Source organism: Ornithorhynchus anatinus, chromosome 19, assembly GCF_004115215.2.
Source record: "Ornithorhynchus anatinus isolate Pmale09 chromosome 19, mOrnAna1.pri.v4, whole genome shotgun sequence".
Lineage (NCBI taxonomy): Eukaryota > Metazoa > Chordata > Mammalia > Monotremata > Ornithorhynchidae > Ornithorhynchus > Ornithorhynchus anatinus.
The window spans coordinates 33,989,814-34,101,414 of NC_041746.1; the positions used below are offsets into that span (position 1 = coordinate 33,989,814).

Consider the following 111,601-nt stretch of genomic DNA (forward strand, 5'->3'; position numbering starts at 1 on the left):
GCAAGACACTTAACTTCTCCGTGCCTGTTACCTCATCTGCAAAATGGGGATTAAGACCTTGAGCCTTACGTGGGACAGCCTGATTACCCTGTATCTACCCCAGTGCTTAGAACAGTGCTCGGCACATAGTAAGCGCTTAACAAATACCAACGTTATTATTATATAAATATGTTGTAATAAACATCCACCAGGGGGCAGCGGGGCACAGAGGAAAGAGCGAGGTGCTGGGAACCCGGTAACCCAGGTTCGAGTCCGAGCTCTACCAATAGCCTGACGAGTGACCCCGGACAAGTTACTTAACCTCTCTGGGCCTTAGTTTCCTTATCTGCAAAATGGGGATAAGATGCCTGTTCTCCCTACCCTCTTAGACTGTGAGCCCCATAGGGTAACAGAGATGGTGTCCGATCTGATTATAATTCAATCAGTTGTATTTATTGAGTGGTTACCCTGTGCTGAACGTTGTACTAAGCACTTGGGAGAATACAACAGAATTAGCTGACATATTTCCTGTCCATAATGAGCTTACATTCTAATTACACATAGTAATTCTTATTTTTATTATGAAATTGGACACTTTCCCCAGTCTTGCACAGGATCCCTCTCCTTGGCCCTTGCCCAGAAGACCTGGCCTTTTTGCCCATTGATGAGAGGGCTATGCTTTGCATCATGCTGTGCATCAGAACTCTAGCAGCTCCCCTATGTGGGTTCGCCCCCAGGACCCACTCTGCTAGCAGTGAGGCCTAATGGAAAGTGCACCAGTCTGGAGTCAGAGGACTTGAGTTCTAATCTCAAATCTGCCACTTGCCTGCTCTGTGACCCTGGGCAAAACATTTAATTTACCTTTGCCTCAGTTTCCTCTCCTTCTCCTTCTCTCTTAGTCTGTGAGCCCTGTGTGAGAAAGGGACAGGCCCCGATCTATTTGCATTGTATCACTGCCAGTGCTTAGCACATAGTAAGCATTTAGCAAGTATTATTGTTATTATTGTTGTTGTGAGCTCATTGTAGGCAGAGAATGTTGGTATTTGTTAAGCGCTTACTATGTGCCGAGCACTGTTCTAAGCGCTGGGGTAGACATAGGGGAATCAGGTTGTCCCACGTGGGGCTCACAGTCTTAATCCCCATTTTACAGATGAGGGAACTGAGGCACAGAGAAGTTAAGTGACTCACCCACAGTCACACAGCCGACAAGGGGCAGAGCTGGGATTTGAACTCATGAGCCCTGACTCCAAAGCTCGTGCTCTTTCCACTGAGCCACGCTGCTGCCAACTCTGTTGTGTTGTACTCTCCCAAACACTTAGACAGTGCTCTGCACATGGTAAGCACTCAATAAATACCTAGAGCAAATCACTTCACTTCTATGGGCCTCAGTGACCTCATCTGCAAAATGGGGATTAAGTCTATGAGTCCCATATAGAAAAGGGACTATGTCAAACCTAATTAGCTTGTATCTACCCCCGTGCTTATAACAGTGCTTGACACATAGTAAATGCTTAACAAATACCAGCACCATCATCATCAAATACGATTAATTGTTATCATCATCATTAGCTAGCTCTAGGGGAAATGGGTCCATCTGCTATGCTTGCACTGGGCAGACACTAGAGGGAAGTGTTGTGCCAACCAATAGGGCCAAAGTGGTCCCGGTTTAATTCGTTTTACTTAGAGACATTAGATTACCTCGGAAATGGGATGAAAGGACAGTTCCTGCCTAGGCCAGCAGTGGACAAGGTGCCTTAGCTTAGGTAGCAGAACACAGCTCTGGAAGTCTGGAGGTCTGGGTTCTACTGCCAGCTCTGTCATTGGCCTGCTATGTGACCTCGAACTGTAATTATGATATTTGTTAAATACTTACTATGTGTCAAGCATTATTCTAAGTGCTGGGTTGGAAACAAGATAATCAGGTTGGACACAGTCACTGGCCTACATGGAGCTCACAATCTAAGTAGGCGAGCATAAGATTTAATCCCCAATTTACACATGAGGAAACTGAAGCACAGAGAAGGTAAGTGACTTGCCCAAGGTCACACAGCAGACCAGTGGCAGACCTGGGCTTAGAACCCAGGTCCTCTGACTCCCAGGTCCCTGCTCTTTCCACTAGGCAATGCTAACCTTAACAACCCTGAGCCCCACTGTGTCACCGCCACACCCTGCTCCTGAGAGACTGAGTGCTCAGGGACCGTTTCTCTTTCCCTTCTATCTTTTCTTCCCTTCTCTCACTGTCCTTTTCCTTAATGAGCTCCCATTTCTTCTGCCAGCCCAGTTCCTGCAGTCTGGGAAGCCCAGTCTCCGCCATCAGTGAGCCAAGGTGATGGAGCATCAGGGCGGTCATTCTCAGAACTCACCACAAGGCACTTCTTTGACTGTGTGGTCCGGCCAGTGCAGACCTTGCAGGCTGGCTTGTCTGTCTGGTTGGGTCACCAAGGTCTGAGATTTGGTTCTTGGATGCTGGGCTGGGGAGGTCTGGCCCAAAGAGTCACCTTCCCCCCAAGGATGGAGGGAGAGCGGGAAGGAAGAAGGGATGGAGGAAGAGTGCTGTACCTTCCAGCATAAGGCAGGGGGAGGCAGTCAGAGGAGATGCAGCCCACTCACCCATCCTGTCCACTGTGTTTGATTTGGGCACCAGGGGAGCTCAGACACTTGCTCACTAGTGTATGTTGATTTGTGTGCTTTCAGCCTAAGCCTGAAAATACCCACTCCCCTCTCTCCCTTAATTAATTATGGCATTTGTTAAGCACTTACTATATTCCAATTTCCCTTCCAAACTTCTCTTTCCTCCCTAGCTGGACTCCATGGGGAAGATGGAGTTCCATGCTTCCCTTTCTCAGGCACGGAGCCATGGTCCTCAATGGGCTTCAGGCATCGTATTCTGTTCATCCATCCCTCCATTCACCAGGATGCTTACTGGATGCCTCCTGAGCACAGAGCCCTCTGCTAAGCGCTTGGAGGACCACCACAGTAGCAAAGGTTGCTGAAAAGCAGGAAGGCTTTAGTTCTAAGCCAATTACAGTGAGATCAAAGAATGGGATCCAAACAAAGAGCTCCCTGTTCTTGCATGGGTTGTTTCTGTTTAGGATATCTCTTTCTGCCTCTGGCCAAACATCTGCCTCTTGCTGTTTGAGAGGATGTAAAATTCTGCATCTGTCACCCACCACTTCCAGGAGATCAAACCACCAAAGATACAGGAGGCAGAAAGAAGTGAACATTTCTTGCTACATACTCCTCATACTACATATGTGCTTGGCCTCAGGAATTGCCAAGTGCTTCCTATTCCCTTAATTATGGTGCAGGGCACTGGGCTGGGTGCCTGATGGGTGCCAGACCTGTGCTAGATGTGTGAGAAAGTACTGCAGAAGCATTAGTCAGACCCCCTGCCCACCAGGGGCTTCTACTTTAACAGGACCCAATTCGGGGCACTGCAAGAAGCAGCCAGGGAAGATTAGTAATTGATTGCATTCATCCTAAATTTGACCCTCTCGGGCATTCCCTGAAGCAAAAGTGTCAGGTCTGAGGTGTCCCCGCTAATGAGTGCCTGTTCTCTGTCTCCCACAGAGCCGTCCCAGAGGAGTGTGATGGCGACTGCAATGCTCATGGCTCCAGGGAATTTTCGCTGGGTGCTGAGGAGTCCCAGCCCGGTAGTACCTCCATGGCGGGGCCCACTGCCTCACCAACAGAGATGGCCACACAGATGAAGGTACCATCTCCCCAGGGGCCTGAGGGCCAGGGGAAAGGAGGTGTCACGGGGGAAGGCCTACTGGAGCCAGTGCTATGGGGAGAAAGATGTGTTGATGGGGGCCTGTGGGGATGTCGCTGGGGATGCACAGGCTGGAGAAGAGGCGGTTTCAGGGCAAGGGCACTGCTTTAGACTGTGAGTCTGTCATTGGGCAGGGATTGTCTCTATCTGTTGCCGAATTGTACATTCCAAACGCTTAGTACAGTGTTCTGCACATAGTAATTGCTCAATAAATACTATTGAATGAATGAATGGTGCTGGTGCTGAGGGGGGAAGGGACGAGCCACACAGGACCTATGGGGTGTCACCGGGCACCAGCGGGTCAGGGGAGAGTGGTGTCACCACAGGCCTATGGGGTATCACGGGTGCCAGTGCCAGAGGAAGGGCTGTGCCACAAGGAGCCCACGATGCAGGGACAGATGGCAGGGGATTGGGGCAGGGCCTGGGACAATATGTGCTTCTCAGAATGATAGCTGCAGTGCCTTGGGCCTCCCGGCCAGACCCTCGGGTTAGGGCACAGAGGTCTAGAAGGGGCTGGGTCATTGATGTACTCTGGGAAGTGGGAGGGTGATGGGTGATGTGTCCTTTTGGCCACTTCCAAATGCCCTGCTCATTCCTTGTGGAATCGCATCCTCTGTTGCCCAGCTTTCTCCTTTGCGTTAGAATTCCCCAACTACTCATTGTCAAAGGAGCAGGCACACCTTAGACAGGGCTCCTCACACACCATGGCCAGTGCCTGCTGTAGGCACACTGTTGGGGACGCTACGGGCAGGAGGGCATACGGTTTCCTGACGGGAAGATTTTATGTGAGAAGAAGTGTGGCTTAGAGGAAAGAGTCAACAGATCTGGATTCTAAACTCAGCTCCACCACCTGCCTGCTGTGTGACCTTGGGTATGTCACCTAATTTTCCAGTGCCTCCATTTACTCTTCTATAAACTGTTCTCCTGCCTACTTAGACTGTTAGTCCCATGTGGGACAGGGACTGTGTCCAACCTGATTATCTTGTAACTACCCCAGTGCTTTTAGTACAGTGCTTGGCACACACTGAGCACTTAAATACCACAATTATCATTACTATTATTATTATCGCTCCAATCATTGTTGCATTTAGGCCTTTGCACAGATGAATTGCATTAGAAATGACATTGCAATCTATTGGATGTATTCACTGAGTCCCTGTAGTAAGCATTAAGGAAAGTACAGTAGAGTTAGTAGAATGTCCTTCTAAATGTAAGGCTTGAGGAGTGAGGAGAGGAATGGGAGGGAGCTGAGGAACTGGCTCGGGGCTGGAGGAGGGAGTGGCTGTGACTCCCTTTTCCCACTGACAGGAAATGTTACTCATGTTGTGAGATTACTCACTGGGGCAGACAACTGCCTTGCTTGTTACTTGCTGGACCTTCTCTGCCAGGCTTTCTCTCTCTCTCTCTCTCTCTCTTTCTCTCTCTCTCCCTTCTGGGCCCTCTCTCTCTCTCTGCTGGGGCTTCTCTTTCTGCTGGGGCCGCTCTCTCTCTCCTCCCCCCTTTTCCTAGGCCTCTCTCTCTCTCTCTCTCTTTCTCTCTCTCTCTCTCTGGCCTTCTCTTGCTGCCACTGCCAGCTTCTAGCAGGGTGAGTCACACCTTTCTTGTTACAACTCATTTTAAGATTTTCCAGTACAACAAAGAAAGACACTTTCCCCTGCTGTGGAGGAGAGAATTGAATATTGAAAATAGTGTTTGTACTTCCACCTCCTGGGATATTAATTCAGAAGTAGTAAGCGAGCACCTACTGTTTGTGGAGCACTGTACTGAGCATTGGAGAAGAGTGTAGTGAAAGGTAAACAAGATTTGGTCCCTGGCCCTCAGGGGGCCACAGTCTAGGAGCGCGGCTGGGAAGTTGGCCACAGGCACATAAGGAAAGACTGAATTCATAAAGACAGAATACCACAAGACCGGGATGGCGAACACAGTGAGAGCTCCAGATACTGTGGTTGAAGGAAGCATTTTTAGGCTCTGCAGCACTCAAATGGAGTCGCCCAGACCGCAACGGTCCTAGGCCCTGGCCTTCCCGGCAAAACCATGCCGGGGTTCAGTAAGCAAATAGGCGAGTGGGGGTGGGGGTGGGGGGGCGGCACATGGTGCAGTGGTCTTGCTAGCAGGACCCACTGACAGCCAAAGTGACCCCCAGGCCAATCCGCCACTGGGCTCTTCACATCTCCTACAAGATGCCTTCCCTGATTAAGCCCTCTTTCCCCCAGCTCGCTCTCCCTCCTGCGTCGGCTACGTACTTGGATCTGTGACCTTTGGACATTTGACAGCCATCCACCCCCAACCCCACAGCATTTATGTACATATTTTAAAATTATTACTTATTTATTCATATTAATGTTGGTCTCTCCCTCTAGGCTGTAAGATTGTTATGGGGAGGGAGTGTGTCAGCTAATTCTGTTCCTTTTATTGTACTCTCCCAAGCACTTAGTACAATGGTCTGCACATAGTAAGTGCTCAATAAATACCACTGATTGATTGGTTGGGCCATGGCACCATGCCTGGGAGGCTGGCTGCCAAGGAGCTGCGGGGGTTTCTGCTGTGCAAGTTGGCCAGCTGTTCCTCAGGATGCATGTTGAGCTCATCCACCTGACAGACTGTCTGTTTATTGTTATATTGTACTCTCCCAAGCACTTAGTACAGTGCTCTGTGCATAATAAGTACCCAATAAATACAACTGACTGACTGACTGACTTCGGTCAGAAATCTTCTCCCCTGATGACCCAGCCCCGGCAGTCAGAACTGGACTTAGAACCCAGGTCTCCTGGTTCCCAGAGCAGTGCTCTTTCCCGGGCCCCACAGCAGAGTTTTGCTCATTTTAATTTGTATGTGAAAGGTACTGTGGGACATTCCTTAGCCTGTTACTATCTGTTGAGCCCTTCAATTAACAGCACCTCCAGTGTCTATTTATACCAATTGAAACGTGAGTTTATTATTAGAAAGATTTTGTTGCCTATTTAAGTCAACCAGCAAAAATACACCCATAACCACAAATCAGGACAGAAAATTACTGGACTCATCAACTCTGGGAGCCACAAGCAAACCGGATTTGGCATTCTGTAGCGATCAATGTGTGATTCTCCAGTGAAACACCTGGTTAGAATTGGGACTTCCTGCGGGTGGCCAAAGGAAATAATTATTTGAGGCATTTGGAATTTCCAGTGTGGGGGAAAACCAAGGTAGGAGGTATGGTGTATGGCATAGGAAACAAGCAGGATTTGGAGAAATGTGTTTGCCTTTTCAAGAGGGAACTAGAATGAATGATTGCAGTGGAATTGATTGTATAGGGCTCCTCCATGCCCACTGCACACCTCCTCCCCTCCTCAGTGAATAGACCTGGGTCACTTTGGATTGTCCACCTCCCTCCTCCCACCCCAAAAACAATTTTTTTAGAATGTGACCCCCAACACGTAGTACAGAGCTCTGCACATAGTAAGGGCTTTATAATAACTGTGATATTTGTTATGTGCTTACAATGTGCCAGGCATTATACTAAGTGCTGGGGTGGATCCAACCAATTTGGGTTGGACACAGACCCTGCTCACATGGAGCTCACAATTTCAGTCCCCATTGAAATTGAGGTAAATGAGTCCCAGTGATGTGAAGTGACTTGCCTAAGGTCACACAGCCGACAAGTGGCAGAGCAGGATTATAACCCCTGGAAAATAGTAAGCACTTAACAAATATCATTATTATTAGTAGTATTATTATCATTATTCAGACTCCCAGACCTATACTCTATCCACTATGCCATGCTACATCGCTACTACTGCTACAACCCCACATAGTGGGCAGAGCTCAGACATGCAGGCAAAGTGGGTCAGCAGCCATCCTCTAGCCCTCCCTCCACCACCTACCCAGCCCCCTTCCCCACCTATTGGATCCAGCCTGGAACAATCACCATGTGGATAGAGCAGAGAGGAAAATCCAGGCCTTCCCAAAGTTTGTGGTTTGGACCACTATGTTATAGAGCAACTGTCCACCAATGGAGGGGACAGGAGCCCCATCCTGCCACCTCAACAAATCTCACTTTTCACTGAGGTGCCAGAAAATGAAGGCCAAGACAGTTAGGTGGTGAAGGCAGCAGCAAACTAGCTGGTAAGCAAGGATGAAAATATTCTCTGTTCCTCCTTCTCCTCCTCCTGCATCCCTCTGTGTCCTCTTCTTCCTTCTCTTTTTTTCCCTCTTCTCTCCTCTGCCTTTCCTGCTCTTCTTCGTCCCTCCTCCCTTACTGTTTCCAGAGGTTTCCAGTCTGGCCAGTTCTGTGTCAGGGTGTGTCGTACCAGAAAACCACAAGCAAACAGCTTGTGCTGTCGGAAGAGGAAGAGGAGGGGAGTCAGTAGTCATGTAGGAGAAGAGGTGGACCTGGTAGAGGAAGCAGCTTTGTGTGTGTGTGTGAGAGAGAGAGAGAGAGAGAGAGAGAGAGAGAGAGAGAGAGAGAGAGAGAGAGAGTGTGGGTGTCTGCAGCTGTATGTGCGAGTGCACTTATGTACACGTGATCGTGTGTGAGTGTATGTGTTTTACTCCTGCCTCTCCTCTCTATATTCCACTTCCTCTCTTCTTTTGTCTTCCTCTCTATTTGTCTCTCTGTGTCTATCTCAATGGTGTTTGTTAGGCACTTACTTTGTGCCAAATCCTGTGTTAAGTGCAGGAGAGAACAGGTATTGAATCTTCTTTTTTTTTTTTTAATACACATGAGGCTGTCTCTCTCTGGCTTTGTCTCCACATCAGTCTCTCTCTGTTCTGTCTCTCTTCCATAAAGGCTTTGCCCTCTCTGACTTTGAACTCCCCAAACTGTGATGCCACCAGAATCGTGAGTTTCTGATGGCATTTTTGCCAAAGAGCCAAGTCCCCATGAGAAAACAGTGACTTTTTCCTTAAATAAGACCCTTCTGGTGGTTTTCACATCCCTCCTTAAGGGTAAACATTCCTTTATATCAGCCAAATGAAATTTTGCATGGGCTTCCTTGGGTACCCAAGACCCTCAAGCTTCAAGGAAGGTTCAAAGAGTCAGAGGTAGAAGACAACCCAGTGTAATCAATTCTGGGAGGGACAGGAAAGAGAGAGAGAGAGAGAGATCTCAGCACAGTACAGAGAGCTGGCATTTCAGGTTTCTGCTCTCTGCATAAATTCTGCTTTCAGCTCAACAGCATCAGATGGAATAATAGCCAGTGAGTGGCTGGCTCTCTCCTAAACTATCCGTAATGGATAGGTGTCTACTTTAGTCTTGATTATCTCCCAGGAAGGCTATTATGCAACTTCCCCTGCCGGCTTTTTTTACTGCCTTTTCATTGCCTGATTTTCTTAGTCTTTATCAAGGGATTTTTGCTTAATTCCTAACCTATTTAGAGTAATCAGTCCCTGCTTCAGATTAGTACTTCCTTAGAAACAGGTCAGCACTGTTGATTCTGCTGCTCTCAGTCTTCTCTATCAGAAAGATTAGTTCTCATTCCCTGTCATTTATCTTAAGGTCTGTCTAGATTACAGACTCCTTGAGGGCAGGGATGGTGTCTACTACTAATAATCATATGCACTCTGTGCCTACTATGTGGTAAACACTGTTCTAAACCCTGGGTTAGATTCAAAATAATCAGGTCAGACAGAGTCCCTCACAGTCTCGCCCCTTCTGAGAGGCAGGGTAAGCTTCCATCCGATCCCCATTTTACTTTTCAATCCCTTGTTCCCCCTGCTGGTCCTGAGTTGTGAGGGCTGACGAGACACCACCAGCCCTTCTGGACATGCCAAGGGTTAAGAGTTCTCATTCTTATTCTGAAGCCTTAATTCATGCCCACTTGGGGAAAGAGATCTCCCTAGTGTCCGAGGGACACTTTTTGATATGTCCTATTTTGGATAATGGGCCCTGCCCTGGATATTGTCCTAGGCAAACTTCTTGATGACTTCCTCCCCTTCCAAGTGGTCTGGAGGCCCCCAGTCTTCTGCTTCCTTACTCACTTGGCTGAGAAGATAGGACAGCACCCTCTCTTGCTTTTGGGGACACTTAATAAATGAATGGTATTTCTTGAGCACTTACTGTGTACAGAGCACTGTACTAAGTGCTTGGGAGAGAACAATTCAACAGAGTTGGTAAACCCATTCCCTACCTACAACGAGCTCACAGCTGAAAACCCCTTGAGGGCAGGCACTAGATCTACTAACTCTATTACATTCTTCCAGGTACTCAGTACAGTGCTCTGCATAAAGCAGTCACTCCGTACAATCCCCTGATGGATTGATCTCTGCCGTTTGTGGTGTCCTGCTTTCTGGTGGGGCAGAGAGTGGGAGGCCCTCCAATGCTGAGAGCCCCCACCCCCTCCTAGATGGGGTCCAGCACCTCTACAGCCCCCCATCTCCTCTGGGTTCTGCCTGACTGGCTGACAGCAAGTTTGCAAGGTGTAGTGGATTCCTTCACTCCACGTGAGGAAGCCTGGATGAAACCCCAAGTCCGCCTAAACTTTGGCCACTCCCTCCCAGCGCAGCTGATGCCAGACCATGCTGCGGCTGACCGGGACTGCAGCCCAAGGAAGTACAAAGTCAGTGCCAGAGGGCAGACTTCTTCCTTCAGGAAATGCTCCCTGGGTTTCCTTAAGTTCAGGCTCTAGGCCCTGCTCAGGCTGAGACTCTGGCTCTGGCTTCAGCCCTGCCTCTGGGCCCAGCTCCGGTCCAGGCTAAGGCCTGGAACATTGGAGGTGCTGGACCCAGACCATGGTAGTTTGTGAGTATGCAGGGGAGGAGGTTCAGAGCCGGCAGGGGAGAGCGTAGCCTCTGTCTGGAATTAGAGTTCCACTTCCATCCCATCTCCTGGTTGCCCAAGTGGACAGACATGCCTGCCTCGTGGCCTTGACCACCATTTCCCAGCCCATAAACCTGGGAAATTCAGGGATTCAGTGCACCACTGCAACCATGGTGCAGGGCCATGGTACAGTGCTGCAGCTACAGAGCAGGGTTGTCATGCAGGGCCACAGTGCAGAATCCTCGGCAGGCAGTGGCAAATCATTGGGGAGACGCGGGGCCCAGAACAAGTGCTGATTATCATTTCCAATATTATCATCGGGTGCCAAGCAAAGCCCAGACGGTTGAGTTGGTCCTGGGGGAGGAGCCTGGGGCTCCGGTGACCTCACCCCCACAATAAAGAGAACCCGCTGGGCTGAGGGCGCGGTAGCTATTTCTCCCCTGCGGCCGGCCAGGGAGCAGGGTTCTCAGGACCGGGTGGGTGGGGAAGGCCAGCGTTCACGCTTCTCTCTTGGATCGGTGAGAACCAAACCTGGCCCTCAGTGGGCTGGTTTGGGCAGGGTGGTTCACAGGCGCACGGCCTCCTCTTTCTTCTGCCGTAAGACATTGACTGGAGGGCCCAGGGAGGGGGGCTGGCCGGAGCCCACAGCCAAGGCCTGCAACTCTGGGTCCAAGTAAAAGCTGAGCACCTTTCTGTGCCAGGCCCCACCCCACACCGCCTTGCCTCGTGGCCACCCCAGAAAAACCAGGCCAGGGCTCAATGGGGGGCCGCACCTGCTGCTGTGGCTGTGGCAGGAGCCACGGCTGTGCCAACCACCGAAGCAGCAGCGGCACAGACATTCCAGGTGGGCGTGCCAACCCCAGGGACCGGCGCAGGGTCCCCGACAGCTACGACCATGAGGTAAGGCCTCCCTGTGAGGAACGCCCCACCCGTCTCATCACATTGCCCAGGGCCCTGAGAGCCACAGAGCTGGGCCTGCCCCCATTACTGGGCACTGGAGTCCTGCTGGATTATGCCCTGCAGCCTGGTAAGAGGGATGTCCAGCTATCAGTCTCAAGTCTTCCTTAGGCTTTCAGCATGGGGCGGTGGCCCCATATCCTGCACTTGGCCATTGGTCAGGAACCAAATCACTTCCACAGAGTGGAGTAGTTTTCCCTGGAAGTTGAGATCCTAAACTTGAGGAATCCTTCCCCAAGTCTCAGGATTCTCTTGAGGCAGTACCTCTCCATGGTACTCTGAGTTACCTCTCCTTGACTGCCTGTAAAGACATGAGGAAGAAAGAGAATTTTGTTCAAAAGGATCCTGAGGTCGTTGGCCACACTGTCAGAGAATGAATTAATCAGTGTACTTTGTTAAGTGCTTACTGTGTGCAGAGTGTGCAGAGTACTGTATCAAGTACTTGGGAGAGTACAATACAACAGAGTTGGTAGATACTATCCCTGCCACCGAGGAGCTTACAGTCTTAAGTAGCACTTAAGACTGTAAGCTTCTGGTTACTTCATTAAAAAATGTGTTGAGTTTGCAAACAGAGGGAGGAAAGGAAAGGTGTACTTACAAGACCCTAACCCTGAAAAATCAAGCAAGCAAGGAATCAGTCAGTGACATACATTGAGCATTTACTGTGTAAAGGGTACTGTACTAGGCAGTTGGGAGAGAACAATACTGTAGAGTCTGTAGACATACTGTCTACCCACCAGCCACTTACAGTCTAGAAGGGGAGATAGACATTTGAATAAACTACAGAGGGGAAAGAGTAGCGCATAAGGATAGTTATGTAAGTGATATGAGGCTGAGGTGTGTGGGGGGTGGTGAATATCAAGTTGTTAAGAAGTCCAGATCTGAGTGCATAGGCATCATAGAAGGGAGGGTGACTGGGAGAAATGGGGTCCTGATAAGCTCCCAACAGGGAACACACATTTGCCTTCCTCTATCCCACGCACAACTGGGTAAGAATATCTGGACCCACCATGAACCATTTCTGATTCTCCACCTTGAGAGGCTTCCTGTGCTCTGGGGGTGAGGCCTGCAAAGGCTGTCCTCTTTCTATGTGGGCAAAGTGGGGCAGGAACAGAGCCTGAGCCCCACCAGAATCAGTCAGTGGGCACCGAGGTGGCTACCAATGGCCCATTAGTGGGCACTGTAGCGAGCGCCTCCCTCGGGGGCGCCTGGACCAGAGCCTGCCTTAAACCAGGTGCCCCTCACTTTGCTTGCTGCACTCGTGCCCCAGCGGGAACATGAAGAATAGGGACAGGAGAGTGCAAGTAGTGCCACACAAGCAACAGTAACTAGAATCAACTCTTCCACACAGACTCTCGGGCCTGAAGTCTTTATGATGGGGCCAAGGCTCAGAGACTGTAGTAGCCCAGGTGTTTTTGATGTTAGTGGATTGGCAACTAAACCGTGCAGCTGCCAGTCAAATGCCTCTTGTGTGCAGAGCGCTGTACTTTGTGCTTGGGTGAGAACGAAATGACACCGCCCTGCCCTGGAGGCACTGGCAACCTAAACTGACTCTCAGGGGGCTCAGTAAAGAAAATTCTCACCTGTCTTCCTGGGGCAAGTCAGAAGGAGTTGGGATCCACCCCTTGGTTTACTACTGGAAAATCTCAGGCATGGGGAAGAGGTTAAATGGTTAATTAATAGCAAGCATGGATGATGCTTCAGCCCAGGGCGCCTGACTCTCAGCTCTCTGCCCTCTCATTGAGGCCCCATCTGCTCACCATGGTGGGAAAGGAGGAATTCTGGAGGAGGCCACCCCCACCAGGAAGTCTTCCCTGATTAATCCACAACTCCCCAACAGCCACCTTTAGCACTGTTGTATTTAATCCCTCTTGTCAGTACTTGTATACCTGTGGATAGTCTTTTGTGCAGAAGCAGCATGGCCTAGTGAGTGGAGCATGCACCTGGGAGTCTGGTGCAGGACCTGGGTTCTAATCCCTGCTCTGCCACTTGTATGCTCTGTGGCCTTGGGCAAGTCACTTCACTTCTCTATGCCTCAGTTATCTCATCTGTAAAATGGAGATTAAAACTGTGAGTCCCATGTGGGACAGGGACTGTGTCCAACCTAATTAACCTGTACCTACCCCAGAGCTTAGAACAGTGCTTGACACATAGTAAGCACTTAACAACTACCATTATTATTATTATTATAACTCAATTATTTACTCAGCAGTTTCCCCCTGGTACATTTGTACCATTGTCTGCTCCAGTCCCCGACTAGCTCCTGCTCTCACTGGAAGTGAATCATATCCATCTGTCTGCTGTGGGTCTGCCATCTCCCCCAGGAGATCAGGAACTCCTTGCGGGCAGAGACCATATGCTTGCATCTGCTGGGCCTTCCCAACTGTGCTCAGCACAGTGCACTACACTTAGCAGGCACTCAGTCAATTCCATTGATGGATTGACTAGAGAGTAGAGGGTTGAGCTGCAGCTGCTACTTCCACCAGCCCAGATTCCCTGTTGGCCACCTTCAGGCCCCACCCACTCTTTCCCAGAGTGCTCTGCAGGGGGCTTATGTTTGGAACAGAATGCTGGTGGGAACAAACATGCTAATAATTACTGGAATGGAATGTGACGCGATATGGAGTCTGGCACCAGACATCATTATTATTATTATTGCTATATTTGTTAAATGCTTACTATGTGTCAGGCACTGTTCTAAACACTGGGGTGGGCTGTGGGGCACACAGTCTAACTCAGAGGGTGAACAAGCATTGAATCCCCGATAAACTTCCGGGTAAGCATGAGGTCATGGTCACTGGCTTCCTCAGGGCCCTTAATTCCAAGTGGTGAGTAACTAACAGAGCACTGGACCTTTAACAACTACATTCACAGCCCCCAGTGATTGTGGGGGAGGCCATTGGTGGGGCAGGAGGGGAAGGGAATTTCACTGAGTCGCAAGGGCTTCCTCTCTGAATGGGAGCAGGGTAAGCCCTCTCCAGGGCATCGGTCTCCTTGGGGGTTGCAGGGTCACACCTTGCATGTGGAGGGAACCAAAACTGCAGGTTTGGACCCCAGGGCTTGTCATGACCATCAGATCAGAGACTCAAGATGGCCTGGCATTTGATTTTCCTCATCTGCTGTGGTCTGGGGTGTTTGTGTCCTTTCCTGAGGGTCATGGCGAGAGAAGTAGAGGAAGAATATAGAGAGAAATTGAATATAAATTTGTATCATATTTTAGTTATACATACATAGTTGTCCCTTGTTCGTAAATAAGACACTACTGAGGATGAAATTCACCTAGGGTTGTGTGGGTGACTGACAAGGCCAATGCGGACTGATATTCCTGATAGCACTGGGCACATGCACACACTCACACATGCATGCTCACCACACACTTTCTCTAGTTTTGTTGTCATATTTGCTGCTTGCCGTGCCTGAAGCTGTTTTTGCTTTTGCCTCTCAGTTTTACCATACTTAAAAAGCCTCTGCTCAAAAAGAGCCACCCCTTCTGTGATGAAAGTCCATCTTGCTGGTCTTTCCCAGTTTCATCTTTCCAACCAGCAGCTTTTTGGGTGTCCTGCTATCACTCTTTCTCCTCACATGTCCCACCCAGCGCAGCTGTGTTGGTGGAAGTGTAGCCTCAGGACTTGGAGACTGACTCTGTTTTAGAACTTTGTTGTTCATGATCTTTTTTTGCCAGTTGATATTGAGTCTAGCCCATAAATGTCGCCGGTGGACTTACTCAAAAAGCCGGATGTGGCTCTTTGGTGGGGTCCAGTTTTTACATCCATAGCGAAGATTGGACAACACCACCACAGCTCTGTAGACCTCAAATTTGGTCATGCTCTGTTAGATGGTCTCCCAGGGGACATGTGGGCTTTCTTGATTCGGTTTTCAATTTCATTCATTCAGTTCATTTAGTCATATTTATGAGTGGTTATTATGTGCAGAGCACTGGACTAAGCTCTTGGAAGAGTACAGTACAAAAATAGACATATTTGCTGCCCAAAGTGACCTTGTAATTTAGAGGCAGGGAGACAGACATTAATATAAATAAAAAATTACAGATATGTACATAAGTACTGTGGGGATTGGGGGGGGATGAATAATGTCTATCGTTGCATCAGTGGGCAGTGTGCTGCTTAGGTAAGAGAATTCCATGATGGCATTTAGTTCTGTATTGCCAAGATGAATGCTTGTTTGGGATAAATCACCCAAGTTTTCTTCAGAATTATCCCAAGCCCATCACACCTGACTGATTGGGTGAAGCAATGTAGAACATTTGCATGTCTTTTTACGTTTGGGCCTCAAGAGCGTAGTACCCTGAAAATAGCAGTTTTTGAATGACTTTCTCTAGGACTTTGGATGATGTTTCAAGTCTGAGTTGGAAGAATCTCCTGGAGGTCCCAAGGCATATTCTAACACCTGCACTCAAGTCTTTTGTTGCATCCCCCAGCATTGTCTTCCTCCACTGGCGATGGGGAATGATCAGACAGGATGCCCCCAGCCCTGATCTGGACAACCATGCTATCATGAAAGAGATTCCAAACCTTAATGAACTTACTTTTCAGGGCAGGCAAATTTACTAAGCCGTTTTCCCTGAGCACAAATGTACTGCTGGGATCAGATGATCTTGGTAGGACCCTATAGAGGTCTCGATGCTGCTTCCTGCTCTTTTCCTGTATGTGATGGCCACCAGAGATCAGGTCTGCTGAGCCATGCTGGGATCTGAAGCCACACTGCCATTCTGGGAGCACTAGGTTGTTTCATGGCTGTCTGCCTAGCCTGGGATTTCTTGCACTTTGTCATCCCACCACCTGTCATGAATAATAGTAATAATAATAATAGTAATAATTTTTTAAATTGTGGGTGTTTGTTAAGCACTGTGATAAGCACTCAGGTGGATGTAAGATAATAAAAATTATGGTATAACAAATTTAACAAAAATACTTATTTTGTAACAGGCACCAGACTAAGTGCTGAGGTGGACACAAGCAATTTGGGTTGGATACAGCTGGACACAGTTGCAAGATAATCAGATGAGGCCTAGTCTGTGACTTACACTGGCTCACAGTCTAAGAGGTGGGGAGAGCAGTGTTCTTTTCCCCATTTTACAGATGTCCAGAGACGTTAAGGGACTTGCCGTAGGTCACAGAGCCAGCCAGGGACAGAACTGAGACTAGAACCCAGATCTCCTGACTCCCAGCCCCAGAATCTGACCTCCCTGCAGCAATACCTCTTGTCTCTAGGAGTTTGTCCCCATCTGGCTGACGTGGCCTCAACAGAGGGAGCAGAAAAGGTCCTTTCCCATTCCCTGTCTCCTTGTACTAATAAGGCCTCTCCAGTCCATTCTCTGGTCAGGTGAGCTCTGAGAGTTAGAATCTGGCCAAGGTAACCGTGAGCCCTTGGTCTCTTCCCAGGCCATCTGTTTGTCAGTGGCAGCTAGACTCAGTATTGGGGGACCCCCCCAACCCCTCTGGCTCCCTGGCCAGACTGCTGCATGCTGGGCTCCTCCTGCAGCGGGCAGCTTGCTGTGCTGGAAAGGAGAACATGTTGGATGCCATGCGAGGTGTGGCATGATGTGCAATGGCGGACACAGTGGCTGGAGGGGAGAATGTGCCAGATGCAGTGCAAGGTGTGGCACAGGGTGTGATGAAGGCAGAGTGGCCAGAGGGGAGAGCGTGTGGGGTGCAATGAGGGCAGAACAGCATTCATATACATCAGGGGAGACCTCAGAGGCACAAAGGAAGTTGCTCTTCACTGTTACAGGAAGCAACAGAAATAACTGTGGGCATTTCCATAGAGAAGGGTTCCCGTCCCCAACCCCTTCCCCAAGCAATAGCCCAGGCCATCCCCAAGCCTCCTGAAGGAACGTAATTGTAGTGAATCAGCCCAGGCCAGAGTTTCATGGCGTGCAGCGCAGGGACGCGGGCGTCTGTGAGGAGCGGGTGTTTGGGGAACGCCCGGCGGTCATAATTAGCTTTTGCATGCGGCAACTCGGCTGGGCGGTGGGGCCCGCGGGGCTGGCGGGGCCAGCGGGCGGGCGTTGTCTCCCCGTGGCCCAGGGGAGGAGAAGGAGGAGGAAGAGGAGGAGGAGGAGAAGGAGGAGGCAGAGAAGAAGAAGGAGGAGGAAATGGCCAGAATCTCTTGGCACTGTCCGGCGTGGTCTTCCTAAATCCTTGCGCCCTGGGCCAAGCCAGAGACACTCATGAGATTGGGCAGGAGGACGGGCCGTAGGTTGGTCTGCTCCTGGCCTGGCCCATAGGGACAGGCTGACTTGGGGGGATGGATGGACTGCCAGCTGGATGGGCCCAAGGCCCAGGCTTTTGGCTCCTCATGGCAGCCCAGGCAGCTAGGCTTACGCTGGCACTACCCCCATGGCTGGCTGTGTGCCCAGTCAGGACTTCTATCATCAACACATGTGTGTACGTGTGTGTGTGGTACTAATTGCAGCAGAGGAGGTGTGGCTGTATGGGGAGAGAGTGTACCAAGTATGTTGGGGGGAAATGTTTACTGGAATGCAGGGTGATCAAGCTAGAGTGGCTGGGGATGAATGAGTATAAGCGTGGGACTGACTACTCTGTGTGCGTGTGTGTCCATGCATGCGGGGAGGAGGGACTTCCCTTCCTTAATCCCAAATGAGGCCAAACAGTTCCATAGGTCACAAAGAAAACTGAGTCAATGACATGGATATGTTGTTTAAACTGCCAAAAATAAAATTTCTACTATCAACAGGATCAGCAGCTGAACAATTGCAGCCAGCATAGGGTTTGGTTAAATTCAGTCAATCAACCAGTCTATGGTATTTATTGAGTGCTTACTATGTGCAGAGCACTGGATTTAGTGCTTGGTAGAGTACAGTGTAACAGAGTTGGTAGATGTGATCCCTGCCCAAAGAAAGCACAGTCCGTAGTCCTTGGTTGGATTAGGGTGCTAATTAGTTCATCCTTGGAGGCTGCATATGTATTGTTTTAAAGTCTTTGTTGTCTGATTATTGATGGTTTGTACAAGCAATATCTCAGCTGACCTTTCAGATCTCAGGTTCTCTCATTTTGCTGCCTGGAACTTGGAGCATCATGGAGTGAAGCACTCTAAGGCCTGACAGTGACCAGAAGTCCCTTTTGGAAAAATTCTAGATGGAGCTGAAAACTTCACATTGCTTTCCTGAGGGGGTTAATGTATCTTTGGCTAGCACCGTGTGTCTCATTTAGCAATTCCAATTATTCACTTCATTTTTGCCTGTCGATATTATTTGCAGTTCTTCTCAATAAGTTTCTAAAACAAGAGTAGTCTGTGGGTGGAATTTTGATGATGGACAATATCCTCAATCCTCTGGGCCTTTACCTTGAAATGGAGCAGAGTGAGGAGGAGGAATGGTGTGTTTACTGAGCACCCACTGGGTGCAAAGCACTGTACTGAACACTTGGGAAAGGGCAGCAGCAGCTTGAGATATATTCCAGCCTGAGGTCAATGGGGACAAACTGTCTCTGAGGGAGTGCTTCCAGCAGGAAAGCAAGTATTCATGAGCGACTACGAGCGGTGATGTCGGGCATTTGTTTCAGGAGGCTCAGGGCTGTGGCATGCAGAGAAACATTTGCATAAATCTGTTGACTTAATGAATGTTTTCAGATTAGTGCAGCAATGCACTCCCTGAGGTAAGCCATAGCTCTGAAAGTCAATCTTATCGTAATAACAGCGGTGTCCCTGCTTTATGCCGGGAGCATGTCCCACCACAAAGCATGAGGTAAGACTAGAGACCGGGGTGCTAATTTGTTTTTCGGAGGAACTGCTAGAGCCATATCAGCAGTTGGAGCAGAGGTGCTTTCCCCCGTCATTGCTCTCTGGCCCACTCTGCTTTGAGAAGGTGAGAGAGGAATGGGAGAGGTTTTGGCTGAAGTGATAAGTGCAGTGTGGCCCAGTGGATAGAGCATGCTCCTGTCAGTCAGAGGATCTGTTTTCTAATTCTGGTTTGGCCACTAGTCTGTATGACCTTGGGCAAGTCACTTCACTTCTCTGTAACTCAGTTACCTCAGCTGTAAAATGGAGATTAAGTCTGTCAACCCTATGTGGGACATGGACTGTATCCAACCTGATTAACATATCTACCCCAGCACTGAGGACAATACCTCTCTGACCTCCCTTCCTCCTCTCTCGCCCCGCTCCGGTCTATTCTTCACTCCGCTGCCCGGCTCATCTTCCTGCAGAAACGATCTGGGCATGTCACTCCCCTTCTTAAACAACTCCGGTGGTTGCCTATCGACCTCCGCTCCAAACAAAAACTCCTCACTCTAGGCTTCAAGGCTCTCCATCACCTTGCCCCTTCCTACCTCTCCTCCCTTCTCTCTTTCTACCGCCCACCCCGCACGCTCCGCTCCTCTGCCGCCCACCTCCTCGCCGTCCCTCGGTCTCGCCTATCCCGCCGTCGACCCCTGGGTCACGTCCTCCCGCGGTCCCGGAACGCCCTCCCTCCTCACCTCCGCCAAACTGATTCTCTTTCCCTCTTCAAAACCTTACTTAAAAATCACCTCCTCCAAGAGGCGTTCCCAGACTGAGCTCCTCTTCCCCCTCTACTCCCTCTGCCATCCCCCCTTTACCTCTCCGCAGCTAAAGCCTCATTTTCCCCTTTTCCCTCTGCTCCTCCACCTCTCCCTTCCCATCCCCACAGCACTGTACTCGTCCGCTCAACTGTATATATTTTCGTTACCCTATTTATTTTGTTAATGAATTGTACATCGCCTTGATTCTATTTAGTTGCCATTGTTTTTACGAGATGTTCTTCCCCTTGACGCTGTTTAGTGCCATTGTTCTTGTCTGTCCGTCTCCCCCGATTAGACTGTAAGCCCATCAAACGGCAGGGACTGTCTCTATCTGTTGCCGACTTGTTCATCCCAAGCGCTTAGTACAGTGCTCTGCACATAGTAAGCGCTCAATAAATACTATTGAATGAATGAATGAATGGTACATGATAAGTGCTGAACGAGTATCATTTAAAAAAAATAAAAGGGAAAGGATGGAGTGGAGGACTCTTGCACTCGGTTTGCCCGTGCTCACCATTTTACACATTTGCCCAGTTGCCCAGGAACAAATGGGAAGCAGCATGGCCTACGGGAAAGAGCACAGGCCTGGGAACCAAAGGACCTGGGTTCTAATAGAGAAGCAGTGTGGCTCAGTGGAAAGAGCACGGGCTTTGGAGTCAGAGGTCATGGGTTCAAATCCCGGCTCGGCCACTTGTCAGCTGTGTGACCTAGGGCAAGTCACTTAACTTCTTTGGGCCTCAGTTTCTTCACCTGAAAAATGGGGATTCAATACCTCTTCTCCTTCCTACCCTGACTGGGAGCCCCATAGGGGTCAGGGACTGTATCCGACCTGGTTAATTTGTATCTACCCCAGTGCTCAGAAGAGTGCTTGACACACAGTAAGCGCTTAACAAATACCATAAAAAAAAGGGAAGGGTTGCGGTACTGTGGCTCCTGGGACAGAGGGTGCTGTAGAGCTCCTCAGAGCTCAGACTACCGCCCCCATTCCCTTTTACTGTCTTTTGTAATAATAACAATAATAATAATAGCAACAACAATAATAATAATAACAATAATGGTATTTCAGTGCTTATTATGTGCCAAGCACTGTACAGAATGCTGGGGTAGGTACAAGATAATCAGGTTGGAGACACAGGCCCTGTCTCACATGGGAATAACTGCCTAAGACTCTAAGCTTGTTATGGGCAAGGCATGTCTCTGCTAATTCTATTGTATTATACTCTCCCAAGTTCTTAATACAGTGCTCTTCACATAGTAAGCATTCAATAAATATGATTGATTAAGGGGGATGGAGAATAAGTATTGAATCCCTATTTTACAGATGAAGAAACTGAGGCCCAGAGAAGTTGTCACTTGCCCAAAGTCACTCGGTGCTTAGAACAGTGCTTGGCACATAGTAAGCACTTAACAAATGCCATCATTATTACACAGTAGGCAGGTGGCAGAGTTGGAATTAGGACTCAGGTCCTCCGACACCCAGCCTTGATCCTATTCCAGTAGGCTGTGCTACTTCTCACGCTGCTTTTACCTCTTTCAGGAGTAGTCGCAGGCATGTTATTTATTGAGCACTGGTATTGAATACGTAGGTGTGCACAAGTGCCAAGGGTGGCTTCAAATAAATAAATTCATAAGAGACAGCATGGACTAATGGAAAGAGCACAAGTCTGGGAGTCAGGAGAACACTTTCAATCCCAGCTCCTCCACTGGCCTGCTGTGTGACCATGGGTAAGTTAGTTAATTTCTTCTGGCTCTTCACCTATAAAATTGAGATGAAATATCTGTTCTCTCAAACTCTTAGACTGTGACCCCACATGGGACAGGGACTGAATCTGATCCTATTATCTTGTATTTACCAGTGTTTGTCACATAGAAAACTCTAAATATCACAGTTATTTTTGATTATTAATTGGTTAATAAGAAGTCATCTGGGGAAAATATATACATAAAATATGTCCAGAGTCACTGTGAATCAGAAATGACTCAACAGCATTTGATAATAATAATGATGATAAGAAGTCTTCCAATCTCATGGATTGTCTCCCCGTGCTACGGAGAGGGCGTTGATGGCAATCTGGGGAAAGTTCATCGAAGAACATGCATCAGGGGACAGGACAGATGTCAGGGGACAGGACAGATGTGCCCAAGTGTACAGCAGTGCTCAGGATACCCATTCCACAGCACGTGCTTCCTTAGTGAGGGGTCTGCCAGGAGCACTGCCCCCACAGGATCAGAGGGCAGAGGGTATTTCTGACTGCAACGACCAGTCCCCCGCAGTCAAAATACCAAGTAAATCAGAGATTTACTCCCTGTTTTAGCATAAGCAGAGGCTGCATTCTTGGAGAAGCAGCATGGCTTCAGGGAGAGAAGATGGGACTGGGAGTCAGAAAGTCCGGATTCTTATCCTAGCTCTGCCACTTAATTAGAAAAGTCACTTAACTTCTCTGTGCTTCCAATTCCTCCACTATAAAACATGGATTAAATATCTCCTTTCTTCCCTCCCCTCAGACTATGAGTCACATAGGGGATAGGCCTTGTTTCCAATCTTATAATATTACATCAATCCATCAATCAGTGGCATCCATTGAGCACTTACTGGTGCACAGAACCACACTAAGAGTTTAGAAGAGTACAATACAGGAGATTCAGTAGACAACATGACCACAAGGAGTTTACACTGTAGAGGAGTGTACAGTCTAGAGTTTACCGTCATCTCTTTCCTGCGCTCAGCACAGTGCCTGGCACATATTAAGTGCTTAACGAATACCACTATTATTAATTGTAGTGGGATTATTATTACTATTCATAATCCTGCAGTGCAGGATTTTATCAACTCTTCATTAGTAAGACTCCCAAACCCAGTGGTCGGGAGCAAGGAGCTTGGTCAAGAGGAACCGCCCCCGATACCTAAGCAGACAAGAGCCGTTTGTATGTAGACGTGCACAAGTGAACCTTAATCTGGTAGCAAAGCAAATCCATGTGCAGTCCTGCACTTGGATTGGCATTTCTCAGGAGAGTTGTAAAACTGGTTTGGGTTTTCCTCTTTCTTGGTGGACTGGAGAGGTTGCTCTGACAACAGGAATTCCATCAGGGATCATAGCCTGGGAGAAAAGGCCCAACCACCCCCCCCCCCCCCCCCCCCCACCGACACACAAATATCCCTGAGAAACAAGGATTGAGCGGAGCTGCCGCTTCTAGAAGAAACATCCCCCCAAACTCAGCAAGCCATTTGGCCAAATGTCACCTTCAGTTTCGGACATCTATTTGTTGGGATCGTCCCCCAAATAGACACAGCTCTTGTTTCTGATTCGTGACCAGCTTAGATGGGCCCCTGACTGGTTGAGAGGTGTGAGGAACGTTTACTTGGAGGAAGCCGCTTGCTCAACTCTGGTGAAAAGTAGCGAAGAGATCCAAAGGAGGGTGGAGTTCTTGGACTGAAGATTGGGAAATCTCTAGCTAGCCTTTGGAATGACCTGGTCTGCCCTTCGCTCGTTTCTAATACTTGCGAGAGCAATGGGATTCCATGCCTATGGAAGTGAGACTCTGTGGAATTCAGGGAGAAAACATAATGCTAAACTCTTCCCACTTCTCAGCTTACTTAGTGTTGCAACATTTCAGGGGCGTAAATTCTCCAGGTTGGGGTAGACAGTGAGAGAACTGGGTTCTTTTCTCCGGTGCCAACTCTCTCCAGATTCACTTGGTTTGGTCCATGTGTTTTTTTCCACTTTTTCCCCTCCGCTGATTTTGAGGGAGCTTGGGCATGGCTCTCCCCACCCCCACCCCATCTCCAGTCTATCACAGTTCTCCAGAGTTTTCCACCTGATGATTTAATGCATTCATGGTGCCTCTTGCCAAACCCCCTCCTCCTTCCTTTGTTGTCTTTTCAGCAATTTCTCTTCTGGTGTCACACCTAAAAGAGGACGCACCTCTTTAACCCTTTCAACTCCTGAATCACACACCCATAGTAAATGAGATTTACACATGAACATGATTGCGTCTGTCAGTTGCCCCCGGTCCTGGGAGCAGACGCCAGCAGGAAAGTGAACTAATGCCGCATTTCACTGGATAGGCTGAAAGGACGAAGGCTCGTACGGGTCGGTTGAGAAAAGAGCCCATTGGGCTTTGGTAATGCCAAGGTGGCTCCCTTTCCCCTCTCCTAATCGGATGATTCTCCTACAGAAAACTGCAGATCAGCACCATCATGGTAAGGAAATAACTAACATTTCGTTCTGCTTTCTTTGCCTCAGTTCACGTACCCAGCTGGTGGGTAACTTTTGAATTCTGCTTCATAATTACATTAATTAGCTTGGCAGAGCATCTTCTCTCTGGGTTTGGTGATTGATTGATCGATCGATTGACAGCTCTGGGCTCCAACACTGAGAGGCATTGGAGGTGAGGGACCTCGGGGGGATGTGACCCTTAGGCAGTTCTTGGGTTCGGGAGGCAAAAGTGAACATCTGTCTGCCAGATGCGTCTGCTCTGCTCCAACTGGGACTTCCCCAAGCTCTGAAATCATCCAACTGGTCTGCCCAGCGACTCCTTGCCCATTGTCCTGCCTTGTTGCGAGGATTGTACTCTCTTTCCCCAGTGATGCTGCTTTACAGGGGGTGGGGAGGAGAGGTGGCGGAGGTCCAGAGTAGTGGACCCTCTTCTGCCTCATCCAATCTCCCCATCTGGAGGAGACCTTTTCTCTCTGCCCCACATTGTTTGCATTTTAAATGGACCCTGCATCCTGGCACCCAGGACCTGGAGCCTATATAGCCCACTGAGGAGTGAAAAGGTGCTCTGGCTGAGTGGGACTCAATTTTTGAGTGATTTTGCAGTGGGCAGAGGAGGCGGCATGGGGGACGCAATGAGGAGATCCACTGGGGCTTGGGCGGCGACTGTATTGCTCTGGCTCTCAAGGGCAGGTCTTTGGCAGGCGCAATTGGGTGTCACCCACGCTTTGCCCCAAGGGGATGCTGTTCCCAGGAAACAAACCGGCCCAGAGGTCTCCCAGAAACTCCAGGGACCAATATTGTCTGAAAAACCAACAACCCTGAAAATTTGGAGCAAAGTTGGTTCCTGCTTTACAGCAACACACTGTTCTGCCAGTTAGAATTTGGAATAGAAAATCAATCGACCAATCAATAGTATTTATAGAGCCCCTACTGTGTGTGCAGAGCACCAAACCAAGCACTTGGGTGAGCAGAGTGAAGTAGATGTGATCCCTGCCCTCGAGGAGCTCAGTCTAGTGGACACGGGATGGCTGCCGTCATCTTTTTAGTTCAGTCCTTTCACCTCCTTATTTGATGTTCTGAGCAGATCTGCTTAGTCACCATGAGAACAGATGGTCTCTGGACAGCAGTGTGTCCTCTGAAGTCTTCCCCGACGGGCTTCCACATGCTCTCGCTTGCTCTAGAAAGAGCTCTTGTAGCATTAGACTGTCACCATCAAAGCTAAATGGTTCTGGTTGTGAAGGCTCACATCTCTGGGAGCCGTGGCTTCTCCGCGCATTTTCTACGTTAAAAAATGTAGACTGTAAGCTTGTCCCTCCAGACTAAAAGCTCGTTAAAGGCAGGAAATGTGTCTGCTAATTCTCTTGTATTGTAATAATAGTAACTATTATTATGGTACTTGTAAATCGCTTACTCTATGCCAAGCACTAATCTAAGTGCTGGGGTAGATACAAGCAAATCAGGTTGGACACAGTCTCTGTCCCACATGGGGCTCACAGTCTCAATCCCCATTTTACAGATGAAGTAAGTGAGGTCCAGAGAAGTTAAGTGACTTACCCAAGGTCACACAGCAGACATGTGGTGGAGTCAGAATTAGAACCCAGGTCCTTCTGACTCCTAGGCCCCTGCTCTATCCACTAAGCCATGCTGCTTCTTCCAAGCATTTGTACTCTCCAAACACTTGGTACAGTGCTCTCCACATAGTAAGCACTCAATAAATACCACTGATTGATTGGTTAGGGAGGTGGTCTCCACAGTGTTTTAGGGTGGGGGGAATCACAGAAGAGAGCAGACCAAATTCAAATGAGGGTTTAAGGGAAGGATTGCCAGGACCATGAGGCTCTGGCAAGCTGGTCTTTCGGCTCCAATCCTTGATGGGAAACACAGACCGAAAGTGCCACCCCGGTTGGCGGGCAGTTCTGAGCATGAGTTCCGCAGGCTGGGCCAAGGGCGGAGGCCTGCTCCCAGCAAGCCTGTACGGGAGGAGGAGGTGGCATAAAGTGGAGCACAGTGGTGGAGGAGCAGGGGAGGAGAGGGGCAGGACCAGCTTTCGGGAGGCCGGCACCAACTCCTCCGCCGAGAAAGTGGTAGATGTGATGGGCCAGGGGCAGAAACAAGCCCTGTGGAGTTGTTGAGCATGCCACAGTTTCCCAAACTTCCCAGCCATGTGGATTCTGAGGCAGAAGCGAGGCCATTCACTAGGAGATTGGCTCTGGCCTGCTGCTTCCTTGGGTTTATCTCTATCTGTGAAAAACCGTTTACAAAGGTGGGCCATCCTCAAGCTCTTGGCACAATCAGTTTCTGAAAGCAGCAGTCTAAGTGAGATGTTATAAATTGAGATGTAAAAAATTAGAACCAGTTTTGTCACAGGAACAATGTTATATAACAATGTTCTGAAATCACTCAAAATTGTGGACCCACAGTCAGTTCTAGAGGAGTGGCAGAACTACATAAATTTGTAAATTGACATAAAAATCACATGGAAGATTAGGAACATAACTCATAATGAAATAGAGTATAGTACTACCCTGTACCACAGGAGGAAGATGAGACCCAGAGAGGTTAAGTGACTTGCTCAAGGTCACACAGCAGGCCAGGGGCAAAACTGGGACTAGAACCCAGGTCCCCTGACCTCGAGTCTCACGCTCTTTCCACTAAGCCACAAATATCTGTATAGTTCCTGTAATGCACCCATATGCTTTTCCCACCTCACAGAGAGGCTGAGAGCAAAAATGAGATCAGTAATGTGAAATTGCTTTGGAAAATGAGTGCTCTGCAAATCCATCCTGTCCCAGAACATGCCAAGCAAACACAGGGGGAGGGGGAGATAATAATAAGAATAGTTGTGGTATATGTTAAGTGCTTACTCTGTGCCAGGCACTGTACTAAGTTCTGGGATAGATACAAGATGATTGGGTTGAACACAGACCCTGTCCCATATGGCTCACAATCTTAATCCCCATTTTACAAATGATGGAACTGAGGCCCAGAGAAGTGAAGTGGCTTGCCCAAAGTCACACAGCAGACAAGTAGCAGAGTCAGGATTAGAACCCATGACCTTCTGACTCCCAGGTCCATGCTCAATCCACTAGGCCATGCTGTTGGAGCTTGAGTGCTCACACACGCAAACGTATTATCCTGAAGATTCTGGATCTGCTTGTTTTCGGTACTGGTCTGTGGTCAGTTGGCCCCGGCCACGGCCCCCGCAACTCCTGGCTCAGCCTGCCCAGCTCCCGCCGGAGGGAGGGAGCGAGCTCAGTTTGGCGGGGGCGGGGTAGGGCAAGACTGGACAGGTCCAGAGCTCCTGAGCACAAAGGGAGGAGCAGGGCAGTGCTGGAAACATTTATATTAATGTCTGTCTTCCCCTCTAGACTTAGCTCACTGTGGGCAGGGAACATGCCTCCCTACTCTGCTGTACTGAACTCTCCAAGCGTTGAGCACAGGGCTCTTCCTAGAGTAAACACTCAATAAATTGGCATTCATTTATTGATTGCACCCAGCCTAGCTGTAGGTCTGTGGGGAGGGCAGATGTGACCCCTGGGGGAAGTCCCTGTCAGGCCCTCTGGAGGGGAGGGAGAGCGGGCATCAATCAATCAATGACGCCTGGGGTATCTCCTGCCAGGCCCAGAGGGGAGAGCAGATGTGGCCTTTGGGGGGATGCCCTGCCAGGCCCTACAGAGGGTACTCTCCCAAGCGCTTAGTACAATGCTCTGCACATAGTAAGTGCCAATAAATACCATTGATGACAATGAGAGCTGACAAGGTCCCTGGGAGGATGCCCTGCCAGGCTTTGTAGAGTTCACAGAACTTCCCAGTTTGCTGTAGGAAGGCAGACATAAAATAATTTACAAGTAGGAGGAAGGAAGAGTAATGCTCTTCATTTATGCTTCGGAAACTGGCTCATAATTACAGTGTTTAGTAAGCACTTTCTATATAGTGAGGAGTGGGGTAGATAGAAGATTATCAGATTGGACCCAAGCCTATCATCTCCATTTGCAGATGAGGAAACTGAGGCCCGGAGAAATGAAGTGGCTTACCTAAGGTCACCCAGCAGGCTATGTTTAAAGCTAAGATTAGAATTTGGGTCTCTTGATTCTGCTTCCCGATATGTCATGCTGCCTCGTTGTAATCCAGTAGCATTTATTGAGCATCAGTGGTATTTATTGAGTGTCTATTTTGGGCAGATATACTTTCCTAAGTGCTTAGTACAGGACTGAATTCTACACAGAGTAGTAGTAGTAATAATAATATTTGCCAAGCTGTGTTCTAAGCACTGGGGCAGATACAAAATAATCAGGTCAAAGAGTCTCCGCCCCACCCGGGGCACTCAGTCTAAGAAGGAGCAAGAAGAGGGATTGAATACCCACTTTATGGATGAGGATTCAATAGACGAGGCACAGAGAAGTTAAGTGACTTTCCCAAAGTACGGAGCAGGCAAGTTCATTCATTCATTCGATTGTATTTATTGAGCGCTTATTGTGTGCAGAACACCTGGGTGCTTGGGAAGTACAATTCGGCAACAGATAGAGACAATCCCTACCCAACGACCGGCTCCCCGTCTAGAAGGGGGAGACAGACAACAAAACCAAGTGTCTGAGCTGGGACTAGAACCCAGGTCCTCCGACTCCCAGACCAGTGTTCTTTCTACTAGATGACATCGCACCCGTACCCAGAAGGTGGCAGGAGCTCGGCTGATGGGAGCAAATCTGAAAGGGCTCCATGAAAGTGGCGGGATTTCAAAAAAGGTCCCTCTTTCCTTTTGCTCCTAATCTATTCAATAATAATAATAATAATAATAATGTTATTACTTACTATATAATGTTATTGCTTACTATGTGCAAAGCACTGTTCTAAGCGCTGGGGGGGATACAAGGTGATCAGGTTGTCCCTCATGGGGCTCAGAGTCTTCATCCCCATTTTACAGATGAGGTAACTGAGGTCCAGAGAAGTCAAGTGACTTGCCCAAAGTCACACAGCTGACAAGTGGCGTATTATTTACGTGATCGTAAAAGCCTCAGAGTGTCGACCTTAAATGTGATTTACCGTGTTTGGGGGATGGGGGGTTGGTGGCAGCGGCGCGCACAGGACCCCCTCCCCTCGCCCCCGATCCAGGCCCTCTGAGCCCCCACGGGGGCGACTGGCAGACCCTGGGCACGGCTGCCCGTTCCTCCCGCACCCTCCTCTGAGATGTCAGTGGATTCCCGCTCCCCGGTGCCCGCCCCTGCCCGGGGCTGCCACCGGAGGCTCGGGTTTCTCCCTGGGCCGGGCCACCGGCGCCTGCGGGGCCGTCCCGGGGCGGGCATGGGCGGGTGCCCGGGTGGCACCCAGGCGCGCCCCGCCTCCGGGCCTCGTGCGGAACAGGGAGGACCCCGCCGCCCCTCCGCCCCGGGGGACCGCACTTTGCCAGCCTAACGCGACCCTCCACGTGGGGCGAAGGGTGCCCCTGCCCGCCCCGCCCTTCCTGGAACCCAACCCCATCCTCACCCCCTGGAACTAAGTATAACCGGCCTTCCCCCCCCCCCCCCCCCCCATTTCCGTCCCGGGCAACCCCGCACCGTGGAGGGGAGGGGGCCCGAGGAGAGGGCGAGCCCCGCAGCCGGACCCGTGCAACTGCGTGTTTAAGCCTCCCGTGCAACCGCGTGTGCAGGCCTCCTGTGCAACCGCGTGTGCAAGCCTCCCGTGCAACCGCGTGTGCAGGCCTCCTGTGCAACCGCGTGTGCAAGCCCCGGGCACCTTCCCTCCGGTGAGGAGGAGGAGTCGGAATCGCGCCCAGCCAGGCGCCCAGCCAGGCGCCCAGCCAGGCGGGCCGGGGGTGGGGACGGGACAAAGTTACTTTTTTTTTCCCCGGGGTTCCCGCAGCTCCACCGCTGCACGCTGGCCCCCGGCGGGGGAGGGGTGGGGGGCGCTTGAAACCGCTTTCCGCGGCCCGCCTGGTCGTGGAGGGCTGAGATTGCGGGAGAGCGGGAGGGCATCGATTGGCCCCCGGGTGCCGCGCTAACCCCGCGCCCTTTTCTTGCCCCCCGCAGTCCAGAGCGCAGCCCCCGGAGGAGGGCAGGAAGAAGCCGGTGTTGGGCAAGTTGGGGACCCTGTTCGCGGCGGGCCGCCGGCGGAGCTCCAGGAGCGGATCGGAGGGGTCGGCCAGCCCCGGGAGCCCGGGAATCCAGCCGGCGGGCGGAGGCCGAGCCCAGGGCGGAGGTCGGGGGCCGGAGGCGCCCGGAGACCCCGAAGCTGAGCCCGCGGGGTCCGAGAGCCTCCCCGGGCACCCGAGGGTCGCGGAGGCCGAGGCAGGATGCCCTGAGCCCGGGGGCCCCTCGCCTCCCTCCCCATCCCCAGCAGCAGCAGCAGCTTCAGCAGCAGCAGCAGCAGCAGCATCTCCTCCTCCGGCCGCTGCGCCCGAGGCGGAGCCGCCCCGTCCCCGCGCCGGGAGCCCCGACGCCGAAAGCCTCCGGCCCGCAGAGCCGGCGGCCGGCGACCCGCTGCCCGCAGCGGCCCGGGCCACCGAGCGAGCCCCGCCGGCCAAGGTGCTGACCTTGGACATCTACCTGAGGAAGACCGAGGGGCCGCCGCCCGACGGGGAGGCCCAAGGACCGGCCGAGCCCGACGGGGAGGCCCAAGGACCGGCCGAGCCCGACGGGGAGGCCCAAGGACCGGCCGAGCCCGACGGGGAGGCCGGAGGAGACGCGGGCGACATGGACAGAAAGGCCGGGGGCCGCAGGTCCGGCCGGAGGCGGAGATCGCACCGATCCACCGACACGCCCCCGGCCGACAGCCCGGCCCCGGAGCGGCCCGTCTTCTTCGCCGACGACGACGAGGAGGGCGACGGAGCGGCCGGACCCAAGGCGACCGGACCCAAGGAGGGCCGAGCCGGACCCGAGCCGGACAAGGGCAAGGCGCAGCCGGTGCCGTCCCCGACCAAGAGGAAAGGACGGCGGGGCCCGTTGGAGGCCGCGGCCACCTCGCCCCCCGCCCCGAGGAAGCCGGACGGTCCGGAGGCCGCCAGGCCCGCCGCCCCCCGGGAGCTGACCGTCAAGAGCAGCTCCCTGCTGCCCGACATCCGACCCGATCACCCGCGGGGGTCTTTCCCCGGTCCCTGGGGCGGCCGGACCGACGGCGGCCGCAGCAGAGGGGACCCAGGTCGGGCCGCGCCGCAGCCCGACACCGACGGCCCCCGGGCGAGGCCCCACTTCGGGGCCACCAGGACCACGGTGACCACCAAAGTCAGCCTGTGAGTAGCCACCGGCCGGACGGGGGAGGGAACGGGGCGCGCCCGGGGCTAAAACCCTGCCCCCGAGGCGGGGGACCGACCGGGATTACTGTCGAGGCAGACCCCCCTCCGCACCCTTAAGAATTAGGGAAAAAAAGCATTCATTCATATTGAGTGCTTACTATGTGCAGAGCACTGGACTAAGCGCTTGGAATGGACAGTTCGGCAACAGGTAGAGACAGTCCCTGCCCATTGACCGACGCACAGTCTAATCGAGGGAGACAGACAAAAACAAGACAACTTAATAGCAATAAATAGAATCAAGGGGATGTATCCCGTCATTGCACACTCGACCGTCCAGCCCACCCCTGGGGGGCTTTCAGGACTTGCCCGTTTAAGAGACGGCATCCCACGGACCACCCCCGCCCCGCCAAGTTCAGCGTGGCTCAGTGGAAACAGCCCGGGTTTAGGAGTTAGGGGTCATGGGTTCTAATCTCTCCCCCCACCCCCGTTTAGACTGTGAGCCCATCATTGGCGAGGGATGGTCTCTATCTGTTGTCAAATTGTAATAATAATAATATTGGTCTTTGTTAAGCGCTTACTATGTGCCAAGCACAGTTCTAAGCGCTGGGGGAGATACAGGGTAATCAGGTTGTCCCACATAGGGCTCACAGTCTTCATCCCCATTTTACAGATGAGGTCACTGAGGCTCAAGAGAAGTTAAGTGACTTGCCCAAGGTCACATTGCAGACAAGCTGAGATTAGAACTCACAACCTCGGACTCCCAAACCCTGGCTCTTTCCACTGAGCCACGCTCCATGTACATTCCAAGCGCTTAGTACAGTGCTCTGCACATAGGAAGCGCTCAATAAATACTTTTGAATGAATGAATGAATGAATAATCCCACCTCTGCCACTTGTCAGCTGTGTGATTTTGGGCAAGTCACTTCACTTCTCGGTGCCTCAGTGACCTCATCTGTAAAATGGGGATTAAGAGTAAGCCTCACATGGGACAACCAGATTACCCTGTATCTACCCCAGCGCTTAGAACAGTGCTCGGCACATAGTAAGCGCTTAACAAATACCAACATTATTTATTTATTAACTTCCCCAAACTGGCCCCACGGGCCGAAAAGCGTGCGTTAAAGAGGAAGCCAGAAGCGTTAAAGTGGAATTGCAACTCCGTTTGGTCACGCCTGGATCCGCCTTACTTGTGGGATCCGGGACTCAACCGGTGGTATTTCCTGAGCACCGATTGGGTGCAGAGCACTGTACTGAGCGCATGGGAGGTTTGAACGGGAATCGTCTCCGCGGGGAGACCAGGAGTGGACCCTTCGGCCAGTCCCCGATGTCCCCTCGGTCCTTGCCACCTTCATCTACACTGCCCGAGAGAGGTAGGAGAAGAAATCTTAGAGAGAAGGGGAGGCCTACTACTCCTCCATTTAGACCGTGAGCCCGTTGTTGAGCAGGGATTGTCACTATCTGGTGCCGAATTGTACATTCCAAGTGCTTAGTACAGTGCTCTGCACATAGTTAGCACTCAATAAATACCATTGAATGAATGAATGAGGCCTGGGGCAGGGAGCTGGACCTGGCACCGGCCCCGAGCTGGTACCACCAGGATCAATTTGAGCAAGTCTTCTCTCTACTATAGATTTTAAACTTGTAGGCTAAAGAGAGTTTGTTTGGTTTTTTTTGAAGGGAAAAACTGAATAGTAGTCATTTAGCCAAATCTCAAAGTGTGGTTGCAACCCTTTCATTTTGTCTGCTAAAGGCTAAAGACCCCTGGTCTTTTCCGAAAAGTTCCTTCCTTAGGTGCCGCTGCTCCGTTTCATGCAATGGCCGGCGGGAGCCCTACCGTAAATAAACTTACAGTCAGAGCTGGACTAATATGAACGATGCTTTACTAATGAATAACGCAATTTAATTTACGTGCTCCAGATTACCTTTGACTCTTCACCTACCTATTCATTTAGTAACGGCCTCAGAAAAAACAAATGAGAATGAATCACTCCATTGTTTGGAGAAGAAATGGGGCCCTGAACAGTCAGAAGTTGGGTATGGGAGAGCTTTCTTGGTTCTCTCATTCGTTAAGCCTTATTTCCTTTCTCCCTGCCAGCAACAGGACAGTGTCGAAACCAGAAATGTTTCACTGGTGGTGACACTGGTGTTGAGGGAAACAGTGGACTCTTATAATAATAACTGTGGTATTTTGTTAAGCACTTTTGGTGTGCTTAGCACTGTGCTAAGCATTAGGGTAGAGTCAAGATGATTAGATCAGATTCTTGAGAAGCAGTGGGGAACAGAAAAGATAAAGGATCCTATTGCAGCATATTTAGTTCCCATGTAGTATTTCTGCTTCCAAATAAAAAAACCAAACCATTGTCTTTCAGAGCAAAGACACTTTTTTTGCACCTCAACTTTTATTGGAAAGGACAACTTCAGCAATTCACTTCCTGTAGTGATTTGGCTTTTTGGTCTGTAGCAGAAGGTGGGGCAGATGTTTGCAGCAATTCTTATCTTTCTTCCTGATTTCCATGAAGGCGATATTGCCGTGACTATCGTAGCAAATGAGCAATATTTTGGCCTCGAGAGGAATCCTTGACTTTCTCAGCTTTAGAAGATGATAATAATGATGGCATTGGTTAAGCACTTACTCTGTGCCAAGCACTGTTCTAAGCGTTGTTCTAAGATGAAAAAGTTGTTTCTGTTTGCTTCCTTGAAAATCATGAGGCAGACTTTCACCCCTGCTAGGGGGCAACCTTTTGAGATTGCTGGGTGGGGAGGAGAGATAAGAGATACAGGCCTGCCATCTGTGGTAACAATCAATCAATTGAATTTATTGAGCACATAGTATGCAGAGTGCTGTACTAAGCTCTTGGGACCCATCCTTTCTGAAACTGGTGCAAAGGAGGGCAGGATGGGGGGCCGGGCCAGGGTCTATGGGAGCCTGCAGGTTCCCATTGGGCTGATTGGGGAGGGGCTTGCCGACACACTATGTGTGTGCATTGGGCCTTCTGCCTCTAGTCACCCTCTCCGACCTCAACGGAGTGGAGAGAAGCACGCAGGCCCCTGTGCCTCCAGAACTCTCCCAGTCCAGGGCAGAATCAAGACATGGACTCCTCCTCCTCTCCCTTCTCTTCCTCCTCCTCCTCTTCCTGTTCCTCGCCTTCCCATCCTGAGGCCTTCCTCCTGTGGTGCTCATGGCAGAACAGAGCCCAGAACTTGGAGATGAGCCCCAGGACTGTGTATGGTTTGATTATATTGTAGCTCCCCCAGTGCTTAGTAAAGAGCTTGGCACTTCGTAACCACATAGCAAATGCCTTCAATGACTATGGTAATTATGTGCTGTTTCTCTAATATTTGCATGAATGAGCAATACATGACCAGTTCCCTGCAAAAATGCGATCTTTATCTGTAGATAATTTTTTGGTCGTGCCATAGCCCTGATGTTTCAGTCTGCATCTCCTCCCCCTCTACCCGCATCACACACACATACACACTATGGTAGAACACTAAAGAGAAGACTTGCATTTTCTTCTTTGTCAGCTGAACTAGGTTAATTGTGGTGACTCTTGGGAGTGAAGCCTAATAGCCCAGAAAGGTGGATTGTAAAGTTTATTTTGATCTTCATGTTAGTCTTTAATGTTCAGGCTGTGTGGTCTTCGTTTAAGGTGCTTAACTCAGCCTGTTAGCTAACAATAGCCTGCAAGTGTCCCTTGTCAGCTTGGCTCTGATGTTTTAGCACGACTAGCCACATTTGCCCATTGGGCAAGACAGAGCTGCTGCTTCCCCTCTCTTCTGAATTCCAGGCCCACACTTTGTTGAAGATCAATTTGCATTGATTTTAAGTGGCATCTAATTTTTAAATTGTGCCCACGTTCACCCTCTGCTGTTTAAGCCCTTATTCGTTCACTTAGCTATAGTTCCACTTTCTTCTTCCTCCGATCAGCGATTTATGCGCTGTCTTACCTGTTAGTTTGCAGGCTCCTGGAGGGCAAGGACCATGTCCTTTACCTGTTTTGATTTTTTTAAAAAATGGTATTTGTTAAGCCCTTATGTTCCAGGCAGTGTACTATGTGCTGGGAAAGATAGAAGCTAATCAGCCTGGAAACAGTCCATATCCCACATGGGGCTCACAGTCTTACTCCCCATTTGACAGATGAGTTAACTAAGGCACAGAGAAGTGAAGTGATTTGACCAAGGTCACACAGAGGACGAGTGACAGCCAGGATTAAAACTCAGTTCCTTCTGACTCCCAGGCCCGTGCTCTGACCACTAGACCATGGGGCTTCTCATAATAAATAAATAATTTATCTTATATGATAATAATTGTGGTAGTTGTTAAGCACTTATTTTGTGCAAAGCACTCTTTTAAGCGCTGGGGTGGATGTAAGTTAATCAGGTTGAACACCATCCCTGTCCCACATGAGTCTCACAGTCTAAGTAGGAAGAAGTAGGATTGGATCCCCATTTTATAGATAAGGTAACTGAGGCACAGAGAGTCACAGTGACTTGTCTAAGGTCATACAGCAGGCATGTGGCGGAGCTGGGATTAGAACCCAGGTCTTTCTGACCTCCAGGCTCGTGTCCTTTCCAGTAGGCCATGCTGTTTATTATGTGTCTAGCACTGTTCTAAGCACTTTGGTAAATACAAGTTTATTATACTGCCACTTGTCAGCTGTGTGACTGTGGGCAAGTCACTTAACTTCTCTGGGCCTCAGTTACCTGTAAAATGGGGATTCAGACTGTGAGCCTCACATGGGACAACCTGATTACTCTGTATCTACCCCAGTGCTTAGAACAGTGCTCTGCACATAGTAAGCACTTAACAAATACCAACATTATTATTATACAGTTCTTGTCCCACTTGGGGCTTGCTGTCTAAGCAGGAAGGAGAACAGGTATTGAATCCCTGTTTTGTAGTTGAGGAAACTGAGACACAGAGAAGTGAAGTGACTTGACCAAGGTCACTGTTATATGCATTTGTCGTTGTAGTAGTAGTAGTACTGGTGGTGGTATTTACTAAGTGCCTACTGTGTGCAAGTGCTCGGAAAGTGCAAAGCTAAGATGAAGACATGGTCCCTGACCCGCAGAACTCAACAATCTATTAGTAAGAGGGAGGGTGGGTTGGGCGACAGATAAATAGGAAATAGGAGAACATAAAAACATAGGAACAAAAGACATCACTCAATCAGTGGTGTTTGTTGAGGGCTTTCTGGGTGCCGAGCACTGTACTAAGCACTTGGGAGAGTATATTCGAGTTGGTAGACCTGATCTCTGTCCTGAAGGAACTTTCGATCTAGTGGGAGATTAAGGGACCATAAATATGACAGGATCAGTGGAGTGTTGTTCATGGAGAGGCTGAATTTTGGGCTCCTCGGGCCTCAGTCCAAAAGTGACAGCTGCTGCTGCTGCTGCTGTTTGAATCCATCCTGGCTGGAGCAGGGCCTGATGGGAGCCCCAGGGTCATGGATTGGCAAGGTGGGAGCAGGGGATTCCCGACACTCCAGTGTTGGGCGATTGGTTGTGGACTCCTGCTGCTGCTGCTGCTGCTGCTGCTGCTGCTGCTGTTTAAGACTCAGTGCATAGCTCGGTGCAGTGCTCGGTACGCAGCAGGTGCTCGATGCATGCCATTGATTGGTTGGTTGATGGCAAGAGCCTGGCATCCGAGACGACAGAGCATTTGGGGTAAGAGTCAGGTGGTGTGAGCAGAGCAGTGTCTGACTGGACACTGGGCTCTGGGGGGTGAGTAGGTAGCTAGGGAGTAACCATTGCCACAGGGACTTTCTTTCACCTTGTCAGAGCCTCTCCTCTGGCCTCAGTGTAGCTGCTGGCCTCCCAGTTCCCTCCACAGACCTCACCCTTGTGGTCAGTGGAGGGGTGTGGAGACCCCAGAGGCAGGGGTCACTGCTTCTGTGGGAGGAAGCGGTGATCCCAACCTGTTCATGCACAGGGGGCTGGCGTACCTAATGGGTAGGCAGGGCAGGTTAGGGGGTCTTGGTACTTGCAGGGGTCAGAGTAGGGGCTTTTGGAGAATCAAGCAATCAGTGATATTTAAGTGCTTACTGTGTGCAGAGCACTGTGCTAAGCGCTTGGGAGAGTTCAGTACAACAGAGTTAGTAGGCGTCATCCCTGCCCACAAGGAATTTACAGTCTACCAGAGGAGACAGAGATTAAAATAAATTACAGGTAGGTCAAATAGTAGAGTATAAGGATGTTTACCTGAGTGTTGTGAGGTGGGGGTGATTGTTAACATGCTTAAGGGGTACACAGCCAAGTGCGTAGTCAACACAGAGGGGAAGTGGGTAGGGGAAATGAGGGTTTACTCAGGGAAGGCCTCTTGGAGGAAATGTGATTTTAGGAGGGTTGTAGAGGTAGGGAGAATGATAGGCTTTTGGATATGAAGGAGTAGGGAGGAGGTGGCAAGGGGTCTGTAGTGGAATAGATGATTGAGGAGTAGAGAGTAGATTGGCGTTAGAGGAGCAGAGTGTTCTGGTGGGGTGTAGTAGGAAATCAGCAAAGTTGGAAGGGGCAGCTGATTAAGGGCTTGAAAGCCCTGGGTAAGGCATTTCAGTTTGAAGCGGTGGATGAATAACCATTGGAGATTTTGGAGGAGTGGGTACATGTAGACCAAACACGTTTTAGAAGAATGTTGCACGTGGCTGAGTGAAGTATGTACTGAAGAGGGGAGAGACAGGAAGCAGAGAGGTCACCGAGGAGGTTATTTCAGTAGTCAAGGAGGAATAGGACAAGTGCTTGGATCGGCGTGGTAGTGGGTTCTAGAGACATTCAGAGTTTAATGCCTTTCTGTATGGGAATTTGTGGTGGGGAAGCAGCAGAAGCAAGGAGTGGGAGAGTAGTCCTCCGGGAGAATCGACTAGTCTATGGGTTCTGCCTGCAGTAGCTCACCGGCCCCCCTCCTCCCCCGCCCAACCAAAGAGTCAACCTGAGGAGTCAGAGAGGATCCCAGAGAAGGGGATAAGAAGGAAAAGAGGGTGGATAATGAGAGAGGAACTTTATCATTGGAATAGTTTTTGAAAAATGTGGAAAATAATGATGGAAGTGTTCGTTCTCTGGTATTTGGGAAACTCCTCCTAGGGAGAGCCGTAAGGGAGGGCAGAGTGGGATCATCCTCCAAGAGAACAAGTGGTTTCCTCTAACCCCCCAGAATCCAAGCAATCCTGCCCCTGTCCTCCCATCCCCTGTGCCTCAGCCCTCCCTGGCACATGCCTGTGTTTATACTGAGGAGTGAGCAGGCACCAGGTTTGGGAGAGGAGGAGAAGTGAAGTATCCCTAGAGTTTTTGCTTCCAGCCTCAGAGCACTTTCAGGAAGCAACAGATGTGTGTTCTGCATGCATATTTTGCTGTTTTGTACAGCCTTCTAAGTAGGAGCTGCCCTGGTGGTCGCTTACATGGCTTTTTTATCTCCTTTTCCCCAGCCCAGCCAAACCCAAGCATGTGGAGTTGAATCTGAAAGCTCCCAAGGGCCTGGACCCTGCAGGGAACGAGTCAGCTCCGGGAGGTACCCAGACGGTGCACAAAGGGAACACGGCCAATAAAATCTCCCTGTTTGAAAACAAGCGGGCCAACAGCAGCCCCCGCCACGCTGACACCCGGGGGCCCAAGGGGGCCGCCCCCTCTGGTTCCGCAGCCTCCAAAACTTTCGTGGGCCGGGCCAAGCTGAACTTGGCCAAGAAGTCAAGGGAGAGTGAGCAGGCGGACCGGAAGATGACCACGCACAGCGGCACCCCCGGTGGCTCTGCGGGAGCTGCACGGGAGAGGGATCGGCCGCCTGGGCTTGTGAACGGCGAGGAGCCGTGCGAGGCGCTCGCCCCGGTCAACCCTGGTCTGGCCTCAGCCAGTCGGCCTGATGCCACCCTCTCCACTCCGGCGGCCGCAGCTGAAGCTCCCGCCCTGGGGGATGGCACGTCACCTATCCCCACGGCTCCAGAAGAGAAGAGTGAGGGATCGGCCAATGGTGAGGGACTGGTTCGGGGTGGCAGGTCTGGCTCGGACCAGGCCCCAGCGCCCACTGGAGACCCTGAAGGGTTATCCCGCGAGCCCCCAACTGGGACGCCTAATGGGCGGCTGAGCCCTTCCCCGCCACGGGCGGTGGCCACCCCTTCGGAGGAAGGGAGAAGGGAGGGTCCCCTACTCTGTACCCCTGGGGAGGAAGAGCCGGCTCACTGTGACCAGGGCCCAGAAGAGAAAGGTAGTTGCCTGGGGAGAGTAACGCTGGACTCTGCTGCTGCTGATCTGCCCGTCCCCCTACAGAACGGTGGGGACACATCCCTGGTTGGCCCTGCGAGGGGAGAAGAGCAGTTGGCCTTGTCTTTGGGACAGGATTTGGCAGGTGAGGAGGGCTCTAAGGACCAGCCCCCGTCCAAGGTCCTGGTCCAGGTGAGATCCTACATGCTGCCTGTGCAGAGCGCCCAGGGCCTCCCCACACCCCTTCCGAATGACGGCTTGACCGTCAGCTGTCCCGAGGGCAATGGGGGCCGAGTCCAGAGCCCCATCCTCGTGGTGCTGGGAGGCGCTGCAGATGAGGGGCAGAACCCGAAGGAGCCTAGTCTCCCGGCCGCATCCCCTGGAGCTGAGAACCACCCTCCCACCCAAGCTCAGAGTGATGCCTGCAGGGCAGCAGAAACTGCCAAGCCCGTCCCCGGCGAACCTGTCCCCAGCAACCTTGTACCTGGTGAGCTTGCCCCCACCGAGTGGCCTGAGGAACAGGACCCTGCAGGGGCACCCCTGGGGCCAGAGGCAGGGCCTCCCAGCCCCCACAGGAGTCCAGGCACTCACCTGAACGTCTCCACGGGCAGTGATGACAGCATCCTGGATTCCTCCTCGGACATGGAGAAGTTCACAGAGATCATCAAGAAGATCGACAGCACTGGGTGTGTGCCCCAGAGGAAAAAGAAGGCACGGGCTCCTAACTCCCCAGCCCCCCACTTCGCTATGCCACCCATCCATGAAGACCACTTGGAGAAGGTGTTCGACCCCAACGCCTTCTCCTTCGGCCTGGGCCGAAAGAAGGAGGGCCGGCAGGACATGTCGCCGGCATTGCAGCTCATGCAGAACCTGGACACCAAAGCCAGGCTGAGGCCGAAGCGGGCGTCTACTGAACAGAGCCTCATCCTCAAGGCCCTGAGCTCCTCCAGCCGGCCGGAACCCTTGGCCGCTCCGGACTCCGGTGGGAAGGACGTCACCGACAGCGTGAAGCGGTCGAGACTGGAGAAGAGCGCCCTCTTCTCTAGTATGCTGGCCTCCACTGCCGCCGCCACCTCTTCTCTGCCCCCAGAAAAAGTCTTCTCTCCCTCAGTGACATCAGTCAGTACCATCACTACGTCCTTTGGCAGCTCTCTCCTCTCCCGGCCTAGGGCCCCCGAGGGAGAAACCTCGCAACCCCGGGTTTCCAATGGGGAACCCCAGCAAGCACCCTCCACTGCCCCAGCAGACCTCTTCAACTTTGACTCTTCCAACAAGTCTCAGTCCGGACTGACAGGGCTGGGCCACATGGAAAAACACTCTCCAACGGCTGAGGAGAAAGGGGATTTGGGTTTGCAGAGCAGCCTGCGTTTTCCAGAAACGAGGCTCTCCGAGCGCTCGGCACTAAAGAACGGTGACGACATGGAGAGGTCCGGTACCTTCGAGGGCACATTCAAGCCTTTCCTGCCAAGCTATGGGGGCAGCGATCCCGACTTCTCAGGGTTATTCAGGACGGGTCGATATGAACCAAGCCTCTCCCTCACCAGCGTGCCACTCTTGGAGACACGGGTAAGTGCTGGGAGGATGGGGATAATAATTGCGGTATTTGGTAAGCACTTACTGTGTGCTAAGCACTGGAGCAAAATACAAGATAAGCAGTTTAGACATAGTCCCTGTCTCACATGGGACTTTCAGTCTAAAGGGGAGGGAAAGCAGGTATTTAATCCCCATTTTACAAATGAGGAATTGAGGCCCAGAGAAGTAAAGTGATTTGCCCAAGGCCACACAACAGGCAGGTGGCAGAGCCGAGATTAGAACTCAGGAGTCCTGTGCCCTCTGGCTGCTGGATTATTTTTTTTTATGGTATTTGTTAAGCACTTACTGTATGCCAGGAACTGAACTAAGCACTGGGGTAGATACAAACTAATCAGTATGGACACAGTCCATGACCCATGTGGGACAGTCTTAATCCCCATTTTACAGATGAGATAACTGAGGTACAGAGAAATTAAGTGATTTGCCCAAAGTCACAGCACATAAGTGGTGGAGCCAGGTTTGGAACCCAGATCCTCTGGCTTCCAGGCCCGTGCTCTATCTTATAGGCCACACCCCTGCTATAGGGCTTCACCCAGGATCTGGAAGAGCAGATTCCTTTCTCAAACAAGGCATCTATAACAGAGGGGGGAAGAAGAGAGAGAAATGTTAGAACCTAGGTCCTCTGACTCCCAGATGCGTGCTCTTTCCACTAAGCCATGCCGCTTCCCATTCTCTAACCCTGTGTGATTTAAGGGTGTTGGGCAGCCAGTCAATAGAATTTACTGGGTGCCGGCCCCACTCGCCATTCCTCGGCTCCGCTTTTCCTACTTCCCCCAGGAAAGTAGGTCTTCTGTGGCCCTGCTTTCCACTTCTCTTTGTCTTTCCACTTATCACATTATTATTATGGTACTTATTAAGCACTTTCTATGTGACAATTACTGATCTAAGCCTTGGGGTGGATATAAGCAAATCAGGTTGGACACAGTCTTTGTCCCACACGGGGCTCACAGTCTCAATCCCCATTTTACAGATGAGGTAACTGAGACCCAGAGAAATTAAGTGACTCGCCCTAGGTCACATAGCAGCCATGTGGTTGAGTCGGGATTAGAACCCAGGTCCTTTGTGCAAATCACGGTCCTGAGCACTGGGGAAAATACATGGATAAGTATTAGACGTGGTCCTTAGACCCCAATCATAGGCCAAGGAGATAGCCTGGTGACAGACCACAGGGAAAGATGAAACAGTATGAATGCTAGTCAATTGGTGGCATTTACTGAGTGATTACGGTGGGCAGAACATTACACTAAGCACATGGGAGAGAACAATAGAGTAGGTAAACCCAATCTCTGCACTCGAAGAGCTTATAGTGGGAACAACGTGGAAAGCCTTACTGTTCTTGGTGTATATGGATCCCCAGCATCTTTTGATTACATGCTGTGCTGGCATTGCTCTCAGCCCTGCTGGGGAGCCCTTCCCCTGGGGCTGTTCCCGAACAGGGACACCCCCTTCACCGAGGGCGAGGCTGGGGACCAGAATCCAGACCAGTTGTCTCCATGCTCCTTGTGATGAGCAGAGTCTGACCTGCATAACCAGCATATTGCCTCAGCTACCTGAACCCGTTTTACCAGTTCCACCAGGTAGTCTTGGAGGTCAAATGTCATTCCTGGAGTCACTGCTGGATTTTTAAAAAATGGTTCCTTTGGCCTCGGCTGGAAGGAAACTGTCATGGACGGCTATAAATTGTGAGAAATAGGAAGTGTTGGCCTCCCTCATACTGCAGTAAAGATTTGGGTTGCATAACGGTTGGGAGCTCTGGGCAGAAACACACCACTTCCGGCACCGTCTCTGCACAGTGCCCGCTGGGGTGGTTTCCGGCCAAACTGGAGGAGTCCAGGTTTCTGCCATTTGGTCCAGATCCTGGGAATGAAGTGCTGTGCTCTGGGAACCTGGCCCTCCAGTCGCTTGTCCAGGTTCCTGCTTCATGGAATCACCTCAGGAGGGAGTCCGTGGCCTTGTGGTCTTCCTTGGGTCAGGCCAGGTGGCCGCAGAGTTAGGACTGGACCTTGGCATTGAGTGGGAGGTCAAAGGCTAGTAGAGTGTGATAGCAGCTTCTGAGACAATGACTCCTCCCACCCTGGCAATCTACTGGAGTGGGGCACAGAGCACAGACACCCAGACCCAGGCGTATGACTTTTTTTCCAGATGGGGATGGGAGAGGGAATGAGGGAAGGTGTCCATTCTGACCTCTGTCTCTTGTGTTTGTTTCTCCCTCACCAGGCGTTTAAGGGAAATCTGCAAAATAAAATCAACCCACGGCCCGGGAAGGTGAGTGTCCCGTCTGCTTCCGCCCCTCCTGCCTGTTTGGCAGTGACCCGGCAAGGTGTGACGCTGGTGCTGTTTGCCCACAGATGGTGATATACAGTGAGCCAAGCCTCGGAGGGGAGGGGATCGAAGTTTTCGGTGACATTCCGGATGGCAGTGCCTGGGATCTGTCTCCCGTCATTGTCATCAAGGTGGTCCGAGGATGGTAAGGGATCATTTCAGACTGTGCAGGTCTCCAGTCTTTTCTCTCTGCCTCTTCTTCCTGGCTTGTCATCCTCAACCTACTCTCAAAATGTCCTTCCGGCTCAGTGGCATGAAGAAGATGATCCCGTCCAATCCCAGGGTGACAGAGACTCCAGAGTTGGCAGATGCTCCCAAGAGGAGTGAGCATTTTAACCCAGTCCGGGCTGAGCCCCCAAATGAGCAGCCCCCTTCATGGAGGGTGAGGCTGTGCTTCAGGTCTGATAGGGAAATCTTCTGTGTCACCCGCAAAGACCGGCTGATGTGTGGCCTGCCCAGTTGGGTCAGCACAGGCCGGCCGGGCACATGGTTGGGCGGGCAGGGATTGTGAATGGAGGAACTCAGGGCCAGGGTTCACGGCATAGGCTGACTTTACCAGAAGGGGGGCTTGAAGGACTTGAATCCCCAGTTTCTCGGGATTTATCATCTTCCTTCCCCAAGAGGAAACAGGAGTTTCTTATCAGTAGTAATAACTGTGATATTGGTTCATGTTTTACCTTGTTCACGTTTTACACTGTATTAATGTTGGGGTCGATTCAGAACATGCAGATTGGATGCATTCACTGTCCCACACAGGGATCATCGCCATTTTACAGTTGAGGAAACTGAGGCCCAAAGAAGTGAAATGACTTATTCAAGGTCTCATAGCAGGCAAGTGGCAGAGTCAGGATTAGAACCCAGGTTCTTTGACTCCCAGGCCTGTGCCCTTTCCTAGTAGGCCACGCTGCTTCTGGCAATGGAGCTGAGCAGCAGCCTCACCAATAGGTAAGGAGAGTTGCCTGTTTATGAGGATGTTGATTAGCCATCCCTCCCCAGCATCATCTTAGCTGTGGGGTTGCACTCTTTACTGGACCCTGTTGCTAGCTGTCAGCAAGGCTGTAAAGGGCTGAAATTGCTGGAGTCACCAAACGTTTTCCAAGTGATTTTTTTTTTCTGTTGCCATAAGGTTTTGTTTTGTGTCCCTTCCATGTGTGCAGTCTCTCTTTCTTACTGCGTTTCTTGGGTGTTTCCATTTTATGGCCTACCTTCCTTTAACTCCAGATGGTTAGAAGCTAATCTGTCTTTTGTCCTACAAATGTCAGGATGTAGTGAGGGGAGGCATTCTCCCTCTCTGGTCAGGAACAGCGAAAACTTTCTGTTACCAAGGACATGCCTGCCTGCTGATGCTTTAGCAACTAAATCAAAGCTGTCTCCTTTTCTCTGGGCTGTGTTGGGACTGGGAGGTGGTGTCAGTCCACTGCTCGGCGGTTACTGGCTGCAGCCAATCCTAAATGTGTGGAATCATAGTCCACATTCAGGTTTCTTGGACTAACTGGATGCCAATGGGTGTATCCTTAAGAGTGAAGGCAGCTGAGGCAAACGTTAAATATATGACAAGGCGAAAACCTGGTGTTTCTTGTTCAGCTGGATTATGTATGAGAAACCGAATTTTGAAGGGAACTCATTTCCCCTGGAAGAAGGCGAAGTGGAGCTGTCTGATCTCTGGTCAATGGGAGAAGTTTTAGAAGAAAATGATGAGAGCCCCGTGCCCACCAAGCCCATGGTGATAGGCTCTCTGCGTCACGTGATCAAGGTAGGCCTTCCCTCGGGTCCCCTCTCCCGGATTTGTCCCTATGGGGTAGCCTTGGAGGAGAGCTCGGGCTGGAAAAAAACAAAGGCAGGAAGGACGTGGGGAGTTCCGAAGACAGGCATCCATTCAGCTGGGTGGCCGAAGAGGATTCCGATAGTGGGGAGCTGTTTTTCCAGTGTTCCAACACCTTTAGGGCTAATGACAGAGGACTCATTCTGTGGCTCCACCCTTTTAGGGCCATGCAGCAGCATCTGGGCCAGATCTCTGGTCTGGCTTCCTGGTTCCAGCCTCCTGGGTGGTGAGAGAGAGAGGGAGGGAGTAGAGGACAGGAGGAAGGGGCAGGCCAGGGCCCTGATGAGGTCTGACCGCTCGGCAGCTCTGGGAACTGGGCTGGGGGTGAGTCCAGAACTGAGACTTGGAGCTGATGGGGTTGCATCCCCTTCCTCTTGCCCCCATATCTGCATGGGCCTCAGGCCCAGCAGGGGGTGAGTGTGGAGGTGGAGCAGGGGAAAGGCAGGGGCAGGCTCACAAGGTGAAACATGATCATGATGATGTGATGATGCCATGTCTATGATGTCGTGTGTCATTCCCAGGATTACAGAATAAGTCAAATCGACCTGTTCACGGAGCCAGAGGGGCTGGGACTCATGAATTCCTATTTCGATGACACGGAGGAGATGCAAGCATATGGAGCCATGCAGAAGACCTGCTCCATCAAAGTGCACTGGGGCGTGTGAGTTTCCTGTGTTCGTCCAGTGGGACCCAGCCCCGGGTAGGGGGTGGGGGGAACGGGCTGGAGGGGACTGTTTTTGGAGCAGGGTGCGAGGACTGTGGGGACGAGGCCAGGGCTGACCAGAAAACCCAGGTGGTGGCCGCAGTTGTGACAAAATCATCCTGCCGTTTCATCTTCCATTGCCAATGGGGTTTGCTCTTTCTGGTCGGGGTCGGGCCTCAGCCTGAGGGCATGAGACAGAGAGAGGGAGTAGCTCAGACCGGTCATATTTGACTACCTCTTTCTGTACTCGGTGCTCGTTCAGGTGGCTGATTTATGAGGAACCGGGATTCCAGGGCATCCCTTTCATCCTGGAGCCTGGGGAATATCCGGACTTGTCTTTCTGGAACACCGAGGAAGCATACATCGGATCCATGCGGCCTCTGAAGATGGTAGGATGGTAACACCCCCGGCCGTTGGAGCCAGTCAGTGAATCTGTCCCGTCCTGTCCTGCCTTCCCATCTTCCCCGGGAGCCAGGTGGTGAGCTCCCTCAACCTTGCCCTGAGTGAGCAGCTTCACAAATTCTCACACTGTCAGTGAAGCCTTGGCAACTCCGGGCAGATGCCTAGAATCCATCAATTTTTGATTGTCCTGGATTCCCTGGGAGGCATTGAGCAGGGGTTTTGGGAGGCCAGCACTTCACAGAATGGATTTCAACAGTAAGTCTCTTCTGGTTGTCCTCACTCTGCTGGGGACTTGGGGAATTTGGGAGAATTTTTTAATGGGTAACATTGGGACAGGTCTGCCATCTTCTAAAGCCCCATCCAGCTGCTGGTTGACATGTGTCGTGGTGGGTTGGTCTTGTTCTTATCTCCCTCTCTCTCTTGCTCTGATCAGTGGGATCACTGAGTTCCTACTGAGTAGAAAGCACAGTGCTGAGTACTCAGGAGGGCAGTAGTCCAAGCAACCAACCCAGTCCCTGCTCTCTAGGAGCTTGCATTCTACTAGGAGAGTCAGGCAGGCAGTGAGAACAGGGGGTAAAATTAGTCACTAAAAGGGCTTGAATCACTTTTCTTTGTGGTCTTTTTTTTCAGGGAGGCCGCAAGGTTGAATTTCTAGTTGATCCAAAGGTAAAAAACACTTTGAAATGTCATGCTCTACCTCTTTTATTTTCCAACATGTTGTTTGCTTACTCATGACTTCTGACAAAAAGTCCAGTAATACCCACAGTAAAGATCTTCTGACACCCTGCAAAGCTGATAAGGAGAACTCGTCTCAATCTCTGACCAAAGAATATTCTTTATTAATCTCTGATATTGAGAGGGTTGTTTTTAAGTAAGATTTACGCCTCCACCCCACCCACTCTCCTCTCCCAAAATAATAATAATACTCAGAAAGTTGACTCCACATCCTGAAATGTAATGCAGGTAGTCCTCCTCTGGCAGTGGGCTGGTGGAAAGAGCACAGATCAGAGAGCCCTGGATTGTAGTTCCTACTCTGATGTTGGTGCTGTGTGATTTTGCACAAACTCTACAACCTGTCTGGGTTTGGTGACACCAGCTGCACACCTCTCCTTCCCTTCCTCCTTCCCTCCCTCCCAGAGATGCTGTGAAGTCAAAAACAGGATAAATGAAGCAAAAATGCTTTGGAAAAATAGAAGTGCACAAATTTAAAGTGTTATTATAGCAGCTAATTAATAGCATAATAAATAGAGAAATGACACTGAACAGATAGAATTTTCTTACCCTGTCATTTAACAGAAGCCAGGAAGTTGTTTTAAAGGATGGAAGGGGAAGAGATTTTCCATCTAGGCAGATATCAAGCCTGGATGAGTATTTTTTTGATTCCAGTGTTGGCTTCTGAAAAGTAACATTGAAATACCAGAGGAGAAAATGATTAATATAGGTCTTTGTGCCAAGCACAATTAATATACTATAAAGTGATAGTAAGCATTAATAACCAATAATAAAAACACCGGTGATTATTAGTAATTGTTATTAATATGGCAGTAATAATGGGGATGATGCTTTTTATTTGGAACATGCTTTGTACTAAGTTGGGGGGGGGAGGTCGGACACAGTCCCCATCCCATGAGGGCTTCATGGTCTAAGAGAAGGAGAGAGCGGTGATCTTATCCCCTTTTTACAGGTGAGGAAACTGATGTCCAGAGCAGTTAAGTGACTTATCCGAGGTCACACACACCCCTTGCCCGAGATGTGGCAGGAGAGAGCTTTCTCTACCACAACAGCTGCACCTGGGTCTGGCTCATTGTAGGGGCAGGTTCTCTCCCGGGCTAAGGAGAAGGGCACCATTTTCCCCCATTATCTGCCAATGGGGAGGGCTCAGAATGGCAGGTGACTTGTAGCCCGTCATCCATCCCCACAGACTGCCTGGTATTCTCATGACCACGGTGAAATCAACTGTCCCCTTGACTGGCCCCAGCACTAACCACTTAATAATAATAATTGTATTTGTTAAGGGCTTACTTTGTGCCAGGCACTACACTAAGCACTAGGGCAGATACCAGCAAATCGGGTCGGACACACTCCCACAGCGCCCTCCCTTCTGTTGCAGGTGGTGATATACGAGAAGCCTTTCTTTGAGGGGAAGTGCCTGGAGCTGGACACCGAAATGTACAATTTGGGAGACGACCACTCTCCCTTGACCACGGTGGGGTCCATAAAGGTGCTGGGAGGCATGTAAGTGGAGAGGAGCACTCCTCTGCCATGTAGCGGTGTGTCAGTGCCAAAGTCTTCATTCCTGCCCAATTCATCCCCGGGGCCATTATCCTGTCCTCCCTGGGGGGCCCAGAGAATCCATTCCAAGTGGACCTTGACTGCACAGTACTACCCTAGATCCTTCTCTCAGCCCCCTTGTAGTTCCAAACTTACTTCCCACCTTGGATTGCTAAACTCCAAAGGAATTCCCACTTTGCCTTAATAATCTGCCATTTTTCAGTGGAGTTTGTTCTTCTGTTGGCCCTCGGGGGGTTGGCTGCAGTTGCAGCCAAAGGTCTAGCCCCAGTTTTGCAACGAATGCCCTACCTGTTCCTTAAAAGAGAAAACCAGGAGAACCAGGAGCAAATCCCCTCACATCTGACTTCCCCCACCCCTACCTCTCCTTTGGCAGCTGGGGGGCTTATGAGAAACCGGGATTCACTGGCCACCAGTACTTGCTGGAGGAGGGCGAGTACCGGGAATGGAAGGACTGGGCTGGCTACAACGGGGAGCTGCAGTCCTTCCGACCTCTGTTAGGGGTAAGTGCCCCTGCCACACCCTCCCCTCCTTTCCTCTTCTCCCACTCCCTTCTTCATTGCCCTAACTTGCTCCCTTCATTCATCCAGCCCATAGCACTTACATACTAATCTGCAATTTTTTAATTGATATTAATGTCTGTCTCCCCGTCTAGACTGCAAGCTCGTTATGGGTAGGGAATGTGTCTGTTTATTATCATATTGTACTCTCCCAAGCACTTAGTACAGTGTTCTGCATACAGTAGCACTCAATAAATACAACTGACTGACTGACGGACTCCCCACGTTGGTTCCCCAGCTGCCCGTATGTACCCCTCCCCCTCAGCCTCTGGCCCCATCTTTCCATAGGACTTTTCAGAAGCTCACATGATCATGTACAGCGAAAAGAACTTTGGCCCCAAAGGTGTCAACATCGATGTAATGGGCATCATTGCCGACCTCAAGGAGACTGGCTATGGGCTGAAGACCCAGTCCATCAACGTGCTCAGCGGAGTGTGAGTGTCCACTGCTCCCTCTGGGTTCTGGGCTCTCCCTGCACTGTACTCTCACTGCATGCTGCAGTCTGCCCAGACCTGCCCTGCTAATAGCTTTTCCTCGATGTGAGCCAGAGGGTGGCATGGAGGAGGCTTGGGAGTGGGAGCCTTAGCAGGGGGCGGAGAGGAGGTGGGAAGGACAGACACAGCTCAGGACTCCTGCCCCATTGAGCGGGGTTCCGGAGAGCCACCCTAGATGCTTTCAAGTCATTTCCCAGCTTGTTCCCGGCACCTAGCTTACCCAGGAAAGGGGGAACTTTGTGCATATATCCTGAACCATTGTCACACCTTCCCTCCTTGCCCTGCCCTGCTCAACTCCACCCTGCCCTGATTGGCCCAATCAGCTGGGATTTGTGCAAGGGCAAATGAAGCCTCAAAGTGATATGCACGAGGTGAACTGTCCTGCATGCTTGCTTGCAGCCTCCATTTACTAAGAGGAAGCAGCATGGCCTAGTGAATAGAATACAGGCTGAGAGTCAGAAGGACCTGAGATCTAATCCTGGCTCCACCACTTGTCTGTTGTGTGACCTTGGGCAAGTCACGCTGCCTCAGTTACTTCATCTGTAAAATAGGGATTTAGAATGTGAGCTCCATATGGGACTAGTAATATGTCTAAACTCATTATCTTGAATAATAATAATAATGTTGGTATTTGTTAAGCGCTTACTATGTGCCGAGCACTGTTCTAAGCGCTGGGGTAGACATAGGGGAATTAGGTTGTCCCACGTGGGGCTCACAGTCTTAATCCCCATTTTACAGATGAGGGAACTGAGGCACAGAGAAGTGAAGTGACTTGCCCACAGTCACACAGCCAACAAGTGGCAGAGCTGGGATTCGAACTCATGAGCCCTGACTCCAAAGCCCATGCTCTTTCCACTGAGCCACGCTGCTTGAATCTACCCCAGTGCTTAGTACAGTGCCTTGGCACATAGTAAACACTTAACAAATACCATAAAAAAAGAACAGTCTTGCACCTTTCCATTTACTGTCTTTAGGTGGGTGGCGTATGAAAACCCTGACTTCACGGGAGAGCAGTATATCCTTGATAAAGGTCTGTACGCCAGTTTCGAGGACTGGGGCGGCAAGAACTGCAAGATCTCCTCCGTCCAGCCAATAGGCTTGGTAAGGCCCTGGGTGGGTGGCCTCTGGGCAGCTTCTCCCTGTGTGGTGTTGAATCAGTGGGTGGTATTTATGGAGTACTTACTCTTTGCAGATCAATCAGTCAGCAGTATTTCCTGAGCACTTACGGTGTCCAGAATGTCCCTCTTCCACAATATTCACCACACTCTCTTTTCCCTCTTCATTGTTTAGGACGTTCTCGGGAACCCAAAAGACAGAAATAAGGTAAGTGCTCCTTTTTAAAACACAAAACATTTTGGCAGGTGTTTCCTATGTTTTGTTTGTTTTTTCTGGAAAGCATCAAAACTGTGTTTAAAGTTTCACCCCGAAATTTCAATTTTTTATGTATCTGTTAAGCACTTACTATGTGTTAAATACTGTTGTAAGTGCTGGGGAGGGTGCAAGTTAATTAGGTCGGACACAACCCCATCCTGCATGGTGTTCACAGTTTAAGTAGGAGGGAGAAGAGGCATTTAGCCCCAGTTTTACAGTTGAGGAAACTGAGGCAGAGAGAAGTTAAAGTGGCTTGTCCAAGGTCATATAGTAAGTGGCAGAGCCGGGATTAGAACCCAGGTCCTCTGATTCCTAGGCCTGTGCTCTTTCCACTGGGCCACACTGCTTGTCCATCGCTTCTTCAATTTTTAATAATTATGGTATTTGTTAAGCGCTTACTATATGCCAAGCAGTGTTCTAAGCACTGGATCAGTGATCAGGCCTGATTGCTATTGACTGTATTGCTGGTTCTCCTGGAAGTCAGCATTAGTCATGACTGACCTTAAAAAAAAAAGTGACCCACCGAATGTGGTCTCTTGTTCTCCTTCATTAACAACATAATAATACTCATTGTTTTGTTAAGCACTTACTCTGTGCCAAGCACCGTGTTCAGCGCTGGGGTAGATGATCATCCTGCCCACCCTCTCCTCCAAGAGGCCTTCATTTCCTCACCTCCCATTCTCTTCTGTGCTGCCCTTGCTCTTGAGTTAGCACCCTTTATTCACCACCCCTTCTCCCCCCACCCCGAGCCCCACAACACTTATGTATCTATCTGTAATTTATTTGCTTATATTAATGTCTGTTTCGCCCTTTAGACTGTAAGGTTGTGCTCTGCACACAGTAATCGCTCAATAAATATGTTTGACTAATAAATATACAGATCAGGTCAGACACAGCACCTGCCACAGTCAATCCATCAGTGGTATTTATTGCATGCTTACTATGTGCAGAGCACTGTACTAAGCACTTGGGAGAGTGCACTACAATTGAGTTGGTAGACACAGGTCCGGCCCTCAAGGAGCTTATAGTTCCACGTGGGGCTCAGAGTAGGGGAGGAGAAGGGGAAACAGAGAAGTTAAGTGACTTGTCCATGGTCATGCCAAAAGTAACGGCAGATCTCCTACCTCCCAGGCCCGAGCTTTTTCCACTAAGTCATGTTGATTCTCATATTGCTCTCGCAGACCACTGAATCGTATTCAATCAATTCTATTTATTGAGTGCTTACTGTGTGCAGAGCGCTGTACTAAGCGCTTGGGAGGGTAAAATATAAGTGAGTTGGCAGACACATTCCCTGCCCACAGGAAGCTTACAGTGTAGCAAGGGGTATAGACATTAATATAAAGAAATTACTGACATATACATAAATGCTGTAGGGCTGAGGGAAGAGTGATTAAAGGGTGAAAATTCAAGTGCAAGGGCGATGCAGTAGGGATTGGGAGAAGAGGAAATGAGGTTTTAGGGAAGGCCTCTTGGAGATGTATCTTCAGTAAGGTTTTGAAGGTGGTGAGTATCTGATTGTCTGTCAGATGTGAAGAGGGAGGGAGTTCCAGAGGCAGGATGTTGGCAAGAGGTTGGCAGTAAGGCAGACGAGCTGGAGGTAGAGTGAGTAGACTTCATTCAATAGTATTTATTGAGCATTTACTATGTGCAAAGCACTGTATTAAGCGCTTGGAATGTACAAATCGGAACAGATAGAGACAGTCCCTGCCCTTTGACGGGCAGATTTGGCATTAGGGGAGCGAAGTGTATTGTAACTGGTTCTGTAATCCCAGTTTTATATTTGCTGTGGGCGAAGACAAGCGAATGGGTCAGTATTCAGGCGTCAGGAAGGACTGGTGCCTGTTGAGTGGCTTCAGTCGGAGCCACGACTAGGAAGGTGCCTGGGGAAAGTGGGTCAGACGTCAGGGGGAGCGGCTGCCTGAGGAAAAGGCCGCACACAGGGCACAGCTGGCACAAGATGGGAGAAGCTTCTGTTTGAGCGAGAGGCAGCCAAAGGCTGGACCAGAGCCCGGGTGGGGGCTCTGAAAGGGGCTAATGTTCCTTTAATCTCCTTCAGCCTCTGCTGACTGTCAGCATCTGCTGAAGGTTTATGGCCCAGATGCAGGTTTTAATGGAGAAGATGGTTTCAGGGCCATAATTAGCCAAGTGCCAAGCTTGCATTCTGCCCCGACAGTTGTTTGGAACAAGCCAGAAGATATCCCCCTTGAAGGAAGAGAAGGAGACAAAATGGGGACAGTGAGGAGCAGGCACAGTGGGGGCTTCTCTAAGCTGAATTTGGTTCTTTAGGCCTAGAATATGTGTGTGGAGTGGGAAGTGCTTTTGTTGGACCTTTGGCCCTCCCCAAGGCTTTAAAAATACTTCATTACTTATTACAACTGGTGTTTTAAGAGAGCTGGTCACTTTGATGTTGCTGAATTATATCAGTAGCAAATGCACTAGCAGAGGTGGTTTTAAATGGTAATTGCAGCTTCTCTTTTGGTATAGAGGCAGAAAAAGGGGTTGGAGGGTATTTACCATAGACTCTGGTGGACCCAGAGGAGACGGTTCACTGGATCGTTCACACCTCATTTTCAGAAGTCAAAGGTCAATTGCTTTGTGAAAAATATTTCAACTTGGGCTACTGTTGACTTTTCCAAAGGTTCAGCTGTTTTCTGAAGCAGATTTCCAAGGGCAAAGTCTAACGTTTGACGAAACGACTGATCAGATTGACGATTCATTCTCTATGAAGTCCTGCAGAGTTTTGGGGGGCAGGTCAGTAAGGGGCTGCAAGCCCCCATGATATCTCCCATCCCCACCCCACGATGGCCAGCCTGGTTAATGCTGAGCCCGGTGCCCATTACAGAACTTTGCACCTCCTCGTTGGCCTTCTACCTTGGGAGAGGAGAAAAAGTTTGTGTCCTCCTTGCTCACCCGGAGGCCCTTGGTGATTTCTCCACTCTGAATCGGGCTCGCTCCCAAGGAGCACTCATCCTCTTGGGGCTCTCACTCCTGGGTTCTTTTCGGCACCACAGCTGGGTCGCTTACGATGGGGAAAACTTCTCCGGGAATCAGTTCGTGTTAGAAGAAGGCCACTACCCAAGTCTGTCTGCGATGGGGTGTCCTCCGGGGACTGGCTTCAGGTCTCTGCGCTCCATCGATGTGGTGAGTGGAACCGGCCGCTCACGGGCAGATCCTGTGCCGGGGCTTCTCCAGGCATTGCCTTGGTCTCCTGGTCTTTAACCTTATTTTAGAGTTTCTTTTGGGGGGAACTGATCCACAGGGAACCAATGGACACCTGAGTGAAGGCAGCGGACTCCAGTGGCCATATCTCACTGGAAAAGCTCGGCAATACAGAAGCCACCCCGCCTCGGTGCCTTACTTTCGGTTTCTCCCTTGGGGCGCCCCAAGGAGCCCACAATGCTCCTCAGATGGGCCCCAGCTCCTATCTAACACCAGTCTCCTTGCCCCTGTTCTATTCTTATATTAATAGCCCCTCGGAGGCCAGAGACCCAGGTACTCTTTCCTAGTGCTCAGCACAGTGCTTTGTGTACAGTAAATGTTTAGTAAATACCATCACTGCTGCTGTCATGGACCAAGAGTAGCAGGCCCCAGGCCCCATGACCTTGGGTGTCCGAGTTGCAGGCTGGAAATTTCTGGAGAGCTGGGGAGAGGTGTTCGTCCTTTCATCTTGGCGTCTGCTCAGACCCCAAATAGCCAGCAGTTGTTGCCTAGGGAGCTGGGGAAGGGCCAGCAGCAACCACGGTCCCTTTCCAAGCTCCCATGTCACACCCCCCACGGCCGACAAGTCACCTTTCCTCGCTGGCTGTGGGCCCGGAAATGGACTGACTGCCCAGCGTTGGGGTCTAATTCCTCCTCTCCCATTGGCCCTCCTTGCTGCCAGTCCCGCTCCTGGCATTACCTGCTTTCTGACTGACTCTCGGTTCTCCAAGAGAAGGGGCAGGTCCCTGGCTCCCTTGGTTCCAGAGGGGTAGGTCCTGGGTTGCCAGAGGCGCTTCTGGCAGTGATGACAGAGGAGATAGGTCCTGGGGCCCATCAGAGGAGTTGCCTCAGCTCCTTGGGGCTCCCAGCAGGAGATTTCGAGAGACCAAGAGCAGGGCACAGCAGTGGGGTGGCATCCGTGGTTCTGAGCATCTCCACCGAGATTTGGCCCCAACAGTACCGCTGCCTCCACTCAGGCATCCAACAGTCCTTTGTCCTCACCTCTCTCCAGTGCCTTGGCCTCTGATGCTCTCAGCTGCCACCATGGCAGCAGACTTGGCCTGTGATCATAAAAGGGGTTGTGGGGAGGTGTACATCCATCCCTGTGTGTTTTGAGTGGATGACCATCAGGCCTTAGCTTCCTCCTGGACTTCATGGACCTCCTGGAGTCGCTAACAGGATCAAGTCCCGATAGCCAGCCCCACGTGGGCACTAGCAGGGACCTGCCAGCCCCATTTCTGATTTGCCCATTCACCAGCCATCACAATCCCTCAGTAAAAACTTTAGGTCCCCTCTCCTCCTTACTGTGTCTGGCCCTCCCCATTCCTGGCCTCACAGCCACAGCCAAGTCTGTTGGGGGTGCTCACCTAGGCTCGGGGGAGGGGCTACACCTGAAACCCCCTCATCTCCTCTCTGAACTAGGAGTTTTCTGAGCCAACCATCATCCTGTTTGAGAAGGAAGACTTCCGAGGGAAAAAGGTGGAGCTGGCCACTGAGACCATCAGCCTCCGTGCCCTGGGCCTCAACCCGTTCGTGCGCTCCGTCCAGGTGCTGGGTGGCATGTGAGTAACCCATGGATTGGCAGACACATGCCCACGGCAGGTGGGAAGGAAAGCGCCAGCTACCTGGGGAGCCCTCCGACCATTTGTCACCATGCCCACTCTGTGCCAAAACCCAATGCCCAGTGCAGGCACCTGGAAGCAGGAGATTCCCCAAGGCGTGGGGGCTTTGCAGTTGGTGGCCCAGTGTTCCAACTGAGGGCATGGGAGCAGGGAAGTTTAGGGCCTTGTTTCATTCAACTTTCTTCCTTTCTCCGTGGACACAGACCACTTCTATGCCCCCTTGCAGAGAGCGTTCATTGGCAAATACCCAGCAGAAAGTTAGGTCTGGCTTGGTACAATGTAGCATTTCCCTTGTGGTCGATAAGTTTGTCTTCAGCCACTGCCAAACTCTCACACCAGTACCTAGCACAGCGCTCTGAACAATAGGTGCTCAGTCAGTTCCATCAGCTGGCTGGCTAGCTGACAGAGGAGAATCGACATTTTGACCTGCAGTCCCAGGCACCGGCCCTGTAGGTGCTCCTGGCTCAGCCAGAAAGCGCCTGGATTTGTATTGTCCTGCAAAGGCAGGGCGGGGGGGGTGGCGGGGGGGTGGTTCCCAGTGTAAACTGGGCAGTGACTCCCATCAAAGGCCTCGTCAGTGGGGTCGAGCTGCCCACTCTCGGCACTCCCAGGTGACCGGCTGGACATGTCGAGCTCCCAACTGGACGCCATCCACCGGCAGGGAGATGTGGGCACCGCTGCTCACGCCCACTCTGGTCTCTTGCAGATGGGTCACTTATGAATTCGGCACCTACCGGGGTCGCCAGATCCTGCTGTCGCCAGCTGACATTCCCAACTGGTACGAGTTCAGCGGCTGCCGCCAGATTGGCTCTTTGCGCCCGTTCGCCCAGGTAAGAGGGGAACTCCCTCCTCCCCAACTGTCATTCTGTCCCCTTGGGACCATGAGCCCCGCCCCTTGCCTGCCCATTGATTGGGGCAAGTCACTTACCCTCTCTGGGCCTGTTTCCTTATCTGTAAAATGCCGATGAGATCCCTTATCTCTCCACCTCTTCAATGAGCTGATTTTCCTTGATCTACCCCAGTTCTTAGTGCACAGCAGGCATTTAATACATAAGAAAAGAAAGGAACAGGTCCTGTCCTGGCTGTGATAGGGGTGTCCACAGTTTGGCACCCCCAAGCCTGAGAGCTTTCCCTGGGCCCTTCCAGCCCTCCCTGGCAGCAGAAAGGTCAATAGTACTTTGGCACTCGGGTTGCGTTTCCGTTCTCTGATTGGGCCGGGCCGGGCCAACCTGCCTTCCCCACAGAGGCGGATATACTTCCGGCTCCGCAACAAAGCCACAGGAATGTTTCTGTCGACCAACGGGAACCTGGAGGACCTGAAGCTTCTCCGCGTTCAGGTCATGGAGGACGTGGGTGCGGACGACCAGATCTGGGTCTATCAGGAAGGCTATGTCAAGTGCCGGGTATGTGGGGGACCGCGGGGCGTATGTGTAGTACTGGGCTGCAGACCTATGCCCTCTCTGAAAATGGGGGACTCATTCCTTAGCAATCTCAGTAGGTTGCAAAGGGATCATGTTGCCTCTCCCTGTTGCTCCATGGGGCTTTTTTAGGGGAAGCAGCAAGGCCCACTGGAAAGAGCCAGAACTGTCTCTGTCATGGGACCTGGGGCAAGTCTCTCACCCTCTGTGGGCCTCGGTCCCATCATCTGGAGGTGAAGGAGGTGGGGCAGGACAAATTCCTCCTTCTGGGAGGAACAGGTTAAGGGACTGACTGTCTTGGATTTCACTCAACGCTTGCCACATAGAATACACCTCCAATACCATACCATAATTGTTTTAGATCGTAGTAGAAAAGAGCTTCTGGTTTGGAAGCGGGTCACATATAAGCCAGAGGCGCTAATGGGCCCCAAAACGGAATGTAAAAGGCATCGTCCCTCCGGGGAGGAGTTGGTGAGGATGGGGGAGTGGTCAGTGCAGTAAGGCTCCCTGAATTCCTCTGTCTCTCATCGCAGGAAAGCAGCATGGCCTAATAGATAGATCAGGCCTGGGAATCGGAAGGACCTGGAGTCTAATCCTGGCTCGGCCACTTGTCTTCTGTGTAACCTTGGGCATGTCACTTCACTTCTCTGGGCCTCAGTTACTTCATCTTTAAAATGGGGATTAAGACTCTGAGCCCATGTCAGTCAATTAATTGTATTTATTGAGTTCTTAATGGGTGCAGAGCACTGTACTGAGTGCTTGGGAGAGTACAATGTAACAATAATCAGACACATTCCCTTCTTGTGGTGCATGGACCGTGTCCAACCTGATTAGCTGTTACCTACCTCCACATTTAGGACAGTGCTTGGCCCATAGTAAGTACTTAGCAAATACCAAAAAAAACCCTCCAAAAAAAGGAATGGTATTTTATTGAGCACTTACTGTGTGTAGAGTACTGTACTACGTGTTTGGGAGAGAACAATACAACATAGCTGTAGACATGTCTCTGTCTCTTCCAGTGTCTCCCTCTCCGCCTCTCTGTATTTGACCCTCTCTCTCACTACACTGCATGCAAAATGCAGAGTGCTTGTCACAGGAAAGGTCAGGTGGTTTAAGCAGGCCCTCCCACGGATCAGGCCGAGAGGCAACTCCCCAGGAGTCGTCTTCTCTTTTCCACTGGGCTCATCACTGTCTCCAGCTCTCGGCTTTATGAGCTTGGCTCTGGGCTCGACCATGAGGGAGGAATCTTGTCCACACCCACCCCAGGCCACGGAGATGGGCAGGAGATGCCGGGAGGGACCAGAGTTTGCTCGGTACCTGGGTCTCTTGTTCTGGAGGGAAAATCCCCATCTATGTAAACAGTGAGGCCTGTGTGGATGTGCCCAGGAATCAGTAGCGGACTCAAGGTGGGTGGAGCAGATAAAGAGGAGAATCACTACCCCAGAACACCCATGCCTGCCACTTCCTGTGCCCCGGGGATTCCCCGTGTGTTCTGGGATGACACATCACAGCCTCATGTACAGACGGAAACCTGACGGCTGTTGCCAGGATGAGAGGTGGCTGTGAGGAGGAGGAGCCGGGCACTGAGCCTGAACAGAGCTGACAGCGCAAGCCCTCCTACTCCTGCAGGGAGGACCAAGAGGCCAATGACTTCAAGTTGAAAAGTGTGTACAGCAGCAGTCCCTGTGGGAGAGACCCCCCACCTTGGAGCAAAGAGTCCTCCCCATAACGTTCACAGGGCCAGGCTGAAGGAAGCTGGCAATGGGTGCTTGTGGGATCTCCCCTGCACCGTGCCCCAGGTTCTGAGTCAGCAAGAGCCTGGGAAGCTGGAGGGGGAGGTGGAGGAAGGAGACCTTCTCTGGATTCCTGGTGTCCTGGCCTGGGGGTGGGAAGCAAAGAGGAAGGGATGAAGAGGTGGTCCCGCCAACTGGTGCCACCACCCTGAGTTGTCCCACACCCCATGCAGATCGCCGAGGACTGTTGTCTGACCATTGTGGGGAGCCTGGTGACATCTGGCTCCAAGCTGGGGCTGGCCCTGGACCGCAGCCAAGACAGCCAGGGCTGGAGCATGAAGGCTGATGGCAGGATCTACAGCAAGTTGAAGCCAAACTTAGTTTTAGACATCAAAGGTAAGATACATATGGGGCAACTGGGGTGATGTGCTGGGGGGCACCCGGGCAATGCCCGAGGGCATCTGGCCCCCAATGCCCGAGTGTCCAGCTCTCTGACCCAGAGATAGATGCACAGGCGGCCTGGTGCAGAGGGTGGAAATGTGCTCGGCCCCAAATGGACCAGTCACCCTGAGCCTGCCTGGGGCGGGGGACATTTTCACAGCCTGTCAACTCCAGTACATTACCTGCCCTCCTGGGCGGCCAGTGGGTAGCTGGTAACCAAGTGGAGATCATTGTATTGTCACCAGGTGAAAAAGAAAACTGCTACAGTTGTTGATTGGAAAAGCAAATGCTGACCCTGAGTTATCCCTGCCCCCTGTATATACCTGCCTCTCCTCTGTGTCTCTCCCCATCTGCCCATCACCCTGTGGCTCTACAGTGTCTCTCTCCACATCTGCCTCTGTCTTTCTCTCTGCATGTCTCTCTTCTCTGTGTCCTTCCATCTCCATCTCTGAAGGTCTCTCTATCTGCATGTCTGTTTGTGTTCATGTCTCTGCAGATGTGTCTCTATGCATGTCTGCACCTGTTATTTCTCCATCTCTTTGTGTCTGCATGTCTCCCCATCTGCATGTCATTATGTCTCTCCATCTGCATGCTTCTCTGTCTCTATCTCCATCTGTCTCCACATCTCGCTCTCCATCTTTCATCTCTCCAGCTGTGTGCATGTCGGTGACACTCCATCTCTGCATCTCTCTCCCGTTCTCTTTGCATGTCTCTCCCTCTCATTCTCTTAATGTCCACATCTCCCTCTCCATCTCTGCTTCTCTCTCCATCTGTTTCCCTGCATATCTGTCTCTACATGTCTCCCTCCTTCTCTACATGTCTTTTCTGTCTTTCTGCAAGATTCCACATTTGTATGTCTCTAACACTATGTCATTACATACCTCCCATCTTTGTCTCTGCATCTTTCCATCTGTCTGTCCATTTCTACAAGTCGGTATCTTTCCATCTGTTTCCATTTCTGTCTCGGCATCTCTTATCTCTCTTATATCTCTTATCTCTCTGCATTCTGTCTCTCTCTGCATCCTGTCTCTCTCTGCATCTCTTTACTTGTATTTCCATTTCTGTGCCTGCATGTCTTTCCATCTTTCTCTCCATCCATCTCTCCCTCTTGGTATCTGTCCATGTCTCTCTCACTCTTTGCTTCTCTGCCTGTTGCAGGTCTTCATCTGTTTCCGTCTGTCACTCAATGTCTGTGTGTCTTTCCATCTTTCATTTCTGCATCTCAGTCTCTTTCTGTCAGGGTCTCCATCTGTGTCTCTGTCTCCATCCCTGCATATTTCTCTACACCTGTCTCTCTACAACTCTGCGTGGGTCTGCATGTCAGACCATCTATTTCCTCCAACCACTTCCCCCCAGATGTCCACTCACATTCAGGGGGTGGGGCTGTGCTGCCAAGGTGACGTTGCCCGCAGCAGCAGGAACGGGGAGGAAGGGCGCTCCGTTCAGGAGGAAGTCATTGCCACGAAAACCTCAGCGAGGCGGCAGGAGGCCAAGAGCAACCAGAACACAGTGAGGGGAGTCAGCGGGGGAGAGAAGAAAAAGCTATGAGCCCCATATCCTCATCCTCCTCCCTTTCTTGATCTCCCCTGCCTGTCTTGTTTGCACAGGGATGAGGTCGGGGCACTGAATGTGCCCCATGCTAGCCCGCTGCCAGGGGCTGCCAGCACATCTCCCTCCTTCCCCCTGTGAGGGCCAGGAAGGTGTTCTGGACCACCCCTGCCCCCTCCCCAAAGACCTGCAGCGTGGCTGGAGAAGCAGCGTGGCTCAGTGGAAAGAGCATGGGCTTTGGAGTCAGAGGCCATGAGTTCGAATCCCAGCTCTGCCATTTGTCAGCTGTGTGACTGTGGGCAAGTCACTTAACTTCTCTGTGCCTCAGTTACCTCATCTGTAAAATGGGGATTAAGACTGTGAGCCCCACGTGGGACATCCTGATTCCCCTGTGTCTACCCCAGCGCTTAGAACAGTGCTCGGCACATAGTAAGCGCTTAACAAATACCAACATTATTATTATTATTACCTGCCTGACAAGCGTTCCAGTGTTCGCTAGTTGACTTGGTTTAAGGAGCTCACTTGGTGTTTTTGTAGCTGTTTTCTCACTCAGGTGAGACTTTTTGAAGGTTTGGCATTATTAGAGTGTACCTGCTGAAGCTGCAGATCAGGGACTGTGTCTTTGTGCTATAGGCTCCTGTTCTGCTCACAGCAGGCATTAGGTCAGTGCTGCTGCCGCCGCTGCTGCTGCTGCCAGTGACAATAAACCATTTTAACTTGAGGAAAAAACGAAAGGGATGTATTGCTTATTGGAAAAAAGAGAAATGGAATTAATTACTGGCTGTCCCTCTGCAGTGAAGATAGAGCAAGATGTATCCATCAGAAATCAAAGAAAGGGGAGGAGCATGGGCTTGGGAGTAAGGACCCGGCTTCTAATGCCACCTCCAAGTCACTTAATGCCCATGGTAACTGAGGCACAGAAGATTGAGCCCTACGTGGGACGTGGACTGTGTCCAGCGAGATTAGTGCATATCTACCCTAGTGCGTAGTACAGTGCCTGGCACAGGGCACTTAACACCCTAAGAAATGGGGGGGGGGAGGGGAACGCTGAGAGTTTTTCCAAGGATTGCGCCTTTGAATTTCAAGTGTACGGCCGCTAGAGGGCACCGTCGGACTAGAAGTGAACCTATCCGTTTAATAAAGGCCTGGGCGTGGCGCCACCCTCTGGACAACAGAAAACATTGCCTGGTTCCCAACTCGCCGGCACTGTGGCCAAGGGCATGGTTTACTTGTTTGGGAGGGCAGCAGTACTTGTTTATTAACGATTTCATATAACCAGGGCTTTAGTCACACAAGTCAGCATGGATAATAATAATAATATTGGTATTTGTTGAGCGCTTACTATGTGCAGAGCACTGTTCTAAGCGCTGGGGTAGACACAGGGTAATCAGGTTGTCCCATGTGAGGCTCACAGTCTTAATCCCCATTTTACAGATGAGGTAACTGAGGCACAGAGAAGTTAAGTGACTTGCCCACAGTCACACAGATGACAAGTGGCAAAGCCGGGATTCAAACACATGACCTCTGACTTCCAAACCCGGGCTCTTTCCACTGAGCCACGCTGCTTCTCTATCAGAGTGGGACGACCTCTTTCACAACTGGCCAGTGACTTCAAGTGGAATGGGAGCCAGGTAGACCCAGAAGGAGGGCTCCTTCCTTCCTTTCCAGAGGAAGCCCCCCTTGTGACACCTGTAGGGGTAGGAGAGCTTTCTCTATCCATGCCTCAGCGGGTAAGGCTTACCTTGATTACTTGCAGGTGTGTCCAGATGGGCTCGGGTAGGGAAAGTTAAACCCTGCCTTTTCACTGCCTCAGGGAGAGGACGTTCCGTGGTGGCAGCAGACTGTACTCATTTTAGGGGTGCGTGCTGCGGGGACCAGGGGATTGGGACCTGAAAGTGCAGATGGTTCCATGCAAGCCAGCCCCACTGCTGTTGACACAGCTCCAGCACAGGCTCTGCTGGCAGTAGGACACCCCCTGCCTGGCATAGTGTATAGAGCAAGGGGCTGGGAGTCAGAAGGTCATGGGCTGTGATCCCAGCTCTGCCTCTTGTCTGCTGTATGACCTTGAGCAAGTCACTTAACTTCTCTGTGCCTCAATTACCTCATCTGTAAAATGGGGATTGAGATTGTGAGCCCCACATGGGACAAGCGGCTGTATCCAACCTGATTTGCTTGAATCCACCCCAGCGCTTAGTCCAGTGCCTGGCACATAGAAAGAGCTTAACAAATACCATAATAATTATTAGTCTCACCTTTGGTACCTGAGTAACGTTCAGCCAAACAGCTAGGACCAGGAAAGGAACACCTCAAACCTTCTGTTCAGGAGCCTCCACTGCAGGTCAGGATTGGTCGCAGCCCCACCCACCTGCCCACCAGTGCTGGCTTCAATCTCATGGTGTACCGTATCTGTCTTTTGCAGGGGGCACACAGTATGACCAAAACCACATCATCCTCAATACAATCAGCAAAGACAAATCAACACAGGTGTGGGAAGCCCTGGTGCTCTAGCCCGCCACCAACACCAGAGCCATCGTAACCCTACCCAGCAGAGACCGGGCCAACGGACAGTTCTCTCCCAGCCTGGCCAGGACACCTAGACATTGGGACCATTGCTAGGCTTCTGCCACCAGCGAGCCTCATATGACCCGAGTGTCGTGTCGCCCCTCACACGGCCAAAGCCGACCACCAGGGCCTGCCAAGCCTGTCACCGACCTGCACTGATTAGAGAAGGGACTGGGGACTCACCTGACTCTAGGTGGAGAGTCACAGTCTAAGGACTAAAAAGAAACTGTAAATATTTCACAGTGACTGTCTCATTGTGATGTGTCACTCTGTTTCAGCCAATGCACTGGGGAGTGGGGAGCTTTAAGGTGTGTGTTCATACTTGAAATTTTAAGAAGTTGCCTAAGCACAATCCCCAGAAATGCTGCATTTTCCCTCGGGAACCATTAAAGAGGTGGAGGACTTGTCATTCTGCTCCTCTTTGCCATCACCATGAGCCCGGCACAATAAGTGGCTGCTGATAGCCCCACTGTCTGGTGTGTCAGAAGCGGGGTGTGGGCCCAGAGTAACCCACAAACTGTGTCTGTCTCCACCTTTCTTTCCGAGTTACCTTCCTGCCGAGGTCAGCGTGGGCCCAGATTGGTTGGACTGCACCTTCAGCTGCTGTAGTTAAGAGTAGAGGGAGAAGGTGGGGAGTGAGAGCTTGTTTTCATCCTTGTCCTATCTGACCTCTGCGATATTATTACCTTATTAAAAAGCACCATGCTGAGCACTGGCATAGACCCAGGACAATAAGATCAGACACTGTCCCTCTCCCCAATGGGGCAAACCAATTCTCTGCTTTTTACAGATGAGGAGATGGGTCCTGAGAGGGCAGGAGGAGGCTTGTCCAAGGTCCCACAGCAGGTCTGGGACTAAAACCTATGTCTCCTACCCCTCAGTTAAAGGCTCATTCCACTAGGTGCCCTCCACCCCAACACCCAACCTCCACCTTAGTCTCCAAAGCAACCTACTTAATATCCAAGTCTACACCTGTGGCAAGCTTGGATTCGGGCTGGACTGCAGGGGCTTCTCCCTTCAGATGTGAAAGCAGCAAACAGGCCCAAAGATCTACTGAGGCTGTGGCCAATGTGAGTCTAACCTGGCTTAAGCTGGAGGTAGGTCAGGATCCCTGCTGTCAGGTGCCTCCCATCTCACCAGTTTAGGAGGCTTGCAAAGGCCTGGACCTGCTTGGGGCTCCCCATAGTTTTGCTTACAGAAGTGGTGGTGTAGCAATCATGCACCTTCTCCCCCTGCTCTCCAGGGCTGGTGAAGACCAGGACTGCCATGGCCATACCACTGCCCCCACACTTCTGTCCCTACACCTCAGCCCCTGGCCTGCCCACATCTGCCCCTTCTAAGTGGGAAGTATGTTGCTGAACCCACTGGGTGGAAGGGGGTCTCCACAGGCCCATGACCTATGCCCTCTGAACAAGTCACCGGTCAGCCCAGTGAGGCAGAAGCCCAAGAAGTTCCCGAGGCCATGCAGGAAGGGAGAAGACCCACGGCAGGCAAACTTTCAAGCCTTCCTTGTTCAGAGGTGGACTGAAAACAAGGCAGACACACAAATGAAGGCAGGTAACAGTGGAAAGCAAGGGGCTATAGTTGGACTACTCCTTGGGGTGGGGAGGTGAGGCCCCCATCCACACAGCATCGATCTAAGAAAGTCACAGTGCTGGAGGGTTGTGGCCCACTGCAAGGGTGGGAGCAGTGTCCTTGTCCTTGGCCCAGAACTGAATCTGTGTGCCCCTGGACCCCCACTTCAGTGGGAAGAGCTTACTGACTTGTGTGGCACATGACTTAACAGAAATTTTAAATTAATTTGTCATCCTAGACTCCACCTCCTCTTTCAAACCAAAGATAGTCTTGTAAAAGACTTTCAAAACATAATTTTACCAATCAATTCAAATAAGGCTATATACACAGGAGAAACATGAATACCAAAGTTTATTGTTTCACACTACGGTGACCACAGTCTTTCCACGTGCGTGACCACCCTCTACCTTCCCAAAGGCTCTGGGGACGTCAGAAAAACAGAAGACTTGTTCGATCACCGGCTGGACCTGCACAGACATAAAAAAACAACGGAAGTTGGAAGAAGGAACAGATACTTCTCAATGTCAAATAGGAAAATACCTAAGTTACGGAGGAGCCAGAAGTGACTGCTTAAGGCTTCAGAACCAAGCTGTGTCTCTGTCCTCACCCTCCTCCCAGCCCAGTGCAGCGCCCGCTCCCTGCGGGACCCAGCTCAGAGAGGATGAGGAGCATGTGTGTGTACATTTATTCATTCATTCAACTGTATTTAGCACTTTCTGTGTGCAAAGCACTGTACTAAGCGTTTGGGAGAGTATAATAGAACAATGAACAGACACGTGCACATACCCCACCCCCACCCTCCCATCCATTCCTCCCCATCCAAATGGATTGTTCTTCATTCATTCCCCAGGAACCCATACCATCTTTCAAAGTCAAAACCTTCAGAAGAAAAAACACATTAAACCAGGAAAGCTAGATTTGCTATGAGCCCTCAAATAAATTATGGTTTAGAGATCAATGAGCAAAAAGTGAGATTCTTTGAAGACACTAGGATACCGATTAGACACCTCCGGGTGCCAAACCCTGTGCTAAGCGAATTCAAGAGAATCAGCTGGGCTACCGTCCCTGTCCTCCACAGGGCTCTCAGTCTTCAAAGGCAGGAGAGCAAGGATTCTATCCCTATTTTACAGAGAAGGAAGCCAAGACCCAAAGAGAGTCAGGGGCTCCCCTGACCCACCGTTCTCAGCTCTCCCTACTACAGAGGTTGCTTGTGACTTGGCCATTTAGATGATCAACAACATCTTCTAGGTCTTCTTAGAGGTCAACTCCTCACTCGGGAGACTCTTTATGAAGGCTCCACTTAGAAACCAGCCCACAAACCACTGTGTGTCCCTAGGGGAGGACCTGTTCTCACCATGCACCCCCTGCCCCCAATTCTCCAGGCAGATTTCTGAGCCGCCAAATAACCACACATCTGTTCCAACTGGACACATGCCCTTTACTGGTGGACGATGAGTCTCATGCTGCAGCTGTTTGAACGAGCCTACCCATCCTAAAAAACAGGCCCTGAGCAGATGCCCAAGCCCATCTCCAGCCCTGGACTGGTAGTGGGGCAGGCTGGCAGACCCACAGATGGAGGAAAGTCAGTCAAGGGAGAGTCAGACTTTTTAGGGGCCTGTAGGCCTAGAAAGCTGGGCGCTAATGGAGCGGGGAGGGGTGAGGGAGCAGAAGAGTCCCAAAACCAATGCCCTATACAGGCTCAAATCCCACAAGCCAGGCCTGCTGCCTCAATCCTCAGCCCCCTTTCTGGCCCAGGCCCAGCCAGGGGTAGACTGTTGATGCTGCACTCTCCACGATCGGATGTGTGATCTGGCCAGTCGCCCATCTGCTTGCTGGGTTCTTTGTGTGGGGGGCCAGCAAAAGGGCTGAGGGGGCACAATGTGGCATTCAACTCTAACTAGAGTACTGAGTTGGGAAAAGTTTCTGCTAGCGAGCAGGCCGAGGCTGCCATGGGGTGACCGCGTTGTGGCCGCTGGAGAGTCGGCCTGCCCATCTACAGCCTCACCCGAGACCGGGGGTGGCATGCACCTTTTGGGGGAAAGGGATTAGAGGGAAAATCCTGGGCCTCAGAGGGATTATACAAGCTGAGGACAAGTGGTCAGCCAAAGCGCAGACAGAGCAGGGGCTGGGGGACTGCCCAGGCTGGGAAAGCTGCGGTATGCCCTCACCCAACTTGGCCCGTTCCAAGCCAAAGAGAAAGGTTCCAGGAAGTCATTTGCTTTGTTTTCCACAAAGAGGCAAGAGTAATAAGTCCTTTGCTCTCATGATCAGGCAAGAACTAAACTAAGCTGCAAGTGAAATAATCATCCACAAGGCCCTTGAAAAGCCTGAGAAGCAGCGTGGTGCAGTGGAAAAGAGCACGGGCTTTGGAGTCAGGGCTCATGAGTTCGAATCCCAGCTCTGCCACTTGTCAGCTGTGTGACTGTGGGCAAGTCACTTAACTTCTCTGTGCCTCAGTTCCCTCATCTGTAAAATGGGGATTAAGACTGTGAGCCCCATGTGGGACAGCCTGATTCCCCTGTGTTTACCCCAGCGCTTAGAACAGTGCTCTGCACATAGTAAGCGCTTAACAAATACCAACATTAAATGAAAATCTAAATCAAGTTTCACAGTGCCTGCTCAGGCTGGAGTCCCAAGCACCAGGTCAGATAGAAGAATGAGTTTCTCCACCTGTACCCCTAGTGAAAAAGAACAGGTCATTCAGCTGGAGGCCTCGGGGGCAGCTCCTCGCACAGTAAGAATGAGGAAGGATGCATGTGTGTCACACTCTCTACCCAAAATACCATGAGGAGGGAGGGATAGCTCTGGTAAAGGCACTTTCTCTCTCCCCAGAATACCACATAACAGAAATCTTCTGGGGAAAGATGATCCTTTCTTTCTCATATCACAAGGCAAGAATGCTCCGGGAAAGGCACTATGTTGTTCTCTTTCTAGTCAGAATACCATGGGGTGGGGGTGCTCTGGGAAATGGTCTCTGTCTCTTTCTCTCCTCTCAGAATACCACAAGGCAGGAGTGTTTTTGGAAAGGCACTCACACCGGAGCTAGAAAAACCAATGCTGAGCCACTTTCTACCCTATTGCCCCACCCTCTGGGCAGGACTCAAGAAAGCAAATGCCCAGACATCGAGAAGGCTGTGGCTTTCTCAAGGTTTCCTGTCCTTCAAAAGTGGTCAAAAGACGAGTCAGGAGCTTCTAGACTGACCGCAGCACTCGGTCACCCCAACATTTTCAGAACCAGGAGCAGGAGCATGGGAGGCAGATACAGACTAAGGGTCGGGGGGCTGGCAGTCCCTTTACACCCCCCGACCAACCCACCAATAAGCCTCAGCCCTGTGCATCTGCAGGGAAACAGAGAAGATAGATTCCGAGCTGCCAAACCTCAACCCCAACTGGTCCCCACTCCCCACTGCTGCGATCAAGGTAAACTCCTCTCCCAGGTCAGTAGAAACACCCTCACTTGAGGGCTCATGCTCAGGCATGCAAGCGCTTAGTACAGTGCTCTGCACATAGTAAGCGCTCAATAAATACTATTGAATGAATGAATTACACAGCAGAGAGCAACTGGTAGTGCACAATACTTCTCCCCTTAAACCGTGGGCATGGCTTGTGGCCAGGACCAGGTCGTGAGGACCATGGCTGCTTTCCCCAGTGAGGCCAGGCAGCTGGACAGGTGACCATGGTAGAAGGTGCTGCCAAAGAACTCACTGGGGTTTCCAGGGGACAGGCTGAGGGAGATGGTTTTGTTGGTTTTCTCCTTCCCTTGGGGCTGCCAGGGCTTAACAGGGATCAACACTCTCACATCAAGGACAGGCCAGTGACACAACCCGCCCACAATCAAACGCCGACCAGACCAGCTCAGACAGGTGCCCCTCTGGCCAAGAGGGCCGTGACAGCCTTGGACTCCAGCTGTCCGGCCCCTCAGCTGGCGCTGGGGAGACCCAGAGAAGTCCCGGTGGACACAACACTGCTACAAACCCATAACTGGCAGCAGGAAGTCCCAGAACGGGACCTGAAACTCCCAGACAGGAGGGGAGGAGGCAGAGCCTATCCACTGGGCCGGATGGCTGAGCAAACAGAGGAGCGATTCTGGCCATGACCCTTACCCGATAGCTTCCGTTCAGCCACCATCAAGTCATGGAGGCGATGGCACTTAACCACTTGAATTTTCATTTCTGATCATTTGTGATGGGACAGCAGAGATGTGGCCTTCCCCTACCTTGCCTTTGTCCACCAACTCAGCAATATCATCCAGATAGGGGCCACTCGGCATGAAGAACGCCCAGCGGTAATGGACTCCTTGGCAGAAATGCTATATTGAACAAGAGAAAATGCTAGCTTTCAGAAGTTGGAATACGGCCCAAACCAGGATACAAACTATTCAACATTACCGACAACAATCATGATACAACACAAGCACAGCCTCATTTACCCTGGAGGTGGGACAGGAGAGTGAGCTCTTCTCCCTAGTCTCCCCACAATCTAGAACTAAGATCTCGCTCTGCTGACCCTGGTGGGGGGCCGGAGAGGAAAGGAGGACAGGCGCTGTGATGCAAGGCAGGTAGCCTCTCCCTGCTTAACAGCCGCCTTCCGTCATTGTAGACAGGAAAAAAGCAGTCCCTAATCAAAAGCTGCTTGATGCCGCCAGGGCCCCACTCCCGAGCCGAGCAGAGGGGATGGGGAAAGTGCAGGTCCCAAGCCACCCGGCGCCTCCCACACATCTCCCATCTAACAGGCTCCATCATAGCTCATCACTCCAGGATCTTTCCTCCAAGAACGGATACTGAAGGACCCTGGCCTACCTTAAAGGCCTTCCCTGGAGCCAGGCTAAACCTTCTTCTTCCCAACCAGCAGGCCAGCAATGGAAACATTAGTGGCCACCCAAATCTCCAGTAGCAGCCTCATCCTGAACCACAAGTGGCCTGCCAAGCCGGGGCCAAAGGAAGGAGGATGGAAAAGGGGATAGGGGAGCATGAACTCCCCTCAGCCACATGAAGTCCACTCAGCCTCCAGGACAGTGGCCAGCAGCCCGGGGGGTGGGTCCATCCCATCCCCTACCTTTAGGGTCTTGGAGCCGATGGTCACCCCTGTCCTCAGCATGCCATCTGCCACCCCGAGCCTGTCCATATTCAGTAGGAAAGGGGTGACCAGGGTCACATAGGTGGCCCCTGACCACTTGTTGAGAAGGCTCAGGGCCCATTCCTCAGTAGCTCCCCCGACATTGTCCAGGATGAAGTCGAACCTGGAGGACAATAATTACAGTGTTAAATGCTTAAGGCTGGGCTTCTGCCAGAATGTATTTCCCCTCGACACTGTGGCTAGAATGAGGTTAGGGAAGTGGGGACCTTCCTCCAGCAGGGTAAGCCCACCTGGTATGGCACTGAGAGAGCTGGTCGTGCCCCTGAGTGTGGCGCCCGACATGGTGAGTGCTACAATGTGTTTTTCCAAACATGGGTTCTGCGATTACATGGCCCCTCATAGGTATGGAGCACAGGAGGTTTCCAAGTCCAGTTGGATTCAGTGTAGCCCCGCACAAGCTTTGCTGGTGCAGAAGACCTTTGGAAAGCATGTGGCGGTGGCAGCCAGAGTCCTGCAGGGTAGACCATGAGGCCATGGGACCACAGCCCAGTCAACTGGGGCTGCTGCTGAATTCATCGAAGCAGGGACCAGGCTGCTCACAGGGCAACACTCACCTCCAACATGGGCCTGGGAATGACAGAACGCTCAGCTCAGACATCACTACTGAGGTTATCAGAGCAGCTCTAATGCCAGGGCTGAGGACAAGCAGCTCAGAGCCACCCAGGGAGGGCAATCTGCTCCTCCTGAAATGGCAAGCTGGAAGCTTCAACAGCCTGGTACCCAGCTAGAGTGGGCTGACCAAGAGAGACAGCCACAATCCTGGTCAAGATGGAAGTCTACCAGGGCCCCAGCCCAGCCTCCCAGAACCTCCGCAGGAGACGCCCCAGTACATACGGTTTGAAAGACCGCAGCTGCTCTTGCTGGTTTCCAGACCTGTAGTCAACAACGCAGTCTGCACCGAGCTTTCTGACGAGCTGCCCTGCGTCCCGCGAGCAGACGGCAGTGACATGCGCTCCCCAGGCCTTTGCCACCTATGGAAAGATAGGAGTTGCTCAGCCAGCCCTGATATCGGGGCACCGTGGGGTGAACGCAGCCTCTGCTGTCCAAGGCTTCTCCCGACACCTGTCGCTGGGCCACCAGTCCAATGGCCTGGGCTTGTGTCAAGGGGGGAAAAGGGGGAGGGCAAGCAAGGAAAATCCCTCTCTCTCTCTCTCTCTCCCCAGAGGGGGTAGTGGGGGGGGTGTCTTCCTGATGAAATTAGAAACAAGGCTCTACAGCCTCACAACCCTCAAAAGCAAACACTCATCCATTCTTTCAAATGGAGGGAAGAGGATGGAAAACGGATCCGAAACAAAGAATCAAAAAACAAAAAGAAAGAGATGCTTGTTCCAGGGTGATAACAGGTACCCTGGGTTCCTGGGCCCCCAAAACTTCCACCACACCCAGCATGGCAGCTGACACCTGAGGGAACTATGTCTGTCAGAAAAATCAAGCCTCCTTCTCATTTCCAAGGTCAGAGGTGGAATCCTGAGCTTCTGTCCACATGAGGGACAACGAGAGCTTCACACTTCAAGGCAAACTGCCACCTACCCACCTAGTCAGCCAACTCCCAAGGTCCCAGAATCAATATACGAGGGCAAAGGGAAGGAGACTGTAATAAGCCAGACTAGAAAGAGCCCCATAAGTCATGTACGACCACCACTTCCTTCCTCTAGAAAAGACATGGGTGGTGATTCCCTCCAAATGGGCCAGAGGGGAGCCCCCACCAGATGCGCCTGCCCACCCCTTCGACCTCTGGGATTAGACCTGGGATCTGCTGCTCATCTCCTAGTTTAGTTACAGGATTTGTTCAGTGCTCACTATGCCCCGAGCATAGCACTGTGCTGAGAGCTGGGGTTGATATATGACAATCAGATGGGGGTATGGGACTTGCAGACCAAGAGGCTCTGCTCTTTCTGTGCCAACTGTGGGTGCTGCTGCTCCTGGCCCCACAACCCTGCCTGCAGCCTGCCCCCAACCCTACTTTCGAAGCTTCAAAGATGGCCAGGAGAACAGAGCTCCCTCCTCTCCCTACAACTTCCCCTCCCAATAACAGGATGACCAGTCTCTCCCAAATGCTTTGTGTCTACCCCAGCTTAATACAGTGCTTGCCACATAGGAAGTGCTCAGCCAAGAACAGGTACAAGGCCCCAGCTGGCAGGGAACCCCTATTCTATTTTCCCCAGAATCCTCAACTTCCTGGAAATGAAAAGCAATCCCTCTCAGCCTCCCTACCCTGCTGCACGGACAGACTCTGTAGCTTTATCCCAGCAGAAAGCCACCCCCACGAACTGTCTGGCCCTTGGCGATCAAGAGAACTGGTGATCCAAGAACCAGCATGGCATGATGGATAGAGCATGGGGCTGAGAGTCTGAAGGTTGTAGGTTCTAATCCCGGCTCTGCTTCTTGTCTGCTGTGTGACTTTGGGCAGGTCACTTGACTTCTCTGTACCTCATTTACCTCGTCTGTAAATTGGGGATTAAGACTATGAGCCCCAGATGGGACAGGGACTGTCTTTAACCCGATTTGCTTGTATCCACCCCAGTGCTTAGTATAGTGCCTCGCAAACAGTAAGTGCTTAAATACCACAATTATTATTATCATTATAACCCACCTTCTCAGAGCTCGGGGTAGAGGCAGATGGGCTGCCAGCTCACCCTTGCCTATACCACTTCCACCCAGCAGCCTGAGCCACTTCTGACAGAGAACTCTGCTCGGCCCTCCCTCCCACCCCATGCCTCACATCCTTCCGGGTTCAGAGGTCCCAGGATTCAACCCTGGAAATTCAAAAAATATTTACTAGAGAATTCATCTAAGATGCATTATTTTTTCCAGGCAGGAGACAAGAGACCCGAGTGCAACGGTTCACTGCTTTCGATTCCTGAGCCCCAGATTAAATGCAAATATGTTCAGAATACTTTCGGAAGATGACTAGCTCATTAACAGCTGCCCATTCACCGATAATACGAAAAATCAAAGCCAACAGGAGAAAGGGAAATTGCATTCTGAGCAGCTCCCCTGCAGCAAACATACATGAGAAATGCCATTAAATCGTCAAGGACAGTTATATCACACTCTCATGTTGTTCAATGAGGTTCTTTCCAAATGGCTGCAGTTTATTTCCCCTTAAACGAAAAGCTCACCTAAAATGTTCAAACTGTTCATTTCAACACAGGAAGTCTCCACCCAAATGGCAGTCTTTTCTGTTTCCTAACATATCATTCCTTGATGGCTCAAATCTCCCCAAGATTTCAGAGAGAATTGGGAAATTTAAAGCATCATTTTCTACATTTAAAATGTGCTCCAAGTGGAGGTAAATACTGAGATCAATTGAGGAAAGTAGTCTACAAAAAGTGCATTTATGCCAAACAGATTCAGATAGAGAAGCAGCATGGCCTAGTGGAAATGGCACAAGCCTGAGAGTCAGAGGACCTGAGTTCTAATCTCGCTCTGCCACTTCCTTGCTGTGTGACCTTGAGAAAGTCACTTAACTTCTCTGTGCCTCAGTTACCTCATCTGTAAAATGGTGATTAAATACAACACAGACTATGAGCTCCATGTGCGACAGGGACTGTGTCCAACCTGATTTAAAAAAAAAAAAAAAACCCAAAACTTACCTTACCCACCACCCAGTCAATTCATCAATTACAGTAAAGAAAACGCTTAGAGTAGAACATAGTATATAGCCGAAGAAGAATACAGCTGAAGCAAGATAGAGAGCTACCTCTAAACTGAGTTCCTTGTGGTCAGGGAATGATCTACCAACTCTGTTGTACTGTATTCTCCAAAGCACTTAGTACAGTGCTCTACACTCAGTAACTGCTCAATTAATACCACTGATTGACTGAGAGGAAAGATAGCTTAGTGGAAAGATCACAGACCTGGGAGATGAGACCCAGGTTCAAGTCACACTTCTGCCCCAGCCTTCTGTGTGACCTCTGGCAAGTATTTTAACCTTTCTGGACCTCAGTTTCCTCATCTTTAAAAAGGGGATGAGATGCTTGTTCTCCATCGCTCTTGGACCATGAGCCCCTTGTGAGAAACGGCCTGACTGGTTTGATTATCTGGCACACACCCCAGGGTTTAATACCATCATTATTATTATAATTTTTAAAAAGACACATGTTCCCTACCCTCAAGGAATTTACAAACTAGTGGAAAGACAGGCAGACAAAAATAGTACACTAATAATAGAAGAAGAACATGGATATGTATGATAGGTAGCACAAAACCATCAGGATGAAACAGCCATGTCGATGATCAGATAGACATATAAGCCAAAAGTACACATAGGGTTAGTGTTGGGGGTTGGCTTGGGAGGACTCAGGAATCAGGAAAGGCTGCTCAGAAGAGAAGTACAAGTTTTACCTGAACAGCAAACGTACCAACTCCACCGGAAGCTCCCAAGATCAGGATGCTGCAAGACACAATGGACCACAGCCGTTAAGAGCAAATTACAGAACAATTCCACCAAATGCGACTAAACCAGGCCCTTCTCCCAGCCAGGGTTTTGGGAGATTGCTTAACCTTTCAGGTCATAAGCACTTCGAACAGTAGAATGGCAGTGTACACATGGTGGCCTACTAGTTTCAGGATTATTAATGAGAACTTCAAAAAACTTCAAATTACACACAGAACCCATGTTATCAGCAGGGCCCAATGCTATAGTGCATTTTATTAACATCAATAATGATAATAATAATAATAATGGTATATATTAGGTGCTCGCCATGTACCAATCACTCTACTGAGCTCAGGAAATGATATAAGGTAATCATACTGGAGCCAGTTCCTGTCCCATTGGGGACTCACAGTCTAAGTAGAAGGGAGAAGAGGTATTTGATTCCTACTGTACAGAGAAAACTGAGGCATAAAGAAGTGACTTGCCCAAAGTGATACAAATCGAAAAGTATTTTAAGGGCAGAGACTAATAGTAGTAATAGTCACAGTGGTAGCATTTACCTACAGGACTGTTGGATGCAATGTACTGAATTGGGTATTTTAGGAAATACAGAATTTCAAAGTGACAGGTCCCTTAGCCATAAGGAACTTACAATATAATGGGGGAGACAAATATAAGAATAGTTAAGTGGTCATACACACACACACACACGCACACGCATGCTAGGGAGAGTGTAAATAAGTAATACTGAAAAGTCCAAGTTATAAAGCATAATGGATGGTTTGTAGTCTGATGCAGGAAACAACTTCACAAGGTTTCAGGTGATGGCAATATGAGAACTAAACAGACCCTTTATATCAACAGAATCCTGTGATGACATTTTGCCTTGACCTACTAATGCTGCTTTTCCCCCAATCATCTTTTGGCAGGAGAAAAATTAAGGACCACTGAAAATTTAGAAAGGTTGCAGTAAATTAAGAGAAAAGCTATTCTCTTTGGAGGGAGACCTACAATCTCCTGGTGTCCTGATAATTTGGTTTAGTTCTCCAAGGAGGAGACCAGGAGGATGAAGAGGGAGGAGAAAGAGGAAGGAGGAAAAGGATGAGGAAGGCATAGTTTTTCTTGAACACAATGATACCATTAACCCTGTCCTCAGCAATTTAGAATTCTGTCCAGCTCAACCTCAGTGGGCCAGTCAAGGCTCTGGTTTCTCTACAATTTGTGACCTGTACGATTCCTGTAGAGTTGTCTCATAAAATTTTATGTCTTCCCGAGGTGGAGGAAACCCAAGAAATATATGTTAATTTAAGATGCTACAGGGAAAAGAATTGCAATTTCACAGGCTCCAAACTTCTGCCTATATCAACCCTCACTCCAAAAAACAACAGCAACATCAACAACAAAAAAACACAGACTAGCAAAAAACCACATTCATGCCATCAGGGATGCCAGGGTCATGGACAAAATAGGATCAGAATTGGTCCAGAAAACAGTTGCCCCAAAACTTAATATTTTAGTTTCAACATCCTCCCCCACCTACCAGCTGACAGTCGGCCACTGGCCAACCGGGAGTAATGCAGACCCAGAGCCAGCCCTCACCTTCCCACTCTCACCCAGGCCTGGGATGCCCCACCGCTAGGGCCTAAGACTGGATGTAGCCCAGGTCTGTCGAGCTAAGTCAGCCCCAGGCAGGAGTGGATGCGCTGCCACCTACCCATGTGCTTTTTGAAGTTGGGGGGGCGGGGGGGAGGCGGGGGGGGTAGTAGCTAGTGGGACAGCTGGGACACTGCTGTGTACACAGCCCCCTAATGCAAGGCTGCTACAGGCACTGCAGATCCTGGCCACTTGCTGGGACCACCACACATGCACAGGCACAGCACGCTCTTCCTCTCCAGGAAGCAACCTCTCCTGGCCTGGCACCATATGCTCCCACAAAGGGCCTGAACAGCTCTGACCCTGACAAAGGTTACTGACATTGATTTGGGTGAACTATTAAACTGCAATTTGGACATTTTCGATGAAAAGATCATTTGATCATTGGTTGCTCGACTTGACAACTGGTCCTAAATCTTTGTGAGGCCAAGGTGGGGAGTCACAAAAAATGTGTCACTATCAGTCAAGATGAAAACCTGATCGAGAGCAGATGTAATACCCTTGGCTCTGACTTCTTCCTGGTCCATTTTTCCATGGACTTCCTGGGAAGCCGTATTTTGTGGAAACTAGGCAAACATCTGCTTTAGGACCTCACTGGTACTTCTTTAACCTAAAGGTAATCAAACAATTGGAATTAAGCAAGGCCTCAGTTGGAGGCAATAATGGCTAAGAGAGGGAGAGGGTGACACTGCTCTTAGCATCAGAGGAAAGCATGGCCCCTCACCCCTAGCCATAGCCTTGTGGAGCACCAGATTTTGGAACTACACTGTTGAAATTTTGGTAGAGCTTGATCCTGACTGACGTTCAGGAAGACTTCCCAAGGCAATACTGGGGAAGAGGCAGGATGTAGTGGAGGTGACCCCCAGTCCCCTCAGCCTTACCGTTTGCCCCTGCAGTTCTTTTCAGTCAGGCCGCCAACCTTGTTCATGGCAGACCAGGCGGTGAGCGCCACGTAGGGCAAGGAGGCAGCTTGTGTGTGCGTAAGTGACTTGGGCTTGTGAGAGACCTGCACAGGATGACAAGACATTCAAGACATAGTTGAGGCCCTTTAGCATAAATGACCCCGGCACAGATCATCCCATATAAATGGGGCTCGGGCTGCTTTTCCAGACTCTCCCTCTAAATCCTAATGGCTTTGTGGCCCGGGGCGGGGAGGTCTTAAAAACAACCCAACTATGTGTGCAGACATTCCCTCTTGCCTTTATGACAAAATGCTGTGTCTCATTACCTCATTCCCACTGACCACCACGAACTCAGACAGGGTGCCTTGTTTCCAAGGAGGGACTGCGGCCCACACCTGAAACAGAAAGAGCGCATGGAAACATGAATGACCTCTCAATTGCCAGGCCTTTGCTGTCTGGAGCAGGGGTATCATTCCAGGCTGGCCCCCCACCCACTCCCGATTACTGACCTGATCAGGAACACAAACTGCTGTGAATGAGGCAGCCAACTACCATGGGCCAAAGCCCACAAGGTACAGGGCTCCCAAGAATAAATGGAAAAGGAGTGCCCCACCCAACCGGCATAGGATGTGGGCTGGTGAGAAGAACAGAAGGCAAGTGAAACCCAGGTGGGCCAAAAGGCTCAATACCTAAAGAAAACCTGGCTCTCTGCAGAATTCTGTGGGACTGAGGTCAAGCTGCAACAACATTTCTTATTGAAATGATGTGCATAGATGGGGTGGCAAGCCAACTCCGCTGAACTCTGTCAGATTATTTTAGATCACATTAACCTTCAGAAGAGAAAGGAATAGTTTTCCCTGGCAAGAAAAAAAATGTAGCCTTAAGACCCTCTTTAAAATACTTCAAATTTCAACTTACAAAAAGCCTAAAACACTGCCCCAAAGGCTGGACACTCAATCTGAAAGTGCTGGTCTATGGAATGAGGATCAGACCCCTGGCACCCCACCCCCAGGAAATCACTAGATAGAGGACATGCCAGCAACCAATTAGTTAAGGACAGTAATCCACCAAGAAGGGGGCCAGAGCTCTGAATGCGATGACATCACCTCGTCTCCGGGCTTGAAATAGGTCACGTCTAGGCCACACTCCATCACCACCCCGGAGACATCGCGGCCCAGAGTCAGCGGGAACTCTTCTCCCATGACTTTGATATGCAGGGGATCCCGCTTCATATTCAATGCTGTGGCTCCATAGCCTCCTAAAAAGGACAACAAAGTAGAGGTTCCTATCTCGCCTCTCACTCAGATATAACAAGGTGACTGCAACCCCATCTCAAATGCCCTCTAGACTGTAAGTTCTTTATGGGCAGGGAATGTCTCTCTTATACTGTATTCCCCCAAGCACTTAGTACAGTGCTCTGCACACAGTAAATGCTCAAAAAATATGACTGACCTACAGAAATGGCCCAAGTGGACACCCATTTATTTCTGAGCCTGAAGAACAAAGAAGAATGAACAGGTTAGTACAACTGTTTCTGTCACATCTTCTATTCTATCAATCCAGTGGTATTCATTGCATGCCCACTGAGAAAGCAACACCACAAAAAAAGTGACTCTAATGGGGAAGAACTACCAACCAGGCAACCAAATGCCAAATGAGTTTAAAAAACATGGAGAAAAAGTGATCCCTTTTTTCCAGGAGTCTGCACAACAGGGAGGTGAAAAGCCACACACACACGGACACGGACACATCTACCTCAGAACACCCATCACCTCACAGTGCAAGATCACACATATTCTGGGCAGATAAATATAGGGTCTATGGGGAGGAGTGCTGGCTTGTTTGAGCCAATTATTCCCTAAGGGTCATTCACAATGAGTTTCAGAGTAGGGTGGCTTCTTACCAGAGGCCCTCCTCTACTGAAAAGCAATCAGCCTTTTGCTTCATGACCAAATAATGAACAACAAAGCTAACAATAGCAGCATTCAAACAGCATCAAAATACTAATGGGTTGTTAAAGAAAGTTCTACATTTTTCTGATCCTATGTCAAAGCATCCTTGGAGGCTACAGAATGGGGTTCATTGTGAAAAGAAGCCCAAGCCTCAGAAAGGTTTTCCCTCCTCTGTATGGGTACCGGGATGGGTCTTATTAGAAAGGAGTGGGTGCCTCCTCATAAGCAGCGGAATACCACCCACCAGCATGGGATTCTATTATTAGTAGTGATGCTTCAATGACATACAGAAACAAAACCAGCAGGTTTACGCAACAGGCCAGTCCACCCAACCTGGACTATATAAATAATGCATTGTGCAAAACAGAAGAGGTAAGAGAAAAAGGGACTGCTAGTTGATTATCAGAGCAGCTGTCCGAAAATTCAGCATGAGAGATCCCACGGCCAAAGGAATTATCACTGATAAAAATTTCCTTAAAACACTAAGACTAAAAGTCCAGTAATGCCAAGGATATTTTCCTTTCTCTAGCTCACAATACTGCTGCATCAATTTTCCAATTTGAAAGCAATTCAAAAGGAGTGCTCACAACGTCCCAATAAAATCTTGAAAACCACTTCAGATTACAGAAGCTTCCAAAGCTCTTTCCAGAGTTCCCTAAGGGGATGAACTCCTGATCGTGTTTATTTGCTCTTCCTGAATCCATCTGGGAAATGGACTGCCAGAGGTAGAGAGAACAAGCTAACAGTTTTCTAGCCCCATCCTAATTATTTTGTCCCCCAACCCCGCAGGAACATAAAATACATTTGTGGGTGCTAAAGGTCTGGAAAAAGGAGGTTTTTCAAGTTACACTCTTGGCAATCTGCAATCTACTCTGAGGGTAGAATCATCCTTACATTGAAAGACACTGCTATTGCTGTCAGTAAGATGACACGCAGTGTGCAGATCACCAAGAGAGACTCCTTTGCACATTATCCATGAGGATACAACCATTTCTGGCCCCTTTCCATTCAAGGGTGGGTACTGTTGGGACTAAGGGTTAAGAGATGAAATGTATGCCCTACTGCCCGAAGAGCACTATTTGAGTGGTGTAAGCTCGTCCCTCTAGACTGTAAGTTTGTTGTGGGCAGGGAATACGCCTATTGTTGCGTACTCTTCCAAGCAGCTAGTACAGTGCTCTGCACACAATGTATACATTCGAGTGAATGAGTGTTTGTGGTATCGATCACGTGATGGTGACAGTTCATACCGAGCCATCCTCACTCCTCTACTCTGAACCAAGCATGGCTGTTGACTGATATTCCTTAGCTCTTGTGCACATGGGGAAGCAGTATAGCCTCGTGGGTAAAGCACAGGCCCTGGAGTCAGAAGGATCTGGGTTCTAATGCCCGCTCCACCACTTGTCTAATGTGACCTCCAGCAAGTTATTTCACTTCTCTGTGCCTCAGTTACCTCATCTGTAAAAAGGGAATTAAGACTATGAGTCCCATGTAGGATAGGGACTATGTGCATCCTGATTAGCTTGTATCTACCCGTGTTTAGAATAGTGCTTGAAACATAGTAGGTGCTTAACAAATACCATCATCATCATGTCATTTTGAGTTTCTGACAAACCAGCAAATAACCATGTTACTTAAGGACCAGGGGGAGAGAGAGCCCAGAAGAGGTGGCAGAAGACCAGGTAGGAGGCTTGGGAGAAACAGAGCCAAGGGGCCAAAGAGACTCAACAAGGCCAGTTTCAGAGAAGGATGCTCAAATCAGGCCCAAGTCTCTTCCCTGCTCTCCAGCCCTTCCCTCCCTTAAACCCCCTCCTATCCAACCCTCTTCGGGGCTCCCTCAGACAGCTGCCCCCTTCCACCTCTTCACTCATCACCACCTTCTCCCCACCCCTCTGCTTGGCTAGCTCCAAATTTTCTAGGACCTTGGCAACGGTCTCAGTTAACCTTCAAAATGTGGTCTGACTCACTGTTCTAGAAGTTTCAAAACTGGTCTATTTCAGTACTGGTAGGTTCACAAGTCCAAGGAAAACAAGGCAGAATCTGGTTGGAGACAAAATAAAAATGGGTTTGCAAACTCCGGGCTGCAATATATGCTGAGAGATTTAACGGAGATTCAAGAGTCTCAAAACAGAGACATAAAGAAATCCCTACTTGAAGAGTAACCATTTTCAGGGTCCTTTATCCAAGCTCCTGGAATTTAATATAAGTTCTAATAAGCTGGCTTTGGGCATATCTGCAACTCTGGAAGGTTGGGTCTTTATCTTCTGCCCTCTCAATCAATGTTATTTATTGAACACTTACTATGTGCAGAGCACTGTGCTAAGTTTTTGGGAGAGTACAGCAGGATCAGCAGATATGTTTCCAGTACACAACAAGCTCAGAGTCTGGAGGACGAGTTTATAATCTAGAGAACATAGTTAAGGGAATGAATTACCCCACGTTAACCTTTCACCCCAAGGGTGGATCCTTGGGGAAGCTCCCCGAAGAACACACCGATTTGATCAATACTTACTTCGCATGTTAATGTCTATGGGGTTTACGCTCGCGGCATGAACTTTAATAATGACTTCATTCGGATACCGAATAGCAGGAAGCACCATGTTCCTCGTAAACCGCAGCACTTCACTCCCCCCGTATTTATCTATCACCCAGGCTGGCATAACAGTGCTCCTTGCAGGGGTGGTGCTGATCTGTTTGACTAGAGGCGTCCACAAGGTTCTGCATCTCCCGAGGCCACAAGCGTTTCTCTTTAGCACGAGCATCTTCATGAACTTCATCACCGCTGACCCGGTGTCCGGTTCCCGCCCCGATTCCCCCGGCTCTAATACAACTCGCACCTTAATCCTAATTAATTAATCCTAATTAATCCCTATCCACGCACCGGATTCTGGACATGGCCCGGGTTGGGGCTAAAGCGTGCAAACCCTGGCCAAGGTCACGACAGCAACTCCCGAGCCGCAGGGCGGAGCGGTGAAGCTACCCGTCTGGTGAAAATCATTACGAAAAGGCTTCTCCCCGGGACCGTAAAAGCAAAACGGGGCTTCCCCGGGACCCCTGGCCCGCTAGCCCAGCCTCCGTCCACCTGCAGGACCGGTCTTGCCCCTCCTTGCCACCCTGCTCGATGCCCCTCACTCCACTAGGCCCAGGCGGCTGCGGGGGGGAAAATACGAAATGGTGGAGCCTCATCGGCCGGCGCCGGCCCAAGTCTCCTTCACTCTCCGCGCGCTCCCGACGCCTCTCTGGGAGTCCCTTCCTCGAAGCAGCCAATGGAGAGCGAGGATGATTCCCTCCCCGGGGAGCCCCAGCCAATCGAAGCGTCCGGCATAGAGAGGTGCCGCAGAGCGCCCCAAGATGGCGGCTCCCGTGTAACCCCCGCTGGCGGCGGCCATTGACCTTTTCCCTCCTCCTGAAGCTTCTTCTGCTCGCCGGCCGGGTGGTCACGGAGCACCATGCTGGGCCTGACCCTCCGAGAAGTGAGTGGCGGCGGGGGGAGGGATCCCTGCGGAGGAAGGGGGAGCTCAGATCCCAATGGCCTCGGCCCCTATGGGCAGGTGGACGGCCAACCCTTGCCCCGCAGACCCCCCCTGACCCTAGACGACCCCCGCCGCCCGGCCACGGGGCCTCGATCTCCCCTTCCTCGCCGCCGACACTGTCACACAGCAGACATGTAGCCGATCCGGGATTAGAACCCACAACCTAACCCCCGATTGATCGTGGTAATATATCGTGGGGTAATATATCGTGGCAATAGAACCCACGGTTGTCTCCCCCCATTTAATAATAATAATGTTGGTATTTGTTAAGCGCTTACTATGTGCAGAGCACTGTTCTAAGCGCTGGGGGAGATACAGGGTCATCAGGTCGTCCCACGAGAGGCTCACAGTCAATCCCCATTTTAATAATAATAATGTTGGTATTTGTTAAGCGCTTACTATGTGCCGAGCACTGTTCTAAGCGCTGGGGTAGACATAGGGGAATCAGGTTGTCCCACGTGGGGCTCACAGTCTTAATCCCCATTTTACAGATGAGGGAACTGAGGCACAGAGAAGTTAAGTGACTTGCCCACAGTCACACAGCCGACAAGTGGCAGAGCTGGGATTCGAACTCATGAGCCCTGACTCCAAAGCCCATGCTCTTTCCACTGAGCCACGCTGCTTCTCCTGATGAGGTAACTGAGGCACAGAGAAGTTAAGTGACTTGCCCACAGTCACATAGCTGACAAGTGACAGAGCTGGGAATCGAACTCATGACCTCAGACTCCGAAGCCCAGGCTCTTTCCACTGAGCCACGCTGCTTCCCTGACTGTCAGCCCGTCATTGGGCAGGGACTGTCTCTGTCTGTTGCCGAATCGTACATGCCACGCGCTTAGTACAGTGCTCTGCACATAGTAAGCGCTAAATAAATACTATTGAATGAATGAATGACCGCTGACCCCTGGAGGAAGGTGTGGTCAGACCTTGTAAACTACCCCATACAACAGGTTAAATGAGTCCTAACTTTCACAAAAGGCAGCACAACTCCTCAAAGAAGGGCTGAACAAATAATGTTCTCCTGCAATAAGTCAGTTAATCGATCAGTCGTATTTATTGATCCATTACTGTGTGCAGAGCACTGTGTTAAACAGTTGGGAAGGTACAACAGAGATGGTTCTTCAGTTAGAAATGCTGCTGACAGGAGATTATGCCCGTCGTTTAGTGCCACACTGGGACTCTTGCACCGGTGTTCGTAAAGATACAGTTGTGCACTTCATCTGGCCCCCAGCCACTGTTCACCACTGGTGGTTAAGAGGGGAAAGGTATGCCCAACTGCCTGCAGGAGTTGTGCTTGCTGTAGTGGTGATGGCTTACACTGAGCCATCCACACTCTCTCTTCTGGTCCCCTGTGCCCAGTTGCAGACACTGTGAAACGACCAGCCGAGAGAATGGATATAGCTTGTGGTCACTGAACAGAAAAATTCCGACACCTCACCCTTTGGCATGTCATCGTGTGATAGACACTCACCCTCATGGACACAGTCTCATCTTTGGCGGTGGCATCTTCTAACAGAAGAACACCTCTTCTTCTACTGAAGGAGCAATACTCAACAAGAGCCAGGAGAGTCTTTTCCATTGCTTGCAAAAGCTAAAACCAAGTAAAAAAACTTTAAAGACACAGTGAAGCCCAGTCCTAAGCAATGTGCTCTAGCAGTGCATATTTCCAGTAGCAGGCCAACAAGCCTGGCTGGCAGCTAGCAGGACAGGGGTTGCTCTCCTGGAGTGGTGGCTTGGAGAAGAATCAGGAAACTGAGAGGCTATTTGAAAACCACGACAGACCCTGAAAGGGGCAAACACGTTCACCCTGCTCACAAATTGGAATCCCTTCATCAGTCAGGAGCTCATCTTGGATCACAAAGAGTAGCTCTATTCTCCCCCTCTAGGCAACTCTTTAGGCTGGGTGTCCATCCTCTGCATCCTTCCTCCAGTGAGAAAGTTGAAGTCATTTGGTGGATACTCCTCCTGATGCTTCGCCCCCTCTTTCACTTACTTTATTGCTTTGCTTCTCTCCCCACCCTCTTTATGTATATTGGTGCCCAAGTTGCCTCCACCTGTCAGAAGCCTTTGAAGGGCCCTGTTGTCTTACCCACCGTGTCTCAGACTTCCAAATTTCTGGAGCACACAATCTTTCACTGGCTCCCAGGGAGAGCCCCTCCAGACTTTGTTCCATGCAAACTGCTTAGCAGTCACTGCAGTCCCAAAAGTCACTGACCACCTTCAGCAGTGATGGGAGCAGCTTTATAAAGAACCCACTGAGTTGCCTCTATTAGCCTGCCTTTTGCAGGCTGGATCCAAAATTGCTAGGAGTCAAGAACCTTGCCTGTTCTCTGCCCCAAACTGGGGATCCCTTTGGACTACCAAATATTATTAATAGAATTAAATTTAATTGTAGATTTCTGCTGCTCTGAAACAAGGCCAAGTAAGCCCAATAGAGCTGTGTCAAAGATGTCTCTCCCGCATCAAAGAAACCAAGTTTCTTAATGCTTATATTACTGTGACAGAAGAAAGGGCTTTAAAACAAGCTGCGGAATCTGAGAAAAGGTATGAAAAAGGTAAATGTCTTCAATTATATTATTTTTTTCCTCTAGGCAAGTCTTTGGCAAACTGGGTGTAACATTTTTAGTGAACAGAGGTAGTAAACCATCTTTCAACCAACCATCCAAATGCTAAAATTTCCTTCTCAGGCAATTACTTAGAAGGGTGATTCTCTTTGGGAAGGAAAATTTTGAGCTTTGTTGATTCTTTTTGTGTCTCAAGTCGGTGATAAGCTTGTAACATGTGTTATGGGGCTGTTCATTTAGAGCAGTGTCTTCCTCCCCCTTGTCCTTGAAAGGGACACATCCTCCCTAATATCTTTTCAGCACTTCTGCTCTCACAAACTCCCACTGTTCCCTTAATTCTGTACATATGGAATAACACACTCCACTATTTGACCACTTCTTCCTTCTCCTATTTGTATATTATTCTATGACTCTCTCCCTGACCCAGTGGTAACTCTTTGTAGGTGGGGATCATATCTGCTAATTGTATTGTGTCTCCCAAGCACTGAGGACAATGCTCGGCATAAAGTCGGTGATCAGTAAACACAACTGATGGATTGATTGGTTTCTCTTGCAGGGCAGGAACTGGGAGTTTTAGATGGAATTCCCTTTTCAGTAAAAGACAACTTCAGCACCGCGGGTATTGAGACAACATGTGCATCAAATATGCTGAAAGGTACAGTGAGCCTTGGAGGCCTGACTGGCTTTAAGAATAGTGCTGGGTCCCATGCTGCTGGGAGTTCAGAAGCTAGGAGAAAGCTAGTCATTTGAGACTTTATTAGTCTCAATTGCCAGGGAAGTGAAGCGCCAGAACAGTAAATGCCCCAGGAGCAGTGACCTGTACCAGGGACTCCAGCTGCTTCCCTTTAGAATCCAGCCCACTTCCATTTTACGCATTGGCTTCTTGCCATCCTGAGGATATTGTAAGGACAGAGCACTGAATAAGGAATTTGAGGGTGGGTTTCCTCTCGTAATTCTAGGCAGGGAGTCAATCAGTCTATACTTCATCTATCAAGAGAGGAAAGAAATGTTTGTCCTTTGGCGCTTTAAAGGTAGGTTGCCTGTTTGTGCAGTAACTTATTCACATCTTGTAAGTCGAAAGAGCTAGAAAGGTGATGGAAAAAGTAGCCCAAGTGCGAAAAATTTCCACAGATGCATTACTTGCAAAAGGCTGCAGCATGTAGCAAGTTGCATGTGTGGTCTTGGCCACATCAGTAAGCTACAGCTAGAACCAGCACTAGCACCCAGAGAAGCAGTGTGGCTCAGTGGAAAGAGCACGGGCTTTGGAGTCAGAGGTCATGAGTTCGAATCCCAGCTCTGCCACTTGTCAGCTGTGTGACTGTGGGCAAGTCACTTAACTTCTCTGTGCCTCAGTTACCTCATCTGTAAAATGGGGATTAAGACTGTGAGCCTCACGTGGGACATCCTGATTCCCCTGTGTGTCTACCCCAGCGCTTAGAACAGTGCTCGGCACATAGTAAGCGCTTAACAAATACCAACATTATTATTATTATTATTATTATTATCTCCTGATGTCCCAGAGCAGTTCTCTTTCCCTGGGACCCACAGTAGGGTTACAGCTTGTGGTAAGCCACACTGACCTCATTCCTAAGTCTCCCTATTGAAGGGCAGAAATAATTTTTAACTAAACTCTGTTGTTTTTTCAGGTTATGTACCCCCTTATAATGCTACGGTTGTTCAGAAGTTGTTGGATCAGGGGGCTGTGCTTATGGGAAAAACAAACCTAGATGAGTTTGCTATGGGGTGAGTTGCAATCACTTTCTCCTGAGGCGTCTTTCTTCTGAATCTTTAATTCATTTAGTTGGCTGAGTGCTGCCATGGATTTTGCTTCCTGGTTATACATCGCCCAACAACATACTATTGAAACATGTAAAAAAAGGGATCCAAGCATGTTCTTTGGGAAACTGACAGGACAGAGGAGCAGCATGGCCTGGAGGAAGGAGCACGGATCTGGGTTTTAATACTGGTTCTAACATTTGCATACAATGTGACCTTGGGCAATCCACTTCAGTTCTTTGGGTCTCAGTTTCCTCATCTGTAAAATGGTGATTCAATACTCTGTTCCTCCTTCTCCTTAGACTTTGAGCCCTCCATGTGGGACAGGGACTGTGTCCAACCTGATTAGCTTGTATCTACTCCAGCACTTAGAACAGTGCTTGACACATAGTAATAATAATAATAATTATGGTACTTGTTAAGTGCTTACTATGAGCCAAGCACTGTTCTAAGCACTAGAGCAGATACAAGTTAATCAGGTTGGACAGAGTCCCTGTCCCACATGGGGTTCACACTCTTATTCCCATTTTACAAATGGGGTAACTGAAGTACAGGGAAGCTTAAGTGACCTGCCCAAGGTCATACAACAGACATGTGGCAGAGTCTGAATTAGATCCTGTGTCCTTCTGAGTCCCAGGCCCATGCTCTATCCACTAAGCCACTCTGTGTCTCATAGTAAGCACTTAACAAATACCTTAGTAATAATAATAACCATCAAAATGACCAATTGATTGCCTGTGTTGGTCAGACTGCTAGTCTAGACCCTTGGGGATATGTGGGGAAAATTTGAAATCTTAATGCATGCTAGGTGGGGAAAGATCTTTCGGTCATGCCTCTGCCTTCACCCAAATGTGCATGCCTGGAAAAACTTCCCTATTGGTATTTAGTACTATTCTGCTTGAAGACAGGGAACTGGGCTACGTGGTTGCAAGGTTCTCTCCAGTCCCAAGAACCCTTAAATCTAATTTATAAGTCTGTGTTCCATCAATGGGACATATTTTTAACCTCCTTTTGTTGGGACCAGGCCTCTATGAAATGGCATATTTCATTTCCCCTATTGCTCATGTAATAGAGACTCTGCAAATTACTCTGGGAGTCTAAGAGGAAATATTTCTTTTCCAGACACCTGTATTAGGCATGCCCTACAACACCCAATACCCTGTTGCATAGATTTAGTGCCTAGGTTGTACTTCAGTGACTTGAGAATGATAAAAGTCTTAGGAAAACGCTCCTTTTCCCCATCATCCCTGTCTGCCGCACTCCCACTGATGAAGCTCCATCCTTTCCCAGGAAAGCATTGACTCAAAAATTATTTGGTTTTCTTAAGACTGGACTTTCAGATCCCTGATGCCGACATCTTGTTTGGGGGAATCAGTTCACATACCTTTAGAATGAATCTTTTAGCTTGGAGGAGACCCCTGGAAGACTGGCAGGGTGAAGGCTCACAAATGACTGGCTCGAGGTCTGCCTCATTTTTGGCAAGAGACTCCATCAAATGTTCCACTTGTTCCAAGGATGACCTGCAGATTCAATCAGTTAGTAGTACTCATTGAGCACCGACTGCATGCAGAGCACTGTACTGGGTGCTTAGGATGGTCCAACAGAACAGTAGATATGATCTCTGCTCTCAAGGCACTTACAGTCTGATAGGGGAAATAGAAACCAAAATGAATTTCAGACAGGAGGAAGAAGAAAAGCATCGTGTTCCCCCTACCCTGCCCCAGTTTATGCTTTGGTGAATCATCAGTAGCTAGAACCAGGCTGGAGTAGGTAGTAGGCTAGAGTGATTGAGAAGCAGCATGGTTTGGTGGATAGAGTATGGGCCTGTGAGTCAGAGGACTTGTGTTCTAATTCTGACTCTGCCACAAGTCTGCTGTGTGACCTGGGGCAAGCCACTTAACTTCTCTGGGCCTCAGTTATCTCATCTGTAAAATGGAGATTAAGACTGTGAGCCTTACATGGGACATGGACTATGTCCAACCTGATTAGCTTGTATTGTACCCCAGTGCTTAGTACAGTGGCTGGCACAAAGTAAGCACTTAACAAGTATCATTAAGGAAAAAAGTCTGCATTCAGATATTCTCCATGTTCTCTCCTCAGATCTGGAAGCACGGATGGGGTCTTCGGCCCAGTCAGAAACCCCTGGAGCTACTCCAAGCAGTACCGGGGGAAGGGTAGCCCGGATTCCAGCCAAGAGGACCAGGAGCCACAGTGGCTGGTGGCTGGAGGGAGCTCCGGGGGAAGCGCTGCTGCAGTGGCTGCCTTCACTTGTTTCGTGTAAGAGCCTTTTCCAACTGCACTGGATCCCCACAGACTGGCCCTGCCACAGCTTCCCCTAAGAAATGTCTTCAGGGGCCACCTGCCCCATCTACTATTTCACTCTCCTTCTTTTCAGTCTTCTCCAGGAACAGTTGGATATTCCTTATGTTAAGTGGCAGTGTGGCAATTAGCATGGCCTGACTCCAAAGTTTGAGGGCTCCCAGCCATCTTGAGCCTGATGGTTTCTCATTAAATCCTTATAAAAAATGTACAGAGTGTTTTTTTAAAATGACCTCTAAATAACATTCATTAAAGTCAAAGATTGCAACCTTTAGACTAGTATCTAAAGTTTAACATTAGATAATTCTGAAATTATCTGTCAGAAAATATTGACAGTAATCTCAAATTTTAGTAGTTTTTCAAACTCATTAAGAAGTGATTCTGAGCATTTTAGAAAAAAACCCCAACAACTAGGTGCTTTCGGTACTACAGATTCTCTTCTCCCCCACACTATTTTCATCTTTTTTGTTTCAGTCCTGTTTCCATTTTAGGTTTTCAGGTTTGAGTTACAAAGTACTCCTGTCCTCTTCCTCTCTCCCAGCACATCCACAAGATTCAAAAATGACTTTAGCTATTTAAAAGTTATTATCCCTTTCTGGCTCATACCCTGTATTTGTTGAATTCAAAGTGTTTCTTCACTGAGGTAGCATCCGTGCTGGCTCCCTTCAAGGCCCACCGGTGTCAGAGACTGACTGGTCCAGAGTTTCCTTGGACCCTACTCTTCTTTCGGCCAAGAAAGGTAGAAGTCCCTATGGGCTCCGACCTGTTTCATTCATTTCTCTGAAACGCTATCAGAGTTCAGGGCCTGTGCTGGCATCTGTGGGGATTTTCTTCCATTTTAATAATGAGGGTTGAGCCAACCAAGGGCCACAGCGGAAGCTACCATCTTGCTGCTACATGCCTGTCTACTTGTTTTGTTTTGTTGTCTGTCTTACCCCTTCTAGACTGTGAGCTCATTGTTGGGTAGGGATTGTCTATTTGTTGACGAATTATACTTTCCAAGCGTTTAGTACAGTGCTCTGCACATAGTAAGCACTCAATAAATATGATTGAATGAATGAATGAATTCTGCCCTCTACATTGTACCTTTTGCCGGGTAGCCTGGAACAGCACTGGCACCCAGACATGTAATTCCTGGGAGAAGTGAGAAGCAATGTGGCTTAGTGGATAGAGCACAGGTTTGGGAACCAGAAGAACCTGGGTCCTAATCTCAGCTCCACCACTTCTCTGCTGAGTGACCTTGGACAAGTCATTTCACTTCTCTGAGCCTCAGTTACCTCATTTGTAAAATGGGAATTAAGGCTATGAGTTCCATACAGGGATTGTGTCCAACCTGATTTGCCTGTATCTACCCCAGTGCTTAGTACAGTGCCTAGCACAAAGTATGTGCTTAGCAAATATCACAGTTAGGAGACACGAAAAATAAATATGTCAGGATCTTGGTCTCAATGGTATGGGCGGAGGGTTCTGCCCCCATATCTCACACTGGCTTGCTTAACGTGGAAAATAGCCCCTTGCATTGTCTGCGGTGTACCAGGCCGTGTCCTTTCTGGCATCCATGGACAGGTCAACTTGTGCGTCCCAAGCTGTCTGCTTTGAGCCGATCAATACAAGAGAGACTGGGAGTAGCTGTGGCTTGCGACCACCATCCTCAGTGAAGCTTTCCTGGGGAGCTCTGTTCCTTCATGATGCATTTTTAGAGCCTCTTTGAATAATTTACTGTGCAGAACCTGAATACAACTGGATGTGCTGCATTGTACTAATGAAAATCCTGTTTAAATTCCAGGGCTTTGGGATCTGATACGGGCGGGTCGACCAGAAACCCAGCCGCCCACTGCGGCGTTGTTGGGTTAAAGCCCACATATGGGCTGGTTTCCCGTCACGGCCTAATCCCACTGGTGAATTCAATGGACGTGCCAGGCATCTTGACCAGATGTGTGGAGGATGCAGCCATCATCTTGGGTACTTTGTGCCTTACTGGCTTCTTGTATAGTTTCCTAACAGTAGAAATCCACCATGCGTTACTCATTGGAATCATTTCTCCTTTCAGAGGTCCTGGCTGGGCACGACCCCAAAGATTCTACCACGGTGCAAGACCTTGTCAGTCCACTTGCCCTCCCCAGTTCAGTGGACATCAGCAAGTTGTGCATAGGGATACCAAAGGTACCTTTGCTAATTTCTTACCATGAAATGCCGAGCTGGGCCTCCTAGGTTCACTCCAGGCACATGGGGCAGAATCCAGCTGGAAGTCATTTTAAAGGGACATGTTGTATATACAGCTTTCCAAAGTCATGGCCAGGAGGGCTCTGTAATGAGCAGTGAGAGGGAGAAAGGGTAGGTGGGTGGACACAGGGGTCCCTGACTGAAGACATTTCCATCCTTCTTAGAGAAGTGAATGGGTTCAGTTTTGAAGTTCTTGTCAAGGAAAACAGAGTGGCAACAGTGAGCCCACAAGTGTAATTCTTCTCTATGAGGCCTCTCGTGAAGCGGGAGCTGAGGCTTTTCTGAAATCTGAATCAGCACTGCCTAGCACCCAGGAGATCTGGGTTAGCACCTCTACCCCGAGAGCCCTCTGATAGCATTTAGGGAATTAGATCAAAAGTAGTTTAAGTGAAAGACACCTGCAAAATTTTGGCATCTTGAATGTTAAAAACACAGAAGCTACCCTGCTACCCTCAGTTCCAGTAGCCATCCCCAGGCCTTACCTGCACAGCGAAGATCTTGCCCACACCAATAAATCGCCCCAGGCTGTTGGGAGACATTACCAACTGTGCATCCAGGAACAACAGGATACATGTCCTCTGAAGTAGTAGGGTTGGATTGGGCAGAGTCCTCTGTGAAAGGTTAAGATAGGAAGAGTGATTACTGGCAACCCACTCCATCACTGTACAAACCCAGAAGCATAGGAATCAACAGGGAAGTTGTGTGGGCTAGTGGAAAAAGCACAGGCCTGGAAGTCAGAACATGGGTTCTAATCCTGTCTCTGCCAGTCACCTGCTGTGTGATCTTGACAAGTCAGTTAACTTCTCTGTGCCTCAATTTCCTCAACTGAAAAATGGGGGTTGAATTCCTGTTTTCCTTCCTACTTGGACCGTGAGTCCTGTATTGGACAGGGACTCTTTCTGTCCTGATAAACTTGTATCTACCCCAGCGCTTAGAACAATGCTTGATACATCGTAAGCACTAAACAAATACCATTTTAAAAAACAGTAAAAGGCAAGGACAAAAAAATTCCTGCTAACCTCCCTAAGGGATCTTTTACCTGCAGTGTAGGATCCTCTCTTAGTTCCTTGCTCTCTGTTCTACTGTGCCTATCTCTCTCAGATCTCTTTATTAATAATAATAGTAATAATTGTATTCATTAAGCACTTACTATGTGTCAAGCAATTTTGTAAGTGCTGAGGTAGATAAAAACTAATCAAATTGGACACAGTCCCTGTCCCACATGGGGCTCACAGTCTTAATCCCCTCTTTCTCCAAGGCACCGGCCCACCTCCCACTCTTCTACTCCTGTCTTATCACCCTGGAGCCATCTTGTTTCCCCTTTCCCAAAAAATTTAGGTTTCAGAATACAGGAATGTTGTATCTGAGGGTAGTACTCAACTAATGTTTTTGTCCCACTCTGTAGCTAGATACCTTGTGCCTTCTTTAGCTTGAGCCGATGTCACAGAAAATCAGCAAATTGGGTCAGACGTTCCAGTCTAAAGTAGTCTCTCACTGACTTGATTTCCTATTAGGAATACCGAGCTGAAGGGCTGTCCTGTGAAACTCAAGCCTTTTGGACCAGAGCTGCTGACCTCTTCCAAAGTGCTGGGGCCAGAGTGATTGAAGTGTCACTGCCCCACACCAGTTACTCAATAGACTGCTATCATGTGCTGTGCACAGCAGAAGTGGCATCAAACATGGCGAGATTTGATGGGCTGGAATATGGTAAAGCCTTCCTTCTTACATTTTTGCCTGCTGCTCCAGATTCCAAAACAACATTCCCCTGTTTGGAATTCCCGGATCTCCACGGAAAGGGGGACTCTGGATTCCTGAAAGATAAAATATCCCCCAAGCCTCAGTGTCATGTCAGCAACCCAGATTGTTTATAGATTGATCCTCAATGTCCAAGCTCATGGGTTTTCCATGTTGGCCCTGCAGGTCACCGGTGTAACAGAGACGTGTCCACAGAGGCCATGTATGCTGCAACCAGACGAGAAGGGTTCAATGATGTCGTAAGAGGAAGAATTCTCTCAGGAAACTTTTTCCTTCTAAAAGAGTAAGGTGGCAAATTTGGGAAATATCCATAGACCCCACTGACTTCCAAGCCTATGACTCCTTCAAGCCTCTTCCCCTCTTCAATCTCTCTCCATCCAGCTTCTTAAAGCACCAGTCAGGGTGTGCCAGGCCCTTGCTCCCAAATCTCCAGTGCTACCCAGTTCTGTCCATATTAATCAAACATTCCTAACCATTGGTTTTATGGCTGTTGACCAGCTGTCATCTCCTGATCTAATCATTCTCTTATCCCACTTCACCCCACCTGGCACTCTTTGCTGTTTCTAAATCAACCTTCTAGCTGTATTGCACGCGTGACCTCAAGTCTCCAACCCTCTGCTCTCATCTTTCCCCTGACACAAAACTTCCCTCAAATTCAACAAGCCACATCCCTCTCCACCTTCTGAACCCTTCTAAAATCTACCACCTCCAGAAACACTTCCCCAAGTAATTCCCCACACCCTAACCAGTTCAATGGAATAGGAACCTTTATATCTTTAATTCCTCTCCTCAACACTTTTGCGTATGTGTATTAATGTATATATTGAATAATTTATTCAGCCATTTCATCCTGACATGTTTGTACTTGGTCACATCCTCCTGCTCCTTTAACTTGTCAATTGTCTTAGTACAGTACAGTCTATTCTCTATCTACACCCATTCCCTTGGAGAACTCATTCGTTCCCACAGCCTCAACTGCCATCTCTAAACAGATGATTCTCATATCTGCTTCTCCAGCCCTGACCTCTCTGCAGTCCCACATTTCCTCCAGCCTTCAGAATATCACTTCTTGGATGTCCCACCAGCCCCTCAAACTTAAATATGTCCCAAACAGTACAGAACTCCTCATCTTCTCCACCCAACCTTCCCCACTCCAGTCCCACATCACCCTTAAGCACTTTGATTCTCTCCCCCCCCAACTCCACAGCACTTGTGTACATATCCTTATACACTGCCCTTCCCCCTATCAGTAATTTATTTTAATGTCTGTCTCTACCACTAAGGGGCAGGAATTTTGTCTACCAAATCTATTGTATTGTCCTCTCCCAAGTACTTAGTACAGTGCTCTGCACACAGTAAGAACTCAATAAATACCACTGGTAGATTGATTATTAGATATTCAATCAACACCATTGATTGATTGAGATGGCTCCTTATTCCTCAAGTCATGAGTGGCATGCTTAGGGGGAGAGTTGTTTTTGCTTGACAAAATGACGAGTGGCAGTCACTGCACCACCCACTCCCAGCTTCCTCCCGCTTGTGTTGGGAAGTTCCTTCTGCCTTCCTGGGTGGGACACTTTTCTCTGGTTTTTTCTCTTTCTCCCAGCATCCAGAGGGATTCCCCTTTGCAGCAGTCCTCCCTCCATGGAGCAAGCCACCCAGGAACAGGACTTAGCTAATTCCTGAGTATGCGTGGGGAAAGCTTGGAGTTGGTCAGCTGGTGCAGCCTCAGGGGACAATCTGCATATCCCCCAACAGCCATATAGGCTGACATCTGTCTACTACCCCTTTCTTCCAGGAACTACAATGACTACTTCATCAAAGCACAGAAAGTGAGGCGACTCATTGCCAACGACTTCATCCATGTCTTCAGTTCTGGCGTGGATGTGCTGCTCACGCCCACGACCCTGAGCGATGCCGTTCCCTACCTGGAGTTCATCAAGGAAGACAACAGCACCAGGAGTGCCCAGGATGATGTGTTTACCCAGGCCGTGAATATGGCCGGTAAGAAAGCAGTGGAGGGTCGCTGCCTGCCTTTAGCCTTCAGTGTCTTTGTCACTGGAAGATTTGGTCTGATGTGATGATCTTCTCTCTACCCCAGCACATATTATTCTTTAACACTGCACTAGTTAGCACTTTGTGCTGAGCGCCGTTGAGCCCTGGGGAAAACCCAAGGATCGTAATTCCGAGACTATAAACACTTGGGGGATGCTCAGCCTCCCAAAGAAGAACAGTTGAGAGATGCACGAGGAATGAAAACACATTAAAATCAAAAAGAATAAATTAACAACCACCCCCCAGGAACAAGAGCTGTGGAACATTAGTGTCCAAGGAACTCTCCCAAGCTCCACATTGCTCCCACAGGGCTGTCCCTGGCCCATTAGGCCAATTTTCTTGGTAATTTAGCAGCTCTCACAAAGTGCAGCCCCAAATCTGACCCCCAACACAGGTGGGTGGATCCAGGGCGGACCCCACAGCTCTGGCATAGGAGGATCTCAGTCCCGGACACGTCATGGGACCGTAGCTTAGTTGCGCCCCCAGAGGATGACCCATTGCCGGTGGACTGACCACACTCCGGCCTAGGGCCCAAACATCAGGCTGACCAACCTTCACTCAGATTCCAGTCATTTGTGGCCTCCCTCACCATCTATCATTCCCTCATAAACTGGGGACAGTCAAGAAGGGCTCTGGAGAGGGAGGAAGAAGCTCCAAAAGTAGAAATTAAATAATTTGTGCCAGCACAGTGGGGAGGTCCGAGGAAGAACAGTCCATCGGCCCTGTGGGGCTACTGGACTGCTAATACCCATTGTCTCCCACTCAGGTCTGCCTGCGGTAACTGTCCCAGCTGCTCGCTCAAAGCGAGGGCTGCCAGTCGGACTCCAGTTCATCGGCCGGGCATTCTGCGAGCAGCAGCTTCTCACAGTTGCTAAATGGTTCGAACAAGAAGTCAGATTCCCTGCCCTGTGCCTCGAGGATCTGACGGAGGCAGGCCTGGTGGCTGCTCGGCATGAGAAGTCGGTCTCTGTGTCCTAGAACCAGGTGAAGCACAGAAGTGTCATGGTCGGTCAGAGAAGCAGTCCTTCGTAGCAATATGAGATGAACTGCTCTCCCAGATGGCTAAAAGCAAACAAACATCCTTTGTCTGAGGTGGCTAAAAGGTTGATTGTTCAGCTCCCAATAAAGAGAAAGATTGGACTGGAGAGACAGTGTGATCTAGTGGGAAGAGCACAAGTCTAGGAGTCAGATGGCTTGGATTTGAGGCCAGTGGCCACATCAGTTAACTCCTCTGGCCTCAGTTTCTTCTGCTTGAAATACACAAGGGGATAAATCATATGAAAGTAAAAAAGTGAAAAATAAATGCTACAAAAATCAGTTCTCCTTTAATTGTGATTTCTCTCTGCATTTTGGATGGGGGGTGCTGTTAGGGAATTTGGGAACATTCGGATAGCATGTGCCGGGGCAGAGTGCTGTGGGGAAGTGGTGTCAAGACTATCACCTCCAAGTTATTGGAGAATCCATTGAATTACTTTCCCAAAACACTGGTCTCACTTCTTCCATTTTACATGTAAAAATCCAGCCGACTTTATTGGACTAGGTGGTTGAGTGAAGACAGTCTTGGATTCAATTTCAAAACAGGGTAGCCCCACCCTGCTCTGGCTGCTCACACCTCTCTCCCTTCTGCCCTCTCCATCCCTACCTCTCCTGGAGCAGAGTTTCCCGAAGTAGGGGACTTGGAGGAGGCCAGTGGGGACAGGCTAGTAATGTGAAGGGGTGCGGAAGCTGCAGCCTCCTAGCACCAGTGCGAGTGGCCCCAGGAGAAATAGAACAAGGAGCTGGAAGGCTGGGAGGATTGGATTTAACCTACTGTACTGTACTCTCCCAAGCGTATAGTGCAGTGTTTGGCGTACAGTAAGCTCTCAGTAAAATAACACTGATTGAGAATATAATAAAATCTTATTAATTCCGTACCAATGAAGTACTAATGGAAAGTTTGTAAGTTACTCCTTTCAGAGAATCTGTTTCAGGGAGGTTCAAATACTGTCACACGACAGTTGCACTGGATTTAAGTAGCATGTGAAACCCTTTATGTAACTAAGGCTGAATTTATTGCTTAGTCCCCATAGACTCTGCCAAATGACCCAAAGAGCAAGAAACTTGGGTCTGTTGGCCCCAGATATCAGTAAACAAGAGCAAGGACACACACAGGAGATAATAAATGCCTGAAGAACATGGGCCCTGAGACCCCGAGGCCCAAAAGCCCCCATCCTACACTCAGGCTCCCATTTTATGATCCTTGGTTTCTGTGAGTTCTGCCCAGGGGGTCAAGGGTTAACCACCCATACTTTCAACTGCACAGTCATATTGCATAAACTTAACATTAAAACTCAAATCAGTTTCTCCTGAAGGAAAAATTAATATACTTTGCCACTATGAATGTCTGGTTGCTGTGGCAGTGGTCAGCTACTTGGTGATAAACTCCACTCCAATTACAACCTTCTAGTCAATTTCCAGTTATTTCAGCTATTTGCTGCCCCTTGCATCTAATCCCAACCCTATTTTGGAGAGCTGGTTTCCCTCCAAATATTCCCATTCAAGGGCATCTCAACAACAATCCTTTTCTCCCCTAACAAATTGAGTCCTTTCTAGCATTATAAAAGTAATACCCATATTTTGGGAGAAATTTTACCTCTTTGAGGTAATAACCTGAATATTTTATCCAGAGAAAACCTTTCCCAAATGAATATTTTTGCTGTTTTTAAGAAAGATTGCTTTGATCCAATTTTTCCACATACCTTTCCATGTTTAATGGAAGCCATATTACATTAATTAGTCAATCAATGGTATTTTTGAGTGCTCTATGCAGTCCTGTACTAAGCAATTGGGAGTGTACAACAGAACTGATAGATACAGTCCCTGCCTACAATGCACTCAGAGTTTTAGAGACAAGCTCACAATCTCACAGATCTTCATTAAACATCAAAGCAGAAGCAGTGTGGCATAGTGGATAGCACACGGGCCTGGGAGTCAGAAGGTGGTGCATTCTAATCCCAGTTCCACCACTTGTCTGCTGTGTGACCTTGAACAAGTCACTTCACTTCTCTGTGCTTCAGTTCCCTCATCTGTAAAATGGGGATTGAGACTGAGAGTCCCATTTGGGACAGCGACTGTGTCCAACCTGATTTGCTTGTATCTACCCCAGCGCCTAGTACAGTGTCTGGCACAAAGTAAGCACTTAACACATGCCACAATTACCACCATTATTAATATTATTAATAATTATCAATGATTATATAGTGTGTGATTATATAGTGTAATTAATAATTATATTGCTTATTAATATTATTGATGTCATTATTAAAATCATTTTAAAAGATCATCTATGAATTGTATTTACTGAGTACAAAACTAAAATGAAAAAAAAATCCCTGCGGTTTTCTGTATTGTGGGATACAGGGATACTGTGGGATGAGCAGAGAGAACGTGTCTACCATATCTGTTCAATAAATAATACTAATAATAGTAAACAATACTTAATAAATGATGATGTTGGAGAGTTGCTAATTCTGAAGGAAGCAAAGTCCTCTAGACCCTAAGCTCCTTGTGGGAAGGGAACGTGTCTGTTATAGTGCACTCTCCCAAGCGCTTAGTACACTATCCTGCACACAGTAAGCGCTCAATAAATACGACTGATTGATTGAAGCGAAGAGAGCAGCCCTGCCCCTCCCGTCTGTGTGAAAACTCACTGTGGAGCGAGGGGCGGGAGGGGAGGAGGGAGGACGACGGGGTCGGGGGGGGGGGGAAACGAAGCGGGATATTTCTGACAAGCTTGAGGGGAAACACAAACGCAGACACGCTAGAAAACAAAACCCTCTCAAAAAGACTACTAGGAGCAACTTTGAAGCCCCACGGAGTCTAGAGAAATTTTCCTGAATTAGCCTTTCAAAACGTCTACCTTCTTTTCAACAAGCCTGCGAATATTTCCCATACAGTCCTGTCAGAGCAGCACTAATTTCGTTCATTTCTCGTTTTTCAGTCAGGATAAATCCAAATCTCAAAGACTTTCCTCAGACTAAACCTTGACTCGGGTTCAGTGGGGAGGCTTTCATTCATTCATTCATTTATTCATTCATTCATTGAGCGCTTACTTTGTGCAGAGCACTGTACTAAGCGCTTGGAAAGTACTATTGAGCAGTAGAGACAATCCCTACCCACAACGGACTCATAGTCTAGAGGCGGGGAGACAGACATCAGTACATGTAATCAGGCATCAATATAAATAAATATAATTATAAATATATGCATAAGTACTGTGGGAAAATGATCATGGTATTTGTTAAGCACTTACGATATGAGAGGCACTGTTCTAAGCGCTGGGGTGGATACAAACCAATCAGATTGGACACAATCCCATGTCCCAGAAGCAGCGGGGCTCAGTGGAAAGAGCCCGGGCTTGGGAGTCAGAGGTCTTGGGTTCAAATCCCACCTCTGCCACTTGTCAGCTGTGTGACTGTGGGCAAGTCACTTAACTTCTCTGTGCCTCAGTTACCTCATCTGTAAAATGGGGATTAATTGTAAGCCTCACGTGAGACAACCTGATGACCCTGTATCTACCCCAGCGCTTAGAACAGTGTTCTGCACATAGTAAGCACTTAACAAATACTAACATTATCATTAGTAGCAGTAGTAGCATGGTGTAGTGGATAGAACACGGGCTTGGGAGTCAGAGGCTGTAGGTTTGAATCCTAACTCCACTTGTCAGTTGTGCGACTTTGGGCAAATCACTTAACTTCTCTGTGCCTCAGTTACTTCATCTGTGAAATGGGGATTAAGATTGTAAACCTCACATGGAACAACCTGACAATCTTGTATCCACCCCAGCGCCTAGAACAGTGCTTGGCACATAGTAAGCGCTCAACAAATACCATCATCATCATTATTATTATGTGGGCCTCCCAGGCTCAATTCGCATTTTACAGATGAGGTAACTGAGGCACAGAGAAGTAAAGTGACTTGCCCAAGGGTCACACAGCGGACAAGTGGAGGAACTGGGGTTAGAAACCATGACCTTCTGACTCCCAGGCCCGTGCTCTATCCACTATACCATACTACTAATACTTACTAAGCTAACATGAGGAAAGCAGATATAAATAGTTTGAGGAAGAAGAAAGCAAGACCCTCAGGAAAAGGATAAGCTAAAGAGTTTCTGCAAACATGAAAATAAAATAATCAGAATTGGAAAAAGAGGTATTCAGCAAAAATTAAGGATCTGCAAGCCTTAGGATGTAAAGAGAGGATACAGATTTTTATTTCATTTTTCCTTTTTAGCCAACAAGACTTTTTAAAAAATAATATCCTATATGAAAGGCAAATAAATTGAGTAACTATTTCTTCACAGAAAGTTCCTTAAACCATATTTAGTGCAAAAAAAATTAAAATTCATTCAGTCTTTAAAAACAGCCATTTATAAAAAGTACTACACCTCAAAAGAATTGCCAACAATTGAAGGTGCAGTAACAATGTCATCAAGGTAAATTGTGAATTTAGTTCTGACAAAGTAACCACTTGGAAAGGACTTAAATTATTCCTTTTCAAGAATTGGTATTTTGGAGAGGTTTTCAGTCACTTTGTGTCACTGGATTAATGAAACAAACAAAAAAAGAAACTGATTCCGTACAAATATTATAGAAACAACCCGAATACCACTTTTTTGATATTTAATTTTTGAGGTAATTGCATGAAAAAGAGAAACACTCCTAAAAAAAGTAATTTTTCATGTAGTTTTTAGAATGACAAGTGATTTAATGAAACTAAATAAAAGAAGTTAAGCATGAAAATAATCAACGTGTAAACACAGACATAAATGAGGAAAAATGAAGGGAAGTGAAGAAATCAACTTTGACAGGGTATTTCTGAGAAACGTATTTCTCAGTAAATCTACATTGTGGGGTTCTAGTGGAGGGGTCATAGGCTTCTCAATACCAAATCTAAGGTTCTAGGATTTGGGTTCATGGAGTGTAACTGAGTGATTTATTTTCTAAAAAAGACAAATCCCTTTTTTGCATTCATTTAGTCAGCGTGCGAAGGAAGAGGGTGGCTTGAGGGGGCAAGGAGAAGGGGGAGCAAAGCGCGGGAAAGGGCAGGCCCCGCCCCTCCGCTCTCTGAGGAGATTCACTGCGGAGCCTGCGGGGCTGCGAGCGGGAGGCTGGGGACAGGACTGGACGGGAGCCGAGACACAGGTTTTCCGAGCAGTCTGAGGGAAAACAGCGAGGCAGAAACGTCGTAAGAGAAAAAAAGTACTCTCAAAAGACGAGAGTGACTAGTCAGGGACTCTGAAGCCAGGCGGAATCGAGGGAGAATTTCCTGAGGTGGGCTTTCGGGCCGACTTCCTTCTTTTCAACAGGGCCGCGAAAGTTTTCCACATGATTCTTGTCAGAGCAGCGCTAGTTTTGCTCCTTTCTCACTTTTCGGTCAGGATAATTCCATCTCCGAAAGATTTTCCTCACAGACTATCCCCCGACTCGGATTCAGTGGGAAGCGGGGACTCCCAACTTTCATGATATATGAGTTCGAAATCACCTTTAAGGGACTTGGCGATAGATTTTTTTTAAAAAAAGATAAAATTGGTTTGAATTCAGAACAGATAGAAACGCACTGAGGTGATTTGGTGAGGAGAAAGGGTCCTTAGGAGACGGACTAGCTGAGGGGGGGTCGGCAAGCGGTACTTGAAAAAAACCAGGGAAGTTAAAAAAAAACCCAAACCCATAGAAGTAATACCATGTAGCTTGACTAAAATGGAAGAAGATACTCCATTATTTTACTTTTTGGGTTTAGCCAAGCAGGGTTATCATTTCTCCTGTACTTTTCATGATGGAAAGAGAGTCGATGTAAAGGTTTTTTTCCACAGGAAATTCCCTAAACCACATTTAGGGCCAGAATGTCGAAAAAGACAGGTGAATGTATTACTTTTTCCATCCAATTCGGCTAGAGCAGCACTCATTTGTTCACCTTCCATTCCTTTTGGTCAAGATAAATCAGTCTCCAAAAGATTTTCCTCACAGACTATCCCCCGACTAGGGTTCAGTGGGAAGCTGGGGCTCCTAACTTGCATGATATGAGTTCTGAAATCACCCTATAATAATGTGTCTATGTGTTAAGCGCTTACTATGTGCAGAGCACTGTTCTAAGCACTGGGGTAGATACAAGGGTAGCAGGTTGTGTCACGTGGGGCCCACAGTCTTAATCCCCATTTTACAGATGAGATAATAACTGAGGCCCAGAGAAGCGAGGTGACTTGCGTACAGTCACACAGCTGACAAGTGGCAGAGGCGGCATTCGAACCCACGACCTCTGACTCCAAGCTCTTTCCTTCCACTCAGCCCCGCTGCTTTCATTCAATAGTATTTATTGAGCGCTTACTATGTGTAGAGCTTTCGACTACTTGGGGGTGTGTGTGCTGGGCGGGGAGGAGAGGGAGGGAGGGAGGGAGGGAGGGAGGAGGGAGGTCGGGGATCCTTGAGGGAGCGAGGAGAGGGGGGAGCAAAGCGCGGGAAAGGGCAGGCTCCGCCCCCGTGGCTGCCCGCAGGCCCCGCCTCTCCGCTCTCTGAGGAGATTCACTGCGGAGCCTGCGGGGCTGCGAGCGGGAGGCTGGGGACAGGACTGGACGGGAACCGAGACACAGGTTTTCCGAGCAGTTTGAGGGAAAACAGCGAGGCAGAAACGCCGTAAGAGAAAAAAAGTACTCTCAAAAGACGAGAGTGACTAGTCAGGGACTCTGAAGCCAGGCGGAATCGAGGGAGAATTTCCTGAGGTGGGCTTTCGGGCCGACTTCCTTCTTTTCAACAGGGCCGCGAAAGTTTTCCACACGATTCTTGTCAGAGCAGCGCTAGTTTTGCTCCTTTCTCACTTTTCGGTCAGGATAATTCCATCTCCGAAAGATTTTCCTCACAGACTATCCCCTGACTAGGGTTCAGTGGGAAGCGGGGACTCCCAACTTTCATGATATATGAGTCCTGAAATCACCCTTAAGGGACTTGGCGATAGATTTTTATTTTTTTTAAAGGAAAATTCGTTTGAATTCAACCCCGATAGAAACGCCTTGAGGTGATTTGGTGAGGAGAAAGGCTCCTTAGGAGATGGACTAGCTGAGGCGTTAGTTGAAAAAAACCAGGGAAGTTAAAAAAAAAAAACCCAAACCCATAGAAGTAATACCACGTAGCTTGACTAAAATGGAAGAAGATACTCAATTATTTTACTTTTTGTGTTTAGGTAAGCAGGGTTATCATTTTTCCTGTAATTTTCATGATGGAAGGAGAGTCGATGTAAAGATTTTTTCCACAGAAAATTCCCTAAACCACCTTTAGGGCCAGAATGTCGAAAAAGACCGGTGAATGTTTTACTTTTTCCATACAGTTCGGCTAGAGTGGCACTCATTTGTTCACCTACCATTCCTTTTGGTCAAGATAAATCCATCTCAAAGGATTTTCCTCACAGACTATCCCCTGACTAGGGTTCAGTGGGAAGCAGGGGCTCCTAACTTTCATGATATATAAGTTCCGGAAATCACCCTTAAGGGACTTAGCGATAGATTTTTTTTTAAAACGAGTAAAATGGGTTTTAATTCAAAACTGATAGAAACGCCTTGAGGTGATTTGCTGAGGAGAAAGGGTCCTTAGGAGACGGACTAGCTGAGGGGGTCTCTGCAAGCGGTAGTTGAAAAAAACTGGGCAAGTGATCAAAAAAAAATCCATAAAAGCAATACTATGTAGCTTGACTAAAACCAAAGACGATGCTCAATTATTTTACTTTTTGTTTTTAGCTAAGCAGAGTTGTCATTTTTCCGGTAATTTTCCTGATGGAAGGAGAGTCGATGTAAAGATTTTTTCCTCAGAAAATTCCCTAAACCACGTTTAGGGCCAGAATGTCGAAAAAGACCGGTGAATGTTTTAGTTTTTCCATACATTTCAGTTAGAGCAGCACTCATTTGTTCACCGTCCATTCTTTTGGGTCAAGATAAATCAGCCTCCAAAAGATTTTCCTCACAGACTATCCCCTGACTCGTGTTGAGGGGGAAAGGCTTCCGTGACTTTCTACAAAGTCATCCTTTTCTGTATGGGGTAGTGAAAGATAAAGTAAAAGCAAAATGGGATTGACTCAGATTACCAGAGGAAAACAGACATGGACACTGAGGATTTGGTAGGGGAAAGCAGGGAAGAAAGAGAGCCAGGAGGCCTCCAGCCAGTCTATGGAAAAAAAGAAACAGCAACTAGGCAAAAAGAAAAAAAATAAAAGGACTCTCACAGATAAAAATATGCCAGTACCACCTCTAGGGAAATTTTAGTGAGTTAGCCTTTGAGAACCTCTCCTTCATTCTCCACAATCCTGTCAGAACACCCATGATTTTTTTTCTCACTCTTGTCTTCAGATTGGTCACTCTTTAAAAAATGATTTTCTTCACAGAACATTGCCTGACTCAAGTTTAGTGACAAGAACTCCAAGCTTCTGAGTTCAGTGAATAAAAATCACCTTTAAATCGCAGTAGATAAGGTAAAAAACAAAATGGGATTAACTTCCAGAACTGGGAGAAAACAGGTAAATGAAGTGTGGAAATGAGTTTCAAAGCCACAGTGACCTTGAGCATGGATGGGTACTCAACATTTCCTCAGAACAGGGAAAATCTACCTTTTCCCTAAAAGGTGGGTTCAGTCATTTATCACAATTCTTCCCAGAACAGATTATTGGGCACACTTTCTGGGCAGAAATTCCAAGTACAGTAACATTTGCCTTCAGGATTTCTACTGAGAGGGGAAAAAATGAATGATAAGAGATAAATTGTCATAGTCTGAAAATTTCATGTGAAATAAAAAATTCTTTTATTTCCCAAATTTTCAGGAAAAGCTGTTACATCTCTGAATTCCAAGGGAGATGAACTGAGCCTCTCATGGTTAGTGAAAAAAGCTGTACTATTTCCTCTAAAAGCCTGGTCTGACTTCTCAATGATCCTGTCGCAGGGCCAGAGCACCTAGTAGGAAATGGAGGAGGGCAGCACTGGAGACAACCGGACAAGTAAGAGTTGACCCTGTCTTTGAGCTTGGCATAAAACAGACTATTCTGAGAAGACGGGAAATGGAGTCTGTGGGAATACCGGTTATTCAGCTAAGGGAGGTTATATTAGCAAGGTTCTTGTGGGAGAACAGAAACCATGGGGCGGGGAGGGGGCGGGGGGGAGGTTATATCCCATAAATTTTGAAAGGAAATACTGAATTTTGCAGTTCTGAGGGTAGTATTTACTTATGATATTACACAGGTGGATTTCAAATTTTTTTGAAGAGAAATAACCAGAGAAAAAGTTTATTTCCTTATAGAGAAGTTGGAGAGGGGAGGAGTGGGAAAACACTGGTCTAAGGCTCCATCTGAGACTTGTTACCCTATCCCTAACGCCACAGCGCTTATGTAATATCTTTAAATTATATATTATAAATTATATTAATTCCTACCTCCCCCTACAGCTCTCTAGACTGTAAGCTCGTTAGGAGCAGGGGACATCTCCACTAATTCTATTGTATTGGACTCCTCCAAGGGCTTAGTACAGAGCTCAGCGCATTGTAAGCGCTCAGTAAATATCACTGATTGATTGATTGATTGACTGATTGATTGAGGGTCTCCCACCTGCCACTTCGGCACTTCCGGATTACCTATACATTCAAACTCGCCCCCCACCCCCTTAGAATTTACTGTCTCTAACTTTCTCCTTGCTGTTACAGATTTTCGTGCTTGCCCCCCACCACTCCCTTCCAGCTTCAGTTCAGTGCTCTGCACACAGTAGGCACACAACTCCCATCATGCAGGTGAACGGATTTCAATTTATCCACAAGAAATTCTTCCGCAAACCACACTAATGGGAGAGGTTTGTCTCATTTTTGGAAGCAGACCTAAAATGATTTTGCAAAGGCAACTATTCTTCAGAATTTCCTGTACGTTTTAATAAACTTGTTTAGGCTTTAACGGGAGATCTTTAAAAGTACTGTTTCAAGAAGATTTGGGTACTCCTTAAAGCCAAGCTGAAGTTTACATCGACAGGGCTTTCTGAATTGCTTCCGGATTTTCACTGCTAGGTGTTCAGCAATTTGTTCCTCAAAAGGGGAGGAAGGGAGCTGATTACTGCATGGGGTACAAGAAAGTCCAAATTAAAGACAACTGGGAACATATTTTATGTTAAAATATAAAACATCAAAGATTTTATGTTAAGAGCAGGACCAGGACACTGTCCTCTCCTGGTTCTCTTATCACTCTGGCCGCTCATTCTCGCTCTCCTTCACGTGCTCCTCTTCTGCCTCCCACCTTACCGTGGGGGGTCCCTCAAGGTTCAGTTCTGGGTCCCCTTCTATTCTCCATCTACACCCACTCCTTTGGAGTACTCAGTCACTCCCATCACTTCAACTACCACCTCTATGCGGATGAATCCCAAATCTACCTCTCCGATCCTGATCTCTCTCCCCATCTGTAGTCCTGTATTTCCTCTTGCCTTCAAGACATCTCTACCTGGATGTCATCACCACCCCCCCCAAAAGTTTAACATATCCAAAACAGAGCTCCATATCTTCCCACCCAAATCCTATCCTCCCTCCTGACTTTCCCATCCCCGTAGACGGCACCACCCCCCTTTCTAGCTCACGAGCCCCTACCTTTGGCGTTATCCCTGATTCCTCTCTCTCATTAAACCCACAGATTCAATCCATCCCTAAATCCTGTCAGTTTCACCTTCACGACATGGGTAGAATCTGCCCTTTCCTCTCCATCCACAGTGCTACCACATTAATACACCATTTATCCTCTCCCGCCTTGATTACTGTTTCAGCCTCGTTGCTGACCTCCCAGCCTCCGTGTCTCTCCCTACAATACTTCATTCTGCCGCCTGGATCATTTTTTTACAAAATCATTCAGGACCTGTTTTCCCACTCCTGGAAACTCCAGGGGATGAGCAATTGCCCATCCACCTCTACATCGAACAAAAACTCCACACAATTGACTTTAAAGCACTCAATCACCTTATCCCCTCCTACCTCACCTGGCTGTTCTCCTTTTAGAACCCAGCCTGCACACTCGGCACCTCAAATGCTAACCTCCTCACTGTACCTCGTTCTCATCTATCTTGCTGCCACCCCCTCACCCACATCCTGCCTCTAGCCTGGCACTCCCTCCCTCCTCAAATCCTACAGACAGTTACTCTCCCCTCTTCGAAGGCTTACTGATGAGCCTGTGTCGCCCTGACTTGTTCCCTGTATTCATCCCCGCTCCCAACCCCACAGCACTTATGTACATATCTGTAATTTATTTATTTACATCAATGTCTGTCTCTCCTCTAGACTGTAAGCTCACTGTGGGCAGGGAATGGGTCTATTTATTGTTACACCATACTCTTCCAAGCGCTTAGTACAATGCCCTGCACATAGTAAGCACTCAATAAGAATGCATGCATGAATGAATGAATAATTTGCTTGTGCTTCTCTTCCAATCATCTTTCAAATGCCCCTTCTACCCACTCCACTCTACCTAAGCCCTTCCCAATAAACCCTACAGGAAGGAGAATAAACAAACCCTTCCCAAACTGGTCTTCGCAGAAAGCAGGAATGGCAAATAAATTCTACACTGAGGTGCTGGGTTGTACTTCATGGGAACCACCTGGTATTTATCATCATCCTCTGGGGTATTTACTGAGAGCTTACTATGTACAATACAACAGAGCTGGTAGACACCTTCCTTGCGGGAAGCTTACTGTATGCAGTGGACTGTACTAAGCATTTGGGTGAGAGTACAATACAACAAAAATCAGAAGGTCATGGTAAAATTCACTGGTGGAGTTGCCCTAGAAAATACTTCCTTCTTGGTCAGATTCAAAGAGGTAAAAGGGAACATTTGGTTCAAGTATTATCTGTCCGGAAAATGCTCTATATTTGTTGAAAAAGCAAAGCATCTTTTTGTGCCAATCTAGAGCCCTTCTTCAAACCCACATTTTCCCATTGGGGTATATTTTCCCACTGAAATTGGGGGTCAGGAAGATTTTATTGTTTGATCAACTGTTGGAATTGTTTGGGGGGGGAGATGAAATTGAAATTCTTCTCAGGGGAAACAAAAGGGGGGAAATCACTGGAAGTTTACCAGTAACCCCTTGGCGTCCTCAGGTCCCTGTGGAAATATGCTGAAGGCATTCAGTGTAGACAAAGCTAGCCCCTCAGGAGAAGAGAGAACTAAGGGGGCTTTGGGAGACTTGTGGGGCCCAACACTTATGCAGAGGAGATGAGGAGCTGATTGCCTGAGGGCCAGCGGAGGAGGGGGCCCGCACGGGAAGGGGAAAGCATCTCAAATTATTTCTGGGGTTGGAGGAAATTCTAAGCCTTGGATCTTCGAGTCAAGTGTGAAAATTCTCCTTTAAGTGTTTGTGATCTCAGAAGCATGTCTCACAAAATTCATATCTTGAGAAATAATGAAATTGTATTAATGTTTTCCACATTGAATTCTATTCAGGGATACATAATTATCAAAAAGTAAAGAAAATGAAACTTTTACTAAGGGGATGAGTGGGAAATTTTGAAAAATAGGTAAAAATGAACTTTTCCAAGGGAAATTAATTTTAAGAATCCTTAAAACACCAAATAAAATTTCTTATTATTGCTGTATCTTCCAAGTGATCCTGTGCTGGGATAGTCAAGGCCCCATCAGGCTCTGGAAGGCCAAGTGCACTGAACAGTTAATAGATTTATTCCCAGGATGCCTGCCATATCCTTGGACACAGGAAGTTCCAAGGGGTTATCCAGATCCAGACCTGCGCTCCAATAACAACAGTACAGCCCGTGGGGAGGGTGAGGAGGGTCAGGTGGCTAGATGCTGAAAACACCCAAGGTAAGAAAGAAGGGGTCAAGAGTTCTGGGGGAAGATGACATAAGGGATAATGGGATATAATTTCTCTAAGGGGAGGGAACATAGGGGCAATGATCAGATTTGCAAATCAGTAAAACTGGGGAAACCAAACCCCAATGGAATAAGTTTAAAATTACTAATTAAAGCACCGTTAACGTAGACCCTCACATAGTACTCATTTCCATTGAACACAGGTAGGTGGAAATTTTTGAGGGTAAGAAAGATTCTCTCTAGCCCATGTATGTAACTATTGAAACTCTACATTTCTATTTAAGACCATCGGGGGTTTTTGACATTGCAGGATTAGTCTTTGGTCTTGAATGTCTAGAGATTTAGTCCACAGGTGGAGATTGGCACTCTGGGCTCGAGCAGGGAGCACCAAGCTCCATCACGAAGCAGCAGTAAGTGGTCACCCCCGGGCAAGTCAGAGAAGGTCTCTGGCAGAAACTGAACAGAGGTACGAGGTGGTGGGAAAGAAAACTGTCATGAATAGTTATCCTTGTGATGGACTTTGGGTAATGTGGCAAGAGACGGTGTCGTTGCTCTCACACCTGATGGGGCTTTTTCACGTCAAAGTTTGCAAAAAAAAAATCTGTTTCCTCCAGCAGAAAAGTATCATCAACCTTCCCGGAAGAATGAGGTGAAGTTCCTGGCAGAGCAAAAGTGGAATCCCGGCTAGCGAAGGAGTCCCTGCTGGCCCGGCAGCTGTCCCTGCAGCTCCATATTGCAAGGGAGAAGCAGGGACAGTATGGTGAGGAGGGAGCAGGGAAACTGGGTGCGAGGAATTTGAGCACAAGTTCTGAACCCACTGCAGCACTGCCCCCCCGCCCCTGCCCCCCACCCTTTACTGGGAGTAGCATTACAAGGGGACAGTAGCAAGGGAGGAGAGGATTTTGGGAGGGCTCCTGGCTCGTCCCTCCTTTCCTTCTTCACTTTACCCTCCCCTCTTTGCCTCACCTCTCACTCTCCCTCTTTGTTCCATCCCCTTTCTTCTCTCTCTTTTCCCCCACCTCCTCTGCCAAAAAAATCTCATATGCAAACAGCTCCCCCCCATTCTTGGACCACAGTGCACATTGAGGGGGTCTGGCTTCCTCTGGAATTCACCAGCCTGCTGACTGCTATCCCAGGACAGGTTTCAGCACCCCAGCTGAGACCATCTCTGGCCAGGGAAGAAAACAGTAAGAGAAATCCTGCTTCAAGGAAGAATTGGATAAGGTACCTACAGTCCCGCGTGGGAAGAAGGAAAACACGCATTAATGAGGGAAGGAGGGACAATGAGAGGGACTAAATTACTTCTTGAGTGGCTTTTAAAAAGTGATTTGTTGGGAAAATGAGGTTGTTACAGGCAGAGGAAGAAAGCATCCTTGGCTACTGAAGAAGTTGTGAGATGGCTTCCGCATCAATGGCCTGGCAGCTGTCCCTGCAGCCCCGTATTGCAGGGGGGAAGCAGGGGCAGCAGGGTGAGATGGAGCAGGGAAACTGGTTATGAGGAGGTAGGAGGGAGGGTGTGAAACCCCAGCAGCATTGCCATTAGGTGCCCCTTGATCCTCGGTGGGAGCACCATTGGAAGGGGGGACAGTGGCAGTGCTGGGGGCGGGGGGAGGGGGAGAGGGGCGCTGGGTAGGTTTCTTCTTTCCTGCTCCCTCCTTTTTTGGCCTCCTCTCTTTCCCTCACCCTCCTCTTCCTTTTCCGCACCTTAGTCCAACAGCTCCTCGACATTCCTGGACCACAGTCCCCTGGGCTAACCAGGTTGTCCAGCTTCCCCTGGAATTTACCTGCCACCAGTCATCCTGGGAAATTCCTCGTTCACCATTCCTTTGCACCCCAACTGAACAATAGCAAGGCCGCAGTGGACAAAATGGTAAGAGAAAACTTCTTTCTAGGAAGATTTGTGTGTAAAAGGTAAGGATTCAGGGCAGGAGGGAAGATACACACGTATAAGGGAAGGAAGGAGGGAGGGTTGATTTCAGTTTAGTTTAATTTGTCTATGAAAAGGAGGGGGGAACTCAATTTGGGGGTCATATAACTTTAGTTTTAGACCAACCTCCGGGACATTTGTTGGAGAAATGACTTGAAGTTACAGGTGGTGCAAGAGAGCATCCTTGGCGAATGAAGGAGTCCTGTGAGAGTGTCTGCGTCGTTGGCCTGGCTGCCGTCCCTGCACCTCCATATTGCAGGGGGGGAAGCAGGGATGGAGTGGTGAGATGGATCCGGGGAGATTGGGGGCGAGAAGGTTGAAATTTACATTTTTAACCC

At 49.3% G+C, this 111,601-nt stretch overlaps 3 protein-coding genes across 7 annotated transcripts; 2 read left to right on the plus strand and 1 right to left on the minus strand.

Annotated features, from left to right (window-relative positions):
* The first annotated feature begins 3,569 nt into the window (after positions 1–3,569).
* CRYBG1 (crystallin beta-gamma domain containing 1) lies at positions 3,570–64,076 on the plus strand. 2 transcript variants are annotated; one of them, XM_039914814.1, is made up of 21 exons: positions 3,570–3,691; positions 30,201–31,399; positions 38,821–41,155; positions 43,400–43,447; positions 43,531–43,649; positions 45,089–45,257; positions 45,848–45,987; positions 46,292–46,418; positions 47,062–47,097; positions 48,542–48,666; positions 49,097–49,223; positions 49,569–49,714; positions 50,749–50,875; positions 51,065–51,097; positions 53,784–53,896; positions 54,157–54,286; positions 55,766–55,905; positions 56,672–56,795; positions 57,210–57,368; positions 59,350–59,512; positions 63,525–64,076. In XM_039914814.1, exons 1-21 carry the CDS (start codon positions 3,644–3,646, stop codon positions 63,611–63,613), a joined length of 5,697 nt encoding a protein of 1,898 aa, XP_039770748.1. In that variant the 5' UTR covers positions 3,570–3,643; the 3' UTR covers positions 63,614–64,076. The 2 variants fall into 2 exon arrangements, with proteins under 2 accessions (XP_039770748.1, XP_028903237.1); XM_029047404.2 differs by lacking the exon at positions 3,570–3,691 and adding an exon at positions 29,830–29,917.
* A 1,498-nt stretch (positions 64,077–65,574) lies between these two features.
* RTN4IP1 (reticulon 4 interacting protein 1) lies at positions 65,575–82,487 on the minus strand. 3 transcript variants are annotated; one of them, XM_016227682.3, is made up of 10 exons: positions 82,145–82,486; positions 81,231–81,303; positions 78,421–78,572; positions 77,641–77,709; positions 77,294–77,418; positions 74,726–74,774; positions 71,213–71,349; positions 70,298–70,481; positions 69,459–69,551; positions 65,575–65,709 (listed from the first exon to the last, which is right to left on the minus strand). In XM_016227682.3, exons 3-10 carry the CDS (start codon positions 78,544–78,546, stop codon positions 65,602–65,604), a joined length of 891 nt encoding a protein of 296 aa, XP_016083168.1. In that variant the 5' UTR covers positions 78,547–78,572; positions 81,231–81,303; positions 82,145–82,486; the 3' UTR covers positions 65,575–65,601. The 3 variants fall into 3 exon arrangements, with proteins under 3 accessions (XP_016083168.1, XP_001513134.1, XP_016083169.1); XM_001513084.4 differs by lacking the exon at positions 81,231–81,303 and having other exon boundaries at positions 81,776–82,487; XM_016227683.3 differs by lacking the exon at positions 81,231–81,303.
* Positions 82,488–82,606: 119 nt separating this feature from the next.
* Positions 82,607–96,814, plus strand: QRSL1 (glutaminyl-tRNA amidotransferase subunit QRSL1). Of its 2 annotated transcripts, XM_001511992.5 has the most exons (11): positions 82,607–82,736; positions 85,189–85,348; positions 85,914–86,012; positions 87,004–87,100; positions 89,234–89,410; positions 91,239–91,414; positions 91,503–91,615; positions 93,190–93,382; positions 93,596–93,713; positions 95,229–95,434; positions 96,252–96,814. In XM_001511992.5, the coding sequence occupies exons 1-11, from the start codon at positions 82,713–82,715 to the stop codon at positions 96,461–96,463; spliced, it is 1,575 nt and encodes a 524-aa protein (XP_001512042.2). In that variant the 5' UTR covers positions 82,607–82,712; the 3' UTR covers positions 96,464–96,814. The 2 variants fall into 2 exon arrangements, with proteins under 2 accessions (XP_001512042.2, XP_007667034.1); XM_007668844.2 differs by lacking the exon at positions 82,607–82,736 and having other exon boundaries at positions 85,249–85,337.
* Positions 96,815–111,601: the final 14,787 nt, after the last annotated feature.

Bases quoted from the DNA above. Each gene is read 5' to 3' on its own strand.
- CRYBG1 (XM_039914814.1), top strand. From the start codon at position 3,644: ATGGCGGGGCCCACTGCCTCACCAACAGAGATGGCCACACAGATGAAG. The intron at 48,667-49,096 runs GTAAGTGGAGAG...CTCCTTTGGCAG, and splicing joins ATAAAGGTGCTGGGAGGCAT to CTGGGGGGCTTATGAGAAAC. The intron at 54,287-55,765 runs GTGAGTGGAACC...TCTCTGAACTAG, and splicing joins CTCTGCGCTCCATCGATGTG to GAGTTTTCTGAGCCAACCAT.
- QRSL1 (XM_001511992.5), top strand. From the start codon at position 82,713: ATGCTGGGCCTGACCCTCCGAGAA. The intron at 93,714-95,228 runs GTAAGGTGGCAA...CCTTTCTTCCAG, and splicing joins AACTTTTTCCTTCTAAAAGA to GAACTACAATGACTACTTCA. The intron at 95,435-96,251 runs GTAAGAAAGCAG...TCTCCCACTCAG, and splicing joins CCAGGCCGTGAATATGGCCG to GTCTGCCTGCGGTAACTGTC.
- RTN4IP1 (XM_001513084.4), bottom strand. From the start codon at position 82,040: ATGAAGTTCATGAAGATGCTCGTGCTAAAGAGAAACGCTTGTGGCCTC. The intron at 77,710-78,420 runs GTGATGTCATCG...TTTCTGTTTCAG, and splicing joins ATTTCAAGCCCGGAGACGAG to GTGTGGGCCGCAGTCCCTCC. The intron at 69,552-70,297 runs GTAGGGGATGGG...TGTTCAATATAG, and splicing joins TCGGCTCCAAGACCCTAAAG to CATTTCTGCCAAGGAGTCCA.